This window comes from Salvelinus alpinus, chromosome 5 (assembly GCF_045679555.1).
Source record: "Salvelinus alpinus chromosome 5, SLU_Salpinus.1, whole genome shotgun sequence".
Taxonomy (NCBI): Eukaryota; Metazoa; Chordata; class Actinopteri; order Salmoniformes; family Salmonidae; genus Salvelinus; species Salvelinus alpinus.
In genome coordinates, this window is record NC_092090.1 from 13802624 (window position 1) to 13946802 (window position 144179).

The window sequence follows — 144179 nt, forward strand, 5'->3', positions numbered from 1 at the left end:
GTCAAAAGTAAATGGAATTGCTAAAATGTACTTAAGCATCAAAAGTAAAAATATAAACCATTTCCAATTCCTTATATTAAGCAAACCAGAAGGCACAATTACATTTTTTATTGACAGATAGCCAGGGGCACACTCCAACACTCAGACATAATTTACAAACGAAGCATTTGTGTTTAGTGAGTCCGCCAGATCAGAGGCAGTAGGGATGACCAGGGTGACTTTTGGGTGTCAGGGAAAATGTATGGAGTAAAAACTACATTATTTTCTTTAGGAATGTAGTGAAGTAAAAGTAAAAGTTGTCAAAAATATAAATAGTATATACCCCAAAATAACTTATGTATTTTTGCGTAAGTACTTTACACCACTGCATAACTACATAGGTCACAAAAAAAAAGTATGAGCATATCAGCTAACAACTCGTTTTTTAATCATGAAGCACTGACGAGGCGTTTGTTAGCAACAGTAACTGGAACTTTTTGAAGGCATCCAATCACCGCTCTCATGCTGTTGACCAATGACTCGGACTTATGATATTGGAATACGCCCCTAAGATAAACGGGGCGTGGTTTCGGCAAACCTCATTTAAGTCAGACATTTACTTATGAATAACCGCATTAGCACATGTGAGCAAGCTTAAATTGCTATAATTTGAGAAGCAGTATATATTGGCGTCATAAAGGGTTAGAATATTTAATTATGTGTAAAAAACGATGAGAGGTTCAGTTTAAAAAGCTAGACCCAGGCTGATCAGAGGATATAATGAGCTCAATTAATAAAAACAAAAAATGACATGACGGTTATCTTACTCTTCAGACTAGGAGGCAGAATTTCTGGAGGAATATTAAAGTTTTAGACTAAACCCCCCCCCCAAAAATGAAATATGTTGAAGACACTAAATGACTAGCACAAAATATTTGCATGGCTACCCACACTCCTTTCTCTGGCCAAATGCTACATCACGCCCATGGACATTAGTTTCTTCTCTGCACCCTTCACCGAACGTGAACACATTCGGGCCCGTCTGAGACAGAATTAGAACACTCCTGGGTAAAGCAGCGGTTTAAAAATTCGTCCTTGGCTTTGATATTCTGACTGGTTAGAGACGATCCAATCGCTGATGACTTTCTTTTGTATAACGCCCTTCCTGCCCTCGTCACCACAAACTACTTCAATGATAGCAGTCTCAGATAAAATATAAATGCAACATGCAACAATTTCAAAGTTCATATAAGGAAATCAGTCAATTGAAATACATTCATTAGGCCCTAATCTATGGTTTTCACATGCCTGGGAATACAGATATGCATCTGTTGGATACTTTAAAAAAAAGTAGGGGCGTGGATCAGAAAACCAGACAGTATCATGTATGACCATCATTTACCTCATGCAGCGCGATACATCTCCTTCACATAGAGTTGATCAGGCTGTTGATTGTGGAATGTTGTCCCGCTCCTTTTCAATGGCTGTGCGACGTTTTGGATATTGGCGAGAACTGGAACACGCTGGTGTACACGTCGATCCAGAGCATCCCAAACATGCTCAATGCATGACATGTCAGGTGAGTATGCAGGCCATGGAAGAACTGGGACATTTTCAGCTTCCAGGAATTGTGTACAGATCCTTGCAACATGGGGCCGTACATTATCATGCTGAAACATGAGGTGATGGAAGCGGATGACTGGCACGACAATGGGCCTCAGGATCTCGTCACGGTATCTCTGTGCATTCAAATTGCCATCGAATGCAATTGTGTTTGTTTCTATAGCTTATGCCTGCCCATACCATAACCCCACCGCCACCACGGGGCACTCTGTTTACAACGTTGACATCAGAAAACCGCTCGCCCACATGATAAAAGAGTTTATAAGGTTTAAATATACATGATTAAATAATTCTACCCGGAAACTTAATCATTAGGGATTAGAGGTTATGTAGCATGGATAAGGAGTAATTAAAAATATTAAACATACGTCCAACTAGGTTAGACTGGGAGAGAGAGAAATGTGTGTATGCTTAAGAAAACACCTAGAAACAATTAAACTATGGTTGAACCGACCTGGCTATAACTCTGGGAATGTACGATAGGACAGGGAACACCCCTACAGGGTTCCTCTATCTGGGGGGGACTTGAACTGTCAGCTGGGTAGTGAGAAACTGTGGTGAGAATTGTAGAGAAGAAGATAGCGCTCCTAATGTTAGTGTGTATGTGTGTGTTTAGGTTAGAAGTATGTTATAAAAGGAACATCTTTGTATATGAACGGTAGAGCTCTCGTGAATAAAACTGGGTTTGACTAATTGTGAACTGGGAATTCTGTCTGTTTCATTTAAACCAGAACTGTACACACTCTGGGTTGCAGACCGATTAGGATAATTTAAATGTATGTAAATTGATCACAAAATTCTTTATCACCACACGACGCCTGTCATCTGCCCAGCACAGTAGAAATCGGGATTCATCCGTGAAGAGCACACTTCTCCCGAGTGCCAGTGGCCATCGAAGGTGAGCATTTGTCCACTGAAGTCTGGTACGACGCCAAACTGCAGTCAGGCCAAGACCCTGGTGAGGACGACGAGCATGCAGAATAGATTCCCTGAGACAGTTTCTGACAGTTTGTGTAGAACTTCTTTGGTTGTGCAAAACCACAGTTTCATCAACTGTCCAGGTGGCTGATCTCAGACAATCTTGCAGGTGAAGAAGCCGTATGTGGAGGTCCTGGGCAGGCATGGTTACACATGATCTGCGGTTGTGAGGCTGGTTCGACGTACTGCCAAATTCTCTACAATGACTTTGGAGGTGGTTTATGGTAGAGAAATTAACATTCAATTGTCAGGCAACAGCTCTGGTGGACATTTCTGCAGTCAGCATTCCAATTGCTTGCTCCCTAAAAACTTGAAACATCTGTGGCATTGTGTTGTGTGACAAATCTTCACATTTTGGAGTGGCTTTTTATTGTCCCCAGCACAAGGTGCACCTGTGTAATGATCATGCTGTTTAATCAGCTTCTCGATATGCCACACCTGTCAGGAGGATGGATTATCTTGGCAAAGGAGAAATGCTCACTAACAGGGATGCAAACAAATTTGATCACAACATTTGAGAGAAATAAGCTTTTTGTGTGTATGGAACATTTCTGGGATAATTTATTTCAGCTCATGAAACATGGGATCAACACTTTACATGTTGCGTTTATAATTTTGTTCAGTGTAGTTTGAGTAGTCAGGCTAACAAAATATACATTTGTAGAAGCAGTGGCTTATATATCCAGTCTTCGCTGTACAGTGTGCCATGGACATAATGTTGTTGTTGTGTGCTAGCAGGAACCTATGCCCATAAATGGTCAGCTCTGCTATTGACAATCAGCGATGCCTGTTGACCTTGTATAACATCTTGACAATACAAAGGCTCTTTAGAGGAAGATTAGTTTTCTCTGGCTTCAATCACACAGGTGCAGGACACAGCGTTGCCAGTAATGCAGTACTACTGGGAATCCATGGCAACGCTGTTGCTATGGAGACTTTGAGAGCTATAGTAAAAAGAAAAAACATCCAGTCGACATACCACAGGAGGTTGGTGGCACCTTAATTGGGGAAGACGGGCTCGTGGTAATGGCTGGAGTGCAATAAGTGGAATGATATCAAATACATCAAAGCCATGTGTTTGATGTCATTCCATTCGCTCCGTTCCAGCCATTATAATGAGCCTTCCTCCCCTCAGCAGCCTCCACTGCAACATACTGTACATACACTCTGAGCCGTCCTGTAGAGTTTCACGTGAATGAAAGACAGTATATAGAGCCTTTGTATAAGACAGAAGTGTGCCCTTTATGTTCAGTGTATTGACGTGTCGGAGCTAGACATTCTTTGGGAGGTAGTTCAAGGTAGGAGGTGGGAGCTAGGACTTTAAAAGTTGTATTTATTATTCCAACAAAAAAATATGAATCTCACTCTGAAAATGATTAATAAACTATGCACTTTTTCTTGTTTCCATGAAACACGTAAATATTTCCTCTTCTTGAGGAAAAAGTAAACAAGCAAGTGTGCTGATGCCTACAGTTTCAATTACAGCGCAGATTTTAATTATGTTATGTCTTATGTTGTTATCAATAACCAATCAATTATTTTAAATTGGGAAAATAATTGCCCAGAAGGGGGCAATCTTTCTCTTTTTGGACTTGGTTCAGTTGAGCCGTCCCACAGAAAATAACTGTCTGCTTAATTGATTCCACATTGACAGCGTACATTACTAGGCAACCTTCCAATATATTTTTTTATAACCATTTTGATGAGACTTTGTGTAGTATTGTACCTCCTCCTGCCCAACCAGTTCAGTTTTCAAATCTACAACTGTTTAGTAAATTCCTCTCCTAACATACATTAACCCTGAAAATATGCATTAGTCTATTCACACTGAGTATACCACATGTTAGAAAGACTTTCATAACATTGTGTTGCACCTCTTTGGCCCTCAGAATTTGTCAGGGCATGGACTCTGCAAGGTGTCGAAAGCGTTCCATGGGGATGTTGACTCCAATGCTTCCCACAGTTGTGTCAAGTTGGCTAGATGGCCTTTGGATGGTGAACCATTTTTGATACACGGGAAACTGTTGGGTGTGAAAAACCCAGCAGCGTTGCAGTTCTTGACAGACTGAAACTGGTGGACCTGGCACCTACTACCATACCCTGTTCAAAGACACTTCAATATTTAGTTTTGGCCATTCACCCTCTGAATGGCACACAACACCAATCCATGTGTTAATTGTCTCAAGGCTTAAGAATCCTTCTTTAACCTGTCTCCTCCCCTTCATCTACACTGATTGAAGTGGATTTAACAAGTTACATCAATAAGGGATCATAGATTTCACCTGGTCAGTCTATGTCATGGAAGAGCAGGTGTTCCTAATGTTTTGTACACTCAGTGTATAATGTATATAAACCATGAGCACTCAAACCCCGGTCCAGCGACTGTCAAGTCAACACCGTATTAAAAACGAGAGGTTGGAACCCCTTGACGAGGTCGCTAGGTGTTGGGTTAAGGTTGCTACATCACCCCCTTCCTCCGGGAGAGAGAAAATGTCCCCACGCTTCTCTGCACTAAGTCCTTCACCTGTACACACCTATTCCATGGCCTCATTGGTGCCATCCCACTTATGACACCAATGCATCAAATCCGGGGGGTAGACTTAAACCCTGGTCCAGCGACTGTCAAGCCAACACCTTAACCGTTACGCCCAGAGGTCCGAACCTCTTGACCAGGTTGCTAGGTGTTGGCTTAAGGTCTGTACAATATTAAGGACAAAAAAGGAAAAGGGGATACCTCGTCAGTTGCACAACTGAATGCATTATATTATTTATAGTAAATGTATAAATGAGCTCATAGTTTCTCATGGTGTCTAATGCAGTTCCACGAGCACAACACTTGTTTGGTATGAATTCAGTCATGTATTCGGTCATGTACTCAGTCATGTACTCAGTCATGAATTCAGTCATGTATTAAGTAATGTTTAAAAACAGAGCCCCTAGTCATCATTTTGTAATTTTCATATTTGTAACATTCCAGTATTACAAAAAAAATAAGTAGACCTAGGAATGTTTTTGGGAATTAATATGTGTGTGGGATATATGAGCTCTAGTGTGGATCATAAATCTAATAATCTATTTATGAATAGCTGTAGGCAAGCCAGGTTCGGAAAAAGCAAAGCTAGGCCTGCACGTCCCGCCATTTCCCTCTTTCAGCCAGGTAAACCTGACGTCACATCAGCACAGAAACTTAGGTTGTCCTGTGGGTTTTCCCATCAACTCCAAAAGTACGGCTGCCCTAGCTAACAAGGAAGTCCCTCCTTCAGTTACGACTTATTGGTTACAACCCAACGGGTACGGGACACATTGTATTCCCATTGGTTTATTTGGTTGTCAATTTAGAAGCTCTAGTTGGTTTGAGTCAGGTGAAAGTCGTACGGTACTCAGCGGAGAAAAAGTTGTTTCGTTTAGAAATGAAACGTTTGTCAACATCTTAAATGATAAATGTTGAATAATAAGATTTACAACTTCAACATCACCAGGTAAACAGCAGCAATGAAGAGTCTCAAGTACCGACTGAAAAAGCATGAAGTTACGCTCACAGTAAGTTGAATCAGAACTTTTTGTGAATTACACTTTCATTTTTAGTAAAGTACAGTGTAGCCTGATATATCGGATTCAAATGATATCGCTCAAATGATATCAACCAAGTTTTCCTATTACAAAGTTTCCAGCTTCCCAAACAAAAGCCTACCAACCCAAGCTAATCCGGGTTTGGCTACATCAAGCCCGTTTGTCACAATCATGTTGTTAATCATTGTCTTATTGACAAATTCTTAAAACAAAAGTTGCCAATTGAAGCATGCTCGTTTATCCAACTGTTCGTGGGCAGGGGAGTGGGGATTTGAGAAAGGATGTTGGAACATACACCCACGACACAAGCGCCCAATAGCGCCAAATGTTCTCCCTATGGAGGGCATCGTGTCGTGTGTAAATCTGTGCAACAAAGTTAGCATTGTTTAGAATCTCTATCAGTCGGCACTTCAGAGCCATTGCGCCTCAGCAATATCGATCAATGTCCTCTCTAACCGCATGTATTGTTTTATTGCGTGATTGGCTTGTAGGCGCCTGTTATAGACAAGGCAAGTTGAGACAAATGCAAGATGCTGATGGCACCGACTGTACAGAGTGCGATAACCTTTCATAGGCAACATTACAATATCTGTCAGGGGACTGTCGTGCCTTTACATGTTCTAGGGCGACACAATTCCACACGGATGTTATGTCATATATATATATATATACACACACACAAACATGTGCTATATACTGTATGTGCTATATAGTAGCCTAATGTTGACTATACCAATAATATTTAGTTGTTGTACAGGTTAGGCCAGTAGGCCCACTATTTATTTGTGGAAGTGACCTGTATGTTACGTTAATATTTAGTTGTTGTACAGGTTAGGCCAGTAGGCCCACTATTTAGGCTATACCTGCTATATCCTATACAGCCTGCAGGGTAGTATAGTAGTATTATGATTCTACTCAGTTCAGGAAGAGTTGTGTGGATGTTTGGCAGCGACAGCCCCTTCTCCCACAGTAGGCTAATTAACATGAGAAAGGCACAAAGCCAAGAGCTGTTTATTGTCCAAGTTTGTGGCACAGTCCCTAGAAAAGGAATTCAGGAATTCCATTCAATTTAAATCACAGTGGACCTGTCTCACATGTTTGCAGAGACGAGAAACGTGGAGGTCATGGTGATGAGCTGCAGGCCAACGTTTAGCCTAGTAAAAAACAGAATAATGAACGTAACTTGAGAAAAGCATTCATTTCCCCTGTGGGAGATGGAGCTGCACGCTGATTTAAAAGGCAGCAGGTGGTCATGTCTAGAAAACAGGATTCCTGCTATTCTTATTTTGAAACCTCCGGACCTGTAACAGACACTATTGGATATAAAGAACCTCCAGACCTGTAACAGACACTATTGGATATAAAGAACCTCCGGACCTGTAACAGACACTATTGGATATAAAGAACCTCCAGACCTGTAACAGACACTATTGGATATAAAGAACCTCCGGACCTGTAACAGACACTATTGGATATAAAGAACCTCCAGACCTGTAACAGACACTATTGGATATAAAGAACCTCCAGACCTGTAACAGACACTATTGGATATAAAGAACCTCCAGACCTGTAACAGACACTATTGGATATAAAGAACCTCCAGACCTGTAACAGACACTATTGGATATAAAGAACCTCCAGACCTGTAACAGACACTATTGGATATAAAGAACCTTCTAATAGCACAGACGGCCACCCATCGTTTCTAGAAAATACGATTGCCATTTGACTGATCACTTTATGTTGGCCATGTTGCGTACCATTGTGTTTGCAGGGTTAAAGGGACCTAGAATTGAGATGGGGGGGTAGTAGCACGTTGCAGGATGAACTAGTGCAAATGCCTGGAGTTACAAAATGTGCCCCAAGAAATTGTCTGTAAAGAGAGAAGTATTTACACATTGCAGATCACCATTATCTGTCCAATTCCAAGGCCCAAGGCCCTACTTCTAGACCCTGCATGTTGACCTGAGCTTCCTGATTGATTCAGTTGATATCATAGTTACCCTTAATCAATCCTTTTAGACCTACACACGTTCATGGGGGCTGGAGGTTCTGAACTCTATGCTTGTAAGAATGCATTTATTTCACTGTAAGGTTGTGTTCGGCGCACGTGACAAATAAACTTTGATTTGTCTGTGTGAAACATGAGGTGATACTGCCTGTAACCTAAAAAATGGACTAGCATGTTCCTACTGAACTGACAGCATTAGTCTTGTGAGCCAGCTTCTCCATGGGTGTAACAGGGAACTCTCTTCCCACACCCTCATCATATTACACTGTTATTATGAGAACTACAGTGGTTGTAACTGACTACAGAACACAAAAAGAAGCCCACCCTACAGTCCAGCAGAGTCTACACACTTATATACCGTTGTGTTTGTAATGGCTGCTTACTCCAAAACCCAGGAGGAGGATTGTGCTGAAACAGTGAAATGTATCAAGTGGTCCAACAGCTGTGTGAGAGTGAGTCAGCACGAGGCCTTTTGGAACGGGAACAATAGCTGAATCTAATCCAGACCACGGCCACTTGTGGGAATCTTCCACTAAGTTTTGCAATGTATTTTTCTGCACATTCCTTTGTTTTTTCTGTCTTCCGAATAAGATCCTGGGGATTAGTTTCAGGTCTGTAGGGCAAAGGTAGCCAATAGCCGTAAGCTCTTTTTTACACTCCATTTGACAGAAATTATCTTGAATTTAGAGAGATTGCTCCTGAGTGCTGAGCTATACTTTCTGTTGAGGCTGCCAGACTTATTTGACCCTTATCCAACGCAACCTACAGAAGCTACTTACTGTCAACGATCTGCACTCAAATACCCCCCCCTCCCCTTTTCTACACTGCTGCTACTAGCTGTTTATTATCTATGCATAGTCACTTTACAAATGACCTCAACTAACCTGTACCCCCGCACATTATCTCGGTACCTGTACCCCATATTATGTCATTTTCTTGTTACTTTTGGATTATTATAATAAAATGTTTTAATTTTATTTAGTAAATATTTTCATAACTCTATTTCTTGAACTGCGTTGTTGGTTAAGTGCTTGTAAGTAAGCATTTCACAGTACACCTTTTGTATTCAGAGCATGTGACAATTTTGTCCCATAGTTCTGCCAATGAGAATACTGTACCAGATCTGGGTGTATGTTTAGATTATTATAATATATTTTTTTAACCTTTTATTTAACTAGGCAAGTCATTTAAGAACAAATTCTTATTTACAATGACGGCCTACACCGGCCAAACCCGAACGACGCTGGGCCAATTGTGTGCCGCCCTATGGGCCTCACAATCACGGCCGGTTGTGATACAGCCTGGAATCGAACCAGGGTGTCTGTGGTGACGCCTCTAGCACTGAGATGCAGTGCCTTAGACCGTTGTGCCACTCGGGAGCCATCCATATCCACATTCCACACCTTGCCCTTTGAGTTTGAGGTAGTAAGCTGTTTCTCTTCAGGCTCAGAAAGCATTTGAAATTACTTTTTTTTTTTACTTAACATTTTAGCCTCTGGTAAAGTTTGACACTTTTTCTTTTTTAGAAAGTTTTGACAGTCCATCCCTCCGAGGCCTTTTAGCAACATTGTTTCTCTTGAATGAGAACAAGTTGTTTGCTTGTTTCGATTCACTCGTATTGATTTGGGCTTTGTGAATGTTTTGGTGGCTGATTCTTTTCCACTGGGTTTGGGTCTGTCAAATCTCATCAACGCATGCAGATGTGGAGCCCTGGCATATTAGTTTGTCCACAGCTCTTCACAAATCACAGAGATGAACTGTGACAGGTCTGAGGTTATGAAAGTTTGCCAGACAGCTGTTGGTGTTCTGTTCTTTCGGTTGAGTGAGGTGATAGACAGGCCAGTGTTTGTGTTGACAAATGACTAAATGGAGGGTGCGTTCAATACCACACCTTAGACATGCTGGCGTTTAATCATTAGGAGCAGGTCTAAAACTACCTTTGGCACTGAACCCACAGGTAAGCTTCAATGTCAAATTGCACGCCAGATATTCCCCCTGCTGCGGTAAATTGGCAGGGGTATAGCGGGGTAACAGTGTAACAGAAGGAAGAACAGTATTGGCTCTGGAACAGCGCGTGTACACACTAGGACAACAGGCCTGCTCTGCTCAGAGAAGATAGGGGAGGAGCAGACGGGCCAAGAACACAGAGAGGAGAAAATACACAATAAAATCAAGATAACTCATCCAAAGGACTTTGACTTCTCAAACACAGCAGAAAGCTAACACAATATGATGCCCTGTCACCTTATTAACTCAGCAGCTTACTTAGATAACTAGCAAGTTATCTCCTTCAGTTGCACTTCTCCACTAGGATGAGAACTCAGAAACAGGCATTCTATCAACAGACAGCGCTCTGACTGATGTGTAGCTACTTTTCTCCAGTACTTTTTTCCGTTTAGCCAGCCTACTTTTCTCCAGTACTTTTTTCCCGTTTAGCCAGCCTACTTTTCTCCAGTACTTTTTTCCGTTTAGCCAGCCTACTTTTCTCCAGTAAAATGCAAGATTAACTTTAAGCAAAACATTAGGAAATGTAGCTGTCTTAGAGCTGTCCCCGACTTTTAAAAAAAGTATTGGTCGGCCGAAAGTCGTCTGGTCGAAGTGTTTAAACGTGTATTTTTACAAATAGATATGTGTATACACACCCTATGTGTTATAATACAATCAACTATTGCGCTTGTCTGATGTTTTGAGCGCTCTGTTTGATGAAATAAGACACAAATGACTCAAGGGAGCCAGAGATTTGCAGATTCTGCCGTTACTCTCCTGAGGTTGTTGGTAATAAGCTACACGAGGAGTCGGCCAGCTTTTTCATGTGGAATGCCAATTTAACTTACCATTTACCGATCTGCGTGCCAGTTATGGTATTCATATTTTCGTGGAACAGTTTCATTTAATTTATAATAATGTCTTCGTATCTCAAAATAATTGTCATGTGGTTAATCAAAATTCTATCCAAATCTAAATTAAAATGATACCTCAAAAGTGACTACTATTACCAACTATATGAAACTAGCCTTCATAAAAACATTGCAGCATGCAGGTAGAAAATATCCTGATACCACTCACACACACACTCTCACTCTCTCACACACACACACACTCTCCCACACTCTCTCTCTCTCTCACACTCACACTCTCTCTCACTCACTCACTCACTCACACACACACACACACACACACACACACACACACACACACACACACACACACACGCAAAGTTTTCTTTACGAAACATTTTCTTTCTATTACTTTGCTTTGAGCTGTTGAGGAGAGGAGGACTAGTGGGTTGGTTTTGTGGAGTCATGTTGTTAGTCTGAGGTAATGTTTTGTGGAGTCATGTTGATAGTCTGTAACGTTTTGTGGAGTCATGTTGATAGTCTGTTGAGGTAATGTTTTGTGGAGTCATGTTGATAGTCTGTTGAGGTAATGTTTTGTGGAGTCATGTTGATAGTCTGTTGAGGTAATGTTTTGTGGAGTCATGTTGATAGTCTGAGGTAATGTTTTGTGGAGTCATGTTGATAGTCTGTTGAGGTAATGTTTTGTGGAGTCATGTTGATAGTCTGAGGTAATGTTTTGTGGAGTCATGTTGATAGTCTGAGGTAATGTTTACCCATCTCGTTTGATTTACCATCAATGCCTATTATAAATGGAATGTTCCATATTAATTCCAGATCCATATGAGTGGCAGCAGAAGTTGACATGGCGGCTATAGTGGAATGTTGAGGGTATTCACGTTCACACCTTTCCAGGAGCCACAGCATTACATGTACAGATCAGCTGAACAGATCTAATAGATGAGGAGAGATGACTCGTCTGAAGGTCACCTCTTTCTCAGAAATACACCCTTGCATTAAAATGAACTCATGTGGTTCAAGTGTTTATGAACTAAATTCCTATCTTGGACAGATGTTCCACACACAGTGAATGAGTCACAGTCACATCCATATCATATCAACATTTATTTGTGATTCGTCAGAAGCCTGTCCTCTGAATGACTCTGACAACCAGCACAATGACAACCCTAGTAGACTGTCATCTCAACAGAGAAACAGACCATAAAGAGCACAAGCTATAGAGAGAGGGTTATTTTGAAGTGTGGAAGAGAGTCTAGACATCCTTTCCCAGAACAGCCCCATTCCTGCTGTATCGATTGATGGGTTCCTGTGGAAGCATGGAGCTGGGCTGGCCTCACCCCAGTGGGAAATGGGATGTTTTGCTGAAAGCCCTGTGTGTGTGTGTAGGTCCCAGAGTGCTGCTGCTGGGGGAGAAGGAAACAATGTGGATTGAAGTTTATCCTAGCATGAGTAAAAGCCCCGGGATTACAGGGGAAAGAGAGAATGTGCATAGCAGCATGAAAATCTCTCTGACCTCTGGTCTCCGCTGCAGTGTGGGAGGTTAGAACAGTGTAGTCAGTCAGTCAGACAACACTGTCGCTGGATGACAGGAGTGTTCTGACAATACTATTGATTCATAGTAGTTTATCAATGCCTGGAAATTTAAAAGTTAACATTTGCCCTTTTTGAAAGCTGCAATATGTACCTTTTTGGGTGACCTGATCAAATTCACATAGAAATGTGAGTTATAGATCTGTCATTCTCATTGAAAGCAAGTTTAAGAAGCGGTAGATCTGTTCCATGTGTGCTATTTCTATGCTTCCCGTTCTTAAGTTTTGTTTTTGTCTCTTACTTTCTGTTTTGTACACCAGCTTCAAACAGCTGGAAATACAATATTTTTAATTATTGAAAATATATTTCACAGCGGTTTAGATGGTACAATGATTCTCAACACTTGCTTGTTTTGTCACATAAACTGAAGTTAAGCAAAATATTTGAATTTTAACCAGGAAATGGTGTCGCGATTTCTGCATATTGCACCTTTTTTAAATCGATTACTGTACGTTCTCCTCTCTTGAAATGTCCCTTAGCCAGCCATCAGTGGCCCTTTGAAATAACTTAGCTACTTCCTCTAAGGTGTTCTCAGGCAAAGATCGATCAAGCATTAAAGTCCAAATAGCTGAGGCTTAAGCAGAAGGAAAGTAATGTATTGTACCACGTGGATTAGTAGCATAGTACTGCACTTATGCTCCAGAAACACTTGTTCCAGTCCACTGGTAGATTGTTTGGTTGATAGGCTGTTGGTTGACCAATAGGTTTTTTAGTTGAGCAGTTGCAAATCGATTTTATTTTCCTTCATGGCACACAAGACACCTGTCTGGTTTCTGCCTGTCTCAGTGGACTAATCAATTGAGGAGAGGTTCTCACAGTCCAAGAAGAAGGAGTGTGGATAAGATGCACAAGGCACATCTCTCCAGAACGAGCGCTCTCCCTCCATTTTGTGCTCCTTCATTGTTTCATAATGTCGTTGTTTGAATTGTTTGCCCTTTGATTGTTAGTGTCTATCAATTCCCCGTTACATAAATTACCAGTAGTAGCCTACATATACCGTTAAATCCCATCGTTTCTAATCTACAATGTTTGTTTGGTTATGGTAATGTCTGTTAATGCATTCAATATATTATTATTCAAGTCGTTTACCGTTCTCGTTGGAGTGGACACCTTGTTGGCAGAGCTCTCAACCCACGCTACAATTGTGAGAATTAAGTTTCATTTACAAGTTTTGTTATTCATTGTCTTTTGTTTGGAGCGCGTCTATCAATCTTGAGTAAGGACACGCACCTGATTACGTAAAGAAGTAGGCCTAGGTTACCTGGCCTGTGCACAAACGTATGTCTATAAATGTGCCCATTTGGGGATCTGATAGTATTTTAGGGTTAACGCACCACCACTAATGATCTGTGGAGCTTCTCAAAGTAATGTTTTCGTCACTTCAAACAGCAAGCAAACAAAATCTGATTTTACATCCATTAACAATGACAATAGTTCCTCAATGTATTTGAAAAATATTTCCATCTCTCTCCCTTTCCGTAATCCAGGGTTTCCCAAACTTGGTCCTCAGGAACACAAGGGGTGTACGTTTTGGTTTTTACCCTAGCACTACTCGGCTGATTCAACTAATCATCAAGCTTGGATCAGCTGTGTAGTGTTAGGACAAAAAACTAAATGTGCACCCCTTGTGTTCCCAAGGACCGAATGTGGGAAACACTGCTATAACCACTCAGCATTAAAGTGAAAAATGTAATGCTCTGATCCAGTGGGAGCGTCATAAAATACCTGATTACTTCTTACAGGATGGTGTGGAACAGTTTTTCTCCTTTGGTTAGGCTATCTAAAAAGGGAGCCAGAGATCGAGATTCCCCCCAAAAAATCTGACATTTGCCTAGGTTTTTTAAATGATTTAATCTCCATCTCTGGCTCCCTCTTGAGTCATTTGTCTTCATTATTTAATCAAACAGCATGCTTTAAAGCATCAGACAGGCTCAGTACATATAGTTGGTTTATTGAAACACAGGGTGTGTCTATATATGGATAAATACACATTTTAAAGACAAATCTCGTCAGCCAAGATTAATTTTTTCGGCGACAGCCCTAATTGAAGGATTTGTGCTGTATGCTGCTCCATCAGGATTGACACACTTTCAAAGGTTACTATACAGTTGATGAACAGTCGCCCACCTTCTCCCTGAAAACCCTGCTATGACATGTTTATGGTCTGTGAAAAGGGAATATATCTGGAACAGGTCTAATCTTGTTGCTGTGAACATAGCACTAAGTTATTCTATGAATTTCAACGGTAGTTGGCAATGGACTAGCTTAGACTAACTAGTACACTGTATGTGTGTGAATCCGTATGTATGAACCAAAGCCCTCAATGAACCGTTTGTGCCTGTAATGAGGCATGTTATGCTAAATTAATTTGTCAGCAATTGGCTCACCATCCAACAATCAGGAGACCTAATGTTTTGACATAAACCAAAGCAGCACAAACCAAAGCAGCACACATAAATAAAATAAAAATCACAACATTCACTTCAAATGAACCTCACAAATAGCAGTGTTGGGCGATCTGGAAGTCAACAAATAATACAATAATACTGGTAGGAAAGGTTTTCATCTTTAGCTCACAATCTGTAGATAATATCTGATTAGAAAGGTTCAAATGTATGTAAAACATCACAGTACAATTAAAAAATATATGGCACATGGAAACCAAACGAGGCTGGTCTATGGTGATAGGTGGGATGAGCTGAGAGTGGCTGAGGGTTGGGATTGGCTGAGGGTTGGGATTAAAGAGCTTATGTTTGGTAATGTTTTTATGTTTGGTAATGTTTTATTGTTATGTGATTGCTTTATAACTGTTTCGGGTAATACAAGTTATTGTGCTGTTAAGGGAATAACCTGGGTGTAAATGTAATAATCTGCTGCTGTATTTCTTTGTGTTATGTTTGTGTTATCTGTGGTCGTTTTGTTTGTCTTGTGTAGTTTCTTATTCATTGTAGCTAAACTGTATGTGTAAACATGTATACGCAGGGCCCAGCTGTAAAAGAGACCTTGGTCTCAGTCTGTTTTACTTATTGAAATAAAGGTAGAATAATATAAAAGTACCATGTAAGTAAAATGTGTATGTATGTGAAATATATGTGTATGTATCAGAAAAGCTGTAAAAAAATAGATGTGTCCCCTCCGGAGAGGGTTAATCATTTTAAAAGATACAGGCTGTCAAAACACCATGTTTCAGTCCAGGGGGATACATAGTCAATTGTGCAACTGAATCCATTTAACTGAAATGTGTCAATGAACCCAACCCCTCTGAATCAGAGAGGTGCGGAGGGCTGCCTTTCCCACATAGTGGAGAGAGTAGTTCAAGGCTTGAAATGAGTCTGATTGCTGTCTTGCTCATCTCTTTAATATGCCATGGCTAATTTCATAACTAAGTGCCCTGCCACTGCATGCACTTGTAAGATGTATTATTCAAATGCTAGAGCCCACTGATTAGAAATGAATTCATTATTACTAATAAAGAATCTTCACTGATCCAGTCAGGACCTACTCCAATGGAGAGGCACGTGGACCGGCTAATAAGTATCCAGTCCAATCAGCATCTTCTGAGAGACTATGGGCGGGTTTAACTCTAATGTGCTGCTTTGGTTTATGTCAAAACATTAGGTCTCCTGATTGTTGGATGGTGAGCCAATTGCTGACAAATTAATTTAGCATAACATGCCTCATTACAGGCACAAACGGTTCATTGAGGGCTTTGGTTCATACATACGGATTCACACACATACAGTGTACTAGTTAGTCTAAGCTAGTCCATTGCCAACTACCGTTGAAATTCATAGAATAACTTAGTGCTATGTTCACAGCAACAAGATTAGACCTGTTCCAGATATATTCCCTTTTCACAGACCATAAACATGTCATAGCAGGGTTTTCAGGGAGAAGGTGGGCGACTGTTCATCAACTGTATAGTAACCTTTGAAAGTGTGTCAATCCTGATGGAGCAGCATACAGCACAAATCCTTCAATTAGGGCTGTCGCCGAAAAAATAAATTGTTTGGTTTGGGCTGGTGAGAGGGGTAGGATGGTGGGTTTGGGCTGGTGAGAGGGGTAGGATGGTGGGTTTGGGCTGATACAGGGGTAGGATGGTGGGTTTGGGGTGGTGGAGGGGTAGGATGGTGGGTTTGGGCTGATACAGGGGTAGGATGGTGGGTTTGGGCTGGCGGAGGGGAGCAGGTCTCGGTAGTGCTTTGTTTGGAAGGAGAAACCTCTGATTTGAAGGTTGTTTGGGAACAACAGGGAGAGTCATGAGTACGGCAATACAAGTGAGAAGATGCCCTGTAACATCTGCACTTCATGCTGTGTACCTACCTCTTCATGAACCAAAACAGTCTGTCCTCATTCAAAGAAACTCTTACCCTAAAGGTATGATCAAATAGATTGCAGGTTGAGGAAATTAGATTTTACAAGCGTTTGGTCAACTTCACTGTTGAGGTGATGAGCTGCTAAAGAACCTGCTGCTCTCCTGAACATCTTTATATGTGCAGTGGAATGTTGTGTCTAGTGGGCAGCATGGACTCACTGTAACAGCAGACATCATGCTGTAGAATTTCTCTGAACATGTTTATATGTGCAGTGGAATGTTGTGTCTAGTGGGCCAGCATGGACTCACTGTAACAGCAGACATCATGCTGTAGAATTTCTCTGAACATGTTTATATGTGCAGTGGAATGTTGTGTCTAGTGGCCAGCATGGACTCACTATAACAGCAGACATCATGCTGTAGAATTTCTCTGAAGAGGTTTATCTGTCTTGATGACCGTCTGTCCCCAATGACCTGTCCACCTTTTTGATTGGCCCACATGGTGTAACCTCACAAGCACAGCAGTGCCTGGCTCACTCCACTTCCCCTCTCCTCCTCCTTCCCTCTGCCCAGATTCTCTGTCTCCACTCCCTCTGGAATCAATGAAAAGAGGCCTGGAGTGCTGCAGAAGACTTCTCTGTCTGGCTGCTCAGGGCCTGAAAGCACTGTCACTAAGGGGTTATTATGTGCGTGTGAAAAGGAGAGACTTTAATACACTTCCACTTCTGTCTGTGTGTGAGAGAGAGAGAGCACGCGAGAGAGGCTGAATACACTCCCACTCAGAGGCTCGTCCAAAGAGAGAGGAGAGCCTCTGTTCACATCAGAGGCCACCTTGGCACGGCACCCCGTGGCGCCCTCCGTTTTGGAATAGCCCTGGCTTCTCCCCTTTTTCTCTTTCTTCATGAAACGACAAGGAAACTACTGTATTAATCCAGAAACGTTCTCTTTCACTGTGCCAGTGTGGAACCAGTCCTACTCAAGACTGCCGACTGCCTCGCAGCAGATGTTCTCATGTTTTAGAAATGCTTTTAGGAGGGAATCAATACTTTGTTGCCCAAAAAGAGGGAGAGATACTTTGTCCTCTGCCAGAGGAAGGGCTCTTTGTCCTCTGCCAGAGGAAGGGCTCTTTGTCCTCTGCCAGAGGAAGGGCTCTTTGTCCTCTGCCAGAGGAAGGGCTCTTTGTCCTCTGCCAGAGGAAGGGCTCTTTGTCCTCTGCCAGAGGAAGGGCTCTTTGTCCTCTGCCAGAGGAAGGGCTCTTTGTCCTCTGCCAGAGGAAGGGCTCTTTGTCCTCTGCCAGAGGAAGGGCTCTTTGTCCTCTGCCAGAGGAAGGGCTCTTTGTCCTCCGCCAGAGGAAGGGCTCTTTGTCCTCCGCCAGAGGAAGGGCTCTTTGTCCTCCGCCAGAGGAAGGGCTCTTTGTCCTCCGCCAGAGGAAGGGCGCTTTGTCCTCCGCCAGGGGAAGGGCTCTTTGTCCTCCGCCAGGGGAAGGGCTCTTTGTCCTCCGCCAGAGGAAGGGCTCTTTGTCCTCCGCCAGAGGAAGGGCTCTTTGTCCTCCGCCAGAGGAAGGGCTCTTTGTCCTCCGCCAGAGGAAGGGCTCTTTGTCCTCCGCCAGAGGAAGGGCTCTTTGTCCTCCGCCAGAGGAAGGGCGCTTTGTCCTCCGCCAGGGGAAGGGCTCTTTGTCCTCCGCCAGGGGAAGGGCTCTTTGTCCTCCGCCAGGGGAAGGGCTCTTTGTCCTCCGCCAGGGGAAGGACCGAGAGGCTTTGTCCTCCGCCAGAGGAAGGGCTCTTTGTCCTCCGCCAGAGGAAGGGCTCTTTGTCCTCCGCCAGAGGAAGGGCTCTTTGTCCTCCGCCAGAGGAAGGGCTCTTTGTCCTCCGCCAGAGGAAGGGCTCTTTGTCCTCCGCCAGGGGAAGGGCTCTTTGTCCTCCGCCAGGGGAAGGGCTCTTTGTCCTCCGCCAGGGGAAGGGCTCTTTGTCCTCCGCCAGGGGAAGGGCTCTTTGTCCTCCGCCAGGGGAAGGACCGAGAGGCTTTGTCCTCCGCCAGAGGAAGGGCTCTTTGTACTCCGCCAGAGGAAGGGCTCTTTGTCCTCCGCCAGAGGAAGGGCTCTTTGTCCTCCGCCAGAGGAAGGGCTCTTTGTCCTCCGCCAGAGGAAGGGCTCTTTGTCCTCCGCCAGAGGAAGGGCTCTTTGTCCTCCGCCAGAGGAAGGGCTCTTTGTCCTCCGCCAGAGGAAGGGCTCTTTGTCCTCCGCCAGAGGAAGGGCTCTTTGTCCTCCGCCAGGGGAAGGGCTCTTTGTCCTCCGCCAGGGGAAGGGCTCTTTGTCCTCCGCCAGGGGAAGGACCGAGAGGCTTTGTCCTCCGCCAGGGGAAGGGCTCTTTGTCCTCCGCCAGGGCAAGGAGGCTTTGTCCTCCGCCAGAGGAAGGGCTCTTTGTCCTCCGCCAGGGGAAGGGCTCTTTGTCCTCCGCCAGGGGAAGGACCGAGAGGCTTTGTCCTCCGCCAGAGGAAGGAGGCTTTGTCCTCCGCCAGGGGAAGGGCTCTTTGTCCTCCGCCAGAGGAAGGGCTCTTTGTCCTCCGCCAGAGGAAGGGCTCTTTGTCCTCCGCCAGAGGAAGGGCTCTTTGTCCTCCGCCAGAGGAAGGGCTCTTTGTCCTCCGCCAGAGGAAGGGCTCTTTGTCCTCCGCCAGAGGAAGGGCTCTTTGTCCTCCGCCAGAGGAAGGGCGCTTTGTCCTCCGCCAGAGGAAGGGCTCTTTGTCCTCCGCCAGGGGAAGGGCTCTTTGTCCTCCGCCAGGGTGAAGGGCTCTTTGTCCTCCGCCAGGGGAAGGGCTCTTTGTCCTCCGCCAGGGGAAGGGCTCTTTGTCCTCCGCCAGGGGAAGGGCTCTTTGTCCTCCGCCAGGGGAAGGGCTCTTTGTCCTCCGCCAGGGGAAGGACCGAGAGGCTTTGTCCTCCGCCAGAGGAAGGGCTCTTTGTCCTCCGCCAGAGGAAGGGCTCTTTGTCCTCCGCCAGAGGAAGGGCTCTTTGTCCTCCGCCAGAGGAAGGGCTCTTTGTCCTCCGCCAGAGGAAGGGCTCTTTGTCCTCCGCCAGAGGAAGGGCTCTTTGTCCTCCGCCAGAGGAAGGGCTCTTTGTCCTCCGCCAGGGGAAGGGCTCTTTGTCCTCCGCCAGGGGAAGGGCTCTTTGTCCTCCGCCAGGGGAAGGACCGAGAGGCTTTGTCCTCCGCCAGAGGAAGGGCTCTTTGTACTCCGCCAGAGGAAGGGCTCTTTGTCCTCCGCCAGAGGAAGGGCTCTTTGTCCTCCGCCAGAGGAAGGGCTCTTTGTCCTCCGCCAGAGGAAGGGCTCTTTGTCCTCCGCCAGGGGAAGGGCTCTTTGTCCTCCGCCAGGGGAAGGACCGAGAGGCTTTGTCCTCCGCCAGGGGAAGGGCTCTTTGTCCTCCGCCAGGGGAAGGGCTCTTTGTCCTCCGCCAGGGGAAGGACCGAGAGGCTTTGTCCTCCGCCAGAGGAAGGAGGCTTTGTCCTCCGCCAGGGGAAGGGCTCTTTGTCCTCCGCCAGGGGAAGGGCTCTTTGTCCTCCGCCAGGGGAAGGGCTCTTTGTCCTCCGCCAGGGGAAGGACCGAGAGGCTTTGTCCTCTGCCAGAGGAAGGGCTCTTTGTCCTCCGCCAGGGCAAGGAGGCTTTGTCCTCCGCCAGAGGAAGGGCTCTTTGTCCTCCGCCAGGGGAAGGGCTCTTTGTCCTCCGCCAGGGGAAGGACCGAGAGGCTTTGTCCTCTGCCAGAGGAAGGGCTCTTTGTCCTCCGCCAGGGCAAGGAGGCTTTGTCCTCCGCCAGAGGAAGGGCTCTTTGTCCTCCGCCAGGGGAAGGGCTCTTTGTCCTCCGCCAGGGGAAGGACCGAGAGGCTTTGTCCTCCGCCAGAGGAAGGAGGCTTTGTCCTCCGCCAGAGGAAGGAGGCTTTGTCCTCCGCCAGGGGAAGGGCTCTTTGTCCTCCGCCAGGGGAAGGGCTCTTTGTCCTCCGCCAGGGGAAGGGCTCTTTGTCCTCCGCCAGGGGAAGGACCGAGAGGCTTTGTCCTCTGCCAGAGGAAGGGCTCTTTGTCCTCCGCCAGAGGAAGGGCTCTTTGTCCTCCGCCAGAGGAAGGGCTCTTTGTCCTCCGCCAGAGGAAGGGCTCTTTGTCCTCCGCCAGAGGAAGGGCTCTTTGTCCTCCGCCAGAGGAAGGGCTCTTTGTCCTCCGCCAGAGGAAGGGCTCTTTGTCCTCCGCCAGAGGAAGGGCTCTTTGTCCTCCGCCAGAGGAAGGGCTCTTTGTCCTCCGCCAGAGGAAGGGCTCTTTGTCCTCCGCCAGAGGAAGGGCTCTTTGTCCTCCGCCAGAGGAAGGGCTCTTTGTCCTCCGCCAGAGGAAGGGCTCTTTGTCCTCCGCCAGAGGAAGGGCTCTTTGTCCTCCGCCAGAGGAAGGGCTCTTTGTCCTCCGCCAGAGGAAGGGCTCTTTGTCCTCCGCCAGAGGAAGGGCTCTTTGTCCTCCGCCAGGGGAAGGACCGAGAGGCTTTGTCCTCCGCCAGGGGAAGGGCTCTTTGTCCTCCGCCAGGGGAAGGGCTCTTTGTCCTCCGCCAGGGGAAGGGCTCTTTGTCCTCCGCCAGGGGAAGGAGGCTTCGTCCTCCGCCAGAGGAAGGGCTCTTTGTCCTCCGCCAGGGGAAGGGCTCTTTGTCCTCCGCCAGGGGAAGGTTTGTCCTCCGCCAGGGGAAGGGCTCTTTGTCCTCCGCCAGGGGAAGGGCTCTTTGTCCTCCGCCAGGGGAAGGACCGAGAGGCTTTGTCCTCTGCCAGAGGAAGGGCGCTTTGTCCTCTGCCAGGGGAAGGACCGAGAGGCTTTGTCCTCTGCCAGAGGAAGGGCGCTTTGTCCTCTGCCAGGGGAAGGACCGAGAGGCTTTGTCCTCCGCCAGAGGAAGGGCTCTTTGTCCTCCGCCAGAGGAAGGGCTCTTTGTCCTCCGCCAGAGGAAGGGCTCTTTGTCCTCCGCCAGAGGAAGGGCTCTTTGTCCTCCGCCAGAGGAAGGGCTCTTTGTCCTCCGCCAGAGGAAGGGCTCTTTGTCCTCCGCCAGAGGAAGGGCTCTTTGTCCTCCGCCAGAGGAAGGGCTCTTTGTCCTCCGCCAGAGGAAGGGCTCTTTGTCCTCCGCCAGAGGAAGGGCTCTTTGTCCTCCGCCAGAGGAAGGGCTCTTTGTCCTCCGCCAGGGGAAGGGCTCTTTGTCCTCCGCCAGGGGAAGGGCTCTTTGTCCTCCGCCAGGGGAAGGGCTCTTTGTCCTCCGCCAGGGGAAGGGCTCTTTGTCCTCCGCCAGGGGAAGGGCTCTTTGTCCTCCGCCAGGGGAAGGGCTCTTTGTCCTCCGCCAGGGGAAGGGCTCTTTGTCCTCCGCCAGGGGAAGGGCTCTTTGTCCTCCGCCAGGGGAAGGGCTCTTTGTCCTCCGCCAGGGGAAGGGCTCTTTGTCCTCTGCCAGAGGAAGGGCCGAGAGGCTAATAGAGAAAAGTCTCAGCAGAGGAATGCCAACTACAATAAATGGGGCGATGGAAGGGAAAGGAACTAAAGCTAAACAAAAGCACTGAGCTTTGTGTGAACTTTGCGGTTCAAAGGCTGAATCATATTTTATTATGTACTGTTATTGGTGTTTTTAATAGTGAAGAGAATAAAGAGATTTCTTCTGAGTCAGATCACAGAGCCGATAACATGAGGAACACATTGAAGGATTATGATGGGACTGTTTATCTGAGACTTGACCCCATTTGACCACAGAATATTTTCTTTTACAAAGCTTTCTAACGGTTTGGTTTGAACGGAAGGCCAAGTAGCCTTTTCTCAACAAATGTAAATAACGCGTCAGATGTAGAATAGATTGAGGGCTGTTCAGAAATTATACCAATGTGGATATCAAACTAAAGTACCAGAACACTTATTTGCAAAACTCTGAGTTAGTTTACAAGAGCCTCTTCAAATGGCTAGTTTGACTCTTCACATCCATCTTAAAACACTTGATGTGGCAATAGGTTGTGTGTTAGTTTCCCTTAGAAAAGGTTAGTGACCCCTGATCTGAGTCAAGATCGCTTTCTAATTCAAAATGTAGGCCGAGATCTACCCCTCAGATTTGTATTTTAATGACTTAAAAAACGTAAGCATTTGCAACATTAACTAATTAAAAACATTCTGTGGCAATGAGGTTCATGCAGTAGGCTACAGGCCCAATACATTATCACTGCATATTGAATTGTCCTGCCAATATTGTTCTTCTCAGACCATTTTGAAATTGTTTAAAAATGTTAGGTATATACACTGGTAATAGATACTTTGTTGTATTATTTGTTAGTCACAGCTGAGTGAGCGTAATAATGAACTTTTTTTTACTAGACAGATGGCCTTCATCTAATGGTCAGTCTGAGGGGGAGGGAGGGAGCAGCTGTGAGGCTGCCTCAGCCATACTCCCCATCCCTCCACTCTCCCTCCCTCTGCTGAGAAAAGGGGACAACATCTTCCAGCCGATGGTGAAACTCAAGTCACACTGCATTTTTTTCTGCTTCATGCACCAATTCATGTTGTTACTCTTGTGGCCAGAGAGAGTGCATTTTCTGGCTTATTATAAAGTGTTGAACAAGGTGTTGGCACAGTGCAGAATAACAACTTAAACATGAACTTACTCATAAAAACAGCAGCTCTTTCCTGTATTCGTTGAGTCTCTCGAAGTCATGGTTTTGAAATCTTACAGTATCATCTTTCCTGTAGGTTCCAGGCTTCTTTTTACAGGCTATGGCTCCAGGAAACTGTGCAGACATGGTGATCTGAGCTATCTGATTGGCCAGCAGTAGGCCTATAAGTGCACTTGATTTGCTCTCTATGTCTGCATAGAGAGCAATAAAAAAAAATTAAAAAAAACTTTATTTAACTAGGTAAGTCAGTTAAGAACAAATTCTTTTTTTCAATGACGGCCTAGGAACAGTGGGTTAACTGCCTTGTTCAGGGGCAGAACAACAGATTTTTACCTTGTCATTTCGGGGATTCGATCCAGCAACCTTACTGGCCCAACGCCCTAACCACTAGGCTACCTGCCTTCAGACACATGAAGTGGTTGAAAATGGGAACACTTTGCGTTCTGCTAGGACTAGGGCTGATGAATCAAGTGCACCTACCGCCAACAGTGTGAAACGAATACAAAAAAATGGAATGCAAAGCTTTATCGTAGTTAAAAATGTATATATATACACAAGTGTTTGGTGATTGACTAGGAATGACTTGGAGATCACGATCGACCGGTTGGTGACCACTACCACAGATTGTTTCTTAGGAAATGACCACATGATAGCAAGGGGAACCAGTAGGAGGCAGGCAGATCACATGATAACAAGGGGAACCAGTAGGATGCAGGCAGATCACATGATAGCAAGGGGAACCAGTAGGATGCAGGCAGATCACATGATAGCAAGGGGAACCAGTAGGAGGCAGGCAGATCACATGATAACCAGTAGGATGCAGGCAGATCACATGATAGCAAGGGGAACCAGTAGGATGCAGGCAGATCACATGATAGCAAGGGGAACCAGTAGGATGCAGGCAGATTACATGATAACAAGGGGAACCAGTAGGATGCAGGCAGATCACATGATAGCAAGGGGAACCAGTAGGATGCAGGCAGATCACATGATAGCAAGGGGAACCAGTAGGATGCATGCAGATCACATGATAGCAAGGGGAACCAGTAGGAGGCAGGCAGATCACATGATAGCAAGGGGAACCAGTAGGATGCATGCAGATCACATGATAGCAAGGGGAACCATGTGATCATGTGATCTGCCTGCACATGATAGCAAGGGGAACCAGTAGGATGCAGGCAGATCACATGATAGCAAGGGGAACCAGTAGGATGCAGGCAGATCACATGATAACAAGGGGAACCAGTAGGATGCAGGCAGATCACATGATAGCAAGGGGAACCAGTAGGATGCAGGCAGATCACATGATAACAAGGGGAACCAGTAGGAGGCAGGCGGATTACATGATAGCAAGAGGAACCAGTAGGATGCAGGCAGATCACATGATAACAAGGGGAACCAGTAGGAGGCAGGCAGATCACATGATAACAAGGGGAACCAGTAGGAGGCAGGCAGATCACATGATAGCAAGGGGAACCAGTAGGAGGCAGGCAGATCACATGATAACAAGGGGAACCAGTAGGAGGCAGGCAGATCACATGATAACCAGTAGGATGCAGGCAGATCACATGATAGCAAGGGGAACCAGTAGGATGCAGGCAGATCACATGATAGCAAGGGGAACCAGTAGGATGCAGGCAGATCACATGATAGCAAGAGGAACCAGGCAGATTACATGATAGCAAGGGGAACCAGTAGGATGCAGGCAGATCACATGATAACAAGGGGAACCAGTAGGAGGCAGGCAGATTACATGATAGCAAGGGGAACCAGTAGGAGGCAGGCAGATCACATGATAGCAAAGGGAACCAGTAGGATGCAGGCAGATCACATGATAGCAAGGGGAACCAGTAGGATGCAGGCAGATCACATGATAACAAGGGGAACCAGTAGGAGGCAGGCAGATTACATGATAGCAAGGGGAACCAGTAGGATGCAGGCAGATCACATGATAACAAGGGGAACCAGTAGGAGGCAGGCAGATCACATGATAACAAGGGGAACCAGTAGGAGGCAGGCAGATTACATGATAGCAAGGGGAACCAGTAGGATGCAGGCAGATCACATGATAGCAAGGGGAACCAGTAGGATGCAGGCAGATCACATGATAACAAGGGGAACCAGTAGGAGGCAGGCAGATTACATGATAGCAAGGGGAACCAGTAGGATGCAGGCAGATCACATGATAACAAGGGGAACCAGTAGGAGGCAGGCAGATTACATGATAGCAAGGGGAACCAGTAGGAGGCAGGCAGATTACATGATAGCAAGGGGAACCAGTAGGAGGCAGGCAGATCACATGATAGCAAGGGGAACCAGTACGATGCAGGCAGATCACATGATAGCAAGGGGAACCAGTAGGAGGCAGGCAGATCACATGATAGCAAGAGGAACCAGTAGGAGGCAGGCAGATCACATGATAGCAAGGGGAACCAGTAGGAGGCAGGCAGATCACATGATAACAAGGGGAACCAGTAGGAGGCAGGCAGATTACATGATAGCAAGGGGAACCAGTAGGATGCAGGCAGATCACATGATAGCAAGGGGAACCAGTAGGATGCAGGCAGATCACATGATAACAAGGGGAACCAGTAGGAGGCAGGCAGATTACATGATAGCAAGGGGAACCAGTAGGAGGCAGGCAGATCACATGATAACAAGGGGAACCAGTAGGAGGCAGGCAGATTACATGATAGCAAGGGGAACCAGTAGGAGACAGGTAGACCAGATTAAAAGGTCATTTCATTGTGTGTGGAGAGCTCTTGGTACTGTAGCACCTGCCTCTGATGCAGTGGTCCTGGTACCTCATACCAGAAATGTGCCAAAAAATATATTTCCATACAATTGTATGTATTACAAATACATTTTAATATTGTTTATATTTCACATAAAATTATATTTTATGGATGCTTTTTATGTATATATATGTTTTGGTATGGGACAGTCCTGTTCCAGTGCTCAGCCTGATGGTGCATTAGGCTGACAGGAAAAGCCTAAGTTAGGTCCAGTTGGAGGTTACATGCTTTGCATTCTGATAACTAAGGAATGGTATGATTTATCTAGTGATGGACACCATGACAATTAGATCGTGGAATGATTTCATGCTTTACGGAGGTTGCCACTTGTCATAAATCATATTTGTATTTTATTACTGTAGCCCAACTGTTGCTAGGGCGTTTCATGCGTTTCGGCTCATGAATGCACCGCTTTTAATCTTGTTACTTTTTGATTGTTGTATTGCCTGGTAAAGAGGGACAGATGAATGGGAAGGAGAAGGCCCAAAGCGGCGTGTGGCATTTCTCAGAAACTGTATTAAACAAATTGCCGGAGGATTTATTTTAGGGTATAAAGAAACCCTTTGGAGAGTTGCCTTACAGATGTGAAAGATTTCACAATACAGAAATCTATATTCTACCATTCGGAAAGCGATATTCGGAGTGTGTTTCATGGCGTCTGTGAAGCTGTGTGTTGGGACTCGGCTCAATACAGAGGAAATGAAATGCTTCCTTGTTGATTATATATCAAGACTTCCGCACGGCCCCCAACATTACCTTGTTATGGAACTTACAGCCAGGCCTGCCCCCAACATTACCTTGTTATGGAACTTACAGCCAGGCTCAGCCCCCAACATTACCTTGTTATGGAATTTACAGTCAGGCTCGGCCCCCAACATTACCTTGTTATGGAACTTACAGTCAGGCTCAGCCCCCAACATTACCTTGTTATGGAACTTACAGCCAGGCTCAGCCCCCAACATGACCTTGTTATGGAACTTACAGCCAGGCTCAGCCCCCAACATGACCTTGTTATGGAACTTACAGCCAGGCTCGGCCCCCAACATTACCTTGTTATGGAATTTACAGTCAGGCTCAGCCCCCAACATTACCTTGTTATGGAACTTACAGCCAGGCTCAGCCCCCAACATGACCTTGTTATGGAATTTACAGCCAGGCTCGGCCCCCAACATTACCTTGTTATGGAACTTACAGCCAGGCTCAGCCCCCAACATTACCTTGTTATGGAACTGACAGCCAGGCTCAGCCCCCAACATTACCTTGTTATGGAATTTACAGCCAGGCTCGGCCCCCAACATTACCTTGTTATGGAACTTACAGCCAGGCTCAGCCCCCAACATTACCTTGTTATGGAACTGACAGCCAGGCTCAGCCCCCAACATTACCTTGTTATGGAATTTACAGCCAGGCTCGGCCCCCAACATTACCTTGTTATGGAACTTACAGGCAGGCTCAGCCCCCAACATTACCTTGTTATGGAACTTACAACCAGGTTCAGCCCCCAACATTACCTTGTTATGGAACTTACAGCCGGGCTCGGACCCCAACATTACCTTGTTATGGAACTTACAGCCGGGCTCGGACCCCAACATTACCTTGTTATGGAACTTACAGCCGGGCTCGGACCCCAACATTACCTTGTTATGGAACTTACAGCCAGGCTCAGCCCCCAACATTACCTTGTTATGGAACTTACAGCCAGGCTCGGCCCCCAACATTACCTTGTTATGGAACTTACAGCCAGGCTCAGCCCCCAACATTACCTTGTTATGGAACTTACAGCCAGGCTCAGCCCCCAACATTACCTTGTTATGGAACTTACAGCCAGGCTCAGCCCCCAACATTACCTTGTTATGGAACTTACAGCCAGGCTCAGCCCCCAACATTACCTTGTTATGGAACTTACAGCCAGGCTCGGCCCCCAACATTACCTTGTTATGGAACTTACAGCCAGGCTCAGCCCCCAACATTACCTTGTTATGGAACTTACAGCCCGGCTCGGCCCCCAACATTACCTTGTTATGGAACTTACAGCCAGGCTCGGCCCCCAACATTACCTTGTTATGGAACTTACAGCCAGGCTCGGCCCCCAACATTACCTTGTTATGGAACTTACAGCCAGGCTCAGCCCCCAACATTACCTTGTTATGGAACTTACAGCCAGGCTCAGCCCCCAACATTACCTTGTTATGGAACTTACAGCCAGGCTCAGCCCCCAACATTACCTTGTTATGGAACTTACAGCCAGGCTCAGCCCCCAACATGACCTTGTTATGGAACTTACAGCCAGGCTCGGCCCCCAACATGACCTTGTTATGGAACTTACAGCCAGGCTCAGCCCCCAACATTACCTTGTTATGGAACTTACAGCCAGGCTCAGCCCCCAACATGACCTTGTTATGGAACTTACAGCCAGGCTCAGTCAGCTGTATGGAGGTTTTATTCATTATGAAATATTGTGTCAGCTAAATGTTGCCCCTCTTTAGATGCGTACAAGAAAAATCCTGTGTAGAATTTAAATAAGCATTGAAGAAAATAAGCTGTTTTATTTATATGAGCTGTGATGTCGAAAGCGAACATGGCCTAGATAATAATCAATGGACATTTGTTTGATCTGTTACACTTAACTTGAGTCCACATTAGCATACAGGGCTTTTCACCTACATCAGGGTGGCTGGTACACCCCAATGGATTTTTAGGATTAAAGTCTGGCTCCATGTGCTGACCATGAGGTCATCCTGGCAGTACTAGTCTGCTGTGTAGGGCCCTTACATCATAGCCTCTCAGTGGGAGAGTGAGGAGCGAAGATGAGGGGGGGACGTGTGTTGCGGGGGTTTGCGCTGAGGGATTTCGCAGAGTCAGGGAGAACCATGGCTGAGGGCTTATCTCCCCCCCTCCCCATACACACACACACAGACTGAGCCACAGGAACACAAACCCTATTCTGCTGATGAGACAAACGCTATGGACAGGGCCCAGACAGATGATCTCTAGAGAGGGCCCAGACAGATGATCTCTAGAGAGGGCCCAGACAGATGATCTCTAGAGAGGGCCCAGACAGATGATCTCTAGAGAGGGCCCAGACAGATGATCTCTAGAGAGGGCCCAGACAGATGATCTCTAGAGAGGGCCCAGACAGATGATCTCGAGAGGGCCCAGACAGATGATCTCTAGAGAGGGCCCAGACAGATGATCTCTAGAGAGGGCCCAGACAGATGATCTCTAGAGAGAGGGCGCTGTGGAGAGGGCCCAGACAGACGACCCAGACAGGCGCTGTGGAGAGGGCCCAGACAGGCGCGACAGTGGAGTCTGGTAGGGAGAAAGGGAAACGTTCACTCTACTGCCTAGTTAAGGGAAAGGGGGATACCTAGTCAGTTGTACAACTGAATGCATTCAACTTGAATGTGCCTTACGCATTTAACCCAACCCCTCTGAATCAGAGAGGTGCGGGGAGCTGCCATAATCCGAGGTTTCACTCCACTGCCCAGTTGAGGGAGAGTTTCACTCCACTGCCCAGTTGAGGGAGAGGTTCACTCCACTGCCCAGTTGAGGGAGAGGTTCACTCCACTGCCCAGTTGAGGGAGAGGTTCACTCCACTGTCCAGTTGAGGGAGAGGTTCACTCCACTGCCCAGTTGAGGGAGAGGTTCACTCCATTATGGATTTAGGTCCTAGTACACAAGTGTATTCTTGTGTTCCTGCAGTTTCATTATGTGGGAATCCATGTTGGTGGTGTTGATATGCCTGCAAATTCACCCAATGCTGCCCTCTGTTGGTCAGATGTGGAGTATTGAATTGTCATTGGTTGAAACCATGTACAGGAGCTCTATGATGCTCAAACTAGAGGAACTTCACAACTAAAAAAACAGTTTTATTCCAAATTCATCTTGATGTCATTACGCCTCCACTAAATAAACAAATGATCTCTGAAACTAACATTTTCGAGGGCCGGGGACAATGGGTTCACAGAAAGAGAGTGTGGAGTTTTGAGGGCTTTTCCTAGTGGGGCCTATTGACTCTGAACTGGTCGTATAACCGGTAAAGAAAGGGTGGAGTGCTGATTACAGACAAGTCCATACCCGCAAGCTGAACGTCTTCCCAGATTGGAATGTTGCTTTGCCAAAACTGGCATTTTCCTCACGTAGACTAACTGTCCACTACAGAAGTTTATCTAGCTGTGACATTTACCATAATGGATGGGGTTTTATGGGACTCTTATCAACATTGGTCCCTTACAGTAATGTCTATGTGAACAGTGTTACTCCATATTTCTTAGAAAGCATCCAGTGTATTGCAGAAGTCATTCCAGTAAACTGCTGCTTCTGTTGGCACTGTAAGATGAGAGATCACTGTGTATCAACTTTTAATTATATCATGTCTTTATGCAACTTTGTCTTGTAAGAATACAAAAAGGGGCTTTAAAGACACAGTATTCTGTGTCGGCATGTCAAAGAAATGATGCCATTTTCTTCCAGATTCTTCTATTGAGCCTCGTGCCTTGCCCTCTGTATATTGCGTGTGTGTGTGTGTGTGTGTGTGCGCGCTGTGACATGTAGCTACTGGTGGTGTTAGCCCCCATCACCACCGGGTTACTTTCAGGGAGTCACTGCTGTGGTTTCGTTTCAATTCACCACTATTCATTTTGTTGTACCTTTATTTCATCACTCTGATTAACTGGACTGATCTCTCCAGTGAGTGTGGTGTCACACTGCTCTCAGCCTCATATGGGCTGATCTCTCCAGTGAGTGTGAAGTCACACTGCTCTCAGCCTCATATGGGCTGATCTCTCCAGTGAGTGTGGTGTCACACTGCTCTCAGCCTCATATGGATTGATCTCTCCAGTGAGTGTGGTGTCACGCTGCTCTCAGCCTCATATGGGCTGATCTCTCCAGTGAGTGTGGTGTCACACTGCTCTCAGCCTCATATGGGCTGATCTCTCCAGTGAGTGTGGTGTCACACTGCTCTCAGCCTCATATGGGCTGATCTCTCCAGTGAGTGTGGTGTCACGCTGCTCTCAGCCTCATATGGGCTGATCTCTCCAGTGAGTGTGGTGTTACGCTGCTCTCAGCCTCATATGGGCTGATCTCTCCAGTGAGTGTGGTGTCACACTGCTCTCAGCCTCATATGGACTGATCTCTCCAGTGAGTGTGGTGTCACGCTGCTCTCAGCCTCATATGGACTGATCTCTCCAGTGAGTGTGGTGTCACGCTGCTCTCAGCCTCATATGGGCTGATCTCTCCAGTGAGTGTGGTGTCACATTGCTCTCAGCCTCATATGGGCTGATCTCTCCAGTGAGTGTGGTGTCACGCTGCTCTCAGCCTCATATGGGCTGATCTCTCCAGTGAGTGTGGTGTCACACTGCTCTCAGCCTCATATGGGCTGATCTCTCCAGTGAGTGTGGTGTCACACTGCTCTCAGCCTCATATGGGCTGATCTCTCCAGTGAGTGTGGTGTAACACTGCTCTCAGCCTCATATGGGCTGATCTCTCCAGTGAGTGTGGTGTCACACTGCTCTCAGCCACGCTGCTCTCAACCAGTGACCACTGTTCAACAGTTTTACTTTGGTTAATTTGGTTAGTTTCAATATACCACCATTCATTTAGTTGTGTGTATCATCAGTGATATGACCGAACTGTCCCTGCCTCCCTCCAGTGGGTGTGGGGCGTCCTGTTGTGTTCAGCCTCATAAATCAAATCAAAGTTTATTGGTCGCATACACAGTTTACCAGATGTTATAGCGGGTGCAGTAAAATGCTTATGTTACTAGGGCCTAACAATCCAGTACAATGTTTATGTTACTAGGGCCTAACAATCCAGTACAATGTTTATGTTACTAGGGCCTAACAATCCAGTACAATGTTTATGTTACTAGGGCCTAACAATCCAGTACAATGTTTATGTTACTAGGGCCTAACAATACAGTACAATGTTTGTTACTAGGGCCTAACAATACAGTACAATGTTTATGTTACTAGGACCTAACAATACAGTACAATGTTTATGTTACTAGGGCCTAACAATCCAGTACAATGTTTATGTTACTAGGGCCTAACAATCCAGTACAATGTTTATGTTACTAGGGCCTAACAATCCAGTACAATGTTTATGTTACTAGGGCCTAACAATCCAGTACAATGTTTATGTTACTAGGGCCTAACAATCCAGTACAATGTTTATGTTACTAGGGCCTAACAATCCAGTACAATGTTTATGTTACTAGGGCCTAACAATCCAGTACAATGTTTATGTTACTAGGGCCTAACAATCCAGTACAATGTTTATGTTACTAGGGCCTAACAATCCAGTACAATGTTTATGTTACTAGGGCCTAACAATCCAGTACAATGTTTATGTTACTAGGGCCTAACAATACAGTACAATGTTTATGTTACTAGGGCCTAACAATACAGTACAATGTTTATGTTACTAGGGCCTAACAATACAGTACAATGTTTATGTTACTAGGGCCTAACAATACAGTACAATGTTTATGTTACTAGGTCCTGGTAACATAAACATTGTACTGGATTGTTAGGTCCTAGTAACATAAACATTGTACTAGATTGTTAGGTCCTAGTAACATAAACAATCTAGTACAATGTTTATGTTACTAGGACCTAACAATACAGTAGAATGTTAATGTTACTAGGGCCTAACAATCCAGGACAATGTTTATTACTAGGGCCTAACAATCCAGGACAATGTTTATTACTAGGGCCTAACAATACAGTACAATGCTCATGTTACAAATAATAATAAAAACATGTCCGCTGAGTCAGTGACCACTGTTCCCCATTTATAGCAGCCAAATCAGCAACCAGGCAGCAGCAGAGCTAGTCTAAACTCCCTCTATCTCCATGTCATCGGGCCCAGCTGGGACAATACAGCCCCACGGGCCCCCGCCAGCCAATACCAATAAGCCAGACAGTTTTTTTAATACCTCCGCCAGGGACCCTGTTATTGCAGCGAATAGAATTGTAATGTGCGAGTGATGTGGCTGTCAGGCGCTGCTGTTATTTTATCCTCCCCTTTCAGGTCCATATGAAGGAGAAAGACAACAAGCCGAGGTCACCGCAATGCTTTCTCAAACATCCCAGGAATTTCGACAACCGGAATTGTTTTGAAATGGGAGATTTTATTTGGCACTACTTTCTGCCCCCCTTGTCTGCCGGTTTTAGATTTGGGAGTAATGGGAGAGTTTTGCCTCTGTTGTCCAGATACCAGGGCGGCAGGGTAGCCTAGTGGTTAGAGCGTTGGGCTAGTAACCAAAAGGTTGCAAGTTCGAATCTCGAAGGTACAAATCTGTCGTTCTGCCCCTGAACAAGGCAGTTATCCCACTGTTCCTAAGCCATCATTGAAAATAAGAATTTTTGTCAGAGTTCTTGTCTCTGTTATGACCCAATGTCTCAGGAGGACAGAGTGATAGTTCCATGTTCTTGTCTCTGTTATGACCCAAATCACTTTCTCTCTTTTTATTCTGGATGAAATTAATTGGAATTTGCCTTTCTGCTTACTGTTATCTTACTAAATTGCCTCTAGTCATTTATCTGTGTTAAATTAAATTGAGTTTTTGCAGTTAGATGAAGCAACAGAGATTTATCATATTTTATCGGTATAATTTTCTCGGTCTTATCAACTGTCATCGACCATCAGTGTTTTGGTGAAAACATCCTCAGGTCCCAGTATCAGTACAAGTCCATAGAGATGTGTTCAGAGCTGTAACAGGTCCCAGTATCAGTACAAGTCCATTAGAGATGTGTTCAGAGCTGTAACAGGTCCCAGTATCAGTACAAGTCCATAGAGATGTGTTCAGAGCTGTAACAGGTGCCAGTATCAGTACAAGCCCATTAGAGATGTGTTCAGAGCTGTAACAGGTCCCAGTATCAGTACAAGTCCATTAGAGATGTGTTCAGAGCTGTAACAGGTCCCAGTATCAGTACAAGTCCATTAGAGATGTGTTCAGAGCTGTAACAGGTCCCAGTATCACTACAAGTCCATTAGAGATGTGTTCAGAGCTGTAACAGGTCCCAGTATCAGTACAAGTCCATTAGAGATGTGTTCAGAGCTGTAACAGGTCCCAGTATCAGTACAAGTCCATAGAGATGTGTTCAGAGCTGTAACAGGTCCCAGTATCAGTACAAGTCCATAGAGATGTGTTCAGAGCTGTAACAGGTCCCAGTATCACTACAAGTCCATTGGAGATGTGTTCAGAGCTGTAACAGGTCCCAGTATCAGTACAAGTCCATTAGAGATGTGTTCAGAGCTGTAACAGGTCCCAGTATCAGTACAAGTCCATTAGAGATGTGTTCAGAGCTGTAACAGGTCCCAGTATCAGTACAAGTCCATTAGAGATGGAAGTGTTGTGCTTTATTTCCAGTCTGTTGAAGTTCATCTTAGAATTTGATCACAGCCCATCTAAAGAGTTGAAAAACCCTTTGATGTAACATACCCAGGCCTTCTTATAACATTGTGTGCATTCATACAGTCCCTCCGTCCTGTGTCTGACTCTCATGTCATCTCTCCAAGTACATCACCTCCCTCCTAAACCATTTCTCAAATTTATAGTTTTCACTATTCCATGGAAATTTGCTAGGCTGTCATTGCCTGTCTTTCCTGGCCAAGTAGCAAACATCCCTTTGGTGATCACATGATTCAGTGACCAAGTCCTCCATTGGTCAGTGGTAATATGTTGTAGAGGGCGTAGTGTAAGATGGAGGGGGTCAGTGCAGAAAGCTGATCCCTGATCTCTTGCCCAGGGCCCTGCTGTCAGAAGTGGGGGAAAATAGCCAGGGGAAGCCATTGCCTGTGGGTCAAACGTCACATCCAGGACTGTGACCCAGCCAGCAGCTGTCCAGACGCAGCTCCATTTGGGCGCCGTAGAGGGGAAGAGGTTTCAGTGGCCAGCAGGGAACTGTGGCATCTCCTCTTTACCTGTGGGACCCCCTAACACTCAGTCACTAATGGGCTCTCCAGCCCCTCTTCAATATCGCCAAAGTCAAAACACGTCTTTATGAGGTCATCAACCATCTGGCGAGGTATTCTTTTGTACAGACTAGCTGCAAAACTGTGAAACTGACTTGTGTGACAAAGAATGCCCCTTGTATTCCATGGTCTTTCCCCTTGGTGCTCTACAGAAGAAAGACAGTGGTGGTCCACTTGGAGCCTGAAAGATGGGAACATTTGTATGTAGGCTAATCTCTGGTTGTTGAAGGGGTTAAACTGCTTGGATGTGGGCTAATCTCTGATTGTTGAAGGGGTTAAACTGCTTGGATGTAGGCTAATCTCTGGTTGTTGAAGGGGTTAAACTGCTTGGATGTAGGCTAATCTCTGGTTGTTGAAGGGGTTAAACTGCTTGGATGTAGGCTAATCTCTGGTTGTTGAAGGGGTTAAACTGCTTGGATGTGGGCTAATCTCTGGTTGTTGAAGGGGTTAAACTGCTTGGATGTAGGCTAATCTCTGGTTGTTGAAGGGGTTAAACTGCTTGGATGTGGGCTAATCTCTGGTTGTTGAAGGGGTTAAACTGCTTGAAAACCAGACAGTGTTGGGTTGTCATCCTGCAACATCCCAACCATAACTATGACCTAAGTAACATGACTTTTGTTTTAGTGATGGTGAAGAGGACACAGTGTACACCTGACCTGTCTGACCCCCTCTCCCTGTCTCTTCGGTTACTGGGTGAGAGTAGGGCAGAATGGGGAGGGTTGGGCCTCTTTAGCTGTCACTCACCACAGGGGCGTGTTTCCTGTCTGTCTGAGACGGTCACCTCTCTGCCCAGCGAGAGTGTCCTGTCTGAGAACACAAACACTCGCATCTTTCATAGCGAGCTATCGAGGGACTGAGGGGAGGGACACAGTATAGGCAGGTTGGCCACCAGGCAGACAGTCAGAATAGTGACGAGCCCCATCTATCAGCAATCAAATGCTGTATCCCACCTAGACATGACCAGGCAGGTTGGCCACCAGGCAGACAGTCAGAATAGTGACGAGCCTCATCTATCAGCAATCAAATGCTGTATCCCACCTAGACATGACCAGGCAGGTTGGCCACCAGGCAGACAGTCAGAATAGTGACTAGCCCTATCTATCAGCAATCAAAAGCTGTATCTCGCAATGGAATGCTGTATCTCGCAATTTCTTGGCTTGCAATGTGTCACAACTTCAGTAAAGAAAGAACTATCAATGAATAGGCTAGGATATTGAGATGAGGGAGATGCAACACTTGTCTCTCACACAGTATCTTGCCCTGTGCATGTGTTGGCTTCATGCTGGTCACAGCGTGGTAGCCAGGGCACCAACAGTTGAGCCTCGCGCTTCAAAGCTCTTAGTTGTTACTTTTTGCATCTACGTAAAAAAATAAACAGTTTTTCGGTTCAATTTCGTTGAACCGTTTTAACGTTCACACCCCCTACTTTTAGCTCAGGTCGTCAGTGGTACATCACTCCCTGCTAATTAAAGCATCAATTTACCATAACGACAGACACCTAATATTCCCCTCTGGCCTCTCTGTTTTCCTCCCTTTCTCTCTCTCTCCCCACGGTGTCAGTCAGCCTGTAAATAATCTGACCATTACACCGTCGCCCAGCGCCCCCCTAATCACCAGTCAGTCTGTTGCCCTGTGTCTCTAAAATATAATGGCTGTTCACCGCGTTAATGGCTCACACTGACGACCCCACAATGGTGAGGATGGGGGCTAAGAGGCCACAGCTGCTACTGCTAACAGAGGCTCTACGTTTCTCTCCCTCAGGCCCCCGGGCTTAACCGTGTGTGTGTTCGTGTGCACTTTCCAAGAACTCAACAATGTCTCTCCTTGAATCAACAACAGCAGTTTTTCAATCAGTGGTTATCAGTCAGTTTATGGCAGCCATTTTTAATTTCCACCGTTCTGACCAGAGTGTTTGTCTCAGAGCTATGTGACCGAGCAGAATGCTTTTTGATGTCCACTCATTAACAGGATATCCTTCCACCACTAGCTCGGACTGGGATTGTTTTCTTGGGCATCTCACGACCTGGGTAAACAGTCTGGTTGGCAAAGTGTCTGGCACTTAGTTAGTTTTGTTCAGTGTTAGTCTTAGTTTCCTCCCTGAGTCCCCGCCTCTCTCGTCCACTACAGCATGAGTCAGTCTCTCTGCCTGTACTACACTGTAGCTAGGAGCTCTAACTGCTTTCTGAGCTTGTCTTCAGTAAATTAGGACTATCACCAGCTCTCCTAGCCGTAGTCTGGGGCTTCTTCTGTCAGTGAATACTGCCTCACTATATCAGCCCTGGTGAGACATTCAGATGGCATGTAGGCTCTGTTTGTGTCTGTAATGATGAATGGAAGATCTATAAGACACTGGGAGGTAACAGGGCGGTGTCTGTTACCATGGTGCCTCCTGCTGCTGTTTCATATCTGTGTTGAGGGATATTGGCACTAGGTGTCAGGACCTTGTATCTCTCCTTCTCTCTCCCTCTTACGGTCCGTCTCCCTCGCTTTGTCTCTCTTCTCTCCCTCCCTCTCCCTCCTGTCTCATTAAAGATGTCTGTTATCCCATCACTGCCAGGGGGTGTTGTGCCCTTAGTGTTGTCAACCTGTCTGTGGCTTGGCCCGAGGACACCCAGCAGTAAAGTCCTGGCTCCACTTCACTGCCTGACGCCCTGACCTCCTTCTCTTGGCTCCTCTCACTCACACATGGTGACAGGGGGAGAGAGAGGGAGAGAAAGGCTGGGTATTTACTGCTGGTCATTTAATCTGTCAGTACATTACAGGGCGTTAGCTAAGAGGAACATGGATATGATGAGGGAGTTGGGATGAGCTACGGCCTGCCGATACGGACAGTCGGGGACTTGTGACCTAGGGAAGATGTGATGGAGAATCACAGTGGACTAGAACGTTCACCGCCTCCTTCGTAGCCTGCACATAGCCTAATAGTGCCACAAGTTGGTGCATGTTCTTAGATTAATTAACATTAACACGTCCATTTGAAATAAAAACCAAGTAAATCCATCAATCAATGAGATTACATTTACTTGAAAATTGCATTGTTATTTTACAATTCACTCCCTAAAGCATAAAAATGATTATCCAGCTCTTGTCTTACAAGCACTATATTGAGAGCAGATTTATTCGCTACCCCATGAAGTCATGTTCAACACTATACGTGGTGTTCTAAACCCGACTCATGTATCCAGTCCAAACAAAACAACCCAGGACACACCCATATAGATATTTAGGTGTGAGGGCCATTGCACTCACATTTTGTCAACCCAGGTTCCATTTTGGTGCCTTTGTCTCCATGCAGGCCCCAGCAGTTTTAGTAAGAAGACACCCAGTCCTTCATATGACGTGTCATGTAGACGGGCCTCTTCGCATGTTTGCGGAATATCACGGCCACTCTGCTAACGCCAGTCTGGCAGCGTGTCGTAACCCGAGCCCCCTCCGAGCTGACGCAGTGTGTGTAAATTAAACGCGTCCCCCTCCTCTCTCTCTCTCTCTCTCTCTCTCTCTCTCTCTCTCTCTCTCTCTCTCTCTCTCTCTCTCTCTCTCTCTCTCTCTCTCTCTCTTCAGACCTCGTTCTTTTTCACCTCGCCAAATAATAAAAGTTGACGTATTCCCTTGTTAATAGACGGCCCAGTGCGATTTTTACCACCAAGGTAGTAATGCCAGTTGGGGTGGAGGGTTTAAGGGGAGCCTGCAATCCCAGACAGCTGATTTGTAAAAGACTGTGACACCTAATCCTGCTACCGTGTGGTGGGATCAGCACCTCTACACACACACACACACACACACACACACACACACACACACACACACATACAGACTGAGTATATAGACTGTTTTAACAAGGTCCCTGAACGTCGGGGCACCTCAGAGGTCCGTGCCAGGGCCTGCTCCAATGTGCAACAGTAATCCCCTTCTCCACATCATAGGTTAATATTGTGGGATGTGGGATAACGGTGGGGATGCTAACAGCAAGGCTCCTCCTTGGCTGGCCTTGTTTCAGTCGGCGTGTTGCTGTGTAGGATGGACAGGACACCGACACTAATACTCTCAGAGCAGGCATGCTCACAATGTATTCTTAGCCCCTGTCTTCCTATCAGTCATCGGAGAAAGGTTGGAGGGTAACAAATAAAGAGGTAACCTGTCTGCTGGTGCTGTCTGCACTAGCCGCTGTTTACCACAGGAGCCGGGGATACTTTTAGAACCTGAGAGAGAGAGAGCGAGAGAGCACTCCCATATTTACACCTTGGGGGCTGGCCGACCTTGCCATTTGGCTGAGTAGAAGACGCTGTACACCCCAGACTGAAAGAGAGACCAAGAGAGGAACTCCTACTGCACAAAAACTAGCTGACAGTCTGCTAAGAGAAGACTGTATAGAAAAGGAGAGGAGACTGGAGGGGAGACGAGACTGGACTGGAGAGGAGACTGGACTGGAGAGGAAAGGAGACTCTACAGGAGGGGAGAGGAGACTGGACAGGAGGGGAGAGGAGACTGGACAGGAGGGGAGAGGAGACTGGACAGGAGGGGAGAGGAGACTGGACAGGAGGGGAGAGGAGACTGGACAGGAGGGGAGAGGAGACTGGACAGGAGGGGAGAGGAGACTGGACAGGAGGGGAGAGGAGACTGGACAGGAGGGGAGAGGAGACTGGACAGGAGGGGAGAGGAGACTGGACAGGAGGGGAGAGGAGACTGGACAGGAGGGGAGAGGAGACTGGACAGGAGGGGAGAGGAGACTGGACAGGAGGGGAGAGGAGACTGGACAGGAGGGGAGAGGAGACTGGACAGGAGGGGAGAGGAGACTGGACAGGAGGGGAGAGGAGACTGGACAGGAGGGGAGAGGAGACTGGACAGGAGGGGAGAGGAGACTGGACAGGAGGGGAGAGGAGACAAGAAGAACATCTAAGTGAGAGAAGCAGAATACAAAGTGAAGGAAAGTAGAGAGTAGTAAAAGAGAGATAAAGAGAGCCAGGCTGTAGCCGAGAGGCTGTTCCCCAGAGGAGGAGCTGCAGTAGCTGGCCGGGGCTGGTCCCAGGGCTGGCAGGGCTGGTCCCACTGCTCCTCCATCCCCACCTCCTCCTTTTTCTATTTCTTCTCCTACCCTGTGCTGTGCACAGTGTGGTGATGAACTCACAGACAGAGCCTGGGAGTGCCATTTTATATTTTTTTAGGAACTTCTCCGTAACGCTTCGAGACCGAGAGGTTCAGGCAGCAACAGCAGGCGACGTCGCTGGAGCGCTCTGAAAGACGACCCACCAACGGGACGCTCCGTCTGTCCGCTCACTCAACTCACACTGGCTGGCAGAGTGCCTTAACAGCACTTCCCAGAAGGGGAAAACTTTTGTTTTTGTTTGTCGTTCTACCGGAACAGTGGCGGCGTTCGCAGCGGCACTCTGCAAGGACCAGTCCCCCTCTCTCAACATGAGTCGCTGGCTGAAATGCACCTCCATGTACTTTGTAGGTATTCTGCTTGTTCTTTTAGAGAGTAAGGCCATTTCTAATGACACTTGTTAAAAGTATCCTGAGGCCATTGGGACCTAGCTACTGTGGTTGGGTTAGGACCTAGCTACTGGGGTTGGGTTAGGACCTAGCTACTGTGGTTGGGTTAGGACCTAGCTTCTGTGGTTGGGTTAGGACCTAGCTTCTGTGGTTGGGTTAGGACCTAGCTACTGTGGTTGGGTTAGGACCTAGCTACTGGGGTTGGGTTAGGACCTAGCTACTGGGGTTGGGTTAGGACCTAGCTACTGGGGTTGGGTTAGGACCTAGCTACTGGGGTTGGGTTAGGACCTAGCTACTGTGGTTGGGTTAGGACCTAGCTTCTGTGGTTGGGTTAGGACCTAGCTTCTGTGGTTGGGTTAGGACCTAGCTACTGGGGTTGGGTTAGGACCTAGCTACTGGGGTTGGGTTAGGACCTAGCTACTGGGGTTGGGTTAGGACTAGCTACTGGGGTTGGGTTAGGACCTAGCTACTGGGGTTGGGTTAGGACCTAGCTACTGGGGTTGGGTTAGGACCTAGCTACTGGGGTTGGGTTAGGACCTAGCTACTGGGGTTGGGTTAGGACCTAGCTACTGGGGTTGTGTTAGGACCTAGCTACTGGGGTTGGGTTAGGACCTAGCTACTGGGGTTGTGTTAGGACCTAGCTACTGGGGTTGGGTTAGGACCTAGCTACTGGGGTTGGGTTAGGACCTAGCTACTGGGGTTGGGTTAGGACCTAGCCACTGTGGTTCCTGAATACTGAGTAGGCATGGGGTTGAAACAGCAGGAAGGATTGAGCTGTGACTTACAGCTTCTTCTTCTCTCACTAACCTGAAGGAACTCTGTGAATCTGCCCTGCATTCCCCAGGAGAATTCCTTCATCAACCCAGAGGCACAGTGGCCTGTTTTAACTCGTTATCAAGTTCCATTCTTTACGTTTTTAGTTTTGAACTTGCATTCTGATAATACTGATATGTATTAGGTACATGTTGACACTTAATGTTGGAGGGAGACAAATTGCATGCAAAATAGGCCTATCTATGTGGAATATATATATATATATCTCTGCCAGCCAATGTGAGTGAGTGAGTGGACAGACAGAGCGTCCCGTTGCAGTTTGGTGGGTTTGTTTTTCTACAAATTCCTTTGTGACGTGTGTTTATGTGTTGTTGTATCCAGGAACAGGCAGAGAACTGTCCTTTCTCGTTCTCTATGCAGGCTTTAGCCACAGCTTTCTGTTTTCTTGGATCCCTCTACTCCAGTGCCTGTGTTCTGTCCAAGAGGGGTCATTTCTTGCAGAAGAACTAGCGGTTCCCATGCTCTGTGTGCAGGCACTCTCAGAAATGCTTTGCTTCAGATTGGAACCGCACCATCTTGGCATAAATCATTGAGGCTAACCTCAATCCAGTCTATAGTCCCTCTGAGAATTCTAAAAGCTATGTTTGAAATGTTGATCTGTCCAGACTCCTTGGATGATAACAAAGTGATGACTGTGGTGAGAATGCGTTTCCCTGACCCGTATGCTGTGTTGACGTTGTGCCCTCTCTCCCAGAACACAGACTGGAACAAGTATGACGACCGGCTGATGAAGGCGGTGGAACGGGGCGAGGTGGACAAGGTGGCGGCCGTGCTCAGCAAGAAGGGCATCATCCCCACTAAGCTGGACATGGAGGGACGATCCGCGTGAGTAACGTGTGCTCACACAAACACTGCATCCAGGCATGAACACATGCTTACACGTGTATACAGAACCCTACAGACACACACCGTCCCACTCCCACAGGAACATATGGACCAGTAAGCACTATCCCACACAATCATTTATCTCAACCAATAGCACGAAATGTCTGGCAATGCAAACTGTCTCTCATTCCAAGCATAGTAAATAGTACTAGTCTCCTTCAAACTGCTAGGAATGCCAAAATACTTGTCTGGTTCAATTATTAGCTTCTAACAGTTGAAAACAGAGCTGAGAACTGTTTTAGTACTAAATAATGTTATTCAGCATATGGTCAGATGCTGACCGCTCCCCTCTCTCCGCTCCCCTCTCTCCGCTCCCCTGTCTCCTCTCCCCTCTCTCCGCTCCCCTGTCTCCGCTCTCCTCTCCCCTCTCTCCGCTCCACTGTCTCCTCTCCCCTCTCTCCGCTCCCCTCTCTCCGCTCCCCTCTCTCCGCTCCCCTGTCCCCTGTCTCCTCTCTCCTCTCTCCTCTCCCCTCTCTCCTCTCCCCTCTCCCCTCTCTCATCTCTCCTCTCCCATGTCTCCACTCTCCGCTCCCCTGTCTCCTCTCTCCGCTCCCCTGTCTCCGCTCTCCTCTCCCCTCTCCCCACACTCCTCTCTCCGCTCCCCCCTTTCACGTCTCCCTTCTCACCCCTGTCCCACCCTGTTCTGAGATCATAGATGTCAGTTGTCCTCCATGCCAGTCCCCATGTTGGGGAGGCTTGTGAAGCCACATTCAACACCAAGTCTCCCCTCTGTATAGCTAGATACACACACATCCAGTCGACTGTGCCAGTAGAGAGTTCAGAGAACACTGTGGTAAACTGTATGTCACACACTGCTTGATCTTACTGGCCTGGAGCGGCTGTCACTCTGGCTAGGAAGTGGCTCAGAGCAAACAGATTTGAGCCACAGTTGATGTTTATGATATAAAATGACAGTTGAGGAACATGCTGTAATTCAAGGGTCAGGTTGTCAGAGTAAACTAGTATTTGATCTAGAATGGTGGGTGGATGAACTCAGGGTTTGGCCAGTATTTTAGGATTTAAAACGCTGGGACCTTTTTTAGGATAGTTCTTTTTGGATGGCTCACCACCGGCAATATTGGATCGGTTATGTGTCCTCTAAGAATGTCACCCATCCACCACTGGAAGGTCTATATAAAAGCTGTTAAGTCAGACTTGTTTTCCTGCCTGACGTAAATGTAACCAGGTTCCAACGCTGGTGTTTTAGGTAGCTAGTCCCCCTCGGCTTAATTCCAGCTATGTGAAGTAGTCGCCTGTCTCTGATCCATGCTTCAGGTTCATTTTGAGCCCCGGCTTTGTTGCAACCTCGATGGAGAGAACGGGACATTCCAGGAGCTGTGGGCCTGAGTATTTTCAGTAGTGTATGAAATTCTCCCACACCAGTGTCTGTGACACACTTGTGCACACTCACTCGCGCGCACACACGTGCACACGCACACACGTTCACTTGCGCACGTACACACGGACACACCAAGGAGAGAAGGGCTTGTCTCATAATAAGGTGCTGGAATTTCTCGGGGCTAAATCAAGTGCGTCTGGCTGTCGTGGAAGACGCCACCCTGCATTACAGCGAGGAACTGGAGCTTGTTGTACTAAGCACTGTCCTGACACACGATGCTCACTGGTCACCTTCAATGTTGTTGGCTTAAAGACGACCATGGCGAGGACAGAACCAGTTCTGTGTCAAACTGAATCTGTTGATTCAGCTTAGCCTTAGTTCTAATGTATAACCTGGGCCATACATAACATCCTAATATATAACCTGGGCCATACATAACATCCTAATATATAACCTGGGCCATACATAACATCCTAATATATAACCTGGGCCATACATAACATCCTAATATATAACCTGGGCCATACATAACATCCTAATGTATAACCTGGGCCATACATAACATCCTAATATTAAACCTGGGCCATACATAACATCCTAATATATAACCTGGGCCATACATAACATCCTCATGTATAACCTGGGCCATACATAACATCCTCATGTATAACCTGGGCCATACATAACATCCTCATGTATAACCTGGGCCATACATAACATTTACGTTTTAGTATATCCGGAGCGACTTACAGGAGCAATTAGGGCTAAGTGCCTTGCTCAAGGGCATATTGACAGATTTTTTTCACCTAGTCAACTCGGGGGTTCGAACCAGCAACCTTTCGGTTACTGGCCCAACACTTTTAACCCTAATAACGTCAAAATATATGACCTGGGCCACACAACATACCATCCTCATGTGTGGTCCCTTCTGTCTCCAGACAGACCTCAAACCCACTGGAGGACAATGATGGACAGTAATCATGGTCTGCCTGTTCTGCCCTATGGGGAGGTTTAATTACTGGGTATATAATCCCTCATCTTTAATTTAGTGTGTTTTTATAATCCCTGATGTGTAATTTAGTTTCCTGGATTAGGCTCCCCAGTGTTGATCTAATGATATCACCTCTAACGAGTGTGCAGAGATCCACAGCTGAACAAACAGTGTGGCTGTATCTCCACATTGCACACGCTCATGATGTAGGCTAGCCTTAACTACTGCCCCTGATGAGGCGGGCTAGCCTAGCCTTAACTACTGCCCCTGATGAGGCGGGCTAGCCTAGCCTTAACTACTGCCCCTGACGAGGCAGGCTAGCCTAGCCTTAACTACTGCCCCTGATGAGGCGGGCTAGCCTAGCCTTAACTACTGCCCCTGATGAGGCGGGCTAGCCTAGCCTTAACTACTGCCCCTGATGAGGCGGGCTAGCCTAGCCTTAACTACTGCCCCTGATGAGGCGGGCTAGCCTAGCCTTAACTACTGCCCCTGATGAGGCGGGCTAGCCTAGCCTTAACTACTGCCCCTGATGAGGCGGGCTAGCCTAGCCTTAACTACTGCCCCTGATGAGGCGGGCTAGCCTAGCCTTAACTACTGCCCCTGATGAGGCGGGCTAGCCTTAACTACTGCCCCTGATGAGGCGGGCTAGCCTAGCCTTAACTACTGCCCCTGATGAAGCGGGCTAGCCTAGCCTTAACTACTGCCCCTGATGAGGCGGGCTAGCCTAGCCTTAACTACTGCCCCTGATGAGGCGGGCTAGCCTTAACTACTGCCCCTGATGAGGCGGCCTAGCCTTAACTACTGCCCCTGATGATGTAGGCTAGCCTTAACTACTGCCCCTGATGAGGCGGCCTAGCCTTAACTACTGCCCCTGATGAGGCGGGCTAGCCTAGCCTTAACTACTGCCCCTGATGAGGCGGGCTAGCCTAGTCTTAACTACTGCCCCTGATGAGGCGGGCTAGCCTAGCCTCAACTACTGCCCCTGATGAGGCGGGCTAGCCTAGCCTTAACTACTGCCCCTGATGAAGCGGGCTAGCCTAGCCTTAACTACTGCCCCTGATGAAGCGGGCTAGCCTAGCCTTAACTACTGCCCCTGATGAAGCGGGCTAGCCTAGCCTTAACTACTGCCCCTGATGAAGCGGGCTAGCCTAGCCTTAACTACTGCCCCTGATGAGGCGGGCTAGCCTAGCCTTAACTACTGCCCCTGAGGGCTAGCCTAGCCTTAAAGCTGGGGATATTGATTTCTGTAGTTTTATATACCATTGGGCAGTGTTTCTCAATCCATTCCTGAGCGGTCTCATGGTGTGTGCGTTTGTTCTAGCCCAGCGCTAACACAACTGATTTCAACTAGTCACCTAATCATCAACATCTTGATTATGCTTCATTAAATCAGCTGGGCTAAAACTAAAATGTGCAGGAATGGATATAGAAACAGGTCCTATACCAGCCCACATGATCCTCTCTACTCTGTCCGTCTCGGGATAAACACAGCCTCCATATCCTGTGTAGACTGGACGGACGGAGCTGAAAGACACTCAAGGAGCCGTCTGGTGCCAAGATGAAATGACATGTCTGTGCTCTCGTTAATGACCCAGTGTCACGGAGTTAATGTCCCCGCCCCCCCCCCCCCCCCACCACACACAGACGGGCCGTTTTCTCTCAGATCAAATCTAAATCAGTTTAATTACTCTGGACAAAGGGATAGTGAAAGAGAGAGAGAGGGACAGCTAAAAGGAAGAGAGTGAGGAAGGAAGAGAGTGAGACCTGTCATTATATCTATCCAAACAAAAAGCTATTCTCACCTTGTGATGTCACATTTCCACTGCAGGTCAAATTGAGGGTCAGAACCTCCATTAAAACTACATCTTCTTCTTCTGTGCTTTTGTGAGTTTCTATTATTTGATTTCCCGTGCCATTTCTCCCGTCAGACTGGTTTGGCACTTGGCACCTTTCATGTCATTATGTTTAAGTCTGCAGTTATCTTCGTCTTGACCCCCTTCACCCTCCTCCTCCAGTCCACATACAGAAAATGTCAGCCTGTCAGTTATACTTTGAACAATCCCAGAATCCCAGATGAGTTTGAATAGGTCATTATACACACTGCTTAATGTGAGGAGGATTGATACAATTGAAGCCCTGTCTTACTTGAGCAACACTCAGAGGAGAGTTCTAGAAGGCCAGTTACACAAGCAGTGATCAGGCAAGTCAAAGTGTATACAGTAGGCAATAGAGGCTATGACCATGTGGAACTGTGTTACTGCCATTCTATGATCTGCGTTTGCAAGTTCAAACGTGTATAAAGTTATATACATTTAATTTTTGGCATGTATCACGTCTCACACGTCCACCAAATGCAAAACCACCATGCAGCACATACTGAAATCTCTTCTCGCCATGCAGCACATACTGAAACCTCTTCTCGCCATGCAGCACATACTGAAACCTCTTCTCGCCATGCAGCACATACTGAAACCTCTTCTCGCCATGCAGTACATACTGAAACCTCTTCTCGCCATGCAGCACATACTGAAACCTCTTCTCGCCATGCAGTACATACGGAAACCTCTTCTCGCCATGCAGTACATACTGAAACCTCTTCTCGCCATGCAGTACATACTGAAACCTCTTCTCGCCATGCAGTACATACTGAAACCTCTTCTCGCCATGCAGTACATACTGAAACATCTTCTCGCCATGCAGTACATACTGAAGCTTCTGATTCTCAAAGACCAAAACACTGCCCTCCCAAAGCATCACTTCTAGATCCCAATAGCATTGTTGTAACATGGCAACAGTTTAGTTATTCAAACAGATTCCTGAATCCATTTGTCCAACAAGACTAATGTTGTGCTTAGTTGGCGTGTCACCGGTTATCCACAGCGCTGCAGGCATATGGCTTACAGGCCCCAGGGTCAAGGTCTCCGGCTGCAGACTGAGTTTCTCAAGCACCATCAACGCAGCTTTTAATAACAGCGCCTGAAACGAGGTGTCAGGCCGCCTGTCTCCTTGGAGGATCTTTCAAGGTTAATGCATCAACAAGTTGCGGGCCGTGGGGCATATTGGTTTACAAACAGATGTATTTCCCGTATGTGTGGGGCTGGGGAAACTGACGGATGTGGGTCAGGAAGAGGGACAAGGTCGATGTGTAAAGAGTAATGTGTTAAGAGTGGCTAACAAGTGACCAACTAATCCAGGGTTTAGGTTGTTCAAACAAACCCAGCGATGTTAAGGGGCATATTTGTTGAAGAATTAAGTGACAAAGATGGAGGACCGTAAAAGAAAGGGGAGGGAAAACGGGAGAAGAGAGGGTCAGGGAGTAAACGGGAGAAGAGAGGGTCAGGGAGTAAACGGGAGAAAAGAGGGTCAGGGAGTAAACAGGAGAAAAGAGGGTCAGGGAGTAAACGGGAGAAAAGAGGGTCAGGGAGTAAACGGGAGAAAAGAGGGTCAGGGAGTAAACGGGAGAAAAGAGGGTCAGGAAGTAAACGGGAGAAAAGAGGGTCAGGGAGTAAACGGGAGAAGAGAGGGTCAGGGAGTAAACGGGAGAAGAGAGGGTCAGGGAGTAAACGGGAGAAGAGAGGGTCAGGGAGTAAACGGGAGAAGAGAGGGTCAGGGAGTAAACGGGAGAAGAGAGGGTCAGGGAGTAAACGGGAGAAGAGAGGGTCAGGGAGTAAACGGGAGAAGAGAGGGTCAGGGAGTAAACGGGAGAAGAGAGGGTCAGGGAGTAAACGGGAGAAGAGAGGGTCAGGGAGTAAACGGGAGAAGAGAGGGTCAGGGAGTAAACGGGAGAAGAGAGGGTCAGGGAGTAAACGGGAGAAGAGAGGGTCAGGGAGTAAACAGGAGAAGAGAGGGTCAGGGAGTAAACGGTGAACATTGTTATTCATGTTTGCAGTAGTGTAGACATGATCCTTTTCATGGTGATGATCATGACGGGTATTTGATAGCTTTGCTGCCTTAACAGTCCCTTATGGGTTGTTGGATCCCATTTTGTGTCTAATATGAAAATGCTCTTCAAGAGCTTGTAGTCCTGCTGCCTCAGGGTTGTTACGGGTCTAAGGTTTCTGCCCCCAGAATGCTGATCTAGCCGATAGGGTTGTCCAGCATCAATTTACAGAGTTCTTTTCTCTGGCTCCATATGTCACTCTTTCACTTCACCCTTCTCCAAGCCTCTCCAAACCTGCTCGTACTCCGACCTACTGCGCTTTCCCTCCCTTCTCACGCTCTCTCCATCTCTCACCGCAGGTTCCACCTCTCCGCCACCAGGGGCCACCTGGACTGTCTCAATCTCATCCTGGGCCACAGCGTTGACCTCACAGCCACCGATGCCACCGGTGAGAGAAAGACAGATGAAGTTCATGGTTATACATTTACATGTTAGTCATTTAGCAGACGCTCTTATCCAGAGAGACTTACAATGTTAGTCAAATCAGTCAATTGAAATAAATAAATTGGGCCCAGATCTATGGTTTTCACATGACTGGGAATACAGATATGCATCTGTTAGTTACAGATACCTTACAAAAAAATGGGCCTCAGGATCTCATCACTGTATTTTTGTCTGTTCAAATTGCCATTTGATAAAATGCAATTGTGTTCGTTGTCTGTAGTTTATGCCTGCCCATACCATAACCCCACTGCCACCACGGGGCACTCTGTTCACAACGTTGACATCAGCAAACCGCTGGCCCACACAACGCCATACACGTGGTCTGCGGTTGTAAGGCCGGTTGGATGTACTGCCAAATGATCTAAAACGATGTTGGAAGCAGCTTATGGTAGAGAAATGAACATTCAATTATCTGGCAACAGCTCTGGTGGACATTCCTGCAGTCAGCCTGCTAATTGCACACTCCCTCAAAACATGAGACATCTGTGGCATTGTGTTACAAAACTGCACATGTTAGTGGCCTTTTATTGCCCCCAGCACAAGGTACACCTGTGTAATGATCATGCTGTTTAATCAGCTTCTTGATATGCCACATCTGTCAGGTGGATGGATTATCTTGGCAAAGGAGAAATGCTCACTAAGAGCATGTAACCAAATTTGTGCAACAGATTTGAGAGAACTAAGCTTTTTGTGCGTATGGAACATTTCTGGGATGTTTTATTTTAGTTCATGAAACATGGGACCAACACTTTACATGTTGCGTTCATATTTTTGTTCAGTGTAGATTATGGAAGATATTGATTTTGTGTATTGCTGATCTCTTGAGTTTTTTTCTTGCAGGTAAAAACGCCCTTCATCTCGCTTCTAGAAATGGCCAGTCGCTTTGTGTGCAGAAGCTATTGCAGGTACAGTCACTTAAAACAACGACCTCCATTCACATTAACTTACCTGTGTGATCTGTGCATTATGAATCTGAACGGAATGTGCCGCAACGTGTACTTTTGAGGCTTAGTTGCCAGGTGTCAGGGGTGGTTTCAGATTAAATCTAGTCCTGGACTAAAATACATATACAATGGACATTCCCCATTGGAAGTTAAGATTCATTAAGATACGCTACATGACCAAAAGTATGTGGACACACTTTCAAATGAGTGGATTCAGCTATTTCGGCCACACCCGTTGCTGACAGGTGTATAAAATAGAGTGCATAGTCATGCAATTTCCATAGACAAACATTGGCAATAGCATTTCCCGTATTTGAAGAGCTCCGTGAATTTCATCGTGGTACCGTCGTAGGATGCCACCTTTCCAACAAGTTAGTTTCTGCTACAGCTCTGCTATAGCTGCCCTGGTCAACTGTAAGTGCTGTTATTGTGAAGTGGGAACATCTAAGAGCAACAACGGCTCAGCTGCTAAGTGGTAAGCAACACAAGCTCACAGAAGGATTGTCGAGTGCTGAAGCACACAGCGCCTAAAAAAACACCTGTCCTCGGGTTGCAACACTCCCTACCAAGTTCCAAGCTGCCTCTGGAAGCAATGTCAGCACAATAACTGTTTTTCGGGAACTTCATGAAATGGGTTTCCATGGCCGAGCAGCCGCACACAAGCCTAAGATCACCATGCGCAATGCCAAGCGTCAGCTGGAGTGGTGTAAAGCTCACCGCCATTGGACTCTGGAGCAGTGGAAACACGTTCTCTGGAGTGATGAATCACGCTTCACCATCTGCCAGTCCAACGGACGAATCTAGGTTTGGCGGATGCCAAGAGAACGCTACCTGCCTGAATGCACAGTGTCAACTGTAAAGTTTGGTGGAGCAGAAATAATGGTCTGGGGCTGTTTTTCAGGGTTTGGGCAAGACCCATTAGTTCCAGTGAAGGGAAATCTTAACGCTACAGCATACAATGACATTCTAGATAATTCTGTGCTTCCAACTTTGTGACAACAGTTTGGGAGGTTTCAGCATGATAATGCCCCTGTGTACAAGCAAGGTCCATACAGAAATGTTTAGTCGATCGATGTGGAGTAACTTGACTGACCTGCACAGAGCCCTGACCTCAACCCCATCGAACATTCTTGGGATGAATTGGAACGCTGACTGCGAGCCAGGCCTAATCGCCCAAAATCTGTGCTCGACCTCACTAATGCTCTTGTGGCTGAATGGAACCAATGCCCACAGCAATGTTCCAACATCTAGTGGAAAGCCTTCCCAGAAGAGTGGAGGCTATTGTAGCAGCAAAACGCCATATTAATGCCAATGATTTTGGAATGAGATGTTTGATGAGCAGGTGTCCACATACTTTTGGCCATGTGGTGTACATGTCTTGGAAGCCGGTCCATAATGTTACCAATACTTCTCAGTTCTTTGAGGAATAACATTTTGTTGGCTTTACTCGCCAGACAGCAGCTGCAGTGATATTGAAACATGTTTGAAATATAATTGATCTGTTTACAGTGACTAAATTGTGCCATTGTAGGCTGTATGGTTGTTTGAGAACGCTGGCTTTGTTTGGCATCGCCCCTGATAGGGCAACAGTCGCCCCTGATAGGGCAACAGTAGCAGCCTGTTGAGTTGCAATTAATTTATGTGTTTACAATAAGGCCCTGTGATCAAACAAGCCACCGGCCACATTAAGTGCCGCCCCACTGAAAGGAATGGCAGCTTACCAGCGGGGGTGTTGGTCGTGTTGACAAGGCTGCCCTCTCGCAAACCATGCCGTCATCGCGCTTGACATAGCAACCCAACTCCCGGGCCGAGGGGAAAATCCTACTTGCCCCCCGACCCCCACTAGAGGTATAGAATTCCATGCCCCCCAACCCCTCCCTTAGCTGTTATCTGACCTGGCTACTCGTTTTGGGACCTTGTTGCTAGAGAGAGCGGGGTTTTTCTAGTGGGCCCTGAAGGCCTGAGCTTAGGAGACCTTAAAGGCCTGCTGTTGGCATTGAGCCTTTAACAGCTCTCTTGGCTGTCAATGCTACAGCATTATTGTCAGCCTCTGTCTGACTGACTGTCTCTGTCTGTGTGAGATGATATCACAGTGAACACTACGTTGATAGCCTTACGTGGCCCTGCTGCAGAGACTTATCCAATTGGAGATGCAGACGCCAGGAAGATTCTGTCACTTTGATGCCATCCTCAAAGTCGGGACTCAGACGGGATTGAAACGAGTGACAAATTGTGAATGGACTCGATGCTTTCGTCTCGTTATATAGCAAAGCTATACCAAAACATTTCTCCCCTGAATGTTGCCATCCCGTTGTATAAAAATAGACCTAAGTGATTGCTCCCACAGAGTGTTCTTTTGAGCGATGCAAGCAGAAATGTAAGAAGAGTTTTGTCAGGGTGAGTGGCTCATAGGTTTTTAAGAGGCGTATGACATTTAAGATTATTTGTGTGGTTTTGCAGCACAACTGTCCTGTGGGGAATGTGGACTTGCAGGGGAGGACGGCTCTACACGACGCTGGTGAGAAACAGTTTGGATCCTTCTCCTCTCCTCTGTCATTCCAGTAGATGCCTTTCACTTCTCTACTTTCTCTAATTTGGTGTAATGAGCTACCCAAGAGATCCTAATGAACACTGGCAGACAGATGTACACACCAGAGTCGGTACAGAGATGTTCTTTGAATAGACGATTGATGACCCAATGCAGTATTACACTGTATGACATTCACTTCACATACTATCATGACAGGTTCCTGATAGATTGATAGGTTCCTGATAGATTGATAGAAACATGATAGATTGATAGGAACATGATAGAATGGTAGGAACATGATAGAATGGTAGGAACATGATAGGGACATGATAGAATGGTAGGAACATGATAGAATGGTAGGAACATGATAGAATGGTAGGAACATGATAGAATGGTAGGAACATGATAGAATGGTAGGAACATGATAGAATGGTAGGAACATGATAGAATGATAGGAACATGATAGAATGATAGGAACATGATAGAATGGTAGGAACATGATAGAATGATAGGAACATGATAGAATGGTAGAAACATGATAGAATGATAGGAACATGATAGAATGGTAGGAACATGATAGGGACATGATAGAATGATAGGAACATGATAGAATGGTAGGGACATGATAGAATGATAGGAACATGATAGAATGGTAGGAACATAATAGGGACATGATAGAATGATAGGAACATAATAGAATGGTAGGAATAGAATGGTAGGAACATGATAGAATGGTAGGAACATGATAGAATGATAGGAACATGATAGAATGGTAGGAACATGATAGAATGATAGGAACATGATAGAATGATAGGAACATGATAGAATGATAGGAACATGATAGAATGGTAGGAGCATGATAGAATGATAGGAACATGATAGGAACATGATAGAATGATAGGAACATGATAGAATGATAGGAACAAGATAGGAACATGATAGAATGGTAGGAACATGATAGAATGGTAGGAACAAGATAGAATGATAGGAACATGATAGAATGATAGGAACATGATAGAATGGTAGGAACAAGATAGGAACATGATAGAATGATAGGAACATGATAGAATGATCGGAACAAGATAGGAACATGATAGAATGATAGGAACATGATAGAATGATAGGAACAAGATAGAATGATAGGAACATGATAGAATGATAGGAACATGATAGAATGATAGGAACATGATAGAATGATAGGAACATGATAGAATGGTAGGAACAAGATAGGAACATGATAGAATGATAGGAACAAGATAGAATGGTAGGAACAAGATAGGAACATGATAGAATGGTAGGAACAAGATAGAATGGTAGGAACAAGATAGAATGATAGGATCCTGATGGGTTGATAGGAACATGAAATGGACTGTGGAATTTGACAGTAAAGGTTGTGTCAAGGTTGATTTTCACTCGCACAAACATTTCCATCGGGGCGGGGGGGGGGGGGGGGGGGTTGGTCGAGGCGAAGAACATTTAATAGGCTAAAACGCTAATTAACGCTGAGCTACAGTATATCCCCTTAAGACACATCTGCTCTTCAGTAATATGATCAGATTTTCTTGAATGTGCTCCACTCCCGATGCTTGAAGAGATGATTTACTCTGATGGAAGTGGCCTGTCAATACTACATGAGCCCAATATGGGCTGAGCAAAGTCCTTAAAGGCAAATATGAACACAAGCACCCCATTCTGTCTCGTTGTAGTGCTGTACAACAAAACCGCCAGTACATTGGAATCACATATAGATTCACCTGTTGCACACCTGTTTATCCTTACCCTACCTCTGCATGCGAGATGTAAACTGGCCAGGGTGAACGCCTGCTGCACAGCATTGATTTCTCATTACTATACCAGTCAAATACTGAGCTCTGTGCTCATTACTATACCAGTCAAATACTGAGCTCTGTGTTCATTACTATACCAGTCCCCTACTGAGCTCTGTGTTCATTACTATACCAGTCCCATACTGAGCTCTGTGTTCATTACTATACCAGTCCCATACTGAGCTCTGTGTTCATTACTATACCAGTCCCGTACTGAGCTCTGTGTTCATTACTATACCAGTCCTCTACTGAGCTCTGTGTTCATTACTATACCAGTCCCATACTGAGCTCTGTGTTCATTACTATACCAGTCCCGTACTGAGCTCTGTGTTCATTACTATACCAGTCCTCTACTGAGCTCTGTGTTCATTAAAATACCAGTCCTCTACTGAGCTCTGTGTTCATTACTATACCAGTCCTCTACTGAGCTCTGTGTTCATTAAAATACCAGTCCTCTACTGAGCTCTGTGTTCATTACTATACCAGTCCTGTACTGAGCTCTGTGTTCATTACTATACCAGTCCTCTACTGAGCTCTGTGTTCATTACTATACCAGTCCTGTACTGAGCTCTGTGTTCATTACTATACCAGTCCTCTACTGAGCTCTGTGTTCATCATTTTGATGGCAAGATCCTGGAATTATTCAGGCTTTGCTGTCCATTTATTTGATGGTGTGAAATAATAATGGTTTATCTTTGTGTGTCCAAGTCATGGCAGGCTGCTCCTCTAGCGTCAAACTACTGTGTGACAGCGGGGCCTCTGTAAACGCAAGTGATTTTGTGAGTATTGATGTCCAATTCATTCACACCTCTTGATCTATAGTGTAGAAAAGTAAACATTTTATTTTGTAAGTCTGTCTCTTTATGTGAACACACAGTCACACATCCATTCTGTCTCTTTATGTGAACACAGTCACACATCCATTCTGTCTCTTTATGTGAACACACAGTCACACATCCATTCTGTCTCTTTATGTGAACACACAGTCACACATCCATTCTGTCTCTTTATATGAACACACAGTCACACATCCATTCTGTCTCTTTATGTGAACACAGTCACACATCCATTCTGTCTCTTTATGTGAACACAGTCACACATCCATTCTGTCTCTTTATGTGAACACAGTCACACATCCATTCTGTCTCTATATATGAACACACAGTCACACATCCATTCTGTCTCTTTATATGAACACAGTCACACATCCATTCTGTCTCTTTATGTGAACACAGTCACACATCCATTCTGTCTCTTTATGTGAACACAGTCACACATCCATTCTGTCTCTTTATGTGAACACACAGTCACACATCCATTCTGTCTCTTTATGTGAACACACAGTCACACATCCATTCTGTCTCTTTATGTGAACACAGTCACACATCCATTCTGTCTCTTTATGTGAACACACAGTCACACATCCATTCTGTCTCTTTATGTGAACACAGTCACACATCCATTCTGTCTCTTTATGTGAACACAGTCACACATCCATTCTGTCTCTTTATGTGAACACAGTCACACATCCATTCTGTCTCTTTATGTGAACACACAGTCACACATCCATTCTGTCTCTTTATGTGAACACACAGTCACACATCCATTCTGTCTCTTTATGTGAACACAGTCACACATCCATTCTGTCTCTTTATGTGAACAAACAGTCACACATCCATTCTGTCTCTTTATGTGAACACTCAGTCACACATCCATTCTGTCTCTATATATGAACACACAGTCACACATCCATTCTGTCTCTTTATGTGAACACAGTCACACATCCATTCTGTCTCTTTATGTGAACACACAGTCACACATCCATTCTGTCTCTTTATGTGAACACAGTCACACATCCATTCTGTCTCTTTATAATGCTTTACAACAACTCCAATACACTGTAATTATTCATCACATATAGATTACACCTGCTGCTCTATGTTTATCCTTTACGGACTACTGTAGTAATGAGCTAATCATCACAGCCGTGAATCACTAGCTCTGTTCTCTCTGTCTGTGTGTGTACTGCAGGATGGGCGGACACCTCTGGTGCTGGCTACCCAGATGTGCCATCCACACATCTGCCGGCTGCTGTTGGAGCGAGGGGCCGACATCGCCATCCGTGACAAACAGAACAAGTAAGCTGGTCCACCCAGGGTCCACAAAGCATCACAGCTAGCTACTAAATGAAATGTATTCAAAGCTTCACTTGTTATTCACTTACAGTGTGTATTGATGGGGTTCAGTTACAGTGTGTATTGATGGGGTTCAATTACAGTGTGTATTGATGGGGTTCAATTACAGTGTGTATTGATGGGGTTCAATTACAGTGTGTATTGATGTTATTCAGTTACAGTGTGTATTGATGGGGTTCAGTTACAGTGTGTATTGATGGGGTTCAATTACAGTGTGTATTGATGTTATTCAGTTACAGTGTGTATTGATGGGGTTCAGTTACAGTGTGTATTGAATGGGGTTCAATTACAGTGTGTATTGAATGGGGTTCAATTACAGTGTGTATTGATGGGGTTCAATTACAGGGTGTATTGATGGGGTTCAGTTACAGTGTGTATTGATGTTGTTCAGTTACAGTGTGTATTGATGTTATTCAGTTACAGTGTGTATTGATGGGGTTCAGTTACAGTGTGTATTGATGGGGTTCAGTTACAGTGTGTATTGATGGGGTTCAGTTACAGTGTGTATTGATGTTATTCAGTTACAGTGTGTATTGATGTTATTCAGTTACAGTGTGTATTGATGTTATTCAGTTACAGTGTGTATTGATGTGGTTCAGTTACAGTGTGTATTGATGGGGTTCAGTTACAGTGTGTATTGATGGGGTTCAGTTACAGTGTGTATTGATGGGGTTCAGTTACAGTGTGTATTGATGGGGTTCAGTTACAGTGTGTATTGATGGGGTTCAGTTACAGTGTGTATTGATGGGGTTCAGTTACAGTGTGTATTGATGTGTCAGTGATGCATCTGTCTGGCCTCTATAGACTTCGTGCTTTGTAGCCTACTCTTCAATACATTTCATTATGGATGCAATTTAATTATTCATATATCTGTCTCTGTGTGTGTGTGTCTGTGTGCGGTGTGCGTGTGTCCAGGACTGCTCTGACCCTGGGCTGTGAGTATGCCTGTAAGGACGCGGTGGAGGTCCTTCTGAAGAGCGGCGCCGACGTGACGGCCGTGGACAGCTTTGGCCACGACAGTTTCCACTACGCCCGCCTTAGCAAAAACCAGGAGCTGGTCAGCCTTTTCAAGACCTACCTCGACAACGTCACCAAAGGTCAGACCACGGCTGTGTCCCGATTTGACCCGTAGGACCTATGACCTATGCCCTAGGCACTCCTGTAGATGTGTTTTTCACCCTGTGTGAGGGCTGCCCTGCGGACAAAGTTAACATTTAATTTTCCTGTTTAAACTGTCAGCAATTTTCAAAACTGTGAAACGTGTTTTATCGACTTCAAATACTATAATCATCGTCCGTGCCTGGCAGGGAGAGTGAGGTTTTGATGTTTTCCTGTATCTTTCAAATGAGAACTTGATGTTTTCTTAGCCTCAGTAGGGGGGAGACAGGAGCAGCTGGCCCAGAATGAAGAGGTCCTGAGATGTTTCTATCTGCAGTGTAAAGCTGTAACTCAGCCGGTGCCTCAGAAATACAGAAACCACAGGAGACTGCCGAAAACACCCATTCACCCAGAAGATCAAAAAGAGAGCATGGCGTAAAAATAACGTGTCTATTGAAAAGCACCAGGTTAAAAAGTCATGCTGCAGAGAAAGTAAAGTTATACACAGAATGAAATGGCCTCGGGGAAATTTGCAGCAAAGGTGAAAAATAGGATTGTGCTTTTAGGGAAGGTAACCTGAGTTCAAGTGTGTCAGCTTTCTTCTTTCAGAGGGAATTTATGGTTGTTCATTCAGCGCGGCGTGTGGCTTTGCAGAGTGTTTTAATGTGTGTTTTTATCAAGGCTATGTGAAATAGAGTGCATAAAATGTCCCCAACAGATCTCCTTCACATGAACTTTGTGTATAGAGCCATGCTTTTATCAAGGCCCACTAAACTCTAGGTAAAGGGCCCGCTAAACTAGAACCCTAGGTAAAAGGCCCACTCAACTAGAACCCTAGGTAAAGGGCCCACTCAACTAGAACTCTAGGTAAAGGGCCCACTCAACTAGAACTCTAGGTAAAGGGCCCACTCAACTAGAACCCTAGGTAAAGGGCCCACTCAACTAGAACCCTAGGTAAAGGGCCCACTCAACTAGAACCCTAGGTAAAGGGCCCACTCAACTAGAACCCTAGGTAATTTGCATCTAATCAAATTCCATTCTTTAGCTCTTTAGTCTACATTTGTCAGAAACTAGAATTGCCCGTTCTCCTAGTATCTGGTGCAGCATCAGCCATTTACCTTACTTAACAATTATCTTGTTGTGGCAAATTGATGTCCTTGGTTTCTGGGAGGCGGCTTTAGATGGCTTTATTGGATTTCTCCAACACCTGTTGTTTGTTTTCACGCTCAGTGCTCATTTGAGATTGGTTTCTCATCAAGCCTTTAATCATCATTACTCTGGCATAATTGCTTTTTTTGCATAAAATATTTATGCCCATGTGAAAGTACTGTCCTTGTATCACTTCATTTCAACTTCTCTCCTCAGTCTCCTGAAAGACTTGGTTATGAGAAAACACATTGTATAGATGAAGTCATGAACGATATGAGTGACGGGCTGCTCTGACGTGTGTAAACGGACCCTTTCATTGTTTCTCATTGTATCCACAGCAAAAGAAGCTGCCAAGATGGAGCAGAAAAAGCGACAGGTAACAAAGCAGCGCTCACTTTAATTGCCAACCTTCATACTGATTTCTGTGCACGGAGATGAACTATCAGCTTTAAAACAACACACATCTCCACAGAAAAGATCTCCTAGACCCTAGGGCAATGCCTCTTTCCTGCTATGTTGCCTTTTGAGCTGTTGATTAGACTGTAGTTGTTATTATTGAGCTGTATAGTAATCGCTTGACATTTCAACTGTTATTTTCTCTGGGTGAATCCATTGTTGAAAATGGTGAGCCGGCTCATAGGCTTACCAAAGGTTTGACGTGAGCTCCATCAAGCAAATAGGATGGGTTTTTATTATTGATTCTGTTAACACTTCCTCGTCAAGGCACTTCCTGGGTCATGTGTTCTGTATACATGGAGCGATAGACGGTATCTGTGAGTTCTGAACGAGCCGATCCCAAAAATACTTCTTAAGTTCAGTTTCTGCTCTATTGAATCTGACCACATTCACCACTCATTGATTTAATATTGAATCTGACCACATTCCCCACTCATTGATTTAATATTGAATCTGACCACATTCACCACTCATTGATTTAATATTGAATCTGACCACATTCACCACTCATTGATTTAATATTGAATCTGACCACATTCACCACTCATTGATTTAATATTGAATCTGAACACGTTCACCACTCATTGATTTAATATTGAATCTGAACACATTCACCACTCATTGATTTAATATTGAATCTGACCACATTCACCACTCATTGATTTAATATTGAATCTGACCACATTCACCACTCATTGATTTAATATTGAATCTGAACACATTCACCACTCATTGATTTAATATTGAATCTGACCACATTCACCACTCATTGATTTAATATTGAATCTTGAATAGAGACGGTCACAAGTGTTTTTACAAAATGACTGTTGTGTTGAAGCTGTTTGCTTAATGGTGTATTATCATACGGTAAACAGTGAGTTGTCATGTTTTACACTGTTTCCTGTGGAGGCCAAGTGACTCACACTCCGACATTCAGTTGGACATTACTGCCACCTAGTGACGAGATGGATAATCGCAGTTCATTCCCTAATGTCACTACCACCAGAGATACTGTATATAAGGAAATATCTTACTCTGCTACTACTAGCCATCAGCCCCCCTCCCCCTCCCCCAGTCAATAATGGCTAAATGATAACCTGTGTGTCCACAGCACTCAGTGGAGATGACTGAACAGGCCGAAGCCAACGTGAGGGTGAGTACAATTGTTTTTCTCTGCGTACATTCAATATTGCATTTGATAGGCCGGCTACATTGAGTTTGACCTCGTAGTCCTTTGTGATGGACAGGGATGTAATTACCCAGTCTGAATGTATGAGGACATTAAGCAAGATGTACTCAGCAGTATGTAGGGGAATCTATAGGCTGGCCTGAGCATCCGCGTGACACGATTCTACAATGTCCAGGATAATTGAAGGTACTAGTGAATTTGTATTTACTGTTGGATCTAATTAAACAGATCTATAGATGATTTCAACTCAGCGGTTACTGTCCGCCCTGAGATTGGAAGGTTGGGGGTTCGATCCCAGGTCAAGTCATACCAGAGACTCTAAAAATGGACCTGATGCCGCTCTGCTTGGCACTCAGCATTAAGAAGATGGATTGGGGGTAACAGCTGAAACAATTCGGGAAGAGTTTGTGTGTATGTTATATTTTGTGCCGTTTTTGTTAGTTTTTGACTTCGGTGAGGGTTTTTTCGGCTGTTCGGGCACACAAAATGTTTTCTAGAGGCAAGCCAAGTTCGGAGTTGAGGTCTACGCCCCTTCGTCGGTGATTGGTCAACAGTAGAGGTTCTTCAATGAGAGACGACTCGTTTTCATGCCCATTTCTTCATTGAGAAATACTGCACCAGACATCTTAGTTACATGTAAAATTGCGCGACTATGATCTTCTCGGCAAAAACGTCATAATGAATTTCTTCAGATATCTTAGATTAATTCTGACTATTTTCAGTAAGTGTATACTGGCTTCGGCATCTCAAAATGGACAAACAGTTCTATTGCTGTGTTTTTCTCATTTTTAAAGCGAATGTCTTTTAAGGGAGTATGCAAGCAACTCTCGTTTGGTTCGGGTTGCCGAGTTCAGCTAGGCGCCAGCCGAACCGAGGCATGCTGACGCGTTACGGCCCTTTGACAGACTAGCATCCTGCCCAGGGGGTGTACATGTACTTCAAGCTGACTCATGCTACAGAAACATTTGATAGGATCCTGTCCTATGGGCTGTTCTGGCTTGGAGACGGGTTACTTAGAGATCTGTGTGATTTGACTTGTAAATGGATTGTGACTTCTAATGGTGTGTGATGTTTGTCAGGACCTGGAGAGACAGAACGAGAGCCAGCAGGAGACTCTGAGGAAGTTTCACCTGGAGCAGAGGGCTCTGATGGACAAGGTCAAGCTACTGCAGCAGCAGCTCAGTCAGGTACACAGACAGACACACAGACAGACACAGAGACAGACAGAGACAGACAGACAGACAGACAGACAGACAGACAGACAGACAGACAGAGTAGTGTAGACAACTTCTAGACTAACACGGAAAGTCACTGAGAAGGTAATCAAACACAGTTTGTGCTTCAAGAAAAAGTAAAAACTTGGACGGTGACAGGCACTATATATGGTAATGAGTTGTTTGTCAAACCCTCTGATACTTAACTTGTAATCCTCTATATCCTGTGCAGGAAAAACATACAGTGGAATGCATCCATAAAGAGGTAAGGACAGCCACATAACTCAATTGTTTGGGGTGGGAAGAAAAAATGGAACGTTTTACCTATAGATTAGAGAGATGAATTAGCATGCCTGTTGGTTTGTGGATGTCTGGGTGTTTGTGAGAATGTGGAAAGATTTGATTGGATACCATGCCATAGCTGTATTCATCTGAAAGTTATTGTCCTCAAATGCAACCAAAGTTGCAAGGCTGTTGATCTGCTCTAAAGCTCCACGTTGTGTTTGTGCTGAATTAGAGGGAACAGCTGAAGCTCTTACTGAGTGCCAAAGACAGGGAGGAGGGGGCTCGGGCCCCAGAGACTGTCAAGGTTCAGCTCAGGAGCCACATGGTGAGGGACCACAGCCAAATGCCAACCCTGTTACAGCATATGAAATCATCATGGGGTTTTACATAATAATAATACGAGCTCTTGCTTAGGTTGTCTAAGGTTATGTGTTAATGTGAACATACTGTATGTTCTATGTGTTTTCAGGGGGACTACTCTGGCCAGTCTGTTATCAAAGGTGAGTGAGCTCTCTTGAAATTTGAGATATCAGAGAATAAGAGATACAATCAGAGGATCTGAATTAAAAAAGACCTCTTCTGAATCATCTCTGTATTTGTTTTGGCAGGAAAAGACAACGTCCTCGTCAAACAATCTCAAAGCCTGGATTCAGCGCAGGTAAACCTGACTTCTTTGTTTTTCTAGAGCATTATGGCCCGCAATGAAAAGGTAACTGTCATGAAGTATGTAACACACGCAGACCATATCTGCTGTGTATTCTAGTCCAGTCAGCAACCATGAGCTTATCAGCTCTCTGACAGCCAAATATACGGCTGAAATCTCATTTCGTCCTGTCAGCTGTTTGTCCCCCAGCAAATGAGAGATTTATTCTCTTAAACCACTGCAGGTAGTTTTAAAATTTTGGGCTCAACTTTTAAATTGATATTTTTTTATCCTATTGTAGCCTTCACATCTTCTCAGTATTCTCGTGTCGCTATAGTGGAACTGACTAAGTCAGCTCTCATTGCAAAACCAATATTGGACTGACACTGCTGTTAGTGAGAAATAGGTGTGCGAAGTGTATGTAAATTGCACAATCATTCCACACACATGAAACTTTTGTTCCTGCTGTAGGTGCTGCATTCGTCCGGTCTTTCGCACTCACTGTCCCGTCCCCTGGAGCTTGCGGGACGTCCTGGTGTGGGCTTGGACCCAGTCGAGGAAGTGGAGGCCCTGCGGCGCGAGCTGGAGACGGTGAGGGGGCGGCAGCAGACTGCCGAGGAAGAGGCTCTTCGCCTGCAGGCGGCACTGGCCCGCAAAAGCCAGGAGTGCCAAGAGCTGGCCCAGAGCCGGGAGACCATCCAGCGGCAGGCAGACCGGCAAGTCCAGGAGCTGGAGGAGGCACTGGGGGACGTCCAGAAGAGGATGCTGGACTCTGAAGCCAAGGTCAAGCAGCTCCAGGCCCACGTGGTGGCGGTCAAGGAGCACCTAGGAGGCCAGGCGGCCGATGAGCTCCGTGCCCAGCTCCACGATGTCAAGGCCAAGTACGAGGGTGCCTCGGCCGAGGTTGGGCGCGTGCGTAACCACCTGAAGCAGAGTGAGAAGGCCCTGGAGGAGTACAAGAGCAGCGAGGGCCAGCTGGCGGTGGAGGCAGAGCGGCTGGGCCTGGAGCTGACTGCCTTGCGGGAGGAGAGGGATGAGCTGGCAGAGGCTCTGCTGGACATGGAGGCCCTCATTAAGGAGACCCAGGCACGGCAGGGAGAGAAGGTTGTGCCGGCAGAGAAGTTCGACAACATGAAGAACCTGTTGAGCAATGCGGTGGATGAGAAGGAGCGTCAGCTGGCAGAGCTGCGGGAGGACTATGACCGTGTGCTGGAGGAGGTGGCTGAGCTACACAGGCAAATGGACAGCCAGCCAGCCCAGGCCGGGACAGGGGCGGTCCCTCTGCAGGAGCATGAGAGGATGAGGACGACCCTGGAGGAACAGAGTTCCTCCCTGAAGAGGAGGCTGGCGGACATAACTGCCAAGAGCCAGGCACTGATCCGCCAGGTAGAGGAGAGCGAGGAGGAGCGGGAGATGCTCCAGGAGCAGCTGGAGGAGCTCAATAGCAGGGTGGAGGCCAACTTCATCCCCCTCAAGGCCCACGAAGAGGCCAAGAGCGCCCTGGAGAGAGCTGTGGAGAAGCTGGAGGAGAGGCTGGTGGAGGCCGCAGAAAGGAACGGCCAGGCCGAGGTGCAGATCCAGAGGCTACAAACGGAGAGGGTCACCCTGTGTGAGAGCGTCACCAGCCTACAGAGCGCTACCGTGCCCTCCGAGAAGTTCCGGAGCGAAGTGGGTGCCCTGAATGCTCGCAACGCTGAACTGGTGAAGGAACTGGAAGTGCTCCAGAAGAGGTTTGAAGAGAGAGAGAAGGAGCTGGCCCAGGTCACTGCCACGAACCAGTCTCTGAAACAGAGCCTAAATGGAGAGTACGTGTCCAGAGAGAAACATGAGCAAGTGAATATGGAGCTGAGTGCTGCTTTGGAGAAGGCCAAGGCTGAGCTCTCCAAACTGGAGATGGAGGGCAAAGAAAGTGAGGAACAGTTGCAGAAGGTGAGAGAGGGTAGTGCAGAGTTGAAAGAGAAGCTGGAGAATGTTCAGGTGATGATCGAAAATGACTATGTGTGCCTTATAGACCATGAAGCTGTAAGGGTTAAGTTGAGCAATGCTGTTGTTGAGGCGGAGCATCGGGCCAAAGAGGCGTTGGCAAGCTACCAGTCTGCGCAAGATGGGACAGTAAAGCTTCACCAAGAAATGGAGGCGCAGAAGAAAGAACTAGACACCATCCAGCAAGCTATCCAGGCCAAGTTTGTCCCGTTGACTGCCATAGAGGAGAGGGAGAACTCCTACAACACCAAGCTGAAAGACTTGACAGGAAAGCTCTCGGAGATGCAAGAGAAGTACAACCAGGAGAAGTTGGAGGGGGAACGTCACAAGCAGGAGAAAGAGAAACTGAAAGTGCAGATGGAGTCTGTGCAGCAGAGAATGGAGACAGGCTTTGTCGCCAGTGAAAAACACAAGGAGGTGGAAGATGAGTACAGGGGTAAAATGGAGGAGCTGACGCTGAGGTTGGTGGACCTGGAGCAGCAGTACAAAGACGTGACTGTGCAGAGGGCCGAGCTGGAGGAGCAGAACGCCCTGTGTAACACTGACATCCAGAGCCTGCAACAGCGCCTGGAATCCGAGTCGGCCCGGCTGGAACACTATGAGGCCGAGCACCGAGCCCTGAGGGGCACCATCCAGCAAGCCCAGGACGAGTGCCAGAAAGTCAGGGAGGCCCAGCGTGGGGAGGCCCAGAGGGCCTGCGCCTTGGAGAAGGAGCTCCAGGGATGCTCCGGGGACCAGGCCGTCCTCCTGCAGCAGCATGCTCAGGCCAAGGAGGCCCTGGAGGGGCAGGTGGCCCAGCTACTCGCTTCCCTTCGCCAGGAGCAGGAGACCAGCGCCCAGAGGGCCCAGAACGTGGCAGCCCTGCAGTCAGAGATGCTCCGGGCCACCCAGGCCCTGGAGGAACTCGGAGGAAGAGAGGACCAGTTGAGCCAGGTGAAAGCAGAGAAGCAACGTCTGCAGGAAGAGACGGCGGCGTTGGGGGAGAGGCTATCTGGGCTGGCGGAGCAGTGCGAGGTGCTCCATCGTGAGGTGGCCCAGGCCAGGGAGGACGAGAGCAGGGCCAGGGAGGACAAGGCCAGGGCCAGGGTGGAAACTGAGGCCCTGCAGGAGAAGAGCAACACCATGGATAAGGAGATCCGGGAGCTGAAGGAGAGGTACGAGGAGTCGCTCAGCACCATCGGGGAGTTCCAGAGGAGGATCCAGATGTCGGCCGAGCAGACCGAGGTCAAAGACAAGAAGGTAGGAGAAATATTCTGCATTGATTTGTTGGCCATTTTTACCTAAACCTAAATGTTCAGTACCAGCCAAAAGTGGACACACCTACTCATTCAAGGGTTTTTATTTGTACAATTTTCTACATTGTAGAATAATAGTGAAGACATTGAAACTATGAAAGAACACAAATGGAATCATGTAGTAACCCAAAAAAACAAATAAAAATATATTTGAGATTCTATAAAGTACACTCTTGGCATTCTCTCAACCAGCTTCTTGAGGAATGCTTTTCCAACAGTCTTGAAGGAGTTCCCACAAATGCTGAGCACTTGTTAGCTGCTTTTCCTTCACTCTGAGGTCCAACTCATCCCAAACCATCTCAATTGGATTGAGGTCGGGTGATTGTGGAGGCCAGGTCATCTGATGCAGCACTCCATCACTCTCCTTCTTGGTCAACTTGCCCTTACACAGCCTGGATGTGTATTTTGTGTCATTGTCCTGTTAAAAAACAAATAGTCCCACTAAACGCAAACCAGATGGGATGGCGTATCGCTGCAGAATGCTGTGGTAGCCATGATGGTTAAGTGATTTGAATTCTAAATGAATCACCGACAGTGTCACCAGCAAAGCACCATCACACCTCCTCCTCCATGCTTCACGGTGGGAACCACACATGTAGAGATCATTCATTCACCTACTCTGCGTCTCACAAAGACAAGTTGGTTGGAACAAACAAATCGCAAATTTGGACTCTTCAGACCAAATTACAGATTTCCAACGATCTAACTCGTGTTTCTTGGCCCAAGCAAGTCTCTTCTTCTTATTGGTGTCCTTCAGTAGTGGTTTCTTTGCAGCAATTCGATCATGAAGGCCTGATTCACGCAGTCTCCTCTGAACGGTTGATGTTGAGACGTGTCTGTTACTTGAACTATGAAGCATTTATTTGGGCAGCAATCTGAGGGTGCTGTTAACTATAATGAGCTTATCCTCGCAGCAGAGGTAACTCTGCGTTTTCCTTTCCTGTGGCGGTCCTCATGAGAGCCAGTTTCATCATAGCGCTTGATGGTTTTTGCGACTGCACTTGAAGAAACTTTCAAATTCTTGACATTTTCCTGATTGACTGTCATTTCTCTTTGCTTATTTGAGCTGTTCTTGCCATAATATGGACTTGCTCTTTTACCAAATAGGGCTATCTTCTGTATACCACCTCTACCTTGCCACAACACAACTGATTGTCTCAATCAGAAGGTAAGAAATTCCACAAATGTACTTTTAACAATGTACACCTGTTAATTGAAATGCATTCCAGGTGACTACCTCATGAAGCTGGTTGAGAGAATGCCAATAATGTGCAAAGCGGTCATCAAGGCAAAGGGTGGCTACTTTGAAGAATCTCAAATACATTTTGATTTGTTTAACACTTTTTTGGTTACTACATGAATCCATATGTATTATATAATAGTTTTGATGTCTTATTCTACAATGCAGAAAATAGTAAAAAATACCCTGGAATGAGTTGGTGTCTCAACTTTTGACTGTATTTACATTTGGTAAGATGTAAATTTCTCCGTTTTTAGTTCTGTTAAGAAGTTTGGTGGTTTTTCTGCCAATACTTTGGTCCGTTGATATGAGGTTTTCTAAACATGTAGATAGTTCTGTATATTCTGGTGCTAACAGCTTTGTGTGTTTCAGATCAGCGAGCTGTTGACGGACGTGGAGAGACTGAAGCAGGCCCTCAACGGTCTGTCCCAGCTGGCCTACGCTGGCAACGCTGCACCCAATAAGAGACAGATGCAGCACATCGACACACTCCAGGCCCAGATCAAGAGCCTGCAGCAGCAGCTGGCTGTGAGTGTGTACACACACACACACACTGCAGATGTAGTGGATGGCAGCCAGTTGTAGCTGACGTAGCATTTCTGTGACATTGCCCTTATTTGACAGTTTAAAACATACACACAGAACATACCTGTACATTTTAGAACTTGTCAGGGATGACACAAAGTCAATGACTTATTTCTGTTGTGGTCCCTTAAATTGTGTGAAGCTGTAACAATTGCCTTGCCGACATAGTGTACATACTTGATTGTATTGACATTTTATACTCATGACAGACAATGACCTATAACATGGTGTCATGTCAATACGCTGCACTAACACCATAATCAGTCACTCAGTACTCTCTGGCTCCAAACATAATGGACTCGTTAGTCGGGACGAAAGCATTTTTTCAGTCCAGCGTTAGTTACCGATAATGGGATGTCATTATCTTCGTTAATTACCTTGATGACATAGAGGTTTGGTCCAGACATGATTGATCCTCCTCCTACAGTTAGTTACTGTAAATGAACCCATTCCCTGTGGATCTATCCGTACATCAGACAGAACATCTGTGTCAGTGCTCTTACATACCCAAGACTATTTGTCTGTCGTATAATTACAGTAACACTCTCGCTGTGTGGTATTACAGCCCATTTACCGCTGAGCTGGAAACTATGCGAGACTGAACAAAACAAATGTCTGTGCACCTGATTTTCAAGGACGACCTCTGCATTCCTCTCTGTCAGCTCACTATGAGCCTTTGAAATGATGGAGGCAGAGAATGAACTGGTGTACTTTTTTTGAAGTCGGGTCTAGCGGCTAGCCAGAACCCAGATGAAAAGAAAATGAGGTCCATATTAGAATCCTGAAAACGTCATTACTCATGCTCTGATGTGAACCCACGGTTGGGCCCACGTTTTGATTTGGAGTTCGCTTTCTTGGCTCTTTCGTTCGATGTTGGCAGTCTTCAGGAAAATATGGATGCCATCTATTTTGCTGTGAAAGACAGGCGTATTTCAGAGGTGCGTGGTAAGGTGGAGCCAGGCAGGCGGAGTCCCTTTGTGTAGTGTCTGCCAGGTCAGCCCATAGTGGGCCTGTACTCATCATATCTCTTGTCCTCGCTCTCTCGCTCTCTCGCTCTCTCTCTCTCTCTCTCTCTCTCGCTCTCTCGCTCTCTCTCGCTCTCTCTCGCTCTCTCTCGCTCTCTCTCGCTCTCTCTGTCCTCTCTCGCTCTCTCCCCCCTCCCCCCCCCCCCCCCTCTCTCTTCACAGGATGCTGAGAGTCAACACAGAGAGGTGGTTTCAATTTATAGAACTCATCTCCTCAGTGCAGCACAGGTCAGTGTGTCTCTTTTAGTCATTTCTAGTTAAAGTAAAATAACACACAGGCCTCCCTGGCATCTCTTGCATTTTAGTTGCCCAGCAACTTCCTGAAGACAAATAATATATCTGAAAATAAATGTTATTGTTGATACGATAGCGTCCTAAATGTCTGAGGCTGATGACACCAGTAAGACTGGCCCATAGCCCACACTGCTGACGACCCCAGTAAGACTGGCCCATAGCCCACACTGCTGACGACACCAGTAAGACTGGCCCATAGCCCACACTGCTGACGACACCAGTAAGACTGGCCCATAGCCCACACTGTTGACGACACCAGTGAGACTGGCCCATAGCCCACACTGCTGACGACCCCAGTAAGACTGGCCCATAGCCCACACTGCTGACGACCCCAGTAAGACTGGCCCATAGCCCACACTGCTGACGACACCAGTAAGACTGGCCCATAGCCCACACTGCTGACGACACCAGTAAGACTGGCCCATAGCCCACACTGCTGACGACACCAGTAAGACTGGCCCATAGCCCACACTGCTGACGACCCCAGTAAGACTGGCCCATAGCCCACACTGCTGACGACCCCAGTAAGACTGGCCCATAGCCCACACTGCTGACGACCCCAGTAAGACTGATCCATAGCCCACACTGCTGACGACCCCAGTAAGACTGGCCCATAGCCCACACTGCTGACGACACCAGTAAGACTGGCCCATAGCCCACACTGCCGACGACACCAGTAAGACTGGCCCATAGCCCACACTGCTGACGACACCAGTAAGACTGGCCCATAGCCCACACTGTTGACGACACCAGTAAGACTGGCCCATAGCCCACACTGCTGACGACACCAGTAAGACTGGCCCATAGCCCACACTGCTGACGACACCAGTAAGACTGGCACATAGCCCACACTGCTGACGACCCCAGTAAGACTGGCCCATAGCCCACACTGCTGACGACACCAGTAAGACTGGCCCATAGCCCACACTGCTGACGACACCAGTAAGACTGACCCATAGCCCACACTGCTGACGACACCAGTAAGACTGGCCCATAGCCCACACTGCTGACGACACCAGTAAGACTGGCCCATAGCCCACACTGCTGACGACACCAGTAAGACTGGCCCATAGCCCACACTGCTGACGACCCCAGTAAGACTGGCCCATAGCCCACACTGCTGACGACACCAGTAAGACTGGCCCATAGCCCACACTGCTGACGACCCCAGTAAGACTGGCCCATAGCCCACACTGCTGACGACACCAGTAAGACTGGCCCATAGCCCACACTGCTGACGACCCCAGTAAGACTGGCCCATAGCCCACACTGCTGACGACACCAGTAAGACTGGCCCATAGCCCACACTGCTGACGACACCAGTAAGACTGGCCCATAGCCCACACTGCTGACGACACCAGTAAGACTGGCCCATAGCCCACACTGCTGACGTCCCCAGTAAGACTGGCCCATAGCCCACACTGCTGACGACCCCAGTAAGACTGGCCCATAGCCCACACTGCTGACGACACCAGTAAGACTGGCCCATAGCCCACACTGCTGACGACACCAGTAAGGCTGACCCATAGCCCACACTGCTGACGACACCAGTAAGACTGGCCCATAGCCCACACTGCTGACGACACCAGTAAGACTGGCCCATAGCCCACACTGCTGACGACACCAGTAAGACTGACCCATAGCCCACACTGCTGACGACACCAGTAAGACTGGCCCATAGCCCACACTGTTGACGACACCAGTAAGACTGGCCCATAGCCCACACTGCTGACGACACCAGTAAGACTGGCCCATAGCCCACACTGCTGACGACCCCAGTAAGACTGGCCCATAGCCCACACTGCTGACGACACCAGTAAGACTGGCCCATAGCCCACACTGCTGACGACACCAGTAAGACTGGCCCATAGCCCACACTGCCGACGACCCCAGTAAGACTGGCCCATAGCCCACACTGCCGACGACACCAGTAGGACTGGCACATAGCCCACACTGCCGACGACCCCAGTAAGACTGGCCCATAGCCCACACTGCCGACGACACCAGTAAGACTGGCCCATAGCCCACACTGCCGACGACACCAGTAAGACTGGCCCATAGCCCACACTGCCGACGACACCAGTAAGACTGGCCCATAGCCCACACTGCTGACGACCCCAGTAAGACTGGCCCATAGCCCACACTGCTGACGACCCCAGTAAGACTGGCCCATAGCCCACACTGCTGACGACACCAGTAAGACTGGCCCATAGCCCACACTGCTGACGACACCAGTAAGACTGGCCCATAGCCCACACTGCTGACGACACCAGTAAGACTGGCCCATAGCCCACACTGCTGACGACCCCAGTAAGACTGGCCCATAGCCCACACTGCTGACGACACCAGTAAGACTGGCCCATAGCCCACACTGCTGACGACACCAGTAAGACTGGCCCATAGCCCACACTGCTGACGACACCAGTAAGACTGGCCCATAGCCCACACTGCCGACGACCCCAGTAAGACTGGCCCATAGCCCACACTGCCGACGACACCAGTAGGACTGGCACATAGCCCACACTGCCGACGACCCCAGTAAGACTGGCCCATAGCCCACACTGCCGACGACACCAGTAAGACTGGCCCATAGCCCACACTGCCGACGACACCAGTAAGACTGGCCCATAGCCCACACTGCCGACGACACCAGTAAGACTGGCCCATAGCCCACACTGCTGACGACCCCAGTAAGACTGGCCCATAGCCCACACTGCTGACGACCCCAGTAAGACTGGCCCATAGCCCACACTGCTGACGACACCAGTAAGACTGGCCCATAGCCCACACTGCTGACGACACCAGTAAGACTGGCCCATAGCCCACACTGCTGACGACACCAGTAAGACTGGCCCATAGCCCACACTGCTGACGACCCCAGTAAGACTGGCCCATAGCCCACACTGCTGACGACACCAGTAAGACTGGCCCATAGCCCACACTGCTGACGACACCAGTAAGACTGGCCCATAGCCCACACTGCTGACGACACCAGTAAGACTGGCCCATAGCCCACACTGCCGACGACCCCAGTAAGACTGGCCCATAGCCCACACTGCCGACGACACCAGTAGGACTGGCACATAGCCCACACTGCCGACGACCCCAGTAAGACTGGCCCATAGCCCACACTCCCGACGACACCAGTAAGACTGGCCCATAGCCCACACTGCCGACGACACCAGTAAGACTGGCCCATAGCCCACACTGCCGACGACACCAGTAAGACTGGCCCATAGCCCACACTGCTGACGACCCCAGTAAGACTGGCCCATAGCCCACACTGCTGACGACCCCAGTAAGACTGGCCCATAGCCCACACTGCTGACGACCCCAGTAAGACTGGCCCATAGCCCACACTGCTGACGACCCCAGTAAGACTGGCCCATAGCCCACACTGCTGACGACACCAGTAAGACTGGCCCATAGCCCACACTGCTGACGACACCAGTAAGACTGGCCCATAGCCCACACTGCTGACGACACCAGTAAGACTGGCCCATAGCCCACACTGCTGACGTCCCCAGTAAGACTGGCCCATAGCCCACACTGCTGACGACACCAGTAAGACTGGCCCATAGCCCACACTGCTGACGACACCAGTAAGACTGGCCCATAGCCCACACTGCTGACGACACCAGTAAGACTGGCCCATAGCCCACACTGCTGACGACACCAGTAAGACTGGCCCATAGCCCACACTGCTGACGACACCAGTAAGACTGGCCCATAGCCCACACTGCTGACGACACCAGTAAGACTGGCCCATAGCCCACACTGCTGACGACACCAGTAAGACTGGCCCATAGCCCACACTGCTGACGACACCAGTAAGACTGGCCCATAGCCCACACTGCTGACGACACCAGTAAGACTGGCCCATAGCCCACACTGCTGACGACCCCAGTAAGACTGGCCCATAGCCCACACTGTTGACGTCCCCAGTAAGACTGGCCCATAGCCCACACTGCTGACGACCCCAGTAAGACTGGCCCATAGCCCACACTGCTGACGACCCCAGTAAGACTGGCCCATAGCCCACACTGCTGACGACACCAGTAAGACTGGCCCATAGCCCACACTGCTGACGACACCAGTAAGACTGGCCCATAGCCCACACTGCTGACGTCCCCAGTACGACTGGCCCATAGCCCACACTGCTGACGACACCAGTAAGACTGGCCCATAGCCCACACTGCTGACGTCCCCAGTACGACTGGCCCATAGCCCACACTGCTGACGACACCAGTAAGACTGGCCCATAGCCCACACTGTTGACGTCCCCAGTAAGACTGGCCCATAGCCCACACTGCTGACGACCCCAGTAAGACTGGCCCATAGCCCACACTGCTGACGACCCCAGTAAGACTGGCCCATAGCCCACACTGCTGACGACACCAGTAAGACTGGCCCATAGCCCACACTGCTGACGACACCAGTAAGACTGGCCCATAGCCCACACTGCTGACGTCCCCAGTACGACTGGCCCATAGCCCACACTGCTGACGACACCAGTAAGACTGGCCCATAGCCCACACTGCTGACGTCCCCAGTACGACTGGCCCATAGCCCACACTGCTGACGACACCAGTAAGACTGGCCCATAGCCCACACTGCTGACGACCCCAGTAAGACTGGCCCATAGCCCACACTGCTGCCATAACTGTGAAATAGGGGACAAGTGGATGATCTCAAAGCTGTTGTTGTTTCAGGGCCACATGGATGAGGACGTCCAAGCCGCCCTGCTGCAGATCATCCGCATGAGACAGGAGTTTGTCTGCTAAAAGTCCATTCAGCATCAACAAAACACCACCCGCTGACTCAAATCCACCATTCACACAGCCCCAGCTACAGAGCACCCCCCCCGCTGTGGCCCCTGTGGGCGCCTGGCGAGTGTGAGTGTGTGTTGGGATTGTGTGTGTCTGTGTGTGTCGGGTGTGGGAAGAGATCCATGTTAGTATTCAAACATAATCCTCCCTATATGTCTAGATTGGTTTGTGTGTTTCAACAGAAACTAAGACCAAGTGTTGTGGGTGGACATAGATATACAGTAGATATACGGTAGATAGAGAGGGTAAGGGTAGACGATGGGTTGTACCTTAGCTAGGTGGATAAACCTCAGCATAGGGGATGGACTCAGTGGGATACTGTAGCTGGTGACCAATAGAATGTACTAATGTCCTTTGAAAACATGAGCATGATGAACTGCCTATGCAGGCCTTTCTCTTCCTGACTACTCTGTTAAGGCTCCATGAAACAGGATATTCAATGCCTAGCTGGCAAGTCTCTGAAAGGAAACTCTTCTTAGATGGAATGTAGGTAAATCTCCTCTAGGACTGTATGGGTTTAGCATGATATTAGGGTCTTGTGTGGTGGGGGGGATTGGCCACTGCTTAGATTATCCTCCTGACGTCGCAGCAGTGAAACGGATCTGAAAACACAAGCAGCAAAGTCCGCTGTTAACTCACATTCCCCCGTGGCGATCGACTCCCTCCCGTCTTTCGTCTTCATCTTTTGAGGTTCTATGGTTAATTGTAGAACCATGCCCTGGTCATTTCAAACAGGAACCCCCTGAAGTCACCTACTCATTCAGTTTGGGAGCAGGACTCCTCCATGTTGGGGCATTGGGCACAGCGACTGTTTCCCTGAAGGTCCAAACGTTATCTTGATTCTTTTCACTGAATCGTACACTCCTCAAGCAGTGTCTTTAAGCCATTGTTCCCACACAAACAAGGTGAATGTGGGGCTCTGCACATTCTGGATTTGACTCAAGGAGTGTTCGCAAACAACACTGTAGCCCAATCTTAAGACGAACCTTAACCCCTACCATGAACCTTAACCCCTACCATTATGGTGGTCACAGATCTGAAGGAACAGGATAGGTTTAAGACAGTGACTCTATCAGGGCAACCTACATGTTGATGACTTGGAGCAATCTGCATATTGCTTACACCTATCCAGTCCTCCTTCAGATCGGCAAAAAAACACCATAGGCTGGGAGTTTTGGACAGGGGTTCTAGAAAGGGGCCTTGGCTGTGTCCTAGTGTTTGCGGTGCAGTGTCTCCTGTTGCTGGAGCGAGAGTGCCCTCTAGTGGGGAGACTTGGCAGGCCAAGTTGACTGATGTATTCATTTGACTAGTGTTTTGTTGTTGTTGTCTTGTCGTGGTTCATTTTAGTGGTCTCTGAGAGTGGAGCAAGTCTCTTGTGCCTTTACACTGATATCTTTTTCATGGCTTTGTACTACTTTGATTAAAAAACAACGTTGGTGTAACAATGAAATTCAGCAGGTCTGGAGTAGAAAGTCACAGGACACCCTGCTTTAGGGGAACAGTTAGGATGTCGTTCTCTAGGGATACTACGAATCCCTCTATTTATATGGATGGAGAAGTCTAAGGTTGCGTCTGAAATGGCACGTTATTCACTATATAGTGCACTGCTTTTGACCAGGAGGTCTAAAGTAGTCCACTGTGTAGTAGGGTTCCGTTTGGGACACACGTATTGCTTAGCGTAACAATATGAAGAAGCTCAGTGATGCTTTTGTCTAACATGCTTTGCAAAGCATATAGAAATATATATGAATCAGTTTCATACTAAATCCTCTATATATTACTGCTATAAAATAATTACCAAGTTACTAAAATGTGATTTCTGAAATGTGATTTTGAAATGAACATAAAAACAGATTAATTTAAAATTAGGTTCTTTTTTTTTCTTTGTCTTTTTAATTTGAGGATGATGAAATAAATCCGTCTCCAATAACAGCATCTACAAGTTGAATCCAGTTATTTTATATTGAGACCATTATGTTGAAATTGGTTGTTTTCTTTTTTTCTTCTTGCAAGGATGTATTTTTGTTTGTGAATTAGTGTTAAAAACATAAATAAAAGTACCTAACTTAGAGCTATGTCTTGTTGATTTCCTTCCTCCACACAATATGAAGACACAATACGATGCTTCAATATACCTGGTGATGGTAATGTATTGATTTCGAGCCAGCACAGTACGGCTTTGGGTTGGTCCTATAGTGGGAATCAGCCCCCACAGTACAGGTTTGGGTCGGCCCTATAGTGGGAATCAGCCCCCACAGTACAGGTTTGGGTCGGCCCTATAGTGGGAATCAGCCCCCACATTACGGTTTGGGTCGGCCCTATAGTGGGAATCAGCCCCCACAGTACGGTTTGGGTCGGCCCTATAGTGGGAATCAGCCCCCACAGTACGGGTTTGGGTCGGCCCTATAGTGGGAATCAGCCCCCACAGTACGGGTTTGGGTCGGCCCTATAGTGGGAATCAGCCCCCACACTACGGTTTGGGTCGGCCCTATAGTGCATTCGGAAAGTATTCAAACCCCTTGACTTTTCCCACATTTTGTTACGTTACAGCCTTATTCTAAAATGTATTAAATACGTTTTTTTCCCTCATCAATCCACACAAAATACCCCATAATGACAAAGCAAAAACAGGTTTTTAGAATTGTTTGTACATTTATTAAAAATAAAACATATCACATTTACGTAAGTAATCAGACCCTTTACTCGGTGTTGAAGCACCTTTGGCAGCAATTTCAGCCTTGAGTCTTCTTGGGTACGACGCTACAAGCTTGGCACAACTGTATTTGGGGAGTTTCTCCCATTCTTCTCTGCAGATCCTCAAGCTCTGTCAGGTTGGATGGGGAGCGTCGCTGCACAGCTATTTTTTAGATCCCTCCAGAGATGTTTGATCGGGTTCAAGTCCAGGCTCTGGCTGGGTCACTCAAGGACATTGAGACTTGTCCCGAAGCCACTCCTGCGTTGTCTTGGCTGTGTGCTTAGGGTCGTTGTCCTGTTGGAAGGGGAACCTTTGCCCCAGTCTGAGGCCCTGAGAGCTCTGGAGCAGGTTTTCATCAAGGATCTCTATACTTTTCTCCATTAATCTTTCCCTCAATCCTGACTAGTCTCCCAGTCTCTGCCACTGAAAAACGTCCCCACAGCATGATGCTGCCACCACCATGCTTCACAATAGGGATAGTGCCAGGTTTCTTCCAGAAATGACACTTGGCATTCAGGTCAAAGAGTTCATTCTTGGTTTCATCAGACCTGAGAATCTTGTTTCTCATGGTCTGAGAGTCCATTAGGTGCCTTTTGGCAAACTCCAAGCGTGCTGTCATGTGCCTTTTACTGAGGATCGGCTTCCGTCTGGCCACTCTACCATAAAGGCCTGATTGGTGGAGTGCTGCAGAGATGGTTGTCTTTCTGGAAGTTTCTTCCATCTCCACAGAGGAACTCTGGAGCTCTGTCAGAGTGACCATCAGATTCTTGGTCACCTCCCTGATCAAGGCCCTTCTCCCCCGATTGCTCAGACACAATCCTGTCTCGGAGCTCTACGGATGATTCCTTCGACCTCATAGCTTGGTTTTTGCTCTGACATGCACTGTAAACTGTGGGGCCTTATAATAGACAGGTGTCTGCCTTTCCAAATCATGTCCAATCAATTTAATTTACCACAGGTGTGGACTCGAATCAAGTTGTAGAAACATAAAGGATGATCAATGGAAACAGGATGCACCTGAGCTCAGTTTAATAATAATAAATGAACATACATTTCTAAAAACCTGTTTTTGCTTTGTCATTATGGGGTATTGTGATGTCATTATGGGGTATTGTGATGTCATTATGGGGTATTGTGATGTCATTATGGGGTATTGTGATGTCATTATGGGGTATTGTGATGTCATTATGGGGTATTGTGTGTAGATTGATGAGGGGGAAAATGATTGAAGTAATTTTAGAATAAGGCTGTAACATAACAAAAATGTGGAAAAAAATCAAGGGGTCTGAATACTTTCCAAATGCCCTGTATAGTTGGTATCAGCCAGCAACAGTGCAGTTGGGGTTGGCCCTATAGTGGGTATCAGCCAGCAACAGTGCAGTTGGGGTTGGCCCTATAGTGGGTATCAGCCAGCAACAGTGCAGTTGGGGTTGGCCCTATAGTGGGTATCAGCCAGCAACAGTGCAGTTGGGGTTGGCCCTATAGTGGGTATCAGCCAACTGTGTGGTGGGTAACAGAGGAGTGAGTTAACCATGTTATAGGTAGTATGCTATCTTGTCCCCTGTTTCCTCTGGTACTGCTAGTGGCTCTATCTCTCTTATTCTCTCTCTCATTCAATTTGCTTTATTGGCATGATGTAACAATGTATATATTGCCAAAGCTTACTTTGGATATTTACAATATTAAAATAATAAGAATCCAAATTGTCAACGGGACAACAGTAACAACAATAACCAAGGGTCAAAATAACCATAAGCATTGAGGACATGTGCAGGTTGGTTGGTCTGTCAGACACTGTCCCTCATCTTATGGCAGCCAGCAATGTAGTGCGCTGCCAACCCACAGCTCTCTGCGTCCTCCCCCAACAGGATGGGTAGCCTATTCTCATCAGAAAGGTATTTGAAACCTTCAATAAGGGTTTCAAAATTGGGGAAATGACACTCTAATTGTTTTTTGTTTTTGAAATTTTGTCAGGAAATGCAGCTCTGTCTCAGGTTTTGCTGTTGTGCAGTGGTTGCACAGCCTTTCCTCGTCAGGGAGCCAGGTTTTCCTGTGTCTACCCTTCTCAATGGCAAGGCTGTGCTCACTGAGCCTGTACTGTCAAGGTTTTTCTAAGGTTCTGATCAGTAACCATGGTCCAATAGTTCGCCACGGTGTGTTGTCCATTTAGGGACAGATAGCACTGCATTGTGCTTGTTTCCCAAGAAGCAATGTACTTTTGTTTTGACTGTGTTGTAATTTGGTTTATTCTGATTGATTGGATGTTCTGGTCCTGAGGCTTCAGTGTGTTAGTAGAACAGGTTTGTGAACTCAGCCCCACGACCAGCTGGATGAGGGGACTATTTTCTTTGCTCAGCTCTTGGCATTGCAGGGCTTGGTAATGATATGAGATGGGGTCAGTTTCCAAAACTTAATTGCTCTTTTTTGAGTTTTTATTATTCGGGCCTAATTCTGCCCTGGGTTTCAATGGGGTGTTTGTCCCATTTGGTGAAATCTTGTTTTGCAAGTGGACCCCACACCTCGCTGCCATGAAGTGCAATTGGTTCAATGACACATTCAATTAGTTTTAGCCAAAGGTATTTCAATTAGAATTTATTTTTTAATGGCGTAAAATGCCATTGGTCTAATTCCCTGAGATCTGGATCTTCTCTGGAAAATCATTATTTTAGTATTTTTGGGGTTTACTGCCAGGGCCCAGGTCTGGCAGTACTGCACTAGCAGGTCCAGGTTCTGCTGTAGGCCATGTGCTGTGGGTGACAGCAAGCATAGGTCATCTGCGAAGAGCAGCCATTTAACCTCTGAATTGTGGAGACACCAGGGGCTGAGGATTTTTTATATATATATTTTTCTTTCTCTCTCTCATCCTCTCTCTCTCTCTCTCATCCTCTCTCCCTGTCTCATCCTCTCTGTCTTTCTCTCTCTCTCATCCCCTCTCTCTCTCTCTCTCCCATCCTCCCTCTCTCGTTCTCTTTCATCCTCTCTCTCTCTCTCATCCTCCCTCTCTCTCATCCTCTCTCTCATCCTGTCTCCTCTCTTTCTCCTCTTCCCTCTCTGAGTGGGAGCAGTACAGTTCATGTGGTTTCACTTTAAACACAATCAACCCTGGAATGAGAGAAAGAGCCTCATACAGCTCTCACTTTTATCTTGTAGCTCTTAGACTGATTGATTCTCTTCTTTACCACGTTTAGTTTTTCTTCAAAGTGAAGAGATATACAGTACATCTCACTAGAGAACAACCTTCCTATTTTGAAACAGGTTAGAAGTCTAGCTTCTCTGGGATCCTAATTCCAAGTTCAACTTTTCCCCCGATGCCTTGAGATGGATGAAATCATACCTTGAAGGCAGATCTCATTGTGTCAGAGTGAGCAATGAGCTGTCGCCCACTCTTAGCTATGATGTGGGCGTGCCCCAAGGGTCAATACTGGGGCCCCTCCTGTTCAGCCTGTACATTAATGATCTGCCTTCTGTCTGTACTGGGTCTGAAGTTCAAATGTATGCAGATGATACAGTGATATATGTTCAAAGAGCAAACAACAAGCTGCACAAGAACTCACTACTGTAATGGTCCAGGTTACAAAGTGGCTTAGTGACTCGTGTTTGCATCTCAATGTGAAAAAAACTGTTTGCATGTTCTTCACAAAGAGGGCAACAGATGCTACTGAGCCAGATGTCTATGTGTCAGGGGAGAAGCTCCAGGTGGTATCTGATTTTAAGTACCTTGGCATCATACTTGATTCCAACCGCTCTTTTAAAAAGCATGTGAAAAAGGTAATTCAAATAACCAAATTCAACCTAGCTAATTTCCGATTTATACGAATTGACTACAGAGGTAGCAAAACTGTACTTCAAATCTATGATACTCCCCCACTTAACATACTGCTTGACTAGTTGGGCCCAAGGTTGCTGTACAACATTAAAACCTATTTAGTCTGTCTACAAACAGGCTCTCAAAGTGCTTGATAGGAAGCCCAATAGCCATCATCACTGCTACATCCTCAGAAAGCATGAGCTCCTGAGTTGGGAAAATCTTGTGCAATAAACCGACACATGTCTTGTATTCAAGATCCTAAATGGCCTGGCTCCCCCTCCACTCAGTATTTTTGTTAAGCAGAAAACCCAAACATATGGCAGCAGATCCACAAGGTCTGCCATGAGAGGTGACTGTATGGTTCCCTTAAGGAAAAGCACCTTTAGTAAATCCGCTTTCTCTGTGAGAGCTTCCCATGTCTGGTATACACTGCCATCAGACACACATAACTGCACCACATATCACACTTTCACAAAATGCATGAAGACATGGCTAAAGGTCAATCAGATTTGTGAACATAATCCCTAGCTGTGTATTGCCGCTTTCCATGTTGTCTGTTATCTGTAGCTTGTGAGGTGTGGAAACACTGTTGCTTTTATGAATTTTGTCTTGCTTCTTTTTGTTCTATGTTGCTCTGTCTGTATGCTACGTCTTGCTTGTCCTATGTTGCTCTGTTTGTATACCATGTCTTGCTTGTCCTATGTTGCTCGGTGTGTGCTCACTGCTCAATGATTGTCTATATTGTAATTGTTTTTAATAACCTGCCTTGGGACTGCGGTTGAAAATTAGCCGGCTGGCTAAAACCGGCACTTTTACTGAAACGTTGATTAATGTGCACTGTCCCTGTAAAAAATAAAATAACCTCAACAATAACTGAAGCCTCAGGTTGGTCCAGTACAATATGGATGACTTGGTTTAGAAGTTGTATGTCTGAATATAGTCAGATCTAAGGGCTTCAGAGTAAAATGGCCTGATGTTAGTATAGTACACACTGTAGAATGTCTTCCAAGTTAGAGCTGCCTTTTTATTACAACCTTATCCATCTGTACCCTGCCACACACGCACCTTTTAACTGATACAAGACTTGAGGCTTGATTGCTGTAAGAGCCAAGGCAGACTGGTTTCACATGGCAGACCCCCCCCCCCCCCCCCTCACTCCCTTGGTTTTATGACTCTTTTATTTGCGGTCTGCTCTGAATAAGCTGTTCTCAGCAATTATGGCAAATACAATTCAATCTGTTTGGAGATTTCCCTTTAATCTCATTTCCAGGGTCTTAACCAGAACCAGCTGCCCCCCCCCCCCCCCTCCTTTCCCCCTCTAAACATTCATCATCCCAGTAAAGATCACAGTGTTGTGATGTCGTTTCACCCCCCCCCCCCCCCCCCCCACCTCTTACCCTTCTCCTCCCCTCCTGTCCCTTGTTCAGACTGAACACTTGTAAAGGGGGGCTGACACACCCCTTCCACTGGGCTTTCCTGTGGTTTGTTACCTCACTCAGTAGTTGCCACCCCACTAACTCTCCCGCCATGATTCAGAGCAGAACTGCACTTTATTACACACTGACCGTGGCTGCAAGGGCCATCCACATGTCATACAAATAGTTTCCCTTGCTTTTGGCTGCGTTCCCTCTTCCCTGCTCTCTCTCTCGCTCTCACCCAACCTCCACCTCTCTCTACATCAATCTACCTTTCACTCCATCTCCCACCCTCCTTATTCCTCTCTCTGTCACTCCCCCTCTTCCTCTCTCCTAACCCCTGTGGTCAGGTCAGAGGTTGCTGCGCCCATCTCTGTTTCCTCTCTGGGATTGCTGACCACATCTCAGTCAGTAATAGGCCATTAGCCTGTCAGGCTGCAGCGCTGCAGTGGGGCCCACTGTACACGAACCCAGGGGCCCCGCCCCCCCTCTTCTCATTGATCCCCTGAGGGGCCCCTGCACTCTTCTCCTCCCAGGCCTCAGTCCTTGGCCAAGCCCTCTGTTTTTGCAGAGTTCCAAAACGCTTTGTTGCCTCAATAAAGTTCATTTCTGGGATAATATTGCTCTGGAGGGACACATGGTGCTGATTTGACTTGGACGGCGCTTCGCCATGGCCCTCGTTCCCACTCTCCCTTTTCTCTTCTCTTCATTCTTTCGTTCTTTCTCTTCCTGCGGTACGAGAGTCTCTGATCCTGTGTTGACCCGGGATTTACACACCAGGGAGTTGCACCAGAGAGGGGACCGGAGGCCTCTCATTTCACAGGATTTACACCAGGGCTTGGGGGGGAGGGGGTAGGTATGCTGGGGGAGGGATGGATGGGATCAGAGGAGTCCCAGTCCCAAACCTCGGCAGGAGGATCCTTTTTTTTTTGTTACGTGACAAAACTAGAGGCTAGGGTCAGTTGCGTGTCCCAGAAAAATGTGCTGTGTCAAAAGGTGTGGATGGGCATGTTGCCAATACATGTTTAAGAACAGACATCCAGACTTTAAAAGTGGAGTCCATTTTCAAAGGCAGAAACGTACACACACTGATCAGAAACGGTCCCCCTACTACCCCCCTTTGGTTTGCATTAACCCCCATGTGTAATTACCATAGTCATCTTTCCTTGAAAAGCAACGAGGACACAGAATACGGCCGTACGCTAAACAGTTTCATCTGAGCTCAATCTTTATATTTTTCCCTCATTAGCTCTTGGTTAACCGCTAGCTAATGCTTAGTGTGTCCACTCCTCTTTTCCCCCTCGTAGCCTTACCCAGAACCAGATGCATCCTCCCTTCCCTCCCCGCCACTCTTCTAACCAACGACTTAATAATCCCGGCTCTCAAACAGAAAATCGGCCCCTTTTCATCTCTGCTCGGGCCTCGACACTGTGGCCGTGTATTTAGTTTAACAGGGATAAGACTGTGGCCTGGCTGGCTGACTGACTGGTTGGCTGTATGGCTGGCTGGTTGGCCACTTGGGCTGGTGTTTGGAAACATGGCCGTGAGGTTAAGAGTAGCACTGGGCTTTCTTCCCAGTTCTTAAAGACATGGGACTGTCGGCCTGGGGGGGAGCGAGTCCGTCACCATAGGCTTGTTAGCATGGTTAGAAAAGGAGTCCGTCACCAAAGACTTGTTAGCATGGTTAGAAAAGGAGTCCGTCACCATAGGCTTGTTAGCATGGTTAGAAAAGGAGTCCGTCACCATAGGCTTGTTAGCATGGTTAGAAAAGGAGTCCGTCACCATAGGTTTGTTAGCATGGTTAGAAAAGGAGTCCGTCACCATAGGCTTGTTAGCATGGTTAGAAAAGGAGTCCGTCACCATAGGCTTGTTAGCATGGTAAGAAAAGGAGTCCGTCACCATAGGCTTGTTAGCATGGTTAGAAAAGGAGTCCGTCACCATAGGCTTGTTAGCATGGTTAGAAAAGCAGTCCCTCACCATAGGCTTGTTAGCATGGTTAGAAAAGGAGTCCGTCACCATAGGTTTGTTAGCATGGTTAGAAAAGGAGTCCGTCACCAAAGGCTTGTTAGCATGGTTAGAAAAGGAGTCCGTCACCATAGGCTTGTTAGCATGGTTAGAAAAGGAGTCCGTCACCATAGGCTTGTTAGCATGGTAAGAAAAGGAGTCCGTCACCATAGGCTTGTTAGCATGGTTAGAAAAGGAGTCCGTCACCATAGGCTTGTTAGCATGGTTAGAAAAGGAGTCCGTCACCATAGGCTTGTTAGCATGGTTAGAAAAGGAGTCCGTCACCAAAGGCTTGTTAGCATGGTTAGAAAAGGAGTCCGTCACCATAGGCTTGTTAGCATGGTTAGAAAAGGAGTCCGTCACCATAGGCTTGTTAGCATGGTTAGAAAAGGAGTCCGTCACCATAGGCTTGTTAGCATGGATAGAAAAGCAGTCCCTCACCATAGGCTTGTTAGCATGGTTAGAAAAGGAGTCCGTCACCATAGGTTTGTTAGCATGGTTAGAAAAGGAGTCCGTCACCAAAGGCTTGTTAGCATGGTTAGAAAAGGAGTCCGTCACCATAGGCTTGTTAGCATGGTTAGAAAAGGAGTCCGTCACCATAGGCTTGTTAGCATGGTTAGAAAAGGAGTCGGTCACCATAGGCTTGTTAGCATGGTTAGAAAAGGAGTCCGTCACCATAGGCTTGTTAGCATGGTTAGAAAAGGAGTCCGTCACCATAGGCTTGTTAGCATGGTTAGAAAAGACTGCGGACGTTTTCAACATGGGAACTGGATGAACAGTTTGTAGTTTAGTTGGTGCTGGCTTGGCTTGGGGTTAGTTGCTCTCCTCTCGACTATAGTGGTGATGGATGACAGGTTGCGATGTAAAGAATGTTTAGGCTTGGTTGTATATAACCGACATAAGGGATGGAGTAGTCGACACTAATTCAATACACATTAAAATAGTCTTGCTGACGCGTTTATTTTTGCATGGGCTGCATCTCAATCTGCCAATGTCTGCCTTCCTCATCGGTTTGTCAGACCAGGAGACGTCACAAACATCTGTGGTCTTACGAAAACGTCTGCAGGGTCTGAACTGTTTGGGCTACAAAACTGAACAGTAAATATAAAACACAACATGCAATCATTTCAAAGATTTTACTGTGTTACAGTTCATGTAAGGAAATCAGTCAATTTAAATGAATTAATTAGGCCCTAATCTATGGATTTCACATGAGTGGGAATACAGATATTCATATGTTGATCAGATAACTACAAAAACATTTTTAAGTAAAGGCTTGGATCAGAAAACCAGTCAGTAACAGTCAATGGTGTGACCACCATTTGACTCATGCACGACATCTCCTTCTCATACGGAAACATGGCTAACTCAAGAGACGCTAACGGAGTCGGTGCAGCCAGCTGGTTTCTTCACGCATCGCGCCGACAGAAACATACATCTTTCTGGTAAGAAGAGGGGCGGGGGGGTATGCCTTATGATTAACGAGACGTGGTGTGATCATCATAACAACACACAGGAACTCAAGTCATTCTGTTCACCTGATCTAGAACTCCTCACAATCAAATGTCGACCGCATTATCTACCAAGGGAATTCTCCTCGATCATAATCACAGCCGTATATATTCCCCCCCAAGCAGACACATCGATGGCCCTGAACGAACTTTATCTGACTCTTTGTAAACTGGAAACCACACACCCTGAGGCTGCATTCATCGTAGCTGGGGATTTTAACAAGGCTAATCTAAAAACAAAACTCCCTAAATTCTATCAGCATATCGATTGTGCTACCAGGGCTGGTAAAACCCTGGATCATTGTTATACTAACTTCCGCGACGCATATAAGGCCCTCCCCCGCCCTCCTTTCGGAAAAGCTGACCACGACTCCATTTTGTTGATTCCAGCCTACAAACAGAAACTAAAACAACAAGCTCCGGCGCTCAGGTCTGTTCAACGCTGGTCCGACCAATCTGATTCCACGCTTCAAGACTGCTTCGATCACGCGGATTGGAATATGTTCCGCATTGCGTCCAACAACAACATGGACGAATATGCTGATTCGGTGAGCGAGTTCATTAGGAAGTGCATTGACGATGTCGTACCCACAGCAACGATTAAAACATTCCCAAACCAGAAACCGTGGATTGACGGCAGCATTCGCGTGAAACTGAAAGCGCGAACCACTGCTTTTAACCAGGGCAAGGTGACCGGAAACATGACCGAATACAAACAGTGTAGCTATTCTCTCCGCAAGGCTATCAAACAGGCTAAGTCCCAGTACAGAGACAAAATAGAGTCGCAATTCAACAGCTCAGACACAAGAGGTATGTGGCAGGGTCTACAGTCTATCACGGATTACAAAAAGAAAACCAGCCCCGTCGCGGACCAGGATGTCTTGCTCCCAGACAGGCTAAGTAACTTTTTTGCCCGCTTTGAGGACAATACAGTGCCACTGACACGGCCCGCTACCAAAACCTGCGGGCTCTCCTTCACTGCAGCCGAGGTGAGTAAAACATTTAAACGTGTTAACCCTCGCAAGGCTGCAGGCCCAGACGGCATTCCCAGCCGCGTCCTCAGAGCATGCGCAGACCAGCTGGCTGGTGTGTTTACGTACATATTCAATCAATCCTTATCCCAGTCTGCTGTTCCCACATGCTTCAAGAGGGCCACCATTGTTCCTGTTCCCAAGAAAGCTAAGGTAACTGAGCTAAACGACTACCGCCCCGTAGCACTCACTTCCGTCATCATGAAGTGCTTTGAGAGACTAGTCAAGGACCATATCACCTCCACCCTACCGGACACCCTAGACCCACTCCAATTTGCTTACCGACCCAATAGGTCCACAGACGACGCAATCGCAACCACACTGCACACTGCCCTAACCCATCTGGACAAGAGGAATACCTATGTGAGAATGCTGTTCATCGATTACAGCTCAGCATTTAACACCATAGTACCCTCCAAACTCGTCATCAAGCTCGAGACCCTGGGTCTCGACCCCGCCCTGTGCAACTGGGTCCTGGACTTCCTGACGGGCCGCCCCCAGGTGGTGAGGGTAGGTAACAACATCTCCACCCCGCTGATCCTCAACACTGGGGCCCCACAAGGGTGCGTTCTGAGCCCTCTCCTGTACTCCCTGTTCACCCACGACTGCGTGGCCATGCACGCCTCCAACTCAATCATCAAGTTTGCGGATGACACTACAGTGGTAGGCTTGATTACCAACAACGACGAGACGGCCTACAGGGAGGAGGTGAGTGCCCTCGGAGTGTGGTGTCAGGAAAATAACCTCACACTCAACGTCAACAAAACAAAGGAGATGATTGTGGACTTCAGGAAACAGCAGAGGGAGCACCCCCCTATCCACATCGACGGGTCAGTAGTGGAGAAGGTGGAAAGTTTTAAGTTCCTCGGTGTACACATCACGGACAAACTGAATTGGTCCACCCACACAGACAGCGTTGTGAAGAAGGCGCAGCAGCGCCTCTTCAACCTCAGGAGGCTGAAGAAATTCGGCTTGTCACCAAAAGCACTCACAAACTTCTACAGATGCACAATCGAGAGCATCCTGTCGGGCTGTATCACCGCCTGGTACGGCAACTGCTCCGCCCACAACCGTAAGGCTCTCCAGAGGGTAGTGAGGTCTGCAGAACGCATCACCGGGGGCAAACTACCTGCCCTCCAGGACACCTACACCACCCGATGTCACAGGAAGGCCATAAAGATCATCAAGGACAACAACCACCCAAGCCACTGCCTGTTCACCCCGCTATCATCCAGAAGGCGAGGTCAGTACAGGTGCATCAAAGCAGCTTCTATCTCAAGGCCATCAGACTGTTAAACAGCCACCACTAACATTTAGCGGCCGCTGCCAACATACTGACTCAACTCCAGCCACTTTAAAAATGGGAATTGATGGAAATTATGTAAAAATGTACCACTAGCCACTTTAAACAATGCCACTTAATATAATGTTTACATACCCTACATTACCCATCTCATATGTATATGTATATACTGTACTCTATATCATCTACTGCATCTTGCCATCTTTATGTAATACATGTACCACTAGCCACTTTAAACTATGCCACTTTATGTTTACATACCCTACAGTACTCATCTCATATGTATATACCGTACTCTATACCATCTACTGCATCTTGCCTATGCCGTTCTTTACCATCACTCATTCATATATCTTTATGTACATATTCTTTATCCCTTTACACTTGTGTGTATAAGGTAGTAGTTGTGGAATTGTTAGGTTAGATTACTTGTTGTTATTACTGCATTGTCGGAACTAGAAGCACAAGCATTTCGCTACACTCGCATTAACATCTGCTAACCATGTGTATGTGACTAATAAAATTTGATTTGATTTGATTTGATTTCATAGAGTTGATCAGGCTGTTGATTGTGGCCTGTGGAATGTTGTCCCACTCCTCTTCAATGGCTGTACAAAGTTGCTGGAAATTGGCAGGAACAGGAACACGCTGTCATACGTCAATCCAGAGCATCCCAAACATGCTCAATGGGTGACATGTCTGGTGAGTATGCAGCCTATGGAAGAACTGGGACATTTTCAGCTTCCAGGAATTGTGGACAGGTCCTTGTGACATGGGGCCGTGCATTACCATGCTGAAACATGAGGTGATGGCAGCAGATGAATGGCACGACAATGGGCCTCAGGATCTCATCACAGTATATCTGTGCATTCAAAATTGCCATCGATAAAATGCAATTGTGTTCGTTGTCCGTAGCTCATGCCTGCCCATACCATAACCCCACCGCCATCATGGGGCACTCTGTTCACAATGTTGACATCAGCAAACCGCTCGCCCACACGACGCCTGCCATCTGCTCGGTACAGTTGAAACCGGGATTCGTCCATTTCTCCAGTGTGCGAGTGGACATCGAAGGTGAGTAATTGCCCGCTGAAGTTAGTTACGACGCCGAACTGCAGTCAGATCCTGGTGAGGATGACGAGCACGCAGATGAACTTCCCTGAGACTGTTTCTGACAGTTAGTGCAGAAATCCTTTGGTTGTGCAAACCCACAGTTTCATCAGCTGTCCAGGTGGCTGGTCTGAGACAATCCCGCACTGCCAAGTTCTCTAAAACGGTATTGTAGGTGGCTTATGGTAGAGAAATTAACATTACATTTGCTGGCAACAACTCTGGTGTACATTCCTCAGTCTTGCATGCCAGTTGCACACTCCCTCAAAACATGAGACATCTGTGGCATTGTGTTAGGTGAAAAAACGGCACATTTTAGTGGTCTTTTGTGCCCGGCACAAGTTGCACCTGTGTAATGATCATGCTTCTTGATATGCCACACCTGTCAAGTGGATGGATTATCTTGGCAAAAGAGAAATGCTCACTAACAGGGATGGAAACACATTTGTGCACAAAATGTTAGAGAAAATAGCTTTTTGTGCGTATGGAACATTTCCGGGATCTTTTATTTCAGCTCATGAAACATGGAACCAACACTTTACATGTTGCCTTAATATTTTTGTTCAGTGTGATATAATACGACTATGGAAAGCTTCAAGACTTGTCTGAAGGTAACCCAGCTTCTGTAAAAACATTTTTTTAGTAGTTTTGTGCCCCAAAAAGGGGCTGAAATAAGGGTAAAACCCCCCAAATCATAAGCTTCTTAGTATCTCAGAAATACAACAGACACTTCAAAACAGATACTTCCGTTTTATTTATTTTTGAACAGTTTTCCCGTGTATGAATACGGTATTCAATGCGTTTCTATGCAAGTGCATTACTATTGTTGCTGACACAGGAAAGTTGCACCATATGGTGTGATTATTATGTTCCTCATAAAACCTAATTAGGGTCTAATTAGTCACACACACAGTTCACATCGGGACAACAAACATTTCAACTCGAGAAATTACATGGGCACTTGACACTTCTCTATAAATGGCACAATGAAATGGCTTGTTTTGTTAAATAACCTATAATGAACTGTGTGTAAAAGGGAAAAAAATTACGTTTTTACTACTGTGTGTTGTTTTCTTGTAGCCTTGCTTCTCCATAACCTCTCCTCCCTCTACCTTGTTTACACTGTGTGTTATTGTGTTTTCTTGTAGCCTTGCTTCTCCATGACCTCTCCTCCCTCTACCTTGTTTACACTGTGTGTTATTGTGTTTTCTTGTAGCCTTGCGTCTCCATAACCTCTCCTCCCTCTACCTTGTTTACACTGTGTGTTATTGTGTTTTATTGTAGCCTTGCTTCTCCATAACCTCTCCTCCCTCTACCTTGTTTACACTGTGTGTTATTGTGTTTTCTTGTAGCCTTGCGTCTCCATAACCTCTCCTCCCTCTACCTTGTTTACACTGTGTGTTATTGTGTTTTCTTGTAGCCTTGCTTCTCCATAACCTCTCCTCCCTCTACCTTGTTTACACTGTGTGTTATTGTGTTTTCTTGTAGCCTTGCTTCTCCATAACCTCCCTCCCCTCTACCTTGTTTACACTGTGTGTTATTGTGTTTTCTTGTAGCCTTGCTTCTCCATAACCTCTCCTCCCTCTACCTTGTTTACACTGTGTGTTATTGTGTTTTCTTGTAGCCTTGCTTCTCCATAACCTCCCTCCCCTCTACCTTGTTTACACTGTGTGTTATTGTGTTTTCTTGTAGCCTTGCTTCTCCATAACCTCTCCTCCCTCTACCTTGTTTACACTGTGTGTTATTGTGTTTTCTTGTAGCCTTGCTTCTCCATGACCTCTCCTCCCTCTACCTTGTTTACACTGTGTGTTATTGTGTTTTCTTGTAGCCTTGCGTCTCCATAACCTCTCCTCCCTCTACCTTGTTTACACTGTGTGTTATTGTGTTTTCTTGTAGCCTTGCTTCTCCATAACCTCCCTCCCCTCTACTTTGTTTACACTGTGTGTTATTGTGTTTTCTTGTAGCCTTGCTTCTCCATGACCTCTCCTCCCTCTACCTTGTTTACACTGTGTGTTATTGTGTTTTCTTGTAGCCTTGCTTCTCCATAACCTCCCTCCCCTCTACCTTGTTTACACTGTGTGTTATTGTGTTTTCTTGTAGCCTTGCTTCTCCATAACCTCTCCTCCCTCTACCTTGTTTACACTGTGTGTTATTGTGTTTTCTTGTAGCCTTGCTTCTCCATAACCTCTCTTCCCTCTACCTTGTTTACACTGTGTGTTATTGATGTTTTAGCTCAGCATTGAAATTGACATGCTACACAGTTTACCACGCACTACGTCATTTCAGAGTAGGCTAGTCCTCAAGGGACATGTTATGAATTACCTAGTGCGTGTCTGCCTGTTCTTTAGTGGTGTCCTCAAATCTACCCCAAGTCTGTAATTTGCATTAACAAGCTGTCTGTTATTGGGCAGAACAAAGATAAACAAGAGTACTTTCCACTATATGATGAAATGTATATTTTTTGCTCTCTGTCCACTTCCTGCTAAAGATTTCTCTGAGGAGCCATCTGGACGTCACGTTGGAGTGAACAAAGGTCAAGAGGTCAAACCCCTGGACCCGTTCCCCTTTGGAGTAAATTAGAGGGTAGTATGCTTGACTTATTTTCCAGTTGGCGTTCAGCCTAGGTTCCCAGGTACACTCAGAGCATAGAGTGGTGAGGCGGAGGAGCTCCATGTCCACAAGACATTTAGCCATTCATTGCGATCTGTAGAGTTGGTGTTTTCTTGTGTCAATTAACTTGTGACATTCCTGGGTTACTCATACTAATAAGGTCCGACTTAAACAACAAATACGATAGTCCGTTTCAACAAAGTTAAGGGTACAAGACTGTGTACATATCTGGCAGTGTTGGCAAAATCACTACATGTCCCATCGAGCCAATAGGAGAGCAGCTGCCGTTGTCACAGTTCCAAGACCAGTCCGAAACCTCCAGTTAACCCTACGCCAATGAGACTGGCTGATCTCAAAGACAATGGTGGCAAAGGATATCATTGCTACTTACGACACGACTAGGGTTGCAACATTTGGAGAACTTTCAATAAGTTCCCTGGTTTTCCCGATATCCCAGTTGGAGGAGTCCTTGAATCAGGAGTGCAGGAACAGGAAAACCAGGGAATTTATTGAATGTTCCTGGAATTTTGCAACCCTAGACATGACAGATATCTCATGACTATTTAACAATTTGTAAGTCGCTCTGGATAAGAGCGTCTGCTAAATGACTTAAATGTAAATGTAAATGTTAACAAAACAATAAATATCTTAGTTACATGTTTGTATTACTAGCAAAGGAGTTTAAGTTAAGGGTGCAGTATTTATGAAGTTTGGCAACGAGGATGAAAATTAGCATAGTTCAGCTAGCTAGTTTAGCCAGGGAAAACCGGATTTAAAAAAAATCTCAGGACAGGATATAGCTGGGCGCACGTGCACTAGGCTAATTCAGGACACAGATTGTAGTTTTTATGCCCTGATATCAGGAGCTGTCTGTGAAAAGTTTGAATAAACAATTCAGATACTGAAACGAATACATCAGATGACAAATATTTGAGAGCTAATTGATATACAATTCTGAAATCTGATGGAACTGTCAATAGTAGAACAAAGCTTAAAACGATGTTTGAGTGAATCCAGAAAATGTACAGTATTTATTTTATCTTTATTTAACTAGGCAAGTCAGTTAAGAACAAATTCTTATTTACAATGACGGCTTAGGAACAGTGGGTTAACTGATTTTTACCTTGTCAACTCAGGGATTTGATCTAGCAACCTTTCGGTTACTGGCCCAACACTCTAACCACTAGGCTACCTGCCACCCCCACACTGTGTGTGTGTGGTGAAATCTCTTCCAGACACAGTAGACTCCTCCTTGTTACCACTCTATAGGGACTGTTGGTCATTAGCATTGGAAAAAATACTTTTGTTATACAAGGCTGTAGTCACACAATCCAATTAAACACATGAAAGCAAACTCTCCTCTTGGGCAGGAAGACATAAACAGGCTGTAAAATGGAAAACTACATCTGTGTTCGTTTCTCTACCTTGAAAGACGGCCACATTTGGTAAGCTTTAACAAACACCTTCAAATAATCAAGAGCACTTTAGGGGGAAAAAAACGCAACATTAATGCTCTACCCATCTGCTTTCAATGTTGGAAAGGAGTAGTTTTGGGATGATGAAATGCTTTGTATTGCATGTGGCACGTTCTGTTCACATGGGCATGAATGTAACATGTTAGCCTAAGCTTTATGGCTGGGAATTTCCAGGGACCTCACCATAAGATGTTATCACAATACTTAGGTCACAATATGATATGTATTGCTATTCTCACGAGTCTATATGTACTGCAATTCGATACTGGGATTTTATTGCGATTTGATGTTAAACATATTGCTCCCCATATATCTGCCGCAGAGGGACATGAGAGAACCATGAGAACATGAGTTTTTGACCAGTCGTGGAAATAAGAGCCGAAAACAAATTGCCTCCCTATTTAAAAAGATTGAGAACGAGCTCTAAAGGAAAAACACTGGAGTTTTGGTGCAGGTACAGCCAACTACCGCAAAAATAATATTGCAATATTGTCGATAGACACGATATATAGTCAAATAATATCCAGATATGTAACTTGATTCCCTCCACTAATAAGCATGCACACATACTCTTCTTCTCATCCCCTCGTGCATCGTTCGATGTAGGCCTACCGTGCAAGTTGTAACAATTAAGTCCTCTTTCAGTGGAAAATGACTCTTGGATTAACTGATATTTTGCCTGATATATGCGTTATCAGAAAAATCTTTGCTGCTCACATTCATGATGTAAAGTAAGTAAGTAGCTTTGTGTGAGCCTTTGCTTGTGCCAGCCGGAACTCTTGCCACCTTTGCGATGGCAAGAGTTGAAATGCTTTCCGGCAAAGAGCTAATCTTCAATGAACACAATCCCTCCCATCATTAAACGTACTATATGAAACATCCTCAAATTATTATTATCAGAAACAATGCATCGCTGCATACACAGAAGGCGGTAACATACTGTATGTTAGCCTCGCTAATGCCCTATAATTAGTGTCTAAAACGTGAGCATTAGAACAGTGAGATATCCTCTAATTTCACCTATTGAGGTTTGTAAATAAATAGCATCCTGCTTTCATCCGGAGCGGGGCCTCTCGATGTGTAGAAGGGGCCTCTCGGATGCCTGTGTAGAATCCTAATTAAATTACCTCATTAGGCGAGGCTCGGCGTTAACACCTAATGTTGCCTTAAAACTGTCGAAAATGTCCCCTTTCATCTCCACCTTTTCCAGGCGTTTGCGTCGCTCTGATCTCGGGTCTGTGATTGCACCTTTTTGTGTCTTGAATTTCCATGTAAATTCTCCTCTGATGAGCGCTTTCCCGCTGACTGCCTCCCGCTCCGGGGGAAGAAGTAAATACTAATCCTGTGGGAAATGCGCCGGTGGGAAGTGAGCCCCACTCACCTGATCTAATTGGTTTTGTCTTGATGAACTGCAGACGTGTGCGCGCGTGCGAGAGAGAGAGCTTCTAAGAGAGAGAAAGTGTGTGTGTGTGTGTGTGTTGGGCTAGAGACTCTGGCTTTCATGTCTCCACTTCAGAGGGCTGGTTTAGACCTTTCATACCTTGCTATCTGCCAGACCAAAGGGAAATATTTATAAATCATCTGCACAACAAATATTGGATCTGGCCTCGGGTGTCAGGGCCTGTAGATGGACTCTAGTGACTGATGTGGAAATGCACCTCATCCTACAGTGGATTGGGTCTGGCCTCGGGTGTCAGGGCCTGTAGATGGACTCTAGTGACTGATGTGGAAATGCACCTCATCCTACAGTGGATTGGATCTTGCTTTGGAGGTTTTGGCTATGACTGGCTCTCTCAAGTCTCATTTCCTGAATTGTAGATCATCAACACATTTAACACATATTATTCACATGATTCATAATTCCTAACTCAATTGGCATTTAATGCAAGGATTTAGGATTTGAAATGCACGTTTCCCTATGCTGGAATCAGTTGGAAGTATCTCCCTAGTTCAATACCTGCCATTCCTCTCCAGTTTCATTGTCACAATTTCATTTCATCGGGTTGTTTTTCAGATTTTCCTTCCCTTTTTTGTTAGGCTGGGATGGCATGGCATCACTCACTATAGATGTTATACCCTGCGTTCCTCTTCAGCAGTGCAGTAAATGACTAAAATGCACAGGTCTTAATATCGCTAGCCCCGCTGCTTCCTTCCTAGCCACCCAAGGTAATTACCATAGCAGCACACTCCATTACATATTCACCAAGTGATGCCTCATTAGCTTTTGCAATCTAAGTGTTTAAAATATGTGAGTAGTATAGGCCTAAACTCTAGGCAGCTACAGACACAGCACTGAATTACTGCCTGGGGCTACACTGTCTAAACTAGTCTGACTTGCCTATTGGAAATGTTAATGGTTATTTGTGTGTTTGTGTGTGTGTGTGCCCCTGTGAGAGATGGGAAATGTTTGTGTTTTCTGAACAGTTCCCTCAGCGTGGCTGCAGTTCCACCCCCATCCTCCAGAGGGCAGACTTGTATCACCTAAGGCTTGCCAGTCCCTGTACTGTAGCTGGGAAGTTTGAGTTTGACAAGCAACTGCAGTGAAGAAACACAGACGGCAAAGTCCTGGTACAACTCCCCACAGAGAGGAGAGTGTTTTGTGATGCGGGTGGTGAAAGACTAGGGAAATCTAGTCTGGCAGCGCTGCTGTAGGCCCCAAAAATCTGGCCTTTTACTCATTTTTGTCATTGTTGCATAACCCACAACACTGATTAATTTTATGAACAATGTTTTCAATTAGGTCCCGATCCGTTTGTGTTGTTCAAGATATCTCTTCCCACTAGCAAGGCTTTCTGCTTAGGCTTTTTTGTGCATATTGCCCAAACACAGCCTCACAAGACAATAACACAGGAAATGATTGACAGGCCTATCTTCAGATGTCTGCAGGCCTTATTTTCAGACAGATACACCCTTCAAAAGATCCCCTATTGAGTTCACCAATGGAGCAGGAAAGGGAGTGAGAGAGGAGAGTGAGTCGGCAGTTTTGCAGCGTGCCCTCTCACACAAGCCTTGTTGTTCCAGCCGGCCCAGGCTGTCAGTGGGCCTGTCTGACCTCTGACCTCCTGTACCTCAGCATGAGGAAGTGGTTAGGCAGCCCAATAACAAGACCTGGTGGAGAGACTGAAACCAGAGCTGAAGTACTTGCTGCCCCTGCTCCCTTTAGTCCAGTTTGTCTTCAGGGCTCCATTCCAATCCAAATATGTCCTCCTTTCCCTCTACTCTTGTTGACTGCCTGTCTGTCACAGATCTAAAAGGCCTGGACATGGTCAAGCATTGTGGCAGCAGCTCTACTGGGAAATCAGAGGGTAAGTTAGACCCATCCAAGCCTTTCAGATCTGTGTCAAGGAGTCAACAAGGGTAGAGACAAGGGAGTATGTTTTTGGCCTTAAACCAGTGAGGAGTGACCTAATATCCTGACCCCTGTGACCTCTTGGGTTTGGCCAAGCATGTCACATGAGAGAGATGGGAGAGAACCCAATGGTTGTTCCACAGTGTGAGGCAGCTGAGATTATGTGTATGGTGTTTTACTCCTGTAAACAGAGTCAAGGCTCAGTGAGAACACGCTCATCATCAACTAACTTGCCTTCCCCGGCTTATTGTTGCAAATGCTCCCTAACACCTGGCCCGTGTCTCTCTCAATCTCTCTCTCTCAATCTCTCTCTCTCTCTCTCTCTCTCTCTCTCTCTCTCTCTCTCTCTCTCTCTCTCTCTCTCTCTCTCTCTCTCTCTCTCTCTCGCACTCTCACCCACTCATACTCACACTCTCTCTCAATCTCTCTCTCTCTTTCTCACTCACTCTCTCTCACTCACTTACACACACAGGAGGGGCTTAGCCAGATGTCAGCCTCCCATCTTAGGGAGCAATTAAAGGTGGTGTTATGATTAAGGAATTATTCTGCCAATGTTTCCCCATATGTGAAAATAATTGAGTGATTGAATGTCATCGCGATTAAATGATCTCTCTTGCTGTCTCTCACCCCCCCACCCCCACCCTCCCGCTCTCTGCCTCTATCCAGCTACTTAACTCATTCAGGGGGCACAATAAACCATACTCTCTTTGTAATAACTAGAGAGGACTTGGATTGATGCTAGTTAATCACACTGCACCACTGAACTGAGTGGACCTATACTTTTATATATGGACATAAGAAAATAAGTTAGAGGCATTCTCCAACATAGGCCTCTTCATGTGTTGCTGTAGTACACGATGAGCTACTGGAAACCCAGCCATGAAAACCTTGGCTCCGTTCAACTGTTGACTCTGAAGAAAGAGAATATGATCAAATATTTGCGGGATTTAGTGCTTGGCTTTGATTGGCTGCCTGGCTCGCAGGTGACTGATGGTTGGCCAGTCTGGCATGATGTCAGCGCAGGCAATAGGAAAATGGAAGGTGGTAAAATCACTCAGTAGGGCCTTTAGGAATATTTGCTCAGCCGCCCGCCTGCCCTGCAACATCTGCTCAAATGATTGCGGAAAATCCTCGGCACCGAGCCTGGTGGATCTGAGCACCCAGATGTCAGCCGTGATGGAAGGAAACAGTGTTTGTGTGATTATGGTGGTTCTGTGTGGGGGTGCCCTTGGAACAGAGATACCATCACTCCCAACACACTAAATATTACAAGCCATAACACCGGCTGTGATTTTAGACTTAAACATGATTAGCAATTTTTATGTATTTCCCCAGCCCTAACTTTAATCTAAAACCTAAATGTAACTTATTCCTTACTTTGACTGTAAATTAGTCGTGATGTTTTGGCCACAAAATGAGGAAACAATGAAACTCAACTGAGTGGGGATGAACGGTAGAAAGCCAATCGGAGCTCAGGATCTTATTGCGTTGAGGCCCCACACCATGGCCTGTGTTATAACTGACTATCATGGCACAGGGTTCATCTAGCAAAACAACTGCTCTGTGAATTCCACACACGGGATACAAGTTTGTTTCCTTCCTCTACTGTGTGTTGTTACATCAACTCACCACCTGCCGACAGGCAGCTCTTCTCTGTACTTCTGTTCTGCAGTACCATGGACAGATTCCTCTGGGCTTTCTTCTTCCTGGTCATTCAATAATGAGGTAAAGTGTAGAAATGATTTATCCATGGGCTGTTAGTGAAGACGCCGTGAATGCTAATAATATCTGCTGCTATACATTGGTGCTGCAACAGCAGGACTGATTGATACCTTGGTGCTGCAACAGCAGGGCTGATTGATACCTTGGTGCTGCAACAGCAGGGCTGATTGATACCTTGGTGCTGCAACAGCAGGGCTGATTGATACCTTGGTGCTGCAACAGCAGGACTGATTGATACCTTGGTGCTGCAACAGCAGGACTGATTGATACCTTGGTGCTGCAACAGCAGGGCTGATTGATACCTTGGTGCTGCAACAGCAGGGCTGATTGATACCTTGGTGTTGCAACAGCAGGGCTGATTGATACATTGGTGCTGCAACAGCAGGGCTGATTGATACCTTGGTGCTGCAACAGCAGGGCTGATTGATACATTGGTGCTGCAACAGCAGGACTGATTGATACCTTGGTGCTGCAACAGCAGGGCTGATTGATACCTTGGTGCTGCAACAGCAGGACTGATTGATACCTTGGTGCTGCAACAGCAGGGCTGATTGATACATTGGTGCTGCAACAGCAGGGCTGATTGATGCCTTGGTGCTGCAACAGCAGGGCTGATTGATACCTTGGTGCTGCAACAGCAGGGCTGATTGATGCCTTGGTGCTGCAACAGCAGGGCTGATTGAAACCTTGATACTGCAACAGCAGGACTGATTGAGCCGTGTTTCAAATAACATTACTTTCATGTCTGTTTATCAATGTCTAACAAACTTACCTGCGCTCCAGACATCACAGTTTTGGAAAGGGAAGGAAGGTCAATGGAGCTGTATGGTACATAGACAGGCATGGTTGACTTGGGCTGGGTTGGTGAATGGTACAGACCAGCTTGGTTGACTTGGGCTGGGTTGGTGAATGGTACAGACCAGCTTTTTTTGACTTGGGCTGGGTTGGTGTATGGTACATAGATGGGCTTGGTTGACTTGGGGGGTTGGTGAATGGTACATAGATGGGCTTGGTTGACTTGGGGGGTTGGTGAATGGTACATAGATGGGCTTGGTTGACTTGGGTGGTTGGTGAATGGTACATAGATGGGCTTGGTTGACTTGGGCTGGGTTGGTGTATGGTACATAGATGGGCTTGGTTGACTTGGGCTGGGTTGGGCATATAATTTGCGGTCATCATATTTGTACTTAAAATTGGGGCAATAGAGCTCGATTCAATCCGTAGTGCAGAAGTTCTGCGTTGTAACGCGGTTAACTTTTTAAAGGTAACTTCTGATTGAGCCGACATATGCAGCGTTTCCTGTGAACACATTCTCTGCACATGCGGTAACATTGACTTTCATGTCAACCGTGCTACACCGCAGCCCACTTGGGCACACACTGGTTGAATCAATGCCGTATCCACGTAATTTCATGCAAACTTCACTCACTAGCTAGTGGGTACAGTTATGTGTGGGGGGGGGGCAATAGAGACTAATCCTTGATGGGAGGAAAAAATATGTTTAAAAAACATTTTGAACATCTACTCAGCCCCCCCCCCCCCCTTATGCTGGAAGTAGGACATACATTATTAGGGCTGGCAGCTGTTCATAGATTCAAATATACATGAATTAGTGCCATTGGCAGCGTTTCTCCCACCCACAACTTATTCGTTTTCATGATGGGTGCAGGAGCAGTTGTTATTCTGGCTGTTCTACAGAGATCATAAATCTGGCCTGTCATCATCCCAACCACTTTGGTGGAGATTATTTCACTCCAGCAATAAAGGAACCCTGGTGCAGCATTACAAATGCCTCGAGGTTAACAACCTTGGCAGCCGTCTCATCTCACCACCGCCGACACTCGCAGACTTCAGAGGCCCGAAGCAAAGGAACGTGAAGGAAACTGAACAATTGTGTATGCTGAACTTTACGGTCCCCGCTGCCTCGTAGATCAAGTCTCCCCCTGACATGGCAGATGTACACTAGGTACAGAAGAGTGGGTCATTGTTTGACCTGAGTATTTGAGTTTCACAAATTGGCATCTTCCTTTTGGGATTTTTCTTTGATTTATACATATTTTTTTATTTTCCCCCACCCCCCCTTTTTCAATCTTGTCTTATCACTGCATCTCCCCAACGGGCTCGTGAGAGGCGAAGGTGGAGTCATGTGTCCTCTGAAACATGACCCGCCTAACCGCGCTCCTTAATATCCCCGGAAGCCAGCCGCACAAATGTGTCGGCACAACGTCTCGCGCGATGAGCAAAGTAAAGCCCTCCCGACCAAACCCTCCCCTAACCTGGACGACACTGGGCCAATTGCGCGCCGTCCTCTGGTACTCCCGGCCACGGCCGGTTGTGGCACAGCCCGTAAATGAACCTAGGTCTGTAGTAAAGCCTCTAGCACTGCAATGCAGTGCCTTAGACCGCTGCTCCATTCGGGAGGCCCAATTCTAATATTTTTCGTTCTCTCCCTAAAAGGTATCAAAGATTTCCAAAGGACTGATCATTTTTGCTTGGTGTATATTTGTTTTTTTCTAGTTTGTATGCTTCATGGATTTTCTAAAGGCTTGATATTCCTCGGCGTCACGGCTCTACTTTTTAAATTGTTGCTACTTGTGATTTGAGTCATGGGTCATTTTCAGCACTGCCAGATCCAAGATCACTGTCCCACAGAGCTTGCAATGGGTAATAAAACACTGCACGCTCTATGAACTTTCATGGCAGTGTTATGAGGTAATTGGCACTTTGGCCAAGAGCTGAAAGATGGCACAACTCTGCGGCTGTGGATGGATTCATTGGTGGAAAAAACCACATGCTTAGCCAAGCAGTTCTTTATAATTGCCCAACAAGTTATTAGCAAACTGCTTTGTTGATGCACACAGCACTCTGCATCTGTGCTTTCTCAATCGGCTTTGACCACAAACTCCTCAAAATGGAGTCCATGGAAAAGATGAGTCCCCCCCCCCATCATCATATAATTTTCGAATCCTCACCAGGAATTTGTGAGACTCAATATTACCGTTAGCAATATCAACTTCCAGTTGAGAAAATTGGGTGTGAATCTTAAATTATTACATTTTCACTTTTTTTGTGTATCCAGTTTCTGATTGACAGGGCATTCCTAACAATGCAGCCTGTGATTAGCTTGAAAAAACCAATAGGATCATCACATCGGCGGAATCCCCCCCCCCCCAATCCAAAGCAAATAAACTCAGGGCTCCCGCCTAGTCAGACTAGTATAATACATCCACAAACTCCAGGGGGAAATTACTTCAACTCTCTTTCTTTTTGGCAGACTTCCATAACTGGTGTTTTCCCCCAGAGGGCTTTTACACATGAAGCACAGAAAAAGGGGAATTGCCGATATTAAAAATGGTAAATGTGAGTAATTACAAGACTGGGAGGCGGTGAGAGACTGTTAAAGGCCTACCGTTGAGTGTTTCAGCATTTCATCTGGGTCACAGCTCTTTAACAGCTCGGCAATTTACCAGTCTTGGACAGTAGCACTGAACCACTTCATCTACTGTCGGTCGATGTGTTAATGTCCATCTGTCCTGGACTAGATTTGTTAATGTCCATCTATTCTGGACTAGATGTGTTAATGTCCATCTATTCTGGACTAGATGTGTTAATGTCCATCTGTCCTGGACTAGATGTGTTAATGTCCATCTATACTGGACTAGATGTGTTAATGTCCATCTGTCCTGGACTAGATTTGTTAATGTCCATCTATTCTGGACTAGATGTGTTAATGTCCATCTATTCTGGACTAGATGTGTTAATGTCCATCTATACTGGACTAGATGTGTTAATGTCCATCTATACTGGACTAGATGTGTTAATGTCCATCTATACTGGACTAGATGTGTTAATGTCCATCTATACTGGACTAGATGTGTTAATGTCCATCTATACTGGACTAGATGTGTTAATGTCCATCTATACTGGACTAGATGTGTTAATGTCCATCTATACTGGACTAGATGTGTTAATGTCCATCTGTCCTGGACTAGATGTGTTAATGTCCATCTGTCCTGGACTAGATGTGTTAATGTCCATCTATACTGGACTAGATGTGTTAATGTCCATCTGTCCTGGACTAGATGTGTTAATGTACATCTGTCCTGGACTAGATTTGTTAATGTCCATCTATTCTGGACTAGATGTGTTAATGTCCATCTATACTGGACTAGATGTGTTAATGTCCATCTATACTGGACTAGATGTGTTAATGTCCATCTATACTGGACTAGATGTGTTAATGTCCATCTATACTGGACTAGATGTATTAATGTCCATCTGTACTGGACTAGATGTATTAATGTCTATCTATACTGGACTAGATGTGTTAATGTCCATCTATATGGGACTAGATGTATTAATGTCCATCTATACGGGACTAGATGTGTTAATGTCCATCTATTCTGGACTAGATGTGTTAATGTCCATCTATACTGGACTAGATGTGTTAATGTCCATCTATACTGGACTAGATGTGTTAATGTCCATCTATTCTGGACTAGATGTGTTAATGTCCATCTATACTGGACTAGATGTGTTAATGTCCATCTATACTGGACTAGATGTGTTAATGTCCATCTATACTGGACTAGATGTGTTAATGTCCATCTATTCTGGACTAGATGTGTTAATGTCCATCTATTCTGGACTAGATGTGTTAATGTCCATCTATTCTGGACTAGATGTATTAATGTCCATCTATACTGGACTAGATGTGTTAATGTCCATCTATACTGGACTAGATGTGTTAATGTCCATCTATACTGGACTAGATGTGTTAATGTCCATCTATACTGGACTAGATGTGTTAATGTCCATCTATACTGGACTAGATGTGTTAATGTCCATCTATACTGGACTAGATGTGTTAATGTCCATCTATACTGGACTAGATGTGTTAATGTCCATCTATACTGGACTAGATGTGTTAATGTCCATCTATACTGGACTAGATGTGTTAATGTCCATCTATTCTGGACTAGATGTGTTAATGTCCATCTATTCTGGACTAGATGTATTAATGTCCATCTATACTGGACTAGATGTGTTAATGTCCATCTGTACTGGACTAGATGTGTTAATGTCCATCTGTACTGGACTAGATGTGTTAATGTCCATCTGTCCTGGACTAGATGTGTTAATGTCCATCTATACGGGACTAGATGTGTTAATGTCCATCTATACTGGACTAGATGTGTTAATGTCCATCTATACTGGACTAGATGTGTTAATGTCCATCTATTCTGGACTAGATGTGTTAATGTCCATCTGTCCTGGACTAGATTTGTTAATGTCCATCTATACTGGACTAGATGTGTTAATGTCCATCTATACTGGACTAGATGTGTTAATGTCCATCTATACTGGACTAGATGTGTTAATGTCCATCTGTCCTGGACTAGATGTGTTAATGTCCATCTATACGGGACTAGATGTGTTAATGTCCATCTATACTGGACTAGATGTGTTAATGTCCATCTATACTGGACTAGATGTGTTAATGTCCATCTATTCTGGACTAGATGTGTTAATGTCCATCTGTCCTGGACTAGATTTGTTAATGTCCATCTATACTGGACTAGATGTGTTAATGTCCATCTATACTGGACTAGATGTGTTAATGTCCATCTATTCTGGACTAGATGTGTTAATGTCCATCTATTCTGGACTAGATGTGTTAATGTCCATCTATACGGGACTAGATGTATTAATGTCCATCTATACTCACTGCATAGAGCGCTATACAGTTCTAGAATGCACTTTGCCTGGTTTTGACATTGATTGCCGCTAGGCACTTGTACTTGGTTGCAATGGTTCTGGAAGTCACCCAAAGCCTCTTGTATCCTTAAGGGCATCCCATTAAGAACCGATGAGGAGGATCTGGCCAGAAGGGATTTATTTTTCCTGTTGAGTTTTTTATTTATATTTTTACATTCTTTGAATAAGAAGATTTTCGAGCCCTGTAGGAATGAAAACGCTTAGGTCCGGCACCGTCCATGCTGGTCTAACCAGAGAGCAGCTGCACGGTCACAATGTCGTTATTCTAAGTATTTGTATCACCATCTCTGCCACGTTTCTCTTTTCCGTGGGCGGCCATTTTGTTTCAGGCCAGAACCGACTAGAGCCCAGCCCAGCAGACCACCAGGCCTGTGTGGAAGCACTCCCTTCACCATGAGAGCTGTAGATTACAGGGCTTGGAGCTGCTCCAGAGGAGATTTTGTGGCGCGTCGAGCCCCAGACAGAAAACAGTACTCTGGGGAACTACAGGCATCCATAAATATTCAATCCCAAAGAGGTTTATAGAGTTTGTCGTTAAGGATTTATAGCAGGCTGCAGAAGTGGTCCAGCGTGGTAGGGGGGCTCCGGGCCTTGTTTCAGGGGGAACTTCCACAGGTTGAGAGGAGGGTTAGGGAGGGGTGCTCGAGGCCCCTCCAAAACCCCCCTCCCAGCCCCGCGGTGGGGAAACGGAAATATGCATAAAAATTCACAGATGCAAACATCACACCCCACCAGCGAGGATGTAATTAAGATGGATGTGGTTTGGAGGGTTTCATGTTGCTGTCAAGTTGTTGAGCTGTACTGTAGTATCGGGCTTGTTTTCGCCGCTGTATCGCGTTCTCTCGGGAGCAACACAGTGGTGTGTAACATCTGTCTAGTAGTTGAAGGTTTTGGGTGAAAACCCCCATGACAAAAGGCTGTCATATGACATGTCAACCCGGGCTAGATAAACTGTGTTGATGGAGTTGGCTTAGAGGTTCAACCCGATCTCTCATGCAACAGTGTACCATGAGTGATGATATGATTCCCTGGTTTCCGATAGCCAAGGTTTACATTTCAACAGAGAACATCAGAATGTTGTTTTTGTTTACGGGTTAAAGATAGATGTATGAAAAGTGCTTTATAGACAATGTTATTGTTTTTATTATTATTATAACCCATGTTTTCTTGGGAAGTTAATAAGACGAACTTGAAAAAATTTGTGTGTTTGCTAAACTTGTGCACTCTGCTTTCACGTGTGTGTGTGTGTGTGTGTGTGTGTGTGTGTGTGTGTGTGTGTGTGTGTGTGTGTGTGTGTGTGTGTGTGTGTGTGTGTGTGTGTGTGTGTGTGTGTGTGTGTGTGTGTGTGTGTGTGTGTGTGTGTGTGTGTGTGTGTTTGCTAAACTTGTGCACTCTGCTTTCACGTGTGTGTGTGTGTGTGTGTGTGTGTGTGTGTGTGTGTGTGTGTGTGTGTGTGAGAGAGTGTGTGTCAACTGTTGGCGCGGCGTTTCGGGTCTTTCACAACCTGACCACAGCCAAGCGTCAGAGACCCACTCCTATGGACTCACCCTGACCACAAACAATACACCCAGCTCTACTAACTTCATCCTCCAGGCTGCAGCCTTCTCTCCTCAAACCCCCTTCTCTCTCACACCTTTCTTTTTTACTCTCTTATGCTCTTCTCTCTTTTTCTCTTTCTCTCTGTCTCTCTCTGTGTCTGAACCCTCAACATTGTTGGAAGCTACTCCGAAAACCCCAGCTTCCCTTTCTCTCCCTGCTGTGTGTCGTTTTGGTGCGAGACGAGGCCACAACAACCGCCCTCGTTGCAACAACTCCATTTCCTCTTTACAAACCCACAAGGCCTTTTTGAAATCTCAAGAAACTCAGTTAATAGCATCTCTAACTAAAGGTCAATACTCGTCAAAGTCTTCCTGGAAACAATGTGCCCTCAAATAATCGTCTTGCCAAGGCTGAATGTGGTACGCTACAATAGCGCTGTGGGCAGTGTTAGGCCCAGGCAGGCCGTAGTGTGGTGTTTTAGCGGCGCTAGCACCTATGTAAATGATGAGGGAGTCCATTAAAAGGTGAACCCCCTCCAAGGATTGTGAGTGCAGATTTAATATGCTGGTTTCTGTGGCTTGTTCGCCTCAGGCCGGTCTGAGAGAATATCGCTCTGACCTTCATTCTCCCAAGACGCCTCCCCGGAGGATACGGTAACGGGAAGTGTGTGTGTGTGTGTATGCTTGTGAGAGTTCCATCTGATGAAACCTCCAGAGGGCTAGGGTTTATGTGAAAGATATCCCTGTAACATCCTCTTCCCAACAAGCCACAGCCAGCGTCATGTGATCCAACCCGCAGAAGAATACAAAACAGGAAGGCTCAAGTCCCTCATTTCCCATCTCGCCAACAAATTGTTACTCCATCCTCCTCCAACCTCCTTCTCTTCTTTCTGTGGATTTGAATTTAAATAAAACAAGACGTTACGGGCCAAGATAATGTTGCACGAAAATAAACAGGGGCGCCACGAGGCGAATCCAGCTGCGATACTGCAATATAGAAAGGGAAATGATGATGTTTATCTCCTTGTCAGCCCTAGACGGTGGCACAATAAAAGCGGGACCAATGGCGGGAGGGATTGCCGCTTTTTGATGTCAGGCAAGATGAATGATCAAGAAAGTATTCGTCCCCATCGGAGAAGGATGAGGCTGGAGATTACATCATGATCCTATCTGCCCCAGACATCGTTTAATGAAAGAGATTTGTCAGTTTAATAAGTGTGGATGTCTGACAATATTGAGAGAGAAAGCTCCCCTATGTCTCTCTGGGGAGGAGGTAGATTGTTAAAGAGCTTCTCTACATTATTGTCAGACCTGCAGTTCATCTGTAGCCAAGTCCCCCCCCCACCCCACCCCCCCCCAGACTCTGGCAGTGCTATGCATTAGCTGCATTGATTTGGCTCTCTTTTTAAAATCTTAATATGTGAGCAGGGTTACGCAAAACTATTCTATACACTTACATTCTATACACTACTATACACTTGCATCTGTGGTTGTATTGGTTTAGTAAGGCCATAGCAAATAATCCAGGATTCCTTACAACAGAGAGTGAAACTCTTACAATGTTTACAGGGATTGGCACTCCCATAATGAGCATTATGCATAGCAAAAAGGCCCCTTAGCTCCCAAGCTAAAAGGATGGCGGATTGCTGTGTGAAAGGGTCTCAAAGTTCATTATTAGTAAAGCTAATGAGAGTGGCTAGAAGCTTTCCTCATCTGCGTCATTAGTTCCCCCTCACACAAGGCTGCTATCTGTGGGCTCTAGAGTTAAAACGAGGCCCTTGTTGTTTTCATTCCATTTCTTTCACAGGCAGCGAGAGCGTAACTAAGATAGGCAGTGTGGTTCTGCAGTCTTTCTCGCTCGATCACTTTCTCTCCTGAAGACGCACACGGCTGGCGAGAGAGAGAGGGAGGAGGAGGAAATCAACCAAACAGGCCTCATGAATTCTTATTACAGTGAGATTATTGCAGAGGCAGGCTATGCTTTAGATGTCAATCATCCCGTTTTATGCCACTGGCTGTAAAAAAACATTTTCCATCCATGGGTCCAATTAAGGGCCCAAATATTCCTGCAGTTTACAACACATCCAGTTGATATTCAGGTGCTCGGAGTAACTGCACGATAGCATTTTGACCATTTATCGATACGTCAATTAGTGTTTGCTGAACTTTGACAGATGACTGGTATTCTTCGTAGCGATAGGGCTGTGTCTCTCTGGGCTAACGATAAAGTGGGATAAGTATGTGATGTGGATTGAAATGTTTGAAATATTCCTAAAATGTGCAGGACACCTACCAATTATGATGCGCATTGCAGAGAACACCGGAAGAAGAATGATCATTTAATTACCATAGTGAATTATTGTAATAGTGTCAATTTATCCCATAAGGGATTGGTTACCACCTGCTGATTTGACACACAAATAAAATGTCATTCATTCAATTTCATTCATGAGTGTTTTGTTAAATCTGTGAATGTAGAATTATGCATTTTGGTATATCAAATGAATATTCATAATTACATCCTCAACTTTTAGATGACCCATGTTAGTTTTACTTTCTGAAAAGCAGTGAGCGATATCCAAATGAGGCCCAAACAGTATTACAGTTTACGACAACAACTTTGGGTCTCAACTCAACATGTAGTTTTAGAATGTACAAAAGTATATAGCTTTTTTCACCAGGGTGAAAGGTCAGGGTTCTCCTGACCTATCAACGTGGTCTCATGACAATTCGTATCATTCTGGATGTAAATCTGTTTAGTACGATAAAAAAAAAAGTGTATTCAATTCTTAATTTTAGTATTTTATATATATATATATTTTTGTAGTATTTTTTTTTTTTTTAACTGCGTTGTTGATTAGGGCTTGTAAGTAAGCATTTCACTGTAAGGAACCTGTTGTATTCGGTGCATGTGACAAATAACATTTTATTTGTATTTTATTTTATATTACGTTAGGTTACATTACGAATTATAAGAGTATAGGATCATACCTCTTACCCGGTCATACAGTAGCATATGAATTGGATGATGCAACTTATCATACGTCTTGGAGGACCAGGTCATACTTCTCTGAGACCAGGTTGCTTGTTGCGCCATAAAAAACGAAGGATAATTGCGGTTTGGGGAACAAACGACAAAGGTTACGTAAAGGTTCGTAGAACTAAAAGGACAAAGGTTAGGTGAATTGTCTTAACTTTAGAATAAGGGTTAGGGGAAGGGTTAGCTACAATGCTACAGCTGTCCCCGATGCGACTCAAACACGCAACCTTTAGACTGCTAGACAGATTATGCCCACCCATCCTGCCTGACCAACCTCCCAACTTTTATTTCTGTCTAAAGTAACTTGACCATTTTTAGGTATCATACGTCTTGGATGCGCGCATTAATAGGTCAAGTATGTCTCTGATGCTAGGCTGGACTTATGGGGACAAACAAAGAACCAGTTCTGTCTTTTGATGCCTTTGTATTCAACCCTGTTGTTGTCTGGTACCTGCCTGTCTTTTGCTGTCCGGTACATGCCAGTCTGTTGGTGTCTGGTACTTGCCTGTCTTTTGCTGTCCGGTACATGCCAGTCTGTTGTTGTCTGGTACCTGCCTGTCTTTTGCTGTCCGGTACATGCCAGTTTGTTGGTGTCTGGTACCTGCCTGTCTTTTGCTGTCCGGTACATGCCAGTCTGTTGTTGTCAGGTACCTGCTTGTCTTTTGCTGTCCGCAACATGCCAGTCTGTTGTTGTCAGGTACCTGCCTGTCTTTTGCTGTCCGGTACATGCCAGTCTGTTGGTGTCTGGTACCTGCCTGTCTTTTGCTGTCCGGTACATGCCAGTCTGTTGTTGTCAGGTACCTGCCTGTCTTTTGCTGTCCGGTACATGCCAGTCTGTTGGTGTCTGGTACCTGCCTGTCTTTTGCTGTCTGGTACCTGCCTGTCTTTTGCTGTCCGGTACCTGCCTGTCTTTTGCTGTCCGGTACATGCCATTCTGTTGTTGTCAGGTACCTGCCTGTCTTTTGCTGTCCGGTACATGCCAGTCTGTTGTTGTCAGGTACCTGCCTGTCTTTTGCTGTCCGGTACATGCCAGTCTGTTGTTGTCAGGTACCTGCCTGTCTTTTGCTGTCCGGTACATGCCAGTCTGTTGTTGTTAGGTACCTGCCTGTCTTTTGCTGTCCGGTACATGCCAGTCTGTTGTTGTCAGGTACCTGCCTGTCTTTTGCTGTCCGGTACATGCCTGTCTGTTGGTGTCTGGTACCTGCCTGTCTTTTGCTGTCCGGTACATGCCAGTCTGTTGGTGTCTGGTACCTGCCTGTCTTTTGCTGTCCGGAACATGCCAGTCTGTTGTTGTCAGGTACCTGCCTGTCTTTTGCTGTCCGGTACATGCCAGTCTGTTGGTGTCTGGTACCTGCCTGTCTTTTGCTGTCCGGTACATGCCAGTCTGTTGTTGACAGGTACATGCCTGTCTTTTGCTGTCTGGTACCTGCCTGTCTTTTGCTGTCCGCAACATGCCAGTCTGTTGGTGTCTGGTACCTGCCTGTCTTTTGCTGTCAGGTACCTGCCTGTCTTTCGTTGTCAGGTACCTGCCTGTCTTTTGCTGTTCAGTACATGCCATTTTGTTGTTGTCAGGTACCTGCCTGTCTTTTGCTGTCCGGTACATGCCAGTCTGTTGTTGTCAGGTACCTGCCTGTCTTTTGCTGTCCGGTACATGCCAGTCTGTTGTTGTCAGGTACCTGCCTGTCTTTTGCTGTCCGGTGCATGCCAGTCTGTTGGTGTCTGGTACCTGCCTGTCTTTTGCTGTCCGGTACATGCCAGTCTGTTGTTGTCAGGTACATGCCTGTCTTTTGCTGTCCGGTACATGTCAGTCTGTTGGTGTCTGGTACCTGCCTGTCTTTTGCTGTCCGGTACATGCCAGTCTGTTGTTGTCTGGTACCTGCCTGTCTTTTGCTGTCCGGTACATGCCAGTCTGTTGGTGTCTGGTACCTGCCTGTCTTTTGCTGTCCGGTGCATGCCAGTCTGTTGGTGTCTGGTACCTGCCTGTCTTTGTATACTGTACGTCTCTTCAAATCTAATTGTGTTTGTTACATGCGCCGAATACAACAGGTACCGCGAAATGCTTACTTACAAGCCCTTAACCAACAATGCAGAGTTGTTTTTTAAAGTATGAACACATTTTCATTTATTTTTTATTTTTAATAGTAATAAAAGTAACAGAATAAAATAACAATAATGAGGCTATATACAGGGGGTACCGGTACTGAGTCTGTACAGGGCTACAGGTTAGTCGAGGGAATTGAGGTAATATGTACATGTAGGTAGGGGTAAAGTGACTATGCATAGGTAATAAACATCGAGTAGTGTAAAAAAAGGGGTTAATTCAAATAGTCCGGTTAGCCATTTGATTAACTGTTTAGCAGTCAAAAAACAGGAATGACTTACTGTATAAAATGTCCAAATGACATCAGTTTGACCGGTTGTAAGGAAAAAGAAAGCTGTGAAAACGACCCTAAGCGTTTAAGATAAGATTTCAGTTCGGCTTCAATGCATATTTTTATGATGAAGACAGTTCCTCTACAGATCGTATCTAACTGGGCATATTGCATTCTCTCAAGATGCAGACAGAAATCATATCTCCACTCCTTACTGCCGGAAATGCTTAATTCAGCCGGAATTATTATTAAGGCCCTATTTACACAGGACCTGTTGGTTATGTATTACCCTAGAATGTCCGTTATTCCAGAGGATGATTCGGACGGGATACGTTTTTTCCAAACTGTCCCTGTAATTTCCTTTTTATATATATATATAAATGTACAGTTCTGACGGAAGCCTGGAGGGTTTTTTCTTGGTGTGAAGATATTTCAACAAGTCCCGGCGATAACAGGCTACACTTTTAACTCCAGCTCGGTTCCCAAGTTTCTAAACCATCTTTGGTATCTGTCGCCATAGTATTTGAATTGAGGAAGTGTGATCACAGTCATTAGGATATTTTAGCGATCCGCAGTAGAAGACGGCCTAAATGCCACCCAGCCTTCAGATGTGAGCTAAACAGCTAACTTGCACTTGATATGTGTTTTTAGACTATGGATAAGATAGTGAACTTGTTCCAAACATTTAGCTCAGTTGTATGCTGCTTTGTGATCTATTAACTGCAAGGGTTTGCATTAAAAAGGTAAAATATATTTTCACGATGCATTAGGTGTTGTTCAATTCACTCCCTTCTCTTTATTTTCAACTCTCCTTTCGCAGCTTTTGTCTTATTGAATTAAACTTCGACAATGTCCATTTTGCCTCTCTGGTTTGATGTTAACTTTTTCTGCCGCTTCCCAAAAGCATTATTTGGCGAACTATCGTTTTGTCAAGTCGGTTAGGACATCTACTTTCGGCATGACACAAGTCATTTTTCCAACAATTGTTTAGATTATTTCACTTATAATTCACTGTATCACAATTCCAATGGGTCAGAAGTTTACATACACTAAGTTGACTGTGCCTTTAAACAGCTTGGAAAAAAACAGAAAATTATGTCATGGCTTTAGAAGCTTCTGAAAGCCTAATTGACATCATTTGAGTCAAATGGAGGTGTACCTGTGGATGTATTTCAAGGCCTACCTTCAAACTCAGTGCCTCTTTGCTTGGCATCATGGGAAAATCAAATGAAATCAGCCAAGAACTCAGAAAAAAAAATTGTAGACCTCCACAAGTCTGGTTCATCCTTGGGAGCAATTTCCAAACGCCTGAAGGTACCACGTTCATCTGTACAAACAATAGTACGCAAGTATAAACACCATGGGACCACGCAGCCGTCATACCGCTCAGGAAGGAGACGCGTTCTGTCTCCTAGACATGAACGTACTTTGGTGCGAAAAGTGCAAATCAATCCCAGAACAACAGCAAAGGACCTTGTGAAGATGCTGGAGGAAACCGGTACAAAAGTATCTATATCCACAGTAAAACGAGTCCTATATCAACATAACCTGAAAGGCCGCTCAGCAAGGAAGAAGCCACTGCTCCAAACCGCCATGAAAAAGCCAGACTACGGTTTGCAACTGCACATGAGGACAAAGATCGTACTTTTTGGAGAAATGTCCTCTGGTCTGATGAAACAAAAATAGAACTGTTTGGCCATAATGACCATCGTTATGTTTGGAGGAAAAAGGGGGAGGCTTGCAAGCCGAAGAACACCATCCCAACCGTAAAGCACGGGGGTGGCAGCATCATGTTGTGTGGGTGCTTTGCTGCAGGAGGGACTGGTGCACTTCACAAAATAGATAGGCATCATGAGGTAGGAAAATTATGTGGATATATTGAAGCATCTCAAGACATCATTGGTTGCAAATGGGTCTTCTAAATGGACAATGACCCCAAGCATACTTCCAAAGTTGTGGCAAAATGGCTTAAGGACAACAAAGTCAAGGTATTGGAGCGGCCATCACAAAGCCCTGACCTCAATCCTATAGAACATGTGCGGGCAGAACTGAAAAAGCATGTGTGAGCAAGGAGGCCTACAAACCTGACTTAGTTACACCAGCTCTGTCAGGAGGAATGGGCCAAAATTCACCCAACTTATTGTGGGATGCTTGTGGAAGGCTACCCAAAACGTTTGACCCAAGTTAAACAGCTTGGGTCTCTTGATGCCAGTAGTAGCCTCGTGTTGCCTGTAGTAGCCTCTGTAGTAGCCTCTGTAGTAGCCTCTGTAGTAGCCTCTGTAGTAGCCTCTGTAGTAGCCTCTGTAGTAGCCTCTTGATGCCTTTAGTATCCTCTTGACGCGTGTAGTAGTCTCTTGACATCTATATTAGCCTCTTGACGCCTGTAAGTATCCTCTTGACGCCTATAGTAGCCTCTTGACGCCTGTAGTAGTCTCGTGTTTCCTGTAGTAGCCTCTTGACATCTATATTAGCCTCTTGACGCCTGTAGTAGTCTCTTGACGCCTGTGGTACTCTCTTGACGCCTGTGGTAGTCTCTTGACGCGTGTAGTAGTCTCTTGACGCGTGTAGTAGTCTCTTGACGCGTGTAGTAGTCTCTTGACGCCTGTAGTAGTCTCTTGACGCGTGTAGTAGTCTCTTGACGCCTGTAGTAGTCTCTTGACGCCTGTGGTAGTCTCTTGATGCCTGTAGTACTCTCTTGATGCCTGTAGTAGTCTCTTGATGCCTGTAGTAGTCTCTTGACGCCTGTAGTAGTCTCTTGACGCCTGTAGTAGTCTCTTGACGCCTGTAGTAGTCTCTTGACGCCTGTAGTAGCCTCTTGACGCCAGTAGTAGCCTCTTGACGCCAGTAGTAGCCTCTTGACGCCTGTAGTAGTCTCTTGACGCCTGTAGTAGTCTCTTGACGCCTGTAGTAGTCTCTTGACGCCTGTAGTACTCTCTTGACGCCTGTAGTAGTCTCTTGACGCCAGTAGTAGCCTCTTGACGCCAGTAGTAGCCTCTTGACGCCAGTAGTAGTCTCTTGACGCGTGTGGTAGTCTCTTGACGCCTGTAGTAGTCTCTTGACGCGTGTGGTAGTCTCTTGACGCCTGTGGTAGTCTCTTGACGCCTGTAGTAGTCTCTTGACGCCTGTGGTAGTCTCTTGACGCCTGTGGTAGTCTCTTGACGCCTGTGGTAGTCTCTTGACGCCTGTGGTAGTCTCTTGACGCCTGTGGTAGTCTCTTGACGCCTGTGGTAGTCTCTTGACGCGTGTGGTAGTCTCTTGACGCCTATGGTAGTCTCTTGACGCCTGTGGTAGTCTCTTGACGCGTGTAGTAGTCTCTTGACGCCTGTGGTAGTCTCTTGACGCCTGTGGTAGTCTCTTGACGCCTGTGGTAGTCTCTTGACGCCTGTGGTAGTCTCTTGACGCGTGTGGTAGTCCCTTGACGCCTGTGGTAGTCTCTTGACGCCTGTAGTAGTCTCTTGACAGTTGTTGATGGTGCTTTTTGCGGTTACTGTTATTGTCTCTGGATGTTGTGTGTTGTCTGGCATTACCATTAGTTATTTTTTGACATCTGAGATTGTCTGATGTTGTTGTAAGGATTTCTGTAGAGATCTGTGGCTCTATGTTGACGTCTGATGATGTTTGTCAATATTTACTCATCAAGGCAGAAAGGGACCTCTCTCGGCTTATGAAGTCTCTGATGTTGACGGGGTAGGGTAGAGTTCAGCTCTGTTTGTGAAGACCGTGACCAGGTCATTCCCAGACAGACACAGGATGTGACAGGGTGTGTTTGCCCAGGCCAGACAAGGCCCTGTGTTTATCAGCGGATGGGTTGCCAGACTCAGTGTGTGTTGAGGTGAGTCTCTCTCCCTCCATAGCTATCTCTCTCTCTCTTTTCAGTAGTAATGGCTGTGTAACTCTCTCTCCCTCCATAGCTATCTCTCTCTCTCTTTTCAGTAGTAATGGTTGTGTAACTCTCTCTCTCCCTCCATAGCTATCTCTCTCTCTCTTTTCAGTAGTAATGGCTGTGTAACTCTCTCTCCCTCCATAGCTATCTCTCTCTCTCTTTTCAGTCGTAATGGCTGTGTAACTCCCTCTCTCCCTCCATAGCTATCTCTCTCTCTCTTTTCAGTAGTAATGGCTGTGTAACTCTCTCTCTCCCTCCATAGCTATCTCTCTCTTTTCAGTAGTAATGGTTGTGTAACTCTCTCTCTCCCTCCATAGCTATCTCTCTCTCTCTTTTCAGTAGTAATGGCTGTGTAACTTGGTGTGTTGCAAGTCTCCCCAAGATTACAATGTCCCACATAAAGGTTCAGCTGTAACATGGTAATTTTACTCATCACAGTACCCCCTGTATACGATCTCTAGAATATAATGAATGAGTAATGACAGTGTTGAATAACTGACACAGTTCTCTCTGCCCGGTAATGATACTGTGGATTAACTGACACTGTTCTCTCTGCCCAGTAATGATACTGTGGAATAACTGACACAGTTCTCTGCCCAGTAATGATACTGTGGAATAACTGACACAGTTCTCTGCCCAGTAATGATACTGTGGAATAACTGACACAGTTCTCTCTGCTCAGTAATGATACTGTGGAATAACTGACACTGTTCTCTCTGCCCAGTAATGATACTGTGGAATAACTGACACAGTTCTCTGCCCAGTAATGATACTGTGGAATAACTGACACAGTTCTCTGCCCAGTAATGATACGGTAGAATAACTGACACAGTTCTCTCTGCCCAGTAATGATACTGTGGAATAACTGACACTGTTCTCTGCCCAGTAATGATACTGTGGAATAACTGACACTGTTCTCTGCCCAGTAATGATACTGTGGAATAACTGACACAGTTCTCTCTGCTCAGTAATGATACTGTGGAATAACTGACACAGTTCTCTCTGCTCAGTAATGATACTGTGGAATAACTGACACAGTTCTCTCTGCTCAGTAATGATACTGTGGAGTAACTGACACAGTTCTCACTGCTCAGTAATGATACTGTGGAGTAACTGACACAGTTCTCTCTGCTCAGTAATGATACTGTAGAATAACTGACACAGTTCTCTCTGCTCAGTAATGATACTGTGGAATAACTGACACAGTTCTCTCTGCTCAGTAATGATACTGTGGAGTAACTGACACAGTTCTCTCTGCTCAGTAATGATACTGTAGAATAACTGACACAGTTCTCTCTGCACAGTAATGATACTGTGGAATAACTGACACAGTTCTCTCTGCCCAGTAATGATACTGTAGAATAACTGACACAGTTCTCTCTGCTCAGTAATGATACTGTGGAATAACTGACACAGTTCTCTCTGCCCAGTAATGATACTGTGGAGTAACTGACACAGTTCTCTCTGCTCAGTAATGATACTGTGGAATAACTGACACAGTTCTCTCTGCCCAGTAATGATACTGTGGAATAACTGACACAGTTCTCTCTGCTCAGTAATGATACTGTAGAATAACTGACACAGTTCTCTCTGCCCAGTAATGATACTGTGGAATAACTGACACTGTTCTCTCTGCCCAGCAATGATACTGTGGAATAACTGACACAGTTCTCTCTGCTCAGTAATGATATTCAGAGGCCTCAAACTTCCGATTCAGAATGTTATTGTACCTCACCATGCCTTTTTCATAACTCCGCTCCCCCGGAATATGACAACTTGCCAAAAGTTCAGCCTGTTGACAACCGAGGGGGCATCCGAGTCCACCAGAGATGCCCTGGCGGTGTGAACGGCTGCCCTCACCCATCAGCCCGTGCCCCGACGCCCACCCGCTCAGCGCCAGGGGTCACCCCACGCCCCCAGAGCTGTGGTGGGGGCCCTACGAAATCTCATTATCCTGTTAACTGGACATTTATCTGACAAGAGAGAAGGGAGGCAGCGCCCCAACCATCGTTAAAGAGTAATAGAAAGGCTTGGAATAATAAATAAAAAACAGGGAGAAGAAGCGTATAAAAAGCCGGGGCCTTAACCAGCATCTCTCTTTAATGTGTGTGATAGGTCTGACAGGATTATTAATCAGGAACTAAAGGAAATTCAGACCTTTGCTCTCGGCTGCCTCACTTAGAGTCTTTAGTTACCGCCATTACATAGCAACCGAGGGTCGGGAGGTCTGCCACTAATTGGTTCTTCAGGGTTTTGAATAACAATGAGCCGGGCCCAATTATAAAATCACTGAGAGACACCACGGAGAAGAGGGAGGGTGGTTAGAGAGAGGAAACGAGGGAGGGAGAGGGAGGGAGGGAGGGAGGGAAGGGCGAACCTGCTGGACCAGTGGAGGGAGGGAGGGAGGTTAGAGAGAGAGAGGGAGGGAGGGAAGGGAGAACCTGCTGGACCAGTGGAGGGAGCGAGTGAGCGAGAGAGATAGGGAGGTTAGAGAGAGAGAGAGGGAGGGAGGGAGGGAGGGAGGGAGGGAGAACCTGCTGTACCAGTGGAGGGAGCGAGCGAGCGAGAGAGATAGGGAGGTTAGAGAGAGAGGGAGGGAGGGAGGGAGAACCTGCTGTATCAGTGGAGGGAGCGAGCAAGCGAGAGAGATAGGGAGGTTAGAGAGAGAGGGAGGGAGGGAGGGAAGGGAGAACCTGCTGTACCAGTGGAGGGAGCGAGCGAGCGAGAGAGATAGGGAGGTTAGAGAGAGAGGGAGGGAGGGAGGGAGAACCTGCTGTATCAGTGGAGGGAGCGAGCAAGCGAGAGAGATAGGGAGGTTAGAGAGAGAGGGAGGGAGGGAGGGAAGGGAGAACCTGCTGGACCAGTGGAGGGAGCGAGCGAGAGAGAGAGAGAGATAGGGAGGTTAGAGAGAGAGAGAGAGAGAGAGGGAGGGAGGGAGGGAGGGAGAGAGAACCTGCTGTACCAGTGGAGGGAGCGAGCGAGCGAGAGAGATAGGGAGGTTAGAGAGAGAGGGAGGGAGGGAAGGGAGAACCTGCTGGACCAGTGGAGGGAGCGAGAGAGATAGGGAGGTTAGAGAGAGAGGGAGGGAGGGAAGGAAGGGAGAACCTACTGGACCAGTGGAGGGAGAAAGGGAGAGAGAGCAGTGAGGCTGTTTCATCACTTTTGCTTCTCCTCGGCTATTAATAAGATTTATAAATCAGTGGCGGCATTAATTTTAATAGAGGGCTGTGGAAAACAGTCAAGGTCCCTGAAGATAGCTTCACCTCATTTGAAATTCCATTTGCATAAAAGATTCACGTAACATAGGCAGATTTGAGGGGGAATTTTTTCAGTTTTTTTTTTATCATGTGTTCATTTATTAATAATGGACTCCTTTTTATATTCCTAAATCTGACACGAGTGATTTGGAATATAAATCAGTTTCTGTCCATATCAAGCATCTCCTTTTATTTTTGTACGATAGCTCTCTGTGTACACTCTCTGGAGTGACTGACTGAGTGAGTGACTGACTGAGTGAGTGACTGAGTGTGCATTGGACAGTGAACAGTACGCACTATCATTGGCCACCTGGTGGCTCTGTGCCTCTTGAGAACAAAGGAACATGTCCCTTTCTACTGATCACCAGTTAGAGATGTAGTTTAACCTGGTCAGGTGTAACAACAGTCTCTACTGATAACACACACCAGTTAGAGATGTAGTTTAACCTGGTCAGGTGTAACAACAGTCTCTCTACTGATAACACACAGACACCAGTTACAGGTGTAGTTTAACCTGGTCAGGTGTAACAACAGCCTCTACTGATAGCACACAAACACACCAGTTACAGATGTAGTTTAACCTGGTCAGGTGTAACAACAGTCTCTACTGATAACACACAACACACCAGTTAGAGATGTAGTTTAACCTGGTCAGGTGTAACAACAGTCTCTCTACTGATAACACACAACACACCAGTTAGAGATGTAGTTTAACCTGGTCAGGTGTAACAACAGCCTCTCTACTGATAACACACACCAGTTAGAGATGTAGTTTAACCTGGTCAGGTGTAACAACAGTCTCTCTACTGATAACACACAGACACCAGTTACAGATGTAGTTTAACCTGGTCAGGTGTAACAACAGTCTCTACTGATAACACACAGACACCAGTTACAGATGTAGTTTAACCTGGTCAGGTGTAACAACAGTCTCTCTACTGATAACACACAGACACCAGTTACAGATGTAGTTTAACCTGGTCAGGTGTAACAACAGTCTCTACTGATAACACACAGACACCAGTTACAGATGTAGTTTAACCTGGTCAGGTGTAACAACAGTCTCTCTACTGATAACACACAGACACCAGTTACAGATGTAGTTTAACCTGGTCAGGTGTAACAACAGTCTCTACTGATAACACACAGACACCAGTTACAGATGTAGTTTAACCTGGTCAGGTGTAACAACAGCCTCTCTACTGATAACACACAACACACCAGTTACAGATGTAGTTTAACCTGGTCAGGTGTAACAACAGCCTCTCTACTGATAACACACAAACACCAGTTAGAGATGTAGTTTAACCTGGTCAGGTGTAACAACAGCCTCTCTACTACTAACAAACACACACACCATTGCGTTACTGACACACAACTACCCCGTCAATCATCCTTCGGATTGACTTCCTGTTGCTGTCTACGGAGCTTTTTCATTTCATGTAACATCATCTCTTGGCTGACTGAACTGAGTATAACGTAGGCTGTATGATGTTTTGATGAAAGGGATGTTTGATAGGTCGTTCAACACATCCACATGTCTTATTTATCCTCTCTTACCTCTCCTGTCCATCTAACACACCCGGCATGTATATCCTGTTGGCTGAGGACAGCATACATGCACCCTGTGTGATCAAAGAGCTGGAATAGACAAGATGCCTGCAGATCTGTCTGTGTTCACATTGGCTGAGGACAGCATACATGTCATACTGATCAAAGAGCTGTGTTGGAATAGACAAGACGCCTGCAGATCTGTCTGTGTTCAGATTGTTTGTAGTGCCGTGTTGAAAGAGTAGCCATGTTTCGCTTCCCTGTTTATGTACATTGATTGTTAGAGGGATACGTAGGCCTATAAAGGACAATGATAAGACTCACTCTTTAATAGATCTGACCTAAAGGTTACAACCTACTGTCATCCAGGCCTTTATCTATCTGTCTCTATTGGCAGTATTGATGCAGGTCTTTGAACACTAGTCCTGTGCACACACACGCGCACGCACGCACGCACGCACACACACACACACACACACACACACACACACACACACACACACACACACACACACACACACACACACACACACACACACACAGAGCACAATCGTTGATTATTTCTCGATTTCCAACCATTCAGTCAGATTTGATCAGTGTGTTTGCACTGTGTGTGCATTTTTGTTAGTGTCTTCAGAAACTATTCAGACCCCTTGACTTTTCCCACATTTTAGTTTAATTACAGCCTGAATTAAAAATGGATTGAATGGAGATGTTAGTTTGTCACTGGCCGACACACAATACCCCATCATGTCAAAGTCGAATTATGTTTTTCCAAAAACAATCTAATAAATACAAAGGAAAAAGCTGAAATGTCTTGAGTCAATAAGTATTCAACCCTTTTGTTATGACCTGAATACGTTCAGGAGTAAAAATGTTCTGAACATGTTGCATAGACTCGGTCTGTATGCAATGATAGTGTCTGACATGATTTTTGAATGACTACCTCATCTCTGTACCTGTCACGAACGTCGTCAGGGTGGAAATGACCGGACCAAGGTGCAGCGTGGTGGGCGTACATTTCTTTTTATTATGAATGTCGCCAACAAAAACAAGAAACAACAAAAAACGAACGTGAAGCTGACTAGGGCTATACAGGCCACTAACACAGACAACTACCCACAACTAAGGTGGCAAAACAGGCTGCCTAAGTATGATTCCCAATCAGAGACAATGATAGACAGCTGTCCCTGATTGAGAACCAAAACATAGAAACAGAAAACATAGAAATAAAGAAACTAGAATTCCCACCCTAGTCACACCCTGGCCTAACCAAAATAGAGAATAAAAGCCTCTCTATGGCCAGGGCGTGACAGTACCCCACTCATCAAATTATTTGTAAGGTCCCTTAGTCGAGCAGTGAATTTCAAACCCAGATTCAACCACAAAGACCCAGGGAGGTTTTCCAATGACTCGCAAAGAAGGGCAATGTCCCTTTTGAGCATGGTGAAGTATCAATACACCCCAGTCATTACAAAGATACAGGCGTCCTTCCTAACCCAGTTGCCAGAGAGGAAGGAAACCGCTCAGGGATTTCACCGTGATGAAAGTGGTGACTTTAAAACAGTTACAGAGTTGAATGGCTGTGATAGCAGGATCAACAACCTTGTAGTTATTCCACAAAACTAACCTAATTGACAGAATAGAAATATTCCATAACATGCATCCTGTTTGCAACAAGGCACTAAAGTAATACTGCAAAAAACATGTGGCAAAGCAATTCACTTTAAGTCCTGAATACAAAGTGTTATGGTTGGGGCAAATCCAATACAACACATTACTGAGTACCACTCTCCATATATCCAAACAGTGGTGGCAGCATCATGTTATGGGTATGCTTGTAATCTTTAAGGACAGGGTAGGTTTTCAGGATAAAAAAGAAATGGAAGCACTGGCAAAATCCTTGACGAAAACCTGCTTCAGTCTGCTTTCCACCAGACACTGGGAGATGAATTCACCTTCCAGCAGGACAATAACCTAAAACACAAGGCCAAATCCACACTGGAGTTGCTTAACAAGAAGATGGTGAATGTTCCTGAGTGGCCGAGATACAGTTTTGACTTAAATCTACTTGTAAATCTATAGCAAGACCTGAAAATGGTTGTCTAGCAATGATCAACAATCAATTTGACAGAAGTTTAAAAAAAAGTATGAGCAAATGTTGCACAATCCAGGTGTGGAAAGCTCTTCGAGACTTACCCAGAAATACTCACAGCTTTAATCGCTGCCAAAGGTGCTTCTACAACGTATTGACTCAGGGGTGTGAATACTTTGTGTAAATCAGATATTTATGTATTTCATTTTAATTTCAAAAAAATTCTAAAAACATGTTTTCCCTTTGTCATTATGGGGTATTGTGTGTAGTATGGGTGAGAAAAAATACATGTAATGAATGTTGAATTGAGGCTGTAACACATAACTTAACGTGTAATAAGTCAAGGGGTATGAAGGCACTGTAGCTATATGTACAGAAGTAACCCTAATCCTGAAGTTCATTTATTTGATTTAACGTTGAATTGAACCAGGTAGCTACAGTAGTTCCATTTGAGGTCAGAATACCTCTTTCCAAAGGGACACCTATAAGTCCTCAGTACAATACAGTGTAAGTGCAGTGTATCAATGAGTCATTTCAATACTGTAACATTGTACCTACATTAATTAATACACAGGAATAAGAACACTGTAACATGAATTAATAATGAATCCCTAATATTCTTAAAACTGTTTTCAGATATATGATAACTAATGAGCTAATGAGCTAATTTAGCTGAAGATGAAGGAATCCTGATACGTGTGTACAGTTAATGACGGTGGCGGCTGTTTCCTGTTTGTGGATCATTTCCCCATTTATTTTGCCTCTATAATTGCCTAATTAATGGATGACATTTTGATTGTCGTGTTTACTGTTTACCTCTGAGCGAGCGGCGTAATCCGGATCTATTTGTCTGTTTGAGGAAGGATACATCTTGTTGAATAATGCATGGCGCATCACGACAGACAGTGGTGCGGTATGAATTATAACGCGCTGGTGAGATGATAACTCCCTCTGACTAGCCCGAAGACGTGGCGAGGAGGTATAAAAATGAATCCCTCCAAAGCTTTCACTACTTCACCTTTAATGAAAGAGAGAGGAGAGAGGATGTGCGGATGTCAGAAAGCTCTGTGTCTCGTTAAAACCTGGGAGACAGGGGGTGAAGAGACGGTGGGTTCTGTCTGCACGCCCCATTTGACTCAGAAATATGGCTTCATTGAGTATGGATTGGACTTTTCCCCCCTCTATGCTTTCTGTGTGTGGGTGGGTGTGCTTGTGCGTGTGCGTGCATGCGTGAGTGAGTGAAGCAACCCACTCTGTCAGGTTAAAGTGCTGAACAGCCGAAGGCGAGGGATGGAAGGTAGAGAGACAGAGAGAGAGGAAGGTGAGGGATGGAAGGTAGAGAGAGGAAGGTGAGGGATGGAAGGTAGAGAGAGGAAGGTGAGGGATGGAAGGTAGAGAGACAGAGAGGAAGGTGAGGGATGGAAGGTAGAGAGAGGAAGGTGAGGGATGGAAGGTAGAGAGACAGAGAGGAGGGTGAGGGATGGAAGGTAGAGAGACAGAGAGAGGAGGGTGAGGGATGGAAGGTAGAGCGACAGAGAGGAGGGTGAGGGATGGAAGGTAGAGAGACAGAGAGAGAGGAAGGTGAGGGATGGAAGGTAGAGAGAGGAAGGTGAGGGATGGAAGGTAGAGAGAGGAAGGTGAGGGATGGAAGGTAGAGAGACAGAGAGGAAGGTGAGGGATGGAAGGTAGAGAGAGGAAGGTGAGGGATGGAAGGTAGAGAGACAGAGAGGAGGGTGAGGGATGGAAGGTAGAGAGACAGAGAGAGGAGGGTGAGGGATGGAAGGTAGAGCGACAGAGAGGAGGGTGAGGGATGGAAGGTAGAGCGACAGAGAGGAGGGTGAGGGATGGAAGGTAGAGCGACAGAGAGGAGGGTGAGGGATGGAAGGTAGAGAGACAGAGAGAGGAGGGTGAGGGATGGACGGTAGAGCGACAGAGAGAGGAGGATGAGGGATGGAAGGTAGAGCGACAGAGAGAGGAAGGTGAGGGATGGACGGTAGAGAGACAGAGAGAGATGAAGGTGAGGGATGGAAGGTAGAGACAGAGAGAGAGGAAAAAGGGAGGGGCGGGTCGTAGACGAAGCCCATTTTGAGAGCTTGTTAAATATCGATCAGCGAGCTCTGTGTGCTCTTGTTCTTATCTAACCAGCCTTACACAGGGAGAGCACACGTAGAGGGAGGAAGGAAGGAATGGAGGGAGGGAGAGAAGAATGGAGGGAGGTAGGGAGAGAGAGGTGAGGAGAGTCTCGGGAGACTGCAGTCTGTTTGCCCAGTGTTTACTGCTCAGCTCCAAGGTTTAGAAACAGCCTCATCAGCTCTCATCTCTCTTTTTCTCTCATCTTTCTCTCCTTCTGAGGTGGCCTTTGATGGTTTATTTCTCTATCCACCCCCCCTCTCTATCCATCCCCCCTCTCTATCCATCCCCCTCTCTCTCCATCCCCCCTCTCTCTCCATCCCCCCTCTCTCTCCATCCCTCTCTCTATCCATCCCCCCTCTCTCTCCATCCCCCCTCTCTCTCCAGCCCCCCTCTCTCTATCCATCCCCCCTCTCTCTCCATCCCCCCTCTCTCTCCATCCCCCTCTCTCTCCATCCCCCCTCTCTCTCCAGCCCCCCTCTCTCTCCATCCCCCCTCTCTATCCATCCCACCTCTCTCTCCAGCCCCCCTCTCTCTCCATCCCCCCTCTCTCTCCATCCCCCCTCTCTATCCATCCCCCCTCTCTCTCCATCCCCCCTCTCTCTCCATCCCTCTCTCTATCCATCCCCCCTCTCTCTCCAGCCCCCCTCTCTCTATCCATCCCCCCTCTCTCTCCATCCCCCCTCTCTCTCCATCCCCCTCTCTCTCCATCCCCCCTCTCTCTCCAGCCCCCCTCTCTCTCCATCCCCCCTCTCTATCCATCCCACCTCTCTATCCATCCCCCCTCTCTATCCATCCCACCTCTCTATCCATCCCCCCTCTCTATCCATCCCCCCTCTCTATCCATCCCCCCTCTCTATCCACCCCCCCTCTCTATCCATCCCCCCTCTCTCTCCATCCCCCCTCTCTCTCCATCCCCCCTCTCTCTCCATCCCCCCTCTCTCTCCATCCCCCCTCTCTCTCCATCCCCCCCTCTCTCTCCATCCCCCCTCTCTCTCCATCCCCCCTCTCTCTCCACCCCCCCTCTCTATCCACCCCCCCTCTCTATCCATCCCCCCTCTCTATCCATCCCCCTCTCTCTCCATCCCCCCTCTCTCTCCATCCCCCCTCTCTATCCATCCCCCTCTCTCTCCATCCCCCCTCTCTCTCCATCACCCCCTCTCTCTCCATCCCCCCCTCTCTCCATCCCCCCTCTCTCTCCATCCCCCCTCTCTCTCCATCCCCCCTCTCTATCCATCCCCCCTCTCTCTCCATCCCCCCTCTCTATCCATCCCCCCTCTCTCTCCATCCCCCCTCTCTCTCCAGCCCCCCTCTCTCTCCATCCCCCCTCTCTCTCCATCCCCCCTCTCTATCCATCCCCCCTCTCTATCCATCCCCCCTCTCTATCCACCCCCCCTCTCTATCCAGCCCCCCTCTCTCTCCATCCCCCCTCTCTCTCCATCCCCCCTCTCTCTCCAGCCCCTCTCTCTCTCCAGTCCCCCTCTCTCTCCATCCCCCCTCTCTCTCCAGCCCCTCTCTCTCTCCAGCCCCCCTCGCTATCCATCCCCCCTCTCTCTCCATCCCCCCTCTCTCTCCATCCCCCCTCTCTCTCCATCCCCCCTCTCTCTCCAGCCCCTCTCTCTCTCCATCCCCCCTCTCTCTCCATCCCCCCTCTCTCTCCAGCCCCTCTCTCTCTCCAGCCCCCCTCCATGTCTGTGCTGTTTCCCCCCCTTCAGTTCATTTGTGTGCTCGAGGCCTGTTGTGAGTCCCCGATGTCCTGTATGTTTGTTCCTCAGGGTTCCCTGTCCAACACTCCTCCTCTGTGGGTCCATCTAGACCAGGGTTCCCTGTCCAACACTCCTCCTCTGTGGGTCCATCTAGACCAGGGTTCCCTGTCCAACACTCCTCCTCTGTGGGTCCATCTAGACCAGGGTTCCCTGTCCAACACTCCTCCTCTGTGGGTCCATCTAGACCAGGGTTCCCTGTCCAACACTCCTCCTCTGTGGGTCCATCTAGACCAGGGTTCCCTGTCCAACACTCCTCCTCTGTGGGTCCATCTAGACCAGGGTTCCCTGTCCAACACTCCTCCTCTGTGGGTCCATCTAGACCAGGGTTCCCTGTCCAACACTCCTCCTCTGTGGGTCCATCTAGACCAGGGTTCCCTGTCCAACACTCCTCCTCTGTGGGTCCATCTAGACCAGGGTTCCCTGTCCAACACTCCTCCTCTGTGGGTCCATCTAGACCAGGGTTCCCTGTCCAACACTCCTCCTCTGTGGGTCCATCTAGACCAGGGTTCCCTGTCCAACACTCCTCCTCTGTGGGTCCATCTAGACCAGGGTTCCCTGTCCAACACTCCTCCTCTGTGGGTCCATCTAGACCAGGGTTCCCTGTCCAACACTCCTCCTCTGTGGGTCCATCTAGACCAGGGTTCCCTGTCCAACACTCCTCCTCTGTGGGTCCATCTAGACCAGGGTTCCCTGTCCAACACTCCTCCTCTGTGGGTCCATCTAGACCAGGGTTCCCTGTCCAACACTCCTCCTCTGTGGGTCCATCTAGACCAGGGTTCCCTGTCCAACACTCCTCCTCTGTGGGTCCATCTAGACCAGGGTTCCCTGTCCAACACTCCTCCTCTGTGGGTCCATCTAGACCAGGGTTCCCTGTCCAACACTCCTCCTCTGTGGGTCCATCTAGACCAGGGTTCCCTGTCCAACACTCCTCCTCTGTGGGTCCATCTAGACCAGGGTTCCCTGTCCAACACTCCTCCTCTGTGGGTCCATCTAGACCAGGGTTCCCTGTCCAACACTCCTCCTCTGTGGGTCCATCTAGACCAGGGTTCCCTGTCCAACACTCCTCCTCTGTGGGTCCATCTAGACCAGGGTTCCCTGTCCAACACTCCTCCTCTGTGGGTCCATCTAGACCAGGGTTCCCTGTCCAACACTCCTCCTCTGTGGGTCCATCTAGACCAGGGTTCCCTGTCCAACACTCCTCCTCTGTGGGTCCATCTAGACCAGGGTTCCCTGTCCAACACTCCTCCTCTGTGGGTCCATCTAGACCAGGGTTCCCTGTCCAACACTCCTCCTCTGTGGGTCCATCTAGACCAGGGTTCCCTGTCCAACACTCCTCCTCTGTGGGTCCATCTAGACCAGGGTTCCCTGTCCAACACTCCTCCTCTGTGGGTCCATCTAGACCAGGGTTCCCTGTCCAACACTCCTCCTCTGTGGGTCCATCTAGACCAGGGTTCCCTGTCCAACACTCCTCCTCTGTGGGTCCATCTAGACCAGGGTTCCCTGTCCAACACTCCTCCTCTGTGGGTCCATCTAGACCAGGGTTCCCTGTCCAACACTCCTCCTCTGTGGGTCCATCTAGACCAGGGTTCCCTGTCCAACACTCCTCCTCTGTGGGTCCATCTAGACCAGGGTTCCCTGTCCAACACTCCTCCTCTGTGGGTCCATCTAGACCAGGGTTCCCTGTCCAACACTCCTCCTCTGTGGGTCCATCTAGACCAGGGTTCCCTGTCCAACACTCCTCCTCTGTGGGTCCATCTAGACCAGGGTTCCCTGTCCAACACTCCTCCTCTGTGGGTCCATCTAGACCAGGGTTCCCTGTCCAACACTCCTCCTCTGTGGGTCCATCTAGACCAGGGTTCCCTGTCCAACACTCCTCCTCTGTGGGTCCATCTAGACCAGGGTTCCCTGTCCAACACTCCTCCTCTGTGGGTCCATCTAGACCAGGGTTCCCTGTCCAACACTCCTCCTCTGTGGGTCCATCTAGACCAGGGTTCCCTGTCCAACACTCCTCCTCTGTGGGTCCATCTAGACCAGGGTTCCCTGTCCAACACTCCTCCTCTGTGGGTCCATCTAGACCAGGGTTCCCTGTCCAACACTCCTCCTCTGTGGGTCCATCTAGACCAGGGTTCCCTGTCCAACACTCCTCCTCTGTGGGTCCATCTAGACCAGGGTTCCCTGTCCAACACTCCTCCTCTGTGGGTCCATCTAGACCAGGGTTCCCTGTCCAACACTCCTCCTCTGTGGGTCCATCTAGACCAGGGTTCCCTGTCCAACACTCCTCCTCTGTGGGTCCATCTAGACCAGGGTTCCCTGTCCAACACTCCTCCTCTGTGGGTCCATCTAGACCAGGGTTCCCTGTCCAACACTCCTCCTCTGTGGGTCCATCTAGACCAGGGTTCCCTGTCCAACACTCCTCCTCTGTGGGTCCATCTAGACCAGGGTTCCCTGTCCAACACTCCTCCTCTGTGGGTCCATCTAGACCAGGGTTCCCTGTCCAACACTCCTCCTCTGTGGGTCCATCTAGACCAGGGTTCCCTGTCCAACACTCCTCCTCTGTGGGTCCATCTAGACCAGGGTTCCCTGTCCAACACTCCTCCTCTGTGGGTCCATCTAGACCAGGGTTCCCTGTCCAACACTCCTCCTCTGTGGGTCCATCTAGACCAGGGTTCCCTGTCCAACACTCCTCCTCTGTGGGTCCATCTAGACCAGGGTTCCCTGTCCAACACTCCTCCTCTGTGGGTCCATCTAGACCAGGGTTCCCTGTCCAACACTCCTCCTCTGTGGGTCCATCTAGACCAGGGTTCCCCAATAGGTGGCCCAAGTCTTCTGAGAATAAAAAATATGTAATTGTTGGACATTAAAGACTAAAATCACCAGAAAATCTGCTCAAAGATATTTTAATTTAGGAAATCTGTTCCCAAGTATTCCCACACATAAGTAGAGAAGTAAATGTAACCAAGGTTTGAAATTAGTGTCGTATTTGTTTGGGTTTCTTGATGTCAATTTGCAGTATTTTTTTGATTATGTTACAGCCCCCCGACCATCCGCTCAATCATTTTTTTTCTCCTTTACCAAGATAATCCATCCACCTGACAGGTGTGGCATAGCAACAAGCTGATTAAACAGCATGATCATTGTGCTGGGGACAATAAAAGACCACTTTAAAATGTGCAGTTTTGTCACAGATGTGCCAATTTTTTTCTGTAGTGTGCAATTGGCAGTACATCCAACAGGCCTCACGTGTAACCATTATTTCTGTCTGTAATAAAGCCCTTTGTGGGGAAAACTCATTCTGATTGGCCTACTTGTAATGGTTACCCAAAGTATCTGCACTGACCCTACACAGTATATACTGTACACACCCACCAGTCATGATATACTGACACCAGGGTTAACACTCTTACAATAAGTTCCATGGAATCTTCAGTGACAGGACACCTGTTTAACGTCCCATCTGAAAGACAGAACCCTACACAGGGCAATGTCCCCAATGATTTATTTTTTTAACAGAAGAAAGAGTGCCTCCTACTGGCCCTCTGGCACTGCTTCCAGAAGCATCTGGTCTCCCATCCAGGGACCAACCCTGCTTAGCTTCAGAAGCAAGCCAGCAGTGGGATGCAGGGTGGTATACTGCTGGTCTGATTTGACCAGTAACACAGAACCCAATATGGTGAACAGTAAGACACAGTGGATCAGGCTTGTTACAGGTCTTATGAATACAGGAGAAGACATGCAGAGATAATACTTCTCTTAACCAATTTCACTGACGAAAGGCAATGCCAATTCCCCATGTTTTAACTTCAGGATCTGTCACAATAATGTAGCTGTTCATCTTTGACATGCATGGTCAAATACAATGAGTATTTGCGCACCTGCACATTTACCTGTTAATGCAAATTGTGCCTTGGGCTATTTACCCACCCACAAACACACAGAACCATCTCCGTCTGTGTGAGATGTGGGATTATTTGTGTGTTCTGTGAGGATTCTGTGGAGGAGGTAGAGAGGGGGGGTGGAGGAGGTAGAGAGGGGGGTGGAGGAAGTAGAGAGGGGGGTGGGTGGAGGTAGAGAGGGGGGTGGGTGGGTGTAGGTAGAGAGGGGGGTGGGTGTAGGTAGAGAGGGGGGGTGGAGGTAGAGAGGGGGGTGGGTGTAGGTAGAGAGGGGGGGTGGAGGAGGTAGAGAGGGGGGTGGGTGTAGGTAGAGAGGGGGGGGGTGGAGGAGGTAGAGAGGGGGGTGGGTGGAGGTGGAGGAGGTAGAGAGGGGGTGGAGGAGGTAGAGAGGGGGGTGGGTGTAGGTAGAGAGGGGGTGGAGGAGGTAGAGAGGGGGGTGGGTGGAGGTAGAGAGGGGGGGTGGAGGAGGTAGAGAGGGGGGGTGGGTGGAGGTAGAGAGGGGGGGTGGGTGGAGGTAGAGAGGGGGGGTGGAGGAGGTAGAGAGGGGGGGTGGAGGAGGTAGATAGGGGGGGGTGGGTGGAGGTAGAGAGGGGGGGTGGAGGAGGTAGAGAGGGGGGGTGGGTGGAGGTAGAGAGGGGGGGTGGGTGGTGGTAGAGAGGGGGGTGGAGGAGGTAGAGGGGGGTGGGTGGAGGAGGTAGAGAGGGGGGTGGGTGTAGGTAGAGAGGGGGGGTGGAGGAGGTAGAGAGGGGGGTGGGTGTAGGTAGAGAGGGGGGGTGGAGGAGGTAGAGAGGGGGGTGGGTGGAGGTAGAGAGGGGGGGGGTGGAGGAGGTAGAGAGGGGGGGTGGGTGGAGGTAGAGGGGGGGGTGGAGGAGGTAGAGAGGGGGGTGGAGGAGGTAGAGAGGGGGGTGGGTGTAGGTAGAGAGGGGGGGTGGAGGAGGTAGAGAGGGGGGTGGGTGGAGGTAGAGAGGGGGGGTGGGTGGAGGTAGAGAGGGGGGGTGGAGGAGGTAGAGAGGGGGGGTGGGTGGAGGTAGAGAGGGGGGGTGGGTGGAGGTAGAGAGGGGGGGTGGGTGGAGGTAGAGAGGGGGGGTGGGTGGAGGTAGAGAGGGGGGGTGGGTGGAGGTAGAGAGGGGGGGTGGAGGAGGTAGAGAGGGGGGGTGGGTGGAGGTAGAGAGGGGGGGTGGGTGGTGTTAGAGAGGGGGGTGGAGGAGGTAGAGGGGGGTGGGTGGAGGAGGTAGAGAGGGGGGTGGGTGTAGGTAGAGAGGGGGGGTGGAGGAGGTAGAGAGGGGGGTGGGTGGAGGTAGAGAGGGGGGGGGGTGGAGGAGGTAGAGAGGGGGGGTGGGTGGAGGTAGAGGGGGGGGGTGGAGGAGGTAGAGAGGGGGGTGGAGGAGGTAGAGAGGGGGGTGGGTGGAGGTAGAGAGGGGGGGTGGAGGAGGTAGAGAGGGGGTGGAGGAGGTAGAGAGGGGGGTGGGTGTAGGTAGAGAGGGGGTGGAGGAGGTAGAGAGGGGGGTGGGTGGAGGTAGAGAGGGGGGGTGGAGGAGGTAGAGAGGGGGGGTGGGTGGAGGTAGAGAGGGGGGGTGGGTGGAGGTAGAGAGGGGGGGTGGAGGAGGTAGAGAGGGGGGGTGGAGGAGGTAGATAGGGGGGGTGGGTGGAGGTAGAGAGGGGGGGTGGAGGAGGTAGAGAGGGGGGGTGGGTGGAGGTAGAGAGGGGGGGTGGGTGGTGGTAGAGAGGGGGGTGGAGGAGGTAGAGGGGGGTGGGTGGAGGAGGTAGAGAGGGGGGTGGGTGTAGGTAGAGAGGGGGGGTTGGAGGAGGTAGAGAGGGGGGTGGGTGGAGGTAGAGAGGGGGGGGGTGGAGGAGGTAGAGAGGGGGGGTGGGTGGAGGTAGAGGGGGGGGTGGAGGAGGTAGAGAGGGGGGTGGAGAAGGTAGAGAGGGGGGTGGGTGTAGGTAGAGAGGGGGGGTGGAGGAGGTAGAGAGGGGGGTGGGTGGAGGTAGAGAGGGGGGGTGGGTGGAGGTAGAGAGGGGGGGTGGGTGGAGGTAGAGAGGGGGGGTGGAGGAGGTAGAGAGGGGGGTGGGTGGAGGTAGAGAGGGGGGGTGGAGGAGGTAGAGAGGGGGGGTGGGTGGAGGTAGAGAGGGGGGGTGGGTGGAGGTAGAGAGGGGGGGTGGGTGGAGGTAGAGAGGGGGGGTGGGAGGAGGTAGAGAGGGGGGGTGGGTGGAGGTAGAGAGGGGGGGTGGGTGTAGGTAGAGAGGGGGGGTGGAGGAGGTAGAGAGGGGGGTGGGTGGAGGTAGACAGGGGGGGGGGTGGAGGAGGTAGAGAGGGGGGGTGGGTGGAGGTAGAGGGGGGGGGTGGAGGAGGTAGAGAGGGGGGTGGAGGAGGTAGAGAGGGGGGTGGGTGTAGGTAGAGAGGGGGGGTGGAGGAGGTAGAGAGGGGGGTGGGTGGAGGTAGAGAGGGGGGGTGGAGGAGGTAGAGAGGGGGGGTGGGTGGAGGTAGAGAGGGGGGGTGGGTGGAGGTAGAGAGGGGGGGTGGAGGAGGTAGAGAGGGGGGGTGGAGGAGGTAGAGAGGGGGGGTGGGTGGAGGTAGAGAGGGGGCTGGAGGAGGTAGAGAGGGGGGTGGGTGGAGGTAGAGAGGGGGGTGGGTGGAGGTAGAGAGGGGGGGTGGAGGAGGTAGAGAGGGGGGATGGAGGAGGTAGAGAGGGGGGGTGGGTGGAGGTAGAGAGGGGGGGTGGGTGGTGGTAGAGAGCGGGGTGGAGGAGGTAGAGAGGGGGGGTGGGTGGAGGTAGAGGGGGGTGGATGGAGGAGGTAGAGAGGGGGGGGGGGTGGAGGTAGAGAGGGGGGGGGGTGGAGGTAGAGAGGGGGGGTGGGTGGAGGTAGAGAGGGGGGGTGGAGGAGGTAGAGAGGGGGGTGGGTGGAGGTAGAGAGGGGGGGTGGGTGGAGGTAGAGAGGGGGGGTAGAGGAGGTAGAGAGGGGGGGTGGAGGAGGTAGAGAGGGGGGGTGGGTGGAGGTAGAGGGGGGTGGATGGAGGAGGTAGAGAGGGGGGGGTGGGTGGAGGTAGAGAGGGGGGGTGGGTGGAGGTAGAGAGGGGGGGTGGGTGGAGGTAGAGAGGGGGGTGGGTGGAGGAAGTAGAGAAAGAGGGAGGAGGAAGTAGAGAAAGAGGGTGGAGGAAGTAGAGAAAGAGGGAGGAGGAAGTAGAGAAAGAGGGAGGAGGAAGTAGAGAAAGAGGGTGGAGGAAGTAGAGAAAGAGGGAGGAGGAAGTAGAGAAAGAGGGAGGAGGAAGTAGAGAAAGAGGGAGGAGGAGGTAGAGAAAGAGGGTGGAGGAAGTAGAGAAAGAGGGAGGAGGAAGTAGAGAAAGAGGGAGGAGGAGGTAGAGAAAGAGGGTGGAGGAAGTAGAGAAAGAGGGAGGAGGAAGTAGAGAAAGAGGGAGGAGGAGGTAGAGAAAGAGGGAGGAGGAGGTAGAGAAAGAGGGAGGAGGAAGTAGAGAAAGAGGGAGGAGGAAGAAACACTAAAGGGGAACAGCCTCTAACATCTTTATGTCACATTAAAGTAAAGAAGAAAAAAATATATGATTAAACAACAAAACAAAAACAGACCGAAAACCGCTCCCGTCTTCAAGGGCATTCTGGCACTCTCGGTTTTGTGTAGCGACGCCGAACACGAGCTATGCTAATCAGGCCTCCTATTTGCATAATTAGAAAAAAGTAACTCTATTATTATTAAGAAGCAAAAAAAGCCTGACTGGGGGTTATTTTACCTCCCAGCAGGGATCCTCCAATGAACAAGAGAAACTCTCTCGCTGCTATTTTCGTATATTCTCCCCCGCACATACACAGCGACTCCTATGCCTTCTAAATTAATTAGCCGGAATATGTCTTAATGATATTTATATTTTTCCACTGTAATTGTTTGAAAGTGCTTTTCTAAGGAAAGTATATGTTTTGGAAGAGGAGCCGTTTTCCTGGGGAAACACAGAGGGAGTTTCATAGCTGATTAGCATTATTTTAGTCTTTTTTATTATGCTCAGCACATCATTAAGCCTAGTTTCCCCCTATGCGCTCTTGCCTAACCAGGCTTCCCAGCTATATATCTACACTCTGGGGAGAAAACACTGCACTGCACTGGTGGTCAATTACTCAGTGTTAACTCAAAGGCCTGATAACAACTAGTGGGAAATGTTGTGGGTCAGCTGGAAAAGAAAGTGTTTGATGAATGAGAGGAGAGCTAGCTTTAAGGTATAGCAACAAACAAGGTTGTTTTATAAATGATATACACAATATGAATATTAATTCATTACTAGCAGAGATGCTGTGTTAACGTAATAAGAAAATGTCTATAATTTAAAACGTATATGATAATTAGATAGACTCTGACCCCAATTTCCCATGTAATGAATGATTTAATAACATGAGGTAGTATTGGAGCTGAGGATCAGCACACTTGTCATCCCTTTTCATCATTTATAATACATGAACAAGTAATTTATATCGTAGCCCATGACAGGCCTTCATAAATGAAGGCGTATCTCAGCCAGCCATTTTAGCCCATGACATGCCTGAGATTAGAGCAGTTATTCGTACTTTAACAGGGGTCAACTGACTAATCAATTCCCGCATCTGGCCTACCATAACTCCCATTTATGTTACATCAGGGAATCCTATTCACCTTTCCAGCTAACTGCTGTCAGCCAAGGCTCACTAAAAGGGTCTCCCAAGAATGGTTATTTGGCATGGACCAGCCTGGAACACGCCAGGAGAGCCTCCGAAAAAATAACATGACCTTATTTGACTTTCACCTACAATATGTCCTTTCTATTCACCCATATAACCTGTGTTTTACTATAGAGACAAGCCTTGTGGGGTTAGACACACACACACACACACACACAGAGGTTGTGATGCAAGGCCAACGGCAACCGACCCAATCATTCCAGGCCAAGGCAGAGGCCACAGCTGCTTGAGATGCTGGGGCGGAAATGAGGCCTGGATTTCCCAGGCCCTGCTTTGAGCATTTCTGTCAATGACTTCAAATGGCACTGGCCTTTTCAATATTGCATCTCTCCCCCAAGTGGGTTTAGTGCAGGGCTGGGGAGGCTTGTGTGTTCTCTGATACAGGCTTTGTGTTGTGAGTCCTTCCCTCGGAGCAGACCTGGCCAACCTTCAGGAATGTGAGCACAACAGCAGATGTCAGACCAGGGTCACCTCGCCGGTGCCAACATGGCTGCCAAGCAGACCTGGGTTCAAATTCACTAACACTTTATTTGGATAATCCATCTGCAGATGCTCTACAGATTATCAGTAACATTTCAACTAACTATCTACTAACCCTAACCCGTAACCTAGCCCTAACCGTAACCCTAACCCGTAACCTAGCCCTAACCCTAACCTTAACCCGTAACCTAGCCCTAACCTTAACCTTAACCCGTAACCTAGCCCTAACCTTAACCTTAACCCGTAACCTAGCCCTAACCTTAACCTTAACCCGTAACCTAGCCCTAACCTTAACCTTAACCCGTAACCTAGCCCTAACCTTAACCCGTAACCCGTAACCCGTAACCTAGCCCTAACCTTAACCCTAACCCTTATCCTAACCCTAAACGTAACCCGTAACCTAGCCCTAACCCTAACCTTAACCCGTAACCTAGCCCTAACCTTAACCTTAACCCGTAACCTAGCCCTAACCTTAACCCTAACCCTTATCCTAACCCTAAACGTAACCCGTAACCTAGCCCTAACCTTAACCCGTAACCCGTAACCCGTAACCTAGCCCTAACCCTAACCTTAACCCGTAACCTAGCCCTAACCTTAACCCGTAACCTAGCCCTAACCTTAACCTTAACCCGTAACCTAGCCCTAACCTTAACCCTAACCCTTATATTAAACCTAACCATAATCTTAGCAAGCAGTTGTTTATCAACAGTTTGTTGGTAGTATGACCATCTCTAGAGCATCTACAGATTGACTATCCGGACTATCAAAGTAAAGTGTAAACTCAAATTCTATTTGAAATCATTTCAAATACTTTATCTGTGCTTGATTGATCTTGCCTGGCGCAATGGAACCAATAGAAAGGTCCCAAAAGTGCAAACCCCTAGAACTCCAAGCAGGCTAAAGCAAATGCTGGAAGTATTTTAAAGATTTCAAATAGTGTTTGACCTCGGCTTTGCCTGAGAAAAGTGGGATGTGAGACATCCACTCGCCTCCATAGCTAACCCCCCCTTTCTATTTACCTGCCTCTAGTCTTCCTGAGCTATAGATTCATATTGTAAAAGTCTACCTCCACCTCTCTCTTTTTTATGTTCCCTTTCTCCCTGAACTCGTCCTCCACTCACTAACATATTCCCCCTCACCTCTCTTGCTCTCTTCGTTCAGGGCTTAGCTTTATGCTTTTGACCCCTCCACACTCATGTATTTTCGCTGCTCTGTCTCAATCAAGATTGCAACGTGTTTTTATGAATTAATCAAAATGATCATGGACGGTCCAGGGAGGGAGGCACGCGGTGAGCCAACAAGCTGGAAAGATGGAGGGGACTGAGGTGAGAGACAGGAGGGGGGTATATGGTTGCACAGTCTAATTTTAATGAGTACCGGGGGGAATTTTGTCGGTGGTGTATTTTTTCCGGGATGCACTCCTAGCGTCGCTGCTCTAAATCACTGTCAAGCAAATGAAGCATTTCCCATCATGCCTTTGGTCTGGCCCTGGTAACTGTGTCATGGCGGTGGCACCACCGCTGCATTGGTGCACCTGCTCTACTGTCCTAATTGAACAGATGATCCGCCAATTTGTCATGTTTATCTTTAGTGTCTTCCGGGCGCCCGCACACCGCTCCCTGCTCAGCCCCACTCACTGTACAACACAGTGCAGATGTAAGCAGTGTTTTTTTATGACATATCTTGTAGTCATTACTGAATTATTCATCATTGCATTAATGTCTTCAGATAGCATCTCTGCCTTTCTCTCTCTCCATTTTCTCTCTCTCTTTCTCCCTCTCTCTATCTCTCCCTCTCTCAATCTCGCTAGCTCTGCCCCACTTGGGAAAGCTTTATTCTGCTTTGCTCTGACAGCTAAGTATACAGATAAAAGATAATTGCCTGGCTTGACTCCCCATTGATATGAAAATAGGATTTAAATTATTCACGTTGGTTTAAAGGTTAGTTGAAGGTTATTACTGGCGGATAGAAGCAGAAAGTGCTAGAACGACGCCTTGTCACCGTGTCACCGAGCCATGACCGGGAGGTGAGGCGCATCTCTGAAAGGCTAATTTGCAGTGCAGGCGGCAGAGCCGTCTCCGAACAAACCCGAAAGTCTCTCAGGGGATTTGAACACGAGGGAAGTCAATTATTTAGAAGCAAATTAAGGCTGGCTTCTCCACACAAAAACATTGTTAGTGGTAAATAAGGTAGAGCTCTATCCCTCGTGCCCTAATCCTTTTGCCTTTTGTCAAGTCTGGCTTTGCATAGCATTTTCCCCCCTCTTTCCGAAACCACCACAAGCAGGTCAGGTAATGAACTATGTCCTCGGTGAGATGGAGAAGAAGAAGAAGCCCTGAAGCGAGTGGTTAAGTCAGGTTGGGTCTATTGAGACGTGGGCTTGTTTCATATAGCTGACATGATAGGATCAGGAGGGGGTGTGGGGGAATTACCTGTTCTATTGTTGTCTGTCTTCCCCCTGAAGAGAGATTCGCTGATCACAGCAGGGGGTTCTGGGAGTTGGAGGAGGAAGGAGGGGCAGGGGGGGACTGTGGATTCTCAGATCCCACCGTATTACCACGGTAACAACCAATGCCTGCCAGAGGGATGGGTGATAGCAGACAGCACTTTGGGCTCATAGCGTGACTTGAGGTGGTCTGTTTACACAGCTCTGTAGCCACCCCCCTCCGCTTGTTAAAGTTTGGAATCCATTTCTCTGTTCCTGAACTCAACACATATCCCTGTCACTGCCCCTTATAGGCTTTCCTGAGAATAGTTTTCTTATGAGTACATCCACATGTATCAATTAGTGGAACAATTTCTGTGTGTTATTAGTCATCCTTATTATATCTGCATGTCCTTTATTTCTTTCTATGGATTAGTATCACATTTTATTGGTCACATATACAGTGGGGAGAACAAGTATTTGATACACTGCCGATTTTGCAGGTTTTCCTACTTACAAAGCATGTAGAGGTCTGTAATTTTTATCATAGGTACACTTCAACTATGAGAGACGGAATCTAAAACAAAAATCCAGAAAATCACATTGTATGATTTTTAAGTAATTAATTTGCATTTTATTGCATGACATAAGTATTTGATACATCAGAAAAGCAGAACTTAATATTTGGTACAGAAACCTTTGTTTGCAATTACAGAGATCATACGTTTCCTGTAGTTCTTGACTAGGTTTGCACACACTGCAGCAGGGATTTTGGCCCACTCCTCCCTACAGATCTTCTCCAGATCCTTCAGGTTTCGGGGCTGTCGCTGGGCAATACGGACTTTCAGCTCCATCCAAAGATTTTCTATTGGGTTCAGGTCTGGAGACTGGCTAGGCCACTCCAGGACCTTGAGATGCTTCTTACGGAGCCACTCCTTAGTTGCCATGGCTGTGTGCTTCGTGTCGTTGTCATGCTGGAAGACCCAGCCACGACCCATCTTCAATGCTCTTACTGAGGGAAGGAGGTTGTTGGCCAAGATCCCGCGATACATGGCCCCATCCATCCTCCCCTCAATACGGTGCAGTCGTCCTGTCCCCTTTGCAGAAAAGCATCCCCAAAGAATGATGTTTCCACCTCCATGCTTCACGGTTGGGATGGTGTTCTTGGGGTTGTACTCATACTTCTTCTTCCTCCAAACACGGCGAGTGGAGTTAGACCAAAAAGCTCTATTTTTGTCTCATCAGACCACATGACCTTCTCCCATTCCTCCTCTGGATCATCCAGATGGTCATTGGCAAACTTCAGACAGGCCTGGACATGCACTGGCTTAAGCAGGGGGACCTTGCGTGCGCTGCAGGATTTTAATCCATGACGGCGTAGTGTGTTACTAATGGTTTTCTTTGAGACTGTGGTCCCAGCTCTCTTCAGGTCATTGACCAGGTCCTGCCGTGTAGTTCTGGGCTGATCCCTCACCTTCCTCATGATCATTGATGCCCCACGAGGTGAAATCTTGCATGGAGCCCCAGACCGAGGGTGATTGACCGTCATCTTGAACTTCTTCCATTTTCTAATAATTGCGCCAACAGTTGTTTCCTTCTCACCAAGCTGCTTGCCTATTGTCCTGTAGCCCATCCCAGCCTTGTGCAGGTCTACAATTTTATCCCTGATGTCCTTACACAGCTCTCTGGTCTTGGCCATTGTGGAGAGGTTGGAATCTGTTTGATTGTGTGTGGACAGGTGTCTTTTATACAGGTAACGAGTTCAAACAGGTGCAGTTAATACAGGTAATGAGTGGAGAACAGGAGGGCTTCTTAAAGAAAAACTAACAGGTCTGTGAGAGCCGGAATTCTTACTGGTTGGTAGGTGATCAAATACTTATGTCATGCAATAAAATGCAAATTAATTATGTAAAAATCATACAATGTGATTTTCTGGATTTTTGTTTTAGATTCCGTCTCTCACAGTTGAAGTGTACCTATGATAAAAAATTACAGACCTCTACATGCTTTGTAAGTAGGAAAACCTGCAAAATCGGCAGTGTATCAAATACTTGTTCTCCCCACTGTACATGTTTAGCAGATGTTATTATGTGTGTAGCGAAATGCTTGTGTTTCTAGCTCCAACAGTGCAGTAATATCTAGCAATTCACAACAATACACACTAATCTAAAGTAAAAGAATGGAATTAAGGAATATATAAATATTAGGATGAGCAATGTCGGAGTGGCACAGACTAAAATACAGTAGAATATAATTCAGTATGTACAGTTGAAGTCAGAAGTTTACATACTCCTCAGCCAAATACATTTAAACTCAGTTTTCACAATTCCTTACATTTAATCCTAGTAAAAAGTCCTGTCTTAGGTCAGTTAGGATCACCACTTTATTTTAAGAATGTGAAATGTCAGAATAATCGTAGAGAGAAGGATTTCTTTCAGCTTTTACTTCTTTCATCACATTCCCAGTGGGTCAGAAGTTTACATACACTCAATTAGTATTTCGTAGCGTTTCCTTTAAATGGTTTAACTTGGGTCAAACGTATCGGATAGCCTTCCACAAGCTTCCCACAATAAGTTGGGTGAATTTTGACCCATTCCTCCTCAATAAAGTCAAGGTATTGGAGCGGCCATCACAAAGCCCTGACCTCAATCCTATAGAAAATGTGTGGGCAGAACTGAAAAAGCGTGTGCGAGCAAGGAGGCCTAAAAACCTGACTCAGTTACACCAAAGTTACACCAAAGTACGATCTTTGTCCCCCTGTGCAGTTGCAAACCGTAGTCTGGCTTTTTTAAGGTGGTTTTGGAGCAGTGGCTTCTTCCTTGCTGAGCGGCCTTTCAGGTTATGTTGATATTGGACTCGTTTTACTGTGGATATAGATACTTTTGTACCTGTTTCCTCCAGCATCTTCACAAGGTCCTTTGCTGTTGTTCTGGGATTGATTTGCATTTTTTTCACCAAAGTACGTTCATCTCTAGGAGACAGAACGCGTCTCCTTCCTGAGCGGTATGACGGCTGCGTGGTCCCATGGTGTTTATACTTGCGTACTATTGTTTGTACAGATGACGTGGTACCTTCAGGCATTTGGAAATTGCTCCCAAGGATGAACCAGACTTGTGGAGGTCTACAATTGTCTTTTCTGAGGTCTTGGCTGATTTCATTTGATTTTCTCATGATGTCAAGCAAAGAGGCACTGAGTTTGAAGGTAGGCCTTGAAATACATCCACAGGTATACCTCCAATTGACTCAAATTATGTAAATTAGCCTATCAGAAGCTTCTAAAGCCATGACATAATTTTCCGGTATTTTCCAAGCTGTTGGAAGGCACAGTCAACTTAGTGTATGTAAACTTCTGACCCACTGGAATTGTTATACAGTGAATAAGTTAAATAATCTGTCTGTAAACAATTGTTGGAAAAATTACTTGTGTCATGCAGAAAGTAGATATAAATATAAAAAATATTTTTTTAAATATATATACAGTGGGGAGAACAAGTATTTGATACACTGCCGATTTTGCAGGTTTTCCTACTTACAAAGCATGTAGAGGTCTGTAATTTTTATCATAGGTACACTTCAACTGTGAGAGACGGAATCTAAAACAAAAATCCAGAAAATCACATTGTATGATTTTTAACTAATTAATTTGCATTTTATTGCATGACATAAGTATTTGATCACCTACCAACCAGTAAGAATTCCGTCTCTCACAGACCTGTTAGTTTTTCTTTAAGAAGCCCTCCTGTTCTCCACTCATTACCTGTATTAACTGCACCTGTTTGAACTCGTTACCTGTATAAAAGACACCTGTCCACACACTCAATCAAACAGACTCCAACCTCTCCACAATGGCCAAGACCAGAGAGCTGTGTAAGGACATCAGGGATAAAATTGTAGACCTGCACAAGGCTGGGATGGGCTACAGGACAATAGGCAAGCAGCTTGGGGAGAAGGCAACAACTGTTGGCGCAATTATTAGAAAATGGAAGAAGTTCAAGATGACGGTCAATCACCCTCGGTCTGGGGCTCCATGCAAGATCTCACCTCGTGGGGCATCAATGATCATGAGGAAGGTGAGGGATCAGCCCAGAACTACCCGGCAGGACCTGGTCAATGACCTGAAGAGAGCTGGGACCACAGTCTCAAAGAAAACCATTAGTAACACACTACGCCGTCATGGATTAAAATCCTGCAGTGTACACAAGGTCCCCCTGCTCAAGCCAGCGCATGTCCAGGCCCGTCTGAAGTTTGCCAATGACCATCTGGATGATCCAGAGGAGGAATGGGAGAAGGTCATGTGGTCTGATGAGACAAAAATAGAGCTTTTTGGTCTAAACTCCACTCGCCGTGTTTGGAAGAAGAAGAAGGATGAGTACAACCCCAAGAACACCATCCCAACCGTGAAGCATGGAGGTGGAAACATCATTCTTTGGGGATGCTTTTCTGCAAAGGGGACAGGACGACTGCACCGTATTGAGGGGAGGATGGATGGGGCCATGTATCGCGAGATCTTGGCCAACAACCTCCTTCCCTCAGTAAGAGCATTGAAGATGGGTCGTAGCTGGGTCTTCCAGCATGACAACGACCCGAAACACACAGCCAGGGCAACTAAGGAGTGGCTCCGTAAGAAGCATTTCAAGGTCCTGGAGTGGCCTAGCCAGTCTCCAGATCTGAACCCAATAGAAAATCTTTGGAGGGAGCTGAAAGTCCGTATTGCCCAGCGACAGCCCCGAAACCTGAAGGATCTGGAGAAGGTCTGTATGGAGGAGTGGGCCAAAATCCCTGCTGCAGTGTGTGCAAACCTGGTCAAGAACTACAGGAAACGTATGATCTCTGTAATTGCAAACAAAGGTTTCTGTACCAAATATTAAGTTCTGCTTTTCTGATGTATCAAATACTTATGTCATGCAATAAAATGCAAATTAATTAGTTAAAAATCATACAATGTGATTTTCAGGATTTTTGTTTTAGATTCCATCTCTCACAGTTGAAGTGTACCTATGATAAAAATTACAGACCTCTACATGCTTTGTAAGTAGGAAAACCTGCAAAATCGGCAGTGTATCAAATACTTGTTCTCCCCACTGTATATACACTGCTCAAAAAAATAAAGGGAACACTTAAACAACACAATGTAACTCCAAGTCAATCACACTTCTGTGAAATCAAACTGTTCACTTAGGAAGCAACACTGATTGACAATAAATTGCACATGCTGTTGTGCAAATGGAGTAGACAACAGGTGGAAATTATAGGCAATTAGCAAGACACCCCCAATAAAGGAGTGGTTCTGCAGGTGGTGACCACAGACCACTTCTCAGTTCCTATGCTTCCTGGCTGATGTTTTGGTCACTTTTGAATGCTGGCGGTGCTTTCACTCTAGTGGTAGCATGAGACGGAGTCTACAACCCACACAAGTGGCTCAGGTAGTGCAGCTCATCCAGGATGGCACATCAATGCAAGCTGTGGCAAGAAGGTTTGCTGTGTCTGTCAGCGTAGTGTCCAGAGCATGGAGGCGCTACCAGGAGACAGGCCAGTACATCAGGAGACGTGGAGGAGGCCGTAGGAGGGCAACAACCCAGCAGCAGGACCGCTACCTCCGCCTTTGTGCAAGGAGGAGCAGGAGGAGCACTGCCAGAGCCCTGCAAAATGACCTCCAGCAGGCTACAAATGTGCATGTGTCTGCTCAAACGGTCAGAAACAGACTCCATGAGGGTGGTATGAGGACCCAACGTCCACAGGTGGGGGTTGTAATTACGGCCCAACACCGTGCAGGACGTTTGGCATTTGCCAGAGAACACCAAGATTGGCAAATTCGCCACTGGCGCCCTGTGCTCTTCACAGATGAAAGCAGGTTCACACGCACATGTGACAGACGTGACAGAGTCTGGAGACGCCGTGGAGAACGTTCTGCTGCCTGCAACATCCTCCAGCATGACAGGTTTGGCGGTGGGTCAGTCATGGTGTGGGGTGGCATTTCTTTGGGGGGCCGCACAGCCCTCCATGGGCTCGCCAGAGGTAGCCTGACTGCCATTAGGTACCGAGATGAGATCCTCAGACCCCTTGTGAGACCATATGCTGGTGCGGTTGGCCCTGGGTTCCTCCTAATGCAAGACAATGCTAGACCTCATGTGGCTGGAGTGTGTCAGCAGTTCCTGCAAGAGGAAGGCATTGATGCTATGGACTGGCCCGCCCGTTCCCCAGACCTGAATCCAATTGAGCACATCTGGGACATCATGTCTCGCTCCATCCACCAATGCCACGTTGCACCACAGACTGTCCAGGCCACCTCATCAGGAGCATGCCCAGGCGTTGTAGGGAGGTCATACAGGCACGTGGAGGCCACACACACTACTGAGCCTCATTTTGACTTGTTTTAAGGACATTACATCAAAGTTGGATCAGCCTGTAGTGTGGTTTTCCACTTTAATTTTGAGTGTGACTCCAAATCCAGACCTCCATGGGTTGATAAATTTGATTTCCATTGATAATTTTTGTGTGATTTTGTTGTCAGCACATTCAACTATGTAAAGAAAAAAGTATTTAATAAGAATATTTCATTCATTCAGATCTAGGATGTGTTATTTTAGTGTTCCCTTTATTTTTTGAGCAGTGTATATATAGTTTGTTAACAAGAAATGAGTGGTGGTTGAAAAACGAGTTTTAATGACCCCAACCTAAATATGTAAATTTCCGACTTCAAATGTACATATGAGATGAGTAAAGCAAACATATGTAAACATTATTAAAGTGACTAGTGTTCCATTATTAAAGTGGCCAGTGATTTCAAGTCTATGTATATAGGCTCAGTTGCCTCTAAGGTGCAGGGTTACGTAACCGTGTGGAAGCCGCCTAGTGATGGCTATTTAACAGTCTGATGGCCTTGAGATAGAGGCAGTTTTTCAGTCTCTCGGTCCCAGCTTTGATGCACCTGTACTGACCTTACCATATTGCTGGGTAAAGTCCTAGTACCCCTGGTTGAGAACCCCTGGTTTAGATGATGTCAGTCGTGTCCCCCAGGTGAGTGTCTGTTAGAGCCCCTCTCAGTGAGTGTCTGTTAGAGCCCCTCTCAGTGAGTGTCTGTTGGAGCCCCTCTCAGTGAGTGTCTGTTAGAGCCCCTCTCAGTGAGTGTCTGTTAGAGCCCCTCTCAGTGAGTGTCTGTTAGAGCCCCTCTCAGTGAGTGTCTG

At 46.9% G+C, this 144179-nt stretch overlaps 1 protein-coding gene across 2 annotated transcripts; it reads left to right on the plus strand.

The window, feature by feature from the left end:
* The first annotated feature begins 5909 nt into the window (after positions 1–5909).
* Positions 5910–76113, plus strand: LOC139575587 (uveal autoantigen with coiled-coil domains and ankyrin repeats-like). Of its 2 annotated transcripts, none has more exons than XM_071400689.1 (19): positions 5910–6120; positions 42358–42488; positions 49118–49206; positions 50103–50167; positions 52667–52724; positions 55271–55341; positions 56594–56700; positions 57673–57854; positions 59343–59380; positions 60572–60613; positions 61729–61836; positions 62096–62128; positions 62381–62473; positions 62618–62648; positions 62757–62806; positions 63263–66013; positions 67682–67837; positions 69082–69147; positions 73926–76113. In XM_071400689.1, exons 1-19 carry the CDS (start codon positions 6073–6075, stop codon positions 73995–73997), a joined length of 4191 nt encoding a protein of 1396 aa, XP_071256790.1. In that variant the 5' UTR covers positions 5910–6072; the 3' UTR covers positions 73998–76113. The 2 variants fall into 2 exon arrangements, with proteins under 2 accessions (XP_071256790.1, XP_071256792.1); XM_071400691.1 differs by lacking the exon at positions 5910–6120 and adding an exon at positions 39375–40787.
* The last annotated feature ends 68066 nt before the right edge of the window (positions 76114–144179 follow it).

Coding starts and splice junctions, on each gene's coding strand:
- LOC139575587 (XM_071400689.1), top strand. CDS start 6,073: ATGAAGAGTCTCAAGTACCGACTGAAAAAGCATGAAGTTACGCTCACA. Junction 6,121..42,357: donor AGCATGAAGTTACGCTCACA/GTAAGTTGAATC, acceptor CCTCTCTCCCAG/AACACAGACTGGAACAAGTA. Junction 62,807..63,262: donor AAAGCCTGGATTCAGCGCAG/GTAAACCTGACT, acceptor TTCCTGCTGTAG/GTGCTGCATTCGTCCGGTCT.